This window comes from Elaeis guineensis, chromosome 2, assembly GCF_000442705.2.
Source record: "Elaeis guineensis isolate ETL-2024a chromosome 2, EG11, whole genome shotgun sequence".
Taxonomy (NCBI): Eukaryota; Viridiplantae; Streptophyta; class Magnoliopsida; order Arecales; family Arecaceae; genus Elaeis; species Elaeis guineensis.
Genome location: NC_025994.2, coordinates 125,748,914 through 125,886,668, shown reverse-complemented (window position 1 = coordinate 125,886,668; position 137,755 = coordinate 125,748,914). Strand labels below are relative to the sequence as shown.

Genomic DNA, 137,755 nt, shown 5'->3' with positions numbered 1-137,755 from the left:
GATCCGCTTGTCCTCATCAATCGTAGATAGAGCACGATGAGTGTCCAACATAAGACTCGACAAACGATCAGTCTACATGACAAAAAAAATTAGTAATACATTATAGATCATAAAACAAAGATATGATGTAACTATATAAAATATTTTGTATTAACGATGAAAAGTAAAATGAAGACTTAATGAATTGAAATTGAATAAAAGATTGACATAAAACATAATTTTCGAGATCTTACCAATATGCGCACAGTAGAACCTCATCCTCGTATCCTGAAACTGTATACTGAGATTGCCTAATGACCGATACTGTAATACTAAGAAATCAAATCATGTAGTTCTCGATATATCGATGACCTCCCAATATATGATCACCATGAATTATATGATCTCGTCGTGTATTCCAAATGGTGATATACTATGCATGTCTGATACGTCAATCAATATGAGCTCTTCCTCATCGATCAATACGATGAAGTCGCTGGCTCGTATCAAACTGCTCTAGGATGCCCTGAATCTGACTAAACTGCCGCAGCACATGATCTGGAAGGTGCCACTCCACCATATCAAAACAAATAAGCAACACCCTAACAGTCCATATATCATGTCCATCCGTACAACTCTGTGGTAATATGGACAATATCTGATCTGTGTATGACTCCCACAAAATTAATAGAGTTAAAAATAAAGTCAGATTAGTAAGTTTATTTTTTAATAAACTATGAATACTATAAAATAATATTTATACATAAATTAAGATTATCTATCTACGTGTATCAATCAATATATCCAGCTAATCTCTATAAACTCGTGCCACCTTTGTCGATAAATGATGAACGTCGAATGCAACGTTCCATCTGTTCAACAGTATGTTCATATTAATTGAATTTCATCGGATTAAAAACAGCAGTAAGTTGTAAGTAATAAAATTAATATTTGCATACCTATATCTCCAAGGTGCATCTAATCTAAATGAAATATTGGGGTTATGTTGCTCTGATAGCATCTCAAGCAATTGTCTCCACAATGGACTGATAGTCAGCATCCTCTCCCATGTCTAAATCTGTCAATTCAAAAAAAATCATATATGATATGCCCAATTAGAGCTATAATAGAATATAAAAAATTAAAATTTATATATCTCATACCTGAAATAATATAAGATAACCTTTGATCTCTGACTGGTCTGCTGCAGAACCCCGATACATAGCCCTATACAGGCAAGCTAGTACTGCACTGTCCCAACTAAGCCTATAAGTAAAATCTAAATCCTCTAATAATGGTAAAAATATCAAATCTTGTTAGATGAAGTATCAGGCAAAAAGACACCCTCTAGTAATTGCAGTATGTAACCCCTGACATACTGTTGCACCATCTCCTCTGATGCATCATCTCCAATATAGAAATATCGATAATGATCGTTCAAATACTCTATCCTCAATCATGAATGATCAAAAAACTACGCATCCGACTAAAATCCTAATAATCGATAGCACATATTCTGCCACTCTGGAATGCTAAGAGTGGGATCAGCTCCTATAACTGCCTCACCATTAACTGATAGTTCGGTGAGGATATCAATATCCTGTAATGTGATGATTGCCTCACCGAATGGAAGATAAAATGTGTGTCTCTGGACGTCATCTCTCAAGTAAGACAATAATAAGACCAACGTCCATCTGTATCCATCCAATTCGATAGACTCCATAAAATCTCAGATATTGTAAATAATCTATAACTCTATCTGATATGTCCTCCGTCCTCCATATATCAGTATCGGCTCATCGTAATCGGAGGTGTCCAGACTCTTGTAATAAGATAGAATAATTAGATAATGTGTATCTCTCAAACAATTTTTTTTTTACGAAAATAAAAATAGTAAGATTAGGAATAGAATACTTACATTGCCATCTATAATGGTCTATGAGCGATGGGTCTCTTGCCATGTAAAAATACTGCGGTCTCGAAGGTCCAGATGCCATCCTTCATAAGCCATAACACACTAATGACTTTAAAACAATAACATACATCCCAAATATATTAGAGTATGAGAAATATGATACTAATTCATTTCATGATAAATATAACCTTGCAATTATACATAGAATAATGGATAGAATAATACACAATTTTGAACATAGATTACACAACAGTTCAACTATCGAAAATACATAAAATAATACATAATTTTAAAAATAGATAAAATAATACATAACTCTTTAATGTCTTTCACTATTTGAAGTTGATGTGTATGGAAGTAACCTAGGACAGCGACGATGATCATGATCCTGTTCCGTACAAATGCTACAATGATTTTTGCTTTTAATTTGCTTATCATCCATTTCATTTCGCAGCCTTGTTGATTTTGGCCTACCTTTCTACTTAGGTCTCAAACGATGATGATCAGAAATATATATAAATATATGTATGGACATCTAATAGTCTTCACATGGTAATGAATAAAATTTGCCACTCCAAACATTCATGTATGTCATAATTGTGTATGCATTATCCATGAATTCACTAAAATGTACAGAAATTTCTTAGTACACGGCTAAAATGTGTGAACAAGGATATCTATAGATACTCCATTTTTTATAAGAATATTTTCTGTCACTTAAAATCATAGTTTGAAAATTTTCTCCATCTCTTAATCCTACACTTGCTCTCCTCGTAAGCATTTCATATATACCTCGTTGGATATTGAATGCTGTTGCAGTATGTTGGTTAGCATTAACTTGATCTTCTACAATCTTAATTGCAAAATGAGAAGTAAAAAAATTATTTAGGTTCTCCTGCATATATCTTGAAGTTTGGGCATGTCTCATATTAAAATATGTCACAAGACGGTAAAATGTCATTTGAATACAAGCTGTAATTGGCACATTTCTAGCTCCTCATAAGACACTGTTAAAAATCTCTGATAAATTTGTAATTAAAACACCATAGTGCATGTCGGCATCATGTGCCAATGTCTACTTCTCTGATTCCAACTCAGACAGCCAAGTCAAGCTTCTACATTTACTATTTTGATCCTACTCATGATAAAGTCGAGCTTGCGAACTTGATGAGTACTCCTTGCTTGCCATACTGCTCTTTTGAGCTATGCATTTTTAAAGTGAATGTAGAAATTGCTGTAGATGTCTTCAGCAGTATTGGTGATAGGCACGTGACAGACTCCATCCAATAGACTCATTTACAATGGCATTCAATATACCTGGATGTCTGTCAGAAATTAGACATATTCTATTTCTATCTTGTACGACATGTATTCTAAACCGAAAAAGAAATCAACTCCAACTAGCAGTCGTCTCCTCATCCATAATTGCATATGCTAAGGGATAAATCTCATTCTCTGCATCAACTCCTGTTACAATTAGCATCTTATCTTTAAACTTTCCATACAAGTGCATGCCATCGATGCTGATCATAGGACGACAGTACCTCCAACCCTAGATGGATGGTTGGAAAGTTTAGAAAATATAATTTAAAATTCGCACATCGAAATTCTCAATTGGGAAGAAATCCTATGAAACAATAGTGTCGGGATTTGCATTTTGGAGTGCAGCTATATAATAAGATAATTTTGCATAAGAGGGCTCCCATTCTCCATAAATATCAACCAATGTCTTCTGTTTTTCATACCATACTTTTTTGTAAGATACTGTGTATTGAAATTGCTCATTAACGGCTGGCACAATAGCTTCAACATTAACACCTGGATCTTTTTCAATCAAATATCGAACTAGTATGCCAATCATCCTTCCACTGACATATTTATGATCTCGACTCAATGCCGTAAACAAACAAGTGTGACAACTCTCATATCTTATGATCTGAAAATATCTATATTTTTTCAAAATTGCAGCACGAAATCTCCATTTTAATTCTTGTTCAGTATATGATGATGCATATCGTATGAACCACAATTTTGAATATGACTGAACTACATTGTATGTCCGATGCTTTTAAATGTGATAAAGATCAATAGCTCTCTTTAGCTCATCTTTACTCTGAAACATCAGATCTATAGAAAATTCAGTCATCAAGGAATTTCAAAACTGAGAGTCAGAGTTCAATCTTCGACCAACACTAACACCATCATCTTGATCTAAATTTAAGTTGCTAAAAAATTATGAAGATTCATGCAAACGAGGTTCAGATTCTCCTACATTATCATCTTCATGCAAATAAGGTTCAAGTTCTCCTATAATATCGGGCTGATTATCTTCATCACCATCTTCATCTTCATTATTGTTACTATCTTCATCAAGCCATTATTCATCAGCCTCATTCTCATTTGATTCAAAACCTCGATTATTAAAATTTATTCCAGTGCTGACCCAATCATCGTTTCCTATTTGAGTATCGTATCCCACACTTACTACTACTTCCAGTATAGAAGAAGTCACCATAGGAGAAGTCACTATAGGACCTTGAATAATTGGATAACTAGGGCCAAAATATTAGAATGCTGTTCTACAAATATGACCTCAATACTAATAATTTGCACTATTGAACTTATGAAAAGTGAAGAAGGTCCAAGGGTATTGTCCTCTTGGGTTAAAAGCCCACTAAAGTACCCAAACCTTGGTACCATCATTTGAGTAATATTTTTAGTAGAAGGTATATCTTCTTTTTTAATATATAATTCAATATATCGGCATTCTAAAAATTTCAAAGAGAATATCAGTATTTTTTGAACATCTTCATCATCATCAATTAGAACTAAGATATACTTGCTATACATTAATTATCTCGATAAATTAGGAGATCTCTATCTTACTTTGATTTTATATTTTTCTCTATCTATAGAAATATCACTGTATATATGCTCCAATAATTTTTGACGTGATAATGATGAAAGTCTAACAATCTGACTTGCAGGCTGACTGTACTGTACGCGATCTCGCTATTTTCTATTGTGCTATCATAATATAATAGTAGACGAACCCGAGTATTGGTCATTTTCTCAAAAAAAATTGATAATATTAAAATCAAAATATTTAATATTAATAATTATTTTAATAAAATGACTTACATAATAAATGTATCATATCATCAACTAATAGGTAAAGATAGGTCCTATCCCATTTAAGAATTACATTAATTCTATAGGTAATTACAGTAATCAAACGATACGCAATAGAATTCGAGAGAAATTTTGACAGTATTTTTTCTTAGTTTTTCCTATACAACTGGAGATGTGTGAGGAGAACTAAAGAAAAATATTATCCAAAATTTTTTTCGAATTCTCTGCATATCGTTTGATTATTGTAATTATCTATAGAATTAATTACAATTCTCAAACTGTCTAAACTAGATAGTCAATTGACCAATATAGATAATTCTCCCATTTGTACAAAAATATATAAATGTACGGATACCGTAGAATATGTACATTAATCAAGAGATGGATCTACAGTTTTATGCAATACAATATATTTAAATTTTTTAATCAAATTTTTAAAAAAATCAGATTTCGATCGATTTTTAATAATATAATAAATAATATTAATACATTAACAGATACATTAAATTAATGAATAATTAGCAAAAAAAATGACTGAAAATGTTTGGAATAAGAGAGAGAAGTAAGGGGAAGGGGGTGCCGTGTGGGTGGGGGAGAGGGCATCAGATGGATGGTCGGTCGGGTAGAAGGAGACAGAAGAGAGGGCTAGCGGAGGGGGCGGGCAGCCACCGCAGGGGGTGGGGGGGCGTCGGACGGATGACCGATCAGGCAAAGGGAAAGAGAAGAGAGGGCCAGTAGGGGGTGTTGGATGGGGAGAGCAGGGGCAGTCGTCGTCGGGGGTGGGGGGCATTAGACGGGTGTCGATCGGGCAGAGGGAGAGAGAAGAGAGGGCTAGAAGGGGGGGCACCAGGGGGTGTGTCGGATGGGGGGAGCCGGGGGCAGCTACCACTGGGGTGTGTCAGATAGGGGGAGCAGGGGGCAGCCGTCGCTGGAGGGGGGGCAGGCAGGCGCCGCGGGGGGTGGGGGGTCAGATGGGGGGAGGAGGGTGCAGTCGGCGGGGGGAAGGGATGGGGCAGGCGATGGGAGGCGAGGGGGGGTGTGGATGGGGGGAGGAGGGGGCAGCCAGCAGGGGGGCTGTTGGATGGGGGAGGAGGGGCTGGGGGGGAAGAGGGAGAGAGAAGGAAGAGGGGTGGGGGGGAAGAAGAGATGACGGCTTACCGACACGAATCAGGGAGGTTGATCGTCGGAGAAGAAGGATCGGAGAGGGTCGTCGGAGAAGAAGCCTCAATGAACGTTGAGGTATATATATATATATGTTGGTGCAAAAACCTGCCTGCGTCGGAGAGGCTGGAGTCGAGGGAGCCGCAGTCACCGTCGGGACCTGCAAAAAAAGTCTAAACCGGAGGTAGGGGTGCTTCGGCAAGAACCTCTGATGCTTAAGTCAGTTCTCTGCCTCAACAAGAATGGAGTGCTCGAACGAAAAATTTAGCAGAGTTTTGAGATAGAAAATGAGAGCTTAAATAATAACGTATCTGGGGTCCCCCTTTTTATAGGCGGAGGACGCAATAGATGATAGCGACATTTGTAACCGTCTGGCAGTGGGCCATTCGGGGTCAGGAGGAGTTTGTTATGAAGAGTAGTGGAGTGGAATCGTGGCCATCACCGTGATCTGCCACGTGGAGTCTGTTGTGGAGAGTGAAGCAGCGTCCGTTGTCGTGACTTGCCAGAGGGTGGAGGAGCCACATGGTATCCGTCACAGGAAGTGGAGCAGAGTAGTGACCATTACTATGGCCTGCCAGAGAGTGATGGAGCCGCGCAGGATCCGTCGCAGGAAGTGGAGCAGAATCGTGGCCGTTACTATGGCCTGTCAGGGAGTAATGGAGCCGCGCGGAATCCGTCGCAGGAAGTGGAGCAGAATCGTGGCCGTTACTATGGCCTGCCAAGGAGTCCAGGCTTGTCGGCCGAAGTTCGATCGGAGTCTGATCTCCGTAGAAGCCCGGATGAAGGCTTACGGTGGGAATCCGGCACGGACCGCTCGTGGTAGAAATTTGAAGTGGATCGTTTGCAGCGGAAACTCGAAGTGGGTCGCTTGCGGTAGGGGCTCGGAGTCCGGCCCTCGTAGGGGCTCGGATGAAGTCTGCCGGCAGTTGAAGTCAGGGATGAAGTCCGGCTCCCGTAGGAGTCCGGACGAAGTCTACCTGCAGTTGAAGTCGGGGACGAAGTCCAGCTCTCGTAGGGGTCCGGACGAAGTCTACCTGTGGTTGAAGTTGGGGACGAAGTCTGGCTCCCGTAGGAGTCCGGATGAAGTCTACCTGCGGTTGAAGTCGGGGACGAAGTCCGGCTTCCGTAGGAGTCCAGATGAAATCTGCCTGCAGTTAAAGTCGGGGATAAAGTCCGACTCCCGTAGGAGTCCGGATGAAGTCTACCTACAATTAAAGTCGGGGACGAAGCCAGACTCCCGTAGAAGTTCGGATGAAATCTATCTGCAGTTGAAGTCGGGGACGAAGTCCGGCTCCCGTAGGAGTCCGGATGAAGTCTTCTTGCAGTTGAAGTCGGGGATGAAGTCTGGCTCCCGTAGGAGCCCGAATGAAGTCTACCTGCAGTTGAAGTTGGGGACGAAGTCCGGCTCCCATAAGAGCCCGGATGAAGTCTACCTGCAGTTGAAGTCGGGGATGAAGCCCGGCTCCCGTAGGAGTCCGGATGAAGTCTACCTGCAGTTGAAGTCGGGGACGAAGTCCGGCTCCCGTAGGAGTCTGGATGAAGTCTTCCTGCAGTTGAAGTCGGGGATGAAGTTCGGCTCCCGTAGGAGTCCGGATGAAGTCTTCCTGCAGTTGAAGTCGGAGACGAAGTTCGGCTCCCGTAGGAGTCCGGATGAAGTCTTCCTGCAGTTGAAGTCGGAGACGAAGTCCGGCTCCCGTAGGAGTCCGGATGAAGTCTACCTGCGGTTGAAGTCGGGGATGAAGTCCGGCTCCTGTAGGAGTCCGGATGAAGTCTACCTGCAGTTGAAGTCGGGGATGAAGTCCAGCTCCCGTAGGAGTCCGGATGAAGTCTTCCTGCAGTTGAAGTCGGGGACGAAGTCCGGCTCCCGTAGGAGTCCGGATGAAGTCTACCTGCAGTTGAAGTCGGAGACGAAGCCCGGCTCCCGTAGAAGTCCGGATGAAGTCTTCCTGCAGTTGAAGTCGAGGATGAAGTCCGGCTCCCGTAGGAGTCCGGATGAAGTCTACCTGCAGTTGAAGTCGGGGACGAAGTCCGGCTCCCGTAGGAGTCCGGATGAAGTCTACCTGTAGTTGAAGTCGGGGTTGAAGTCCGGCTCCCGTAGGAGTCCGGATGAAGTCTTCCTGCAGTTGAAGTCGGGGATGAAGTCTGGCTCCCGTAGGAGTCCAGATGAAGTCTAGCGGGTAGAAATTTGGGTGGAGTCCGTCCGTCGTGAAGAATCCGGTCGACGCTGGTGGGGGTTTATCCACCGACAGAACTTGAGAATGTTGCGGAGGTTCGGCCGCCGGACGGGTTCGGAAAGATGTCGCCGAAGATCGGGAGTTGGGAGAATCCCCGGAGGGCCACTCCTGTCACGAACTTCGGCTGAGGGGTATTTTATACCCAACACCAGTCCCCCTACTTTCGAGTTCGAGTTTCGAATGGAGGAAGTACAAAAAAATTTTTACAGCCGAAGTTGTCCCCTTGAATCCCGTGCACGATCGCCCTCAGATACTCTGGCATTTAATGCGCGCGTGCCGGAGTCTTTTCAAATCGGGACGATCCGAAAGGACCTTTCAAAATTTCCACTGGAGCGTTGGCCCAGGTACGGCGCAATAATGGCTCTGTTAGCTGTCAGTTACTTTTAGCCGCCTGCTGTGGCGAGTGGGACACGTGGCGAGCGTGGGTCGGCCTGGGGAGATCCGCGATCATTATAACGCCGGATCCCCAGGGGCTATTTAAACCCACCTTTCCGCATTCAGAAGTCTCATTCCGCCTGAAAGTTTCATCGGTGTCTGCCTTCTCTCCAAGAGCTCTGACCCTCTTTGGCGTCCACTTTGGCCCTAGGCGTTCTTCGAGTCATCCCTATTCTCGCATCTCTGCATCCTTCAGAGCGACTTAGGTTAGTCCCGAAACTTTCGTCTCTCTTCTTGCCATCTAGGTGCCCTTTCTTCTCCATTTTTCTTCCGCCGCGTTTCCCTGGTTTGGTCCCCCGCGAATCTTTCGCCTCTTATTTCACCTGATTTCTCCGGGATTTTTAGAGTCTGTGTTTGAAATGTCTTATGGCACTTCCGCCTCTAGTGGTTCCGAGAGTTCGTCCGCCTCAGCCCCTCAGAACCCTCATATTGTAGACGAACCCTCGTCTAGGGCTGGGTCTCGCCCAGTTTTTACGCCAGGCGTCATTCCTTGTTCCCTGACTCCGGATGAGCTTTTGCTGATAAGAGTTCAATACGGAGTTCCTCCGGAGTACGATCTGGAGCTTTCTGATCCCGCCGACCGGGCTAGTACCCCCCCCGCCTGGCCGTTTCTGCCTGTACCAGGAGGCCTTCCGTGCTGGGCTCCATCTTTCGCTTCCGCCCTTCGTCGTCGCTCTTTTCTATTTTTTAGACATTTCTTTGGCTTCAGTCGCGCCGAATTCCTTTAGGTTTCTGATAGGGTTCCTTTCCCTTTGCCACGTAGTCGAAGTTCAGCCATCTCTTTCTTTGTTTAGGCATTTTTACACTTTCAAGCGCCACCCCTCGGCCAAGGACTGGTGGTACTTCTCCCCCCAGTTCGGCAAGAAGGGGTTACTGAAGGGTGCTCCCTCTTCGATCCATAATTGGAAGGGGAAGTACCTCTACGTCCAGTGCCCGAGCTTGAAGCTAAGACTGCCCCCTTGGGGCTCCCTGAGGGACTCTGTCCGCTGGGCCCCCAGCCTGGGGGAGGACGACCTTCAAGCCGCCTGGAAGCTTCTCAGTTATTTGACTCCTTCCCTTCCCAACCTTCTGAATGAGCAGTTTTTATTCAACATCGGCCTGAGCCCCCTGGATCCCACGAGTATTCCATCTTTTCTTTCTCCTTCTTTTCTCCCCCTCTTCTTCTCTCTTCTTTTTCTTTCTTTCTTTTTTTTTTTCGCGTCACTTCTTCCTTTTTCACTCCATTACTTATCTCTTTTTTCTCTCTCCCTTTTTTATTTTCAGGGATAAACGTCGAAGCAGCACGGACGCTCGTCAGGGGTCTCAAGGCCCACAAAAGAAAAGGCGCCGCGGCCTCTAGATCGGCAAAGAAGGCCAGAACGGAGGAGACGAGCTTGGCCACGCCTGCCCAGGTGGCCCTCGCGGTCGACGTTCCTTCGGACACCGAACCTCCGGCTCCCCGGGCCTCTTCAAGGAGTTCCCCCACTGAGGTTCCCGCTTCGGGGGTCCGCTTCGAAGAGGTGCCAGGGGTTGAGAGGGGGAGGAGAAGGAAATCGGTGGCCCGCAGGGTGAGTAGCCGTCGGGCCACCATCGAAGAGTCCCATGGTTTCGAAGAAGAGTCGGGGGAGAATCCCTTTAATGACAGGGACCTGATAAAGCGACTGATCGACGGCTACATCCTGCCCGAGGTCGTCCAGAGGATTGATCGCGCCGATCCTGAACAGCGGGTTTGGGACTCCCTAGGGTTCTTTCTTGAGGTAAACAGGTTCACCTTCCCCCTTCTCCTTGCTTCTTCATTTAATTAATTCTTCCACTTTCATTCTGGACTCCTGACCGTCCTTGCAGATCGGGCACCAGCTCCTTGCCAACATCGAGGCGACGAATCGGGTGAGGAGGGACGCCATCCAGGCAGAGGAGAGTCGCCGGGCTGAAGTCACCCACTTCAAAGAAAAGGTTGCTGAGGTAGCCAACCTCCAAGAGGCCCTTGAGAAAGAAAAGCAGACCTCGGAGGAGACGGTGAGGAAGGCGGAGGCCGAGGTCGCGAATTTGACGGAGCAGATTCCGGTTCTGATCTCGAAGGCCAGGGTCCTAGTAGTGGAGGAGTTCAAGGCCTCCGTAAAGATGAGGGACCTGAACGTCAAATTCGGCCAAGAAGCATTCATCAAAGGGTTCGAGCTCTGTCAGGAGAAGGTGGTCAAGAAATTTTTCGAACTCGATCTCAGCTTCTTGGACGAGGCATCCGAAGACGAAGCCGGGCCCTCTCCCACTGCCACTGTTACCGCAGCACCCCTTCCAAGAATACCGAGCTCCCCGACTCCTACTTTCGAGGTCTGAGACCTCTGACTTTGTATTTTTCTTTTATTATAATTTTTTTTCCTCTTATCTTTAAAAAATATTCAATCAATAAAATTGAGTTTCTCCTTACGGAGGGTTTCTCCACTCTTCTTCCCCCCTCTCCCCTTCTCTCTTTTTTTTTTCTGCAATGAGATGCGTCTTGACGCTTTTATCTCCCGATGGCAGTGTCCTACCGAAGCGCTTCCCTTGCCACAGAAAATTCTGCTGAAGTCTACGATCCAACACCTGAAGAAGAAAGTTCATCATTTAACAAAAAGATCGAAGGAGATGGATGGCGAACTTCGCAGGTTAAGGGAGAGTCACTCTGAGGCCACCGCGGAGGCCACCCACTTTCGGAACCTCCATGTGAAGGGGATCATGGAGTACAGTTGGAGAAAAGCAAACTTCGAGAAGGAGCTCGAGGAACACAAGAAGCACGCCAGCAACCAATCCTGGGCTCAAGCTGTTGGGAATAGTGTCCCAAAGCCAATCATCAGCCTGTTGACGGTTGTGCTCCTTTTGTATTAGTACATGAATTATAAAAAATAAAAGTTATTTTGGTATTTTTTCATCACAAATGTTTCATCTTCTAATGAACTCCTGTGTTGTGGTGAAGTCCTTAGGACTATTTAGACTCGACAAAGGAGGATTTGTCGCTTAGTCCTTAAACATATTCGCGACCAAATGATACGTTGTTACCAAGGACGATAACGTTTATCGAGCATAGGTCGTTGTGTGCCATATGGGTTGGTTGTCCTCATAACCAAAGAGTGTGGAGACACTCCTATGGCATACAGGTGAGATGTAATGGTACATCTGCACTGAACGTGACCAACTCCGGAGCTATTTCTGCTGTCAAGATTTGCTCCGATGGGATATGGGTATAAATATCCCTCCGACCTGAGACCGCCACGGTGACTTGCAAGCAACTCACTGCACTTAGGCACTGGACTACCTGAATTTCTAATTCAGTGACGGAAGGCTGCTGGGTGTAGTCAAGTACTTGACTTGTCGGTGCGTGTGTCAAGATGGGATTGACCACTCCAGTTTAGGAGCTGTGTACAGTCATGTTTCAATTTAGCAAAACTTTGGCCAGGGTAGTCCTAGTGAGGAGTCACAGGACTAATTGAGTTGAGCACGATTCGGATGATCTCATCAGGGTTGACAGTTTAACCCTGAGTCGTCCTAAACACAGGGGTCAAAAGGGATGAATTATACGGTAACCATATTCACGTAGGTTCTGAATGTTGCGATTGTGATTATTCGACCTATCCGGTCGTCGGGTACCATTGCTAGATGGTCACTTCGATTAGTACAGGAATTGATTCCTGTGCTATCGGCTTAGGTTCGAACCTGCAGGGTCACACACATTAGTGGTTCCTTTCTGATCAGATGGCTGATTATGAGTCTTATGTGTCTGGGACTCTATGATTGAGAATTAGGATTCTCTGATCATGAGTTTCACACATTTTGGGTATCGGGGTCAAAATTTTGAATTTCAAATTTTGAATTTGAAATTTGAATTCTTTGATCAGGATTTCATATCGATGATCTCTGATGCCTGATTGCCCATCAGATTTGGACTCAATATTTATGAGAGGTTTAATTAGTGATTTGATCGTTAATTAACTCAATTTGATTGAGTAATTATTTTTGGATCAAGTCCAATTGAATTGGATTCAGTTTGGATTGACTCGATTAGGTTAAATGTTGACCTAATCGCTAAGGTGGTTTAGTCCCTGATTTGATCAGGGATTAGGCTTAGTTAATTTCTGATTTAATTAGGATTTTATTGAGTCTAATTAAGCCTAATTATGTTGGGTTTAATCTATTCTAATTGTGCTTAACCTATTTAGATTAGGTTGGCTCAATTTGAATCAAATCATCTTGTTTTAAATTTTCTGCGACACCCAACTTCATTGCACCCATTTGAATTCACGAGAAGAAACTTCTCGTAAAATTTTTCTCACGCAAAACCCTTCCCCACGCCCTCATTTGTGCGCCATATGGATGGATAAAATAATTAGTTAGCCATTCAAATTCAAAGCATGTTTGAATTTGAATAGATAACTTATCACTTGCCCTTTCATCCTTATCCATTTTGTGCGCCACATTACTTACACGAGAAAAGGTTTCTCGTGAAACATTTTCCACGCACAAAGAGCCACGCCCCTTCTCTTCTCACACCCAAAAGGATAGGGATAAGTTTATTTTCGTTTGAATTCAAATTTGATTTGAATTCAAATGTGTAACCTCTTGTCTTTATCCTCTCATGCGGATAAGACACGTTCGACGTTGTTTTAAAAATGAAAGAAAGGTGGGGCGTGCGCAGAAAAATTAAGAGAAAGAAAGTGGGGCGTGAGGAAGGCTTGTGTGTGAGGTGAAGGTCCAAAATCTTTCGAGAGAAAAAGAAAGAAAAGAGAGAAAATTGGGCGCAGGATTTTTGGTGTGTACCCTAGGGTTTCTACCAAGGGATCGAGAAGTGAGATTGATGTGCCACGAGTGTCGTGAGTCCACCAAATTTCAGAGAGAGATCCATCAGTCTCTCAAGCAACTGTGCAGATGATCCAGAGCGTCCGAAAAGTCGGCGCACATCGATCGAAGGAGTTCGATCAATATCTGCCATCAAAAGGGTGAAATCACGAACTAGCATTCGTGAGGAGCTGATCAGACGGGAGCTTCGTGTGGATGATCCGCAGAGGTCAGACATTTGTGTGACTGTGACGTGATGATCAGAGCCTCCCGACGGTGATCAGATTGCAGTGATCGACTACCCGCAAAAGGTGATGTGTTCTGAACACAGTACTGTAAAAGGTTTACTGATTCAAATTTGAATTTCAAATTTAAATGCATGCTATTGTATCATATTTAGATCCTAGTGTAGGATTAATTAGTATTAATTAATGAGATTAATTAATAATTTTACTGTAAAATAATAATTTTGAAAAAGTTTTAAAATTACCATTTTGCCCCTGCACTAAATTTTTGCTACAAATGGTATCAGAGCAAGGTTCTAGAATATGATATACATATGCATGCGTAGATTAAGGTGTAATCTATAAGTTTAAATTTGAAATTTAAAATTTGAAATTCAAAATTCAAAAAGATTTGAAATTTAAAATTTGAAATTTGAAATTTGTTAGAAGTTTCAAATTTGAAATTCAAAATTTAAAATTTGAAATTTGGTTGAAATCTCAAATTTGAAATTTAAAATTCAAAATTTAAAATTTGAAATTCAAAATTCAAAATTTAAAATTCAAAGATTGGAAATTCGAAATTTGAAATTTGGTTGAAATCTCAAATTTGAAATTTGAAATTTAAAATTTAAATTTTGAAATTGGTATATTTAGATATACTTGATTCAAGTAGCAAGTAATCTAATTGGGTTGGTTGCCATGGCCGTCCGGTCATAGGAGAAAAGTAGGGTTTAAAGATCCTCTCTTCCCATTCGATGGGGTCTCCTATGGCGGTAGGGGTGCCGATGCAATTATATCCCATGCCGATGAAGCAGCGAAAGGATTTAATTATAAAATTTATCATGAATGTGTTAGATTAGATCTAAAAAAAAATTTATGATTTATTTTGAATTATTTTCTATTATGAAATGAGCAACAAGATTGCTGTTTATGAATTGTGCTGACCTGTTTGTGAAATGAGTCAACACATTTGGTGAACAAAAAAATAAAATCTTTCAAAATTTAAAAATTATTTTCGAAATGCCAAACCCTGACCCATCAGCCCAAGTACTTAATTAAAAGAATTAAGTGTTGTCTAGTAGGTCTAGAATTGTGAATTAAGACCTAAGACAATTGCATAAACTTGTGGGTCAGTGGGTTAGATGAATTAGATCCATAATTGGGTTAGACCTAAGGTTAGCTTAAAAAATGGACTAAATGGAGTAATTGGTCAAATCTAATCAAAAGTTGAATTAGATTAGGTCAAGGATACTCTAGACTCAACTTCAATAGTTGTAGTTGAATGGGTCCATGTCTTTAACTAGATCAAGATGGACTTAATTCATGGCTACGCGGTGGAGCTCTATTTACTAAGTTGATCAAAATTAAAACTAATGAACCGGTTGGTGTCTAAGGTAAGTTCGGCAGTTTTGATCAGTGATTCTTAAGCTGGAGCTACTCGCATTGATTCGATCATTGATGAGTTAATGGCAAATCCCCACCACTGATCTCACTTACCTGGCCAATCTGGTAAGTTAGATTTTGATTAGTTCACTTGGTGATTAGAGCTCACCCATGTCATTAGGTAAATCAGTGTGACTGATTTAGGTGTTCCTAATGCCAGCTTTAATTAATTTTTTTTTTAATCTGACTTGGTGAAGTCAGTGGGAGGATTGAAATTGACTGGATGATATCTTCTCTACTATTCTTTAATAAAATTCTCAAAATTATTAGGTCCCTAAAATGATTAAGTTATAATGATAACTAAGTCATAGCCTCCCATTAAGTGAGTGATAATGAGTCCATTAGTTCAATGATCATTGGAGGCCCAAAGGCCTGGTGCTCATTGGCTAATGGAATTATTATTCATAATATGATAATTTGATTGAGTCTTTCTGATGGTGGTTAGGTTGGCCGGCCAAAGTCGGGCCTGATCATTTATTGGTCCGATTCACTAAATTAAGTCATGTTAATGGTTGGACCTAACCAGATCTTTTCAGTGGAGGCCAAAGCCTACTGATTAGGTTCTGAGGCAAAATCAATTACTAGAAGTTGTTTAGAGAAACAACTGGTTAAGAACCTACCCATAGATGCACATGGGTTGACCAACCAAAGTTGGGCTCGTGTGTAGTCTATGTGGATTCTAGTACCCATTAAGGAATTAAAGTAATTCCTCGAATTGGAGGATGAGGCTATCAGTTCGTAAAAATATTGAGAAAAACTTTAGACTAAAGTCCAAGTCTTTAGTATTAATTTATGTACTAATAGATGTCTCGTTTTCTTTTATGCAGCTATGGCCACTACCCTGTCACTCCGGTCATTATTAGATAATGACAAGCTCATGGGACCCAATTTCGATAGCCGGTATCGAAAATTAAAAATTGTCCTTGAGCATGAGCGGATCCTTTATGTAGTAACGGATCCAGCACCTGAGGAGCCAGCTCCGAACGCTAGTAAGGCGATCCGAGACACTTACTTGAAGTGGCTCAATGACCACACCACCATTCGATGTATTATGCTGGCAGCAATGAATGACGAGTTCAGTCGAAGGTTTGAGAACGCCCAGCCACAGGAGATGCTTCAAATGTTGAACGACTCCTTTAGCACGCCTGACGACGTTGAAAGGCACAAAACTAGTTGTGCCATTTTCAATGCTCGGATGAGGGATGGGGCCTCAGTCACTGATCATGTACTGTACATGATCGAGATGATTGAGCGCCTAAGCAAATTGGGCTTTCCTCTGCACGAGCAGCTCAGTAAGGATGCGATCCTTAATTCCTTGCCCAAGTCTTTCCTCCCATTCCTTACTCATTTTCGAATGACAAAGCCTGCAGTAAACTACCACGGATTGTTGGGGTTGCTACAGAACTTTGAGAAGGATCACCAACTCCATAAGGAGTCGGTGAATATAGTGGGAGGGTCTTCTTCTCGTCGTCAACCCTTTGGGAAGGGGAAGAAGAACAAGAAGAAGAAAAATAAGAAGGTGCAATCTCATGCTGGGACAGTAGCACAGGGTCAGACCAAGAAGCGCAAGCACGACCAGAGCCAGGCGGAGTGCTTCTTTTGCAAGAAGCACGGGCATTGGAAGAGGAACTGTCCTCAATACATTGCCTCCCTGGACCCGAACAGGCCAAAGAAGAAGCAAGGTAATTATATGATAACTCTTTGCAACTTTTCAATTTGTGATACTACTGCCTGGGTATTGGATACCGGAAGCCCTTATCATATTTGTAATTCGATGCAGGGTCTGCAGGTCAGTAGGAGATTTGATGAAGGCGAGAGGTTCCTGAACGTTGGAGATGGAAGCAAAGTTCCAGTTCTAGCTTTAGGAATCATGAGTCTTATGATCAATTCTCGTAATGTAATTCTGAGTGAATGTCACTATTATCCAAGTTTTTTATTAAATATTATTTCTGTAGGCCTTTTGGCCATGTACGGTTATGATTTTTTAATAAAAAAAAATATTTGCAATATCATTTTGAATGGTGTTACAATATTTGTTGGATAATTAAATAATAAAATTTACTTACTATCACAGCCTGTTAATGTGGTTCAAAACTTCGGTAAACGCTCTAGAATAGATAATGTGTCAGAAGTCTACCTTTGGCACTGTAGGCTAGGTCATATCAATAAGAACAGGATAAACATGTTGGCTCAAGAAAGAATTCTTGAAGTTAGTGATTGTGAATCACTTCCAACCTGTGAGTCCTGTCTTCTTGGGAAGATGACCAAGTCACCTTTTACTGGAAAAGGTGAGCGAGCCAGTGAACTCTTAGGTCTGATACATTCTGATGTATGTGGACCCATGAGCTCAAGTGCAAGAGGTGGATTTTTCTACTTCATAACCTTCACAGACGACCTATCTAGGTATGGGTATGTCTATTTAATGAAGCATAAGTCAGAATCATTTGAAATGTTCAAACTATTCTGAAATGAGGTAGAAAAATAAACTGGGAAGTGTATTAAAACTCTTCGATCTGATCGAGGAGGTGAATACCTTTCCAATGAGTTTCTGATGTATCTAGGAGAGAATGGGATTCTCTCTCAGTGGATTCCTCCTGGAACACCACAGCATAATGGTGTGTCTGAAAGGAGGAATCGGACCCTGTTAGACATGGTTCGATCCATGATGGGGTTTGCTGGTCTGTCGATCTCCCTCTGGGGATATGCACTCGAATCGGCTTGTTACCTTCTAAATAGAGTTTCGAGTAAGTCTGTAGCCAAAACGCTATATGAGATATGGATAGGACGTAAGCCAGTACTCTCGCACCTTAGGATTTGGGGGTGTCCGGCTTATGTTAAACATTTAATTACAGACAAGCTTGGACCTAGGTCTGACAAGTGTAATTTTATAGGGTACCCAAAAGAGACCAAAGGGTATTATTTCTACCTTGCTGATGAGCAAAAGGTGTTTGTCAGCCTTAAGACAATCTTTTTAGAAAAGGAGTTCTTTAGTGAAGGAACTGTTGCCTCTAAAGTCGAACTTGACGAAGTTCGACAGGTGAAAAAATCGACACATGTTACTGAACCTGAACTGGATTTGATTAGATCAGATCCGGAGCCCATTGATTATGCACCCTTAAGGCGGTCTGGTAGAGTACCACATCAACCGAACAGATACTATGGTTTCTTGGTCCGGGATGGTGATCCTGTCGAACTTGATGAAAACGATGAGGATCCGATCACCTACATGGATGCAATGCAGAGTCCTGACTCTGAGAAATGGCTAGAGGCCATGAAATCCGAAATGGAGTCCATGAAGGTCAACGATGTGTGGACATTGGTTGACCCACCCGAAGGAGTAAAACCTATAGGGTGTAAATGGGTCTTCAAAAGGAAGAAGGGCGCAGACGGAAAGGTGGAGACCTATAAAGCCCGTCTGGTTGTCAAGGGATATCGTCAACGTTATGGTATAGACTATGACGAGACGTTTTCTCCTGTGGCAATGCTCAAATCCATTCGGATTATGCTTGCGATAGCTGTCCATCTGGACTATGAAATCTGGCAGATGGATGTGAAGACAGCTTTCCTAAACGGAGAGCTGGACGAAGAGGTGTATATGATACAACCTGAAGGGTTCACATCCACAGATGAGTCTAAGGTGTGCAAGCTACAGAGGTCCATTTATGGACTTAAGCAGGCATCTCGGAGTTGGAACATACGTTTTGATAGGACGATCAAAACGTATGGCTTCGTTAAGAACGGAGAAGAGCCCTGCATTTATAAGTGGGCTAATGGTCCAGTAGTAGTATTTCTTGTATTGTATGTGGATGACATTCTTTTAATCGAGAATGATGTCCCTGCATTACAGGGAATAAAGATTTGGCTATCGTCACAGTTCTCCATGAAGGATCTGGGAGAAGCTTCCTACATCCTAGGGATGAGGATCTATAGGGATAGATCCAAAAAGTTGCTTGGCTTATCCCAGTCTACGTACATTGATACTATGCTAAAAAGGTTCAGCATGAAAAATTTCAAGAAAGGCTATCTACCGATAGGCCATGAAATTTCTCTCTCGAAGAGGGATTGTCCGACAACACCTCAAGAGAGAGAGCGTATGGGTAGGATTCTATATGCTTCGACAGTGGGATCTATCATGTACGCCATGACATGTACACGACCAAATGTGGCATACTCACTAGGGGTAGTGAGTAGATACCAATCTGATCCAGGAGAGAATCACTGGAAGGTTGTTAAAACCATCCTAAAGTATTTAAGAAATACTAAGGACCAGTGGCTTATATATGGTGAATCGGACTTGAGACTTATAGGGTTTACAGACTCTAGTTTCCAGTCTGATCGCGATGATAGTAAGAGTGTGTCAGGATTTATTTTTACCCTTAATGGTGGGGATGTCTGCTGGAAGAGTTCCAAGCAGCACACTGTGGCTGATTCAGTATGCGAGGCGGAGTATATTGCTGCATCAGATGCTGCCAAAGAAGCGGTGTGGCTGAGAAAATTCATCACCGAGCTCGGAGTAGCACCCTCCCTTGTTGGTCCAGTTCTGCTCTACTGCGACAGCTCTGGAGCCATTGCTCAGGCGAAGGAACCAAAGGCACACCAGCGGATGAAGCATATTCTGCGCCGCTACCATCTCATTCGAGAGATCGTGGATCGAGGTGACGTCGACCTTCAGAAGATCGACGGGAAGGAGAACCTGACCGATCCATTCACTAAAGCCATTGCGGTGAAGAAGTTCAACGACTACAAGTCGAAGATGGGTATTAGATACTGCACCGATAGGCTTTAGGCCAAGTGGAAGATTGTTGGGATTAGTGTCCCAAAGCCAATCATCAGCCTGTTGACGGTTGTGCTCCTTTTGTATTAGTACATGAATTATAAATAAATAAAAGTTATTTTGATATTTTTTCATCACAAATGTTTCATCTTCTAATGAACTCCTGTGTTGTAGTAAAGTCCTTAGAACTATTTAGACTCGACAAAGGAGGATTTGTCGCTTAGTCCTTAAACATGTTCGCGACCAAATGATACGTTGTTACCAAGGACGACAACATTTATCGAGCATAGGTCGTTGTGTGCCATATGGGTTGGTTGTCCTCATAACCAAAGAGTGTGGAGACACTCCTATAGCATACAGATGAGATGTAATGGTACATCTGCACTGAACGTGACCAACTCCGGAGCTATTTCTGCTGTCAAGATTTGCTCCGATGGGATATGGGTATAAATATCCCTCCGACCTGAGACCGCCACGGTGACTTGCAAGCAACTCACTGCACTTAGGCACTGGACTATCTGAATTTCTAATTCAGTGACGGAAGGCTGCTGGGTGTAGTCAAGTACTTGACTTGTCGGTGCGTGTGTCAAGATGAGATTGACCACTCCAGTTTAGGAGCTGTGTACAGTCGTATTTCAATTTAGCAAAACTTTGACCAGGATAGTCCTAGTGAGGAGTCACAGGACTAATTGAGTTGAGCACGATTCGGATGATCTCATCAGGGTTGACAATTTAACCCTGAGTCATCCTAAACACAGGATCAAAAGGGATGAATTATACGGTAACCATATTCACGTAGGTTCTGAATATTGCGATTGCGATTATTCGACCTATCCGATCGTCGGGTACCATTGCTAGATGGTCACTTTGATTAGTACAGGAATTGGTTCCTGTGCTACCGGCTTAGGTTCGAACCTGCGGGGTCACACACATTAGTGGTTCCTTTCTGATCAGATGGCTGATTATGAGTCTTATGTGTCTGAAACTCTATGATTGAGAATTAGGATTCTCTGATCATGAGTTCTACATATTTTGGGTACCGGGGTCAAAATTTTAAATTTCAAATTTTGAATTTGAAATTTGAATTCTTTGATCAGGATTTCATATCGATGGTCTCTGATGCCTGATTTGCCATCGGATTTGGACTCAATATTTATGAGAGGTTTAATTAGTGATTTGATCGCTAATTAACTCAATTTGATTGAGTAATTATTTTTGGATCAAGTCCAATTGAATTGGATTCAGTTTGGATTGACCCGATTAGATTAAATGTTGACCTAATCGCTAAGGTGGTTTAGTCCCTGATTTGATCAGGGATTAGGCTTAGTTAATTCTTGATTTAATTAGAATTTTATTGAGCCTAATTAAGCCTAATTATGTTGGGTTTAATCTATTCTAATTGTGCTTAACTTATTTAGATTAGGTTGGCTCAATTTGAATCAAACCATCTTGTTTTAAATTCCCTGCGACACCCAACTTCCTTGCACCCATTTGAATTCACGAGAAGAAACTTCTCATGAAATTTTTCTCACGCAAAACCCTTCCCCACGCCCTCATTTGTGCGCCATATGGATGGATAAAATAATTAGTTAGCCATTCAAATTCAAAGCATGTTTGAATTTGAATGGATAACTTATCACTTGCCCTTTCATCCTTATCCATTTTGTGCGCCACATTACTTACACGAGAAAAGGTTTCTCGTGAAATATTTTCCACGCACAAAGAGCCACGCCCCTTCTCTTCTCACGCCCAAAAGGATAGGGATAAGTTTATTTTTGTTTGAATTCAAATTTGATTTGAATTCAAATATGTAACCTCTTGTCTTTATCCTCTCACGCGGATAAGACACGTTCGATGTTGTTTTAAAAATGGAAGAAAGGTGGGGCGTGCGCAGAAAAATTAAGAGAAAGAAAGTGGGGCATGAGGAAGGCTTATGTGCGAGGTGAAGGTCCAAAACCTTCCGAAAGAAAAAGAAAGAAAAGAGAGAAAATTGGGCGCAGGATTTTTGGTGTGTACCCTAGGGTTTCTACTTAGGGATCGAGAAGTGAGATTGGTGTGCCACGAGTGTCGTGAGTCCACCAAATTTTAGGAAGAGATCCATCAGCCTCTCAAACAACTGTGCAGACGATCTGAAGCATCCAAAAAGTCGGCACACATCGATCGAAGGAGTTCGATCAACATCTGCCATCAAAAGGGTGAAATCACGAACTAGCATTCGTGAGGAGCTGATCAGATGGGAGCTTCGTGTGGACGATCCACAGAGGTCAGACATTTGTGTGGCTGCGACGTGACGATCAGAGCCCCTCGACGGTGATCAGATTGTGGTGATCGACTACCCACAAAAGGTGATGTGTTCTGAACATAGTACTGTAAAAGGTTTACTGATTCAAATTTGAATTTTAAATTTAAATGCATGCTGTTGTATCATATTTAGATCCTAGTGTAGGGTTAATTAGTATTAATTAATGAGATTAATTAATAATTTTGCTGTAAAATAATAATTTTGAAAAATTTTAAAATTACCATTTTGCCCCTGTACTAAATTTTTGATACACAAGCTGCCAAGATCAACTCTCTCAGAGTGGAGCTGTCGGCTGCACAGGAGAGGATTAGCCAGTTGGAAGGAAGCTCATCCCGGCTTCCGACTCGGACCGACTGCGATCGGGAATGGTCGAAGAAATTTTCCGACCTTCAGCAACAGCTCCAGGATGCCGAGGTGAGCTATGACGCGTACCGGGCCAGCTGGTGCAAGCAGGTGGACGACTATAGGGGGAAGCTCAGGATGGCGACCGATGAGGTTGCCCGCCTTCAAAGGCAGCTAGCTGAAGGAGCTCAGTTTGCTCCTATTCGGGATTCTGATGAACTTCAATCCCTGAGAAGAACCATAGAAGAGCTATCTATCGCCCTTGGGGAGGGGAAGGCCGAACTGCAGCAATTGAAGATCCAGCTAGTATACGAGCAGCGGGCAGTCAAGGACGCGGAGGCAGAATCCGAGGTCCTGAGAAAAAGACGTCGAGAGGTGGAGAACGAAAGCCAGCGACTTCATCGGAGATATATGGAGATGCTAATGAGAAAGAAAGAATTGGAATAAGAAGTCGAAAGCTTAAGACGCTCCCTGATGAGGATCGAAGCCGAAAGTTCGAAGTCGGAAGAAGCCGAGCCCCCTTAGGGCTCTTTTTGTCTTTCATCCTTCTATGTGTCTTCTTTTGCCGCTCGTTTGTTTGTTGGCGTTGTTGTTTTTCTTTTTCTTTTTGATGCCGATGTCGTCTGGAGCTTCTTGGTCGTTGCCGCATCGGCTTGCTTTTCTTGTCATCTTTCTTCTTCAGCCTCAAGGGCTCTGTAATGTATACTTAATTAATGACATGAAAAGGGAATTTTTCATTACCCCTTTTACTCATGTGTTGAATTATCGTTTGTCGAGCCTCTTTCGGCCTTTGTCTTGCTCGAAATCGATGCCATCCGGAGGTACCCGATTGCCGTCGTATTGACCCGTCTTTTCATCCATGGCCGCAGATTTGTCCGAGGCCGCTCGGGCTTGATGCCCCCTTTCAGAGTTCGAGCTCGGAGGTCCGAGCTTCTCGTCACCCTGAGGAAGTCGTCTTATCTCTGGCCTGTGTTGCGAGCTTTCTTGAAGGCCAGAGATTTTGATAGGAACCCTAATCCTTGCTGAGATGAGGTTCCCTGCATCTTGGATACAATTTGTTTTCCATTCATCGCTGATGCAGTTCGTCGCTTTCCTTTTTAACTCCCCTCCCCTTTTTCCTTTTTCTTTTTTCGAGTGAGGGTTTTCCCTCTGCTCTTGGTGGGGTCGCGGGAGCGCGAAGGGATCGTTGGGAAGGTTCCCTTCTTCTTATCTGGTCTTGAATGACCAGACCTTAATTGATGTCAGGATGAGGTTCTTCTCCTATTTCTAACGTAATCGGTTTTAGCTCAGGTTAGGATGAGATCCTCCTCTTGTCTCTAACAGGGCTATGGGGGCATATATGGGCGTTGCGGGGCCTCTCCCCCCATCCGGTCTAAGTGTAACCGGGCCTTCGACCTTGCTCAAGTTAGAGCGAGGTGCTCTTCCTGTCCCTAACAGGGCTGTGGGGGCACATATGGGCATTGCAGGGCCTCTCCTCCCATCCAGTCTAAGGGTAACCGGGCCTTCGACTTTGCTCATGTTAAGACGAGGTTCTCCTCCTGTCCCTAACATGGCTGTGGGGGTGCATATGGGCGCTGTATGGCCTCTCTCCCCATCTGGTCTACAAATAATCGGGCCTTCGACTTTGCTCAAGTTAGGGCGAGGTTCTCCTCCTGTCCCTAACAGGGCTGTGGGGGCACATACGGGCGTTGCAGGGCCTCTCCCCCCATCCGGTCTACAAATAATCGGGCCTTCGACTTTGCTCAAGTTAGGACGAGGTTCTCCTCCTGTCCCTAACAGGACTGTGGGGGCACATACGGACGTTGCAGGGCCTCTCCCCCCATATGGTCTAAGGATAATCGGGCCTTCGACTTTGCTCATGTTAGGGTGAGGTTCTCCTCCTGTCCCTAACATGGCTGTGGGGGCGCATATGGGCGCTGTATGGCCTCTCCCCCCATCCGATCTACAAATAACCGGGCCTTCGACTTTGCCCACATTAGGATTTGTTTTCGTTGTCCGAAGGGGTCATCCCCTGTCGTTACAAGTCCATGCCAAAAAAGAAAAGATGTGCAGATCTGAAAGGAATCTTGATTTAAAGTGGGGTCGTTCGTAATACATTTATAAGTTTTCAAATTCCAGGGCTGTGGAAGGTCTGCTTCCTGTCAAGGTCCTCCAGAGACGGAGTTGATGATCCCAATTGGAGATCGATCTCCGGGCTGCTCTTCCCTCCTTGACGGCTCAGGTTGCGGTCAGGGCCCTTGGCCGATCTTCTCTACCCTCAGATCGACGTCGAATGAACCTGTCGAGCCGACCTCGTCGAATGAGCTCCTCAATCTCGTCTCAGAGCTGAATGCATTCCTCCGTGTCGTGGCCGTGGTCACGATGGTAGAGGCAGAACTTGTTAGGATTGCACTTTCCGGGGTGCGTGCGCATCCTCTCTGGCCTCGGGAGCTGCTCTCTGACCTCCATCAGCACCTGGGTTTTCGATGCGTTGAGGGGGGCATAGCTGCGAAATCTTCCTGGGGGGGAGCCCCGCCGAGCCCGACGCTCCGGGTTTCCCTGCCTGCGTGCTCGGGGAGGAGTCTGGGCACGTTTGTGCCCGGGAGGAGTTCGAGAACGTGGCCGAGCTTCTCTCGGCCCTTTTTCGACTGCGGGCTTACTCGGACCTCCCGCCTGCCGCTCTCTCGCGGTCTCCTCATCCTTCATTTTGAAGACTTCTTCTGCTCGGGCGTACCCTTCGGCCCGAGCCAACAGATCAGCAAAATCCCTGGGGTACTTCTTTTTCAGGGAGAATAAAAGGTTGTTCTTCTGTAGGCCGCCTTTCAGAGCGGCCATCGCTACTGATTGGTCCAAGTTTCGGACCTCCAATGCGGTGACATTGAAACGGTTGATGTAGGTCCGAATGGACTCCCCCTCTCTCTGCTTGATTTCATGAGGGACTCCGAACCCTTCCGGGGACGCCGGCTGCTAACAAAATGAGCCATAAACTGATGGCTCATCTGATCAAAGGAAAAGATGGTACCCGGCTTCAGCATCGAGTACCAGTTTCTCGTCGCTCCCTTCAAGGTGGATGGGAAAGCTCGACATAGGATGGCGTCGGGCGCACCATGAAGCAGCATCATTGTCCGGAAGGCCTCCAGGTGATCAACTGGGTCCGAAATCCCGTCGTAGCTTTCAAATTGAGGGAGCTTGAAGTTTGGCGGGATCGGTTCCCACATGATCATTTGAGAAAAGGGAGGGTCAGTATAGATGTCCTCACCATAAGCGGGGGGAGCGTGACGGAGTTCTTTGATCCGCCGGTTCATCTCCTGGAGCCTCCGATCCAGGAAATCCTCTCGACTACGGGTCTCGAGGGTCTTTTGGCAAAATGGAGGTAGAGATCTTCCAAGGGTGGAATCGTGATCCGACTGAGGGCTCTCCACCCTCGGATTCATCTTTTCGGGAAAGACGGGGCGACCGGCCCAAGTGGCCTGTCCTACCGTCGGATTTTGGAGTTCCGGCGACATTCTCTCCAGTCGCACTGATGCCTGCGACTATTGCTGCTGCTGCATGGCCCGCACCGCTTCAGCGAGGCCTCTGACTTGCTGGACCAGTAAGTCGAATTGTTCCGCGCCAACCACTGTTGTCGGAGGAGGAGGAGGAGGCTGGAAAACTGGAGGTGAGGCCGGAGCCTGAGATCTGACCGCGGAGGCCGTGGATTGCCGTGTGGATGCTTTGCGGGGAGGCATCGGGCGAAGATCTAGTGGGGGAAGGAGGAGAGGACGTCAGAAAAGATGACCGGAGGCGGTCCCGCTGAGCGCTTCTTTAAGAACAAGGGTACTGCGAAGACACAGCCCTTCCTCTAGCGCAAATCCTGTTGGTGCAAAAATCTGCCTGCGTCGGAGAGGCTAGAGTCGAGGGAGCCGCAGTCGTCGCCGAGACCTGCAAAGGAAGTCTAAATCGGAGGTGGGGGTGCTCCGGCAAGACCCTCCGACGCTCAAGTCAGTTCTCTGTCTCAACAAGAATGGAGTGCTCGAACGAAAAATTTAGCAGAGTTTTGAGATAGAAAATGAGAGCTTAAAGAATAACGTATCTGGGGTCCCCCTTTTTATAGACAGAGGGCGCAATAGATGATAGCGACATTTGTAACCGTTTGGCAGTGGGCCGTTCGGGGCCAGGAGGAGTTTGTTATGAAGAGTAGTGGAGTGGAATCGTGGCCATCACCGTGATCTGCCACGTGGAGTCTATTGTGGGGAGTGAAGCGGCGTCCGTTGTCGTGACTTGCCAGAGGGTGGAGGAGCCGCGCGGTATCCGTCACAGGAAGTGGAGCAGAGTAGTGGCCATTACTGTGGTCTGCCAGGGAGTGATGGAGCCGCACAGGATCCGTCACAGGAAGTGAAGCAGAATCGTGGCCGTTACTATGGCCTGTCAGGGAGTAATGGAGCTGCGCGGAATCCGTCGCAGGAAGTGGAGCAGAATCGTGACCGTTACTATGGCCTGCCAAGGAGTCCAGGCCTGTCGGCCGAAGTTCGGTCGGAGTCTGATCTCCGTAGAAGCCCAGATGAAGGCTTACGGTGGGAATCCGGCACGGACCGCTCATGGTAGAAATTTGAAGTGGATCGTTTGCAGCGGAAACTCGGAGTGGGTCGCTTGCGGTAGGGGCTCGGAGTCTGGCCCTCATAGGGGCTCGGATGAAGTCTGCCGGCAGTTGAAGTCGGGGATGAAGCCCGGCTCCCGTAGGAGTCCGGACGAAGTCTACCTGCAGTTGAAGTCAGGGACGAAGTCCGGCTCCCGTAGGGGTCCGGACGAAGTCTACCTGCGGTTGAAGTTGGGGACGAAGTCCGACTCCCGTAGGAGTCCGGATGAAGTCTACCTGCGGTTGAAGTCGGGGACGAAGTCCGGCTCCCGTAGGAGTCCAGATGAAGTCTGCCTGCAGTTGAAGTCGGGGACGAAGTTCGGCTCCCGTAGGAGTCCGGATGAAGTCTACCTGCAGTTGAAGTCGGGGACGAAGTCCGGCTCCCGTAGGAGTCCGGATGAAGTCTACCTGCAGTTGAAGTCGGGGACGAAGTCCGGCTCCCGTAGGAGTCCGGATGAAGTCTACCTGCAGTTGAAGTCGGAGACGAAGTCCGGCTCCCGTAGGAGTCTGGATGAAATCTTCCTGCAGTTGAAGTCGGGGATAAAGCCCGGCTCCCGTAGGAGCCCGGATGAAGTCTACCTGCAGTTGAAGTCGAGGACGAAGCCTGGCTCCCGTAGGAGTCCGGATGAAGTCTACCTGCAGTTGAAGTCGAGGACGAAGTCCGGCTCCCGTAGGAGTCCGGATGAAGTCTTCCTGCAGTTGAAGTCGGGGACGAAGTCCGGCTCCCGTAGGAGTCCGGATGAAGTCTTCCTGCAGTTGAAGTCGGGGACGAAGTCCGGCTCCCGTAGGAGTCCGGATGAAGTCTTCCTGCGGTTGAAGTCGGGGACGAAGTTCGGCTCCCGTAGGAGTCCGGATGAAGTCTACCTGCGGTTGAAGTCGGGGACGAAGTTCGGCTTCCGTAGGAGTCCGGATGAAGTCTACCTGCAGTTGAAGTCGGGGACGAAGTTCGGCTCCCGTAGGAGTCCGGATGAAGTCTTCCTGCAGTTGAAGTCGGGGACAAAGTCTGACTCCCGTAGGAGTCCGGATGAAGTCTACCTGCAGTTGAAGTCGGGGACGAAGCCTGGCTCCTGTAGGAGTCCGGATGAAGTCTACCTGTAGTTGAAATCGGGGACGAAGTCCGGCTCCCGTAGGAGTCCGGATGAAGTCTTCCTGCAGTTGAAGTCGGGGACGAAGTCCGGCTCCCGTAGGAATCCGGATGAAGTCTAGCGGGTAGAAATTTGGGTGGAGCCGTCCGTCGTGAAGAATTCGGTCGACGCTGGTTGGGGTTTATCCGCTGGCAGAACTTGAGAATGTTGTGGAGGTTCGACCGTCGGAGGGGTTCGGAAAGATGTCGCCGAAGATCGGGAGTTGGAAGAATCTCCGGAGGGCCACTCCTGTCACGAACTTCGGCTGAGGGGGTATTTTATACCCAACAATATATATATATATATATATATATATATATATATATATATATATATATATATATATATATTAAATATTATTTTAAATGTTGTTTTTAAAAATATTATTTTTGATGATATTTTTATGATAAAAATATTAAATGACGTTTCTAAAAATGCTATTCAAAATGACATTTCTAGAAATGTTATTTTCAATGATATTTTTTAATTTTTTTTTTGTGACAATATTTCATACTGACGGTGAGTCGGATCAAAGAAATATTATTTTAAATGATATTTTTTTTTAAAATATTATTTAAAATAATATTTTATAGATTTTATATTATTTTAATAAAAAAGTTAAAATTTATATTAAATTGATAAAAAAATTTTAATTTGTATTAGTATGATAAAAGACCCCATGTTTTTATAGGCACTGGATGACCCGGCATTCCGCTTACTGCCCATGTGCCTTGCAGAATCAGACAGGGTGGCTTTAAATATGCGGTAACAGTCACGTTATGCGTGATGTTCCAACGGACAACATAGAGATGTGTCACGCGCCGGATGTTCCGAGGGACAATATTGGCTAGAATTTTTAGCCAAACGTGAAAATTTTGGCATCCAAACCTAGCGACGGGGGGAATCCATGATTAGCTCTAACTGTAAAATGGACGATTGAGATTACAGTAAGGTTGCTTTGGGTAACTACGTTTGATATGCTTTTCGATGGTAATACAAATTGAGACAATCTGAATTAAAAACACGACTATCCAGATTACTATTTTTTTAATAATATTATAATAAAAATTTTAATTAAAATTATTTTTTAAAAAATTCATACAAATCTATTGTCCGATCATCCCCTCTTCCTCCTACTCCTCTTCGCGTGCGCCCCCCCCCCCCGCAACTCTTTCGCCTTTGTCCCTCACCATCCCCCTGGCTCCTCCACATCCGTCCCCACCACTCTCAATCATGGCTTCACACGCACCTATCCCCCTCCCCACCCTCTCAATGCCTGCGATTCTCCAAACCCCTCGATCTATCACTTTTCTATACTACCATCACACTTACACCACTTTCGTCATTTCTTGTCAGAAAAAAGAAAAAGCATCCGAACAAAATTATTAGAAATATTTTAAAAATTTAATTTTATAATATCAATAATCTGATTATCATATCAAACATATTAATCAAAATTTTTAATAATTTTTTTATAACTTTATTTATATGTATCAAATATAATAATATTGATTACTGATAACTTAATAATAATAATTTATTTTAAAAATAATTTATAAAATTATTCGATGATGTATCAAACGTAACCCAGCAATGTACCAAAGGTAACCTAAAGGTGGCATTGATGGCTGCATAGGGCAATGAAACTGTATCCAACATGGTACTCCTTTCAAAAAAACAAAAAAAAAAACTGCATCCAACGTGGTACTACTTGACGACGGAACAACGCAGGACTTAGATGAGCGAAAATGTGATACAAAATTACAAACCGCTGAGTAATCACCTGCAAAACTTCTTATTGAAAAATAAATAAATAAATAAATAAATAAATAAATATAAATATAAATATAAATAAATATATATATATATATATATATATATATATATATATATATATATATATATATATATATATATATATATATATATATATATATATATATATATATATATATATATAACACGCCTTTTTCTCTTCTTTTTTTTTTTTAATAAATAGACGGCTAACAAACATAAAAGGCACATGATTGGACCCTACCCAACTCATAAGGGACAAAACAGATGCAAAAGGCCCAACACAATCGTAACCCTCGAGCGCTAGATAATAAGCGGTCTATTATATCAAGCTAGCTGCCTATACATAAAACACTAAAATATTCCTATAATGAGGCATCCTTTCCATCAGAACACTAAGATCTAGTTGCAGACCAGCGTCCAAGAATACCCAAAACCATCATCGACAAAAGCCAATCAAACGTCCTGCTTTAATCAGCTATAGTCAGTGCCGAGGTTAAGGAAACATTGTGTCTGATTTACTCGTTACCTACTACACTATTTTGACGTTGCGACTTGGAGCCAAAACAGATCTTAACTTGCATTCCTTTAATTAATTGTAAATATATGGCCATCCCATTCAAGCCCTCTCCATCTCATGGTGACTGGTGAGATCATCCGAAAACTCAGACCCCCTGACCTCTTCAGTACTCAAAAAAATTCACTTGTCAAGTAAAAGAAAAATGACAAAATGCCTGTAGAACTACGCTCTGGACATGTTATGCATGAAAATTTTCTGGTTAATCAACGATTAGCTTTTAGGAATCTAGGCATCTATGACTGAAGCCTAGCTTCTTAGGTTCAGGAGAACTAAAATTTACAATGTGTAACTCAACAACTTTAGCAAATGTAGTCATCTGTTAACAAGATCGTCAACGCCCAGCAGATTACTGAAGCGCTGATGTGGCAACCTCTTCAGAATATGAAGAGTAGAATAAACGATCAAACATGCAACTAGAAATTGACATGTTACTGGGATAAAAGATTAGACGATGCAACATAAGCCTTGTAAAAAGTTACAGTGGAACAAACATGCAAAGCTCAATTCAGATTACACGACTCCCATGAAATGATCAATAAACTGATGACCACAGCAAAAGCCTTGTAAAAAGCTCAATTGTGACGACTCAACTCTTATGAAATGATGAATGCACATTGCGAAGGATCGCTTGAAGCAAAATCCTAGAATAAATATCATTTTCCCCACAACCCCAGATCAAAAGGTGGACTTTAGGAAACCACGGGTACAACTAACGAACGTCACTTGGTTTGACCGTGATGGGAATTTCAAATTCGTATCACCCATAGGGCATGACTCTGCCCCCATTTAGCCTATTGCACTGAATAATAAAATTACAGAACAGGCAGAGCAACAATGGTCTGGAAAAACGAAGACAGTTATCTTACGCTTCTTGTGCTACAGAATGTGGGACACCCTCTGACTTGTCCGTTTGCATTGGTTCAGGAGAAGCCTCTGGTTCTGGAACGCCACCATCTGCCACATGGTCTCCGGTTCCATCAGCCCCATGAGGTTGTGGGTGGCGTGCTGGTGTGTCAGCTGGAGGTGGTGTCTGTGGCTTAGTTGGCGTCGGCCTTGGTTTTGTCATGACAGGCCTGCAAAACCTGCGCAAGCAAATCTTCTGTTACTCGCTTTGTCCCAGACAACAAGCAAACTTATGAAAGCATAATCCTATGACACCTCTGATTTCCTTGTTTTTTAATTGTCTGTGTTTGCATTTTTATCTCAAATAACCTCCACAGTAGGAGGGAGATTTTATTGGATCAAGAATGAAAGGTATCCCAAGTCAGGGGGGATAAATCTGATTTCATTTTTTCCCTTTTTGTTTATGATAATGCTTTCTGCCTCTATTTGTTGTTCGATGCTTCTATTTGTTGTTCAACGCTTCCAATGTTCTGGAAGTGATATATGGACTGTCATCTGGGAAGTAATTATCAACAAAGATTTGAATAAACATTCCATCATTGTCCACAAGCATGGTTACGTGTTTTATAGCAAACAAACTACATAGCCATTGTTATGGCATCTCCAAGAATTCCACATTTAGCCTCCCCGTAGATTTAAGAGATGGTAAATTGATAAATATACAAGGCAAGAAAATAGAAGACCATCGTTCCTGTAAGTCATTTATATGTGCATTAAATATTGACCAACTTCATACCTGTCAAGTGCCTCGGCCTTCCTTTTCACATCAGCTGCATGGAGAACTGGAGTAGCATGTTTGGGCAAAGCATCCTGCTGGTGCTTTTTATCCATCAACCATGCTTCTGCTTCACCACATTCATTGATAACCTACAAAAGGAAAGACTATCAGCCTAAATCTGCTTTATCATTCATGTAACAATATAACATATGGCTGTGTTTAACCGTCCCTCATCAGCAACTCACAGTATAACTTTTATGTAATCTCCAACAGCACCGTCTAAGTTAAGCATTTCAGTATGCATGTAATGTATACACTCAAAACATATATAATGAGCTAGGTGTGGCTGCTTAGCCGGCAACAGGTCCTAACAAGCAGTTTTCTCTGTTTCCTTGACAACCAGACACGCTCATTCACAAGGAAGCTAAGTTACTACCCAAGTTCTGTGCGTCACAACTACAATTTTGCTCCTTCCAATCCTTTTATAGGATTATTCATGCTGATGGTTGAGCTCTATAAAGGGTTTAAGTGACAGATATCTCAATTTGTTTGACATTATGGAACCCAGTTTAGATATGACATCATACCTTCTGCTTCTCTGCAATGTCAATGTGATCAAATTTAGGATCTCTGGATAGGGCTGCCTCCCTGAAACAATTGATGCAATAGACAAGTTGATCAACCGCTGGCCCTCTTTCTATGCTCTCCCTGTAATGCTCCTCAATAGGATCACCTCGCTACAATAATGAAGATCATCAACATGTCTGGCATTTCAAATCAAAGACAGCATACACACACTAATGCAAAACAAGTACCTTTCTGAGCTCCTCAAGCTTGGCAACATAAACACCCTTTGTTTCATCCTCACCATCTTCATACAGCCAATCCTCAACCTCCTGAAGCTTTGCAGTGAACTGTTCTCTCTCTGACTCAGTTACAAAATCTTGATATTTATCGTGAAGCTAAATGTAGAACGTATTAATGATATCAGATCGACTGGGTTAAAATGGTATGGTTCAAGAAGCAAAATTTTTGAGGACCGCGATTCTAACCTTGTTTCTCATGTCATAAACATAAGCTTCCACAGCATTCTTCTTGTCCTTAGTTTCTTCCATTACCCTGTCTTGCAAAGCCATCTCCAACTCTTTTTCAACTGCTTTCTGAAGATCATCAGCAGCCAACCCTCCATAGACCAATTCTGCAACTTGAACATCAGTTTTCTTTACCTTCTTCTTTGAAGGCTCAACCTGCAGAGTGAGTAATAGATAACTTTTCAAAAAGCTGACTGAGCAGGTTTTATATAACCATGTACATAAAGGACAAAAATGAATTACAATTATTTATACTTTTTATCAGTGTAACATCAACAGTTATGACATCTATTCTGCATTCAAGTTTAGCATATCCTGTATCATAAAATTAGGAGTACTTGTATGGATAATTACAAAATTAAAAATACTGCTGAAGCATATGAGAGCAGCATGCTACATCTGAGAGGAAAAAAAAAAAGGGAAAGAACCAAACATACTTCAGCCAGGAATCTCGGAACCATGTCAAAATTAAATTGGGGCATGCTTGGTACCAAGCAAAACGAGTGCCTTAAGGACCACAACTATCAACATCCAAAAAATATATATATTCAAGTTACCTTCATTTTTGTAAATAAACAACAGGCTAAAGAACATAAAAAGCCCTACATATCACACAGATATTATAATTTTAAACAGACATCAACCTGCCTATCCTGCTTCCTCAACGTATATTATGTTACAGGACAAATGTGCAGAAGGATTCAAAATGGTAGCCTTATCTGCTGGATGATACATTTCTTATAGACATCAATCTTAATAATAGAAATACAATCCTGACAACAATCAGCCTTAATTCTTAGCACGACGATCTCATTTTAATCAGTGTTCACATTTGAATAGAAGTTTGTCTTCATGTCTTTAAATATTAGACCACATCAAATAATAAGTAATCAGCATTAACCATTCAACATTGCATTTCAGAATTGTTTTACCCAGTTGACAAGCTATCATTGTATTTGATAGCTTATTGTAGCCAGATGACCACCTAATTTCTCTTGCTTATCATGTAAAGTTTCAAAAAGGACTATACTATCTCACAACGGAACTTCAAAAAGGTTGGAATAGTGATGATAGTCAACTATTTCTCACTTCTCCGGTGCAGAAAGACAATAGCTCTATCCTACTATTCCAAGGGTCCTCCCAAAAGAGAGGAATAAAGATTACAGAAGAAGATACACAAGCACGTTGCCATTCCCCTACCAAGGCAATAAGCTAAGAAAATATGAGCAGCCTTGCATTAGGTGTAGCCAGAAAGCCTTCATTAACAGAAAGAAAGGAAGGCTGCTGGTTATTTTCATCATAACTGATTTTCTCTTTAGAGAAAATATAGCGCGGAACTAATTCAGATAGTGAAATGATTCCTCAAGACCAACTCACTTCAAAGATCTTTGTGTTGTTGTGTTAATACTCTTGTAAGAACTGTCAACTAGACATCTACTTTTCAGAGGTTTCATTTGCAAAAATGTCAGAAACCAGTTTCGCATACCAACAACTTGATAGATTTGCTCCAACCAAACCCCCCCCCCCCCTCAAACAAACCCTAAAAACAAAAAAAGGGGGGAAGAAAAGAAGGAAAACAAGATAAAGAAACAAAAAATTCTGACTGGTCTGATTTCCCCATCTTCCATGTACAGGTGCAGTGCAATCAAGAGAGTGTTAGCATCCTAAACAACAATTATCGTTATATATATATATATATATATATAATCTCTCATGACACCATCTTTCATTACATGCCAAATCATTAAATAGAGTGATGATCATCCATCTCAAAATCCTAAATGCACAAGATAACAATAATTGCTCCGAATTTCCTCTTCTCAAACTTAGTTCTCCAGCCCTGGCACTACAGAAAAGGAAAGAGTACAGATGCTGAAGCACACCATTGGTGTCTTTGAACATGGTTCTCCTTACCACATCCATCCATTTCAATCCCCTTTATATAAGTTTCCCTCTTGCGTCCCTTCTTTCAAGAGCACTTCCACTTCAATATCACCCATTTTGAAACCCCATCAACCTCCCTCCTTGGAACAACCTCCATATAAATTAACTCCTAGCTTTCTAGGCACTACCATAAAAAAGGGTAAGCATGTCTAGATATTATTAAACAATTAGTCCACTGATAACCCCATCAAATGGGAGGTGTCAGATTTAAGTTGAGAACTGTAGGTATCAACAACTAGCTTATCATGCCAACAAAAGATAACAATGCAAATCAAGTTTTGTCAGCAGAAATAACCTAGCATCTTCCTTTATCACCACAGCAGGCAAATGAAATAAAACCCCAAAAAACATTTCACCAAAAAAAAAAAAAAATGAAGAGAGAGGGAACAGAATAATATATGTGAATCTTCAGAAATCAGCAAGGCTGCATTTCCTCTTTTAAAAACACAAGAAAATTCTGGAATAGTGTGAAAAAATTAAGCAACATTTCACTACAAGATAATATTATTAAAAATCAAGCAAAGTAACTGCAAATGATGATCCTGAATCGGATCAATGACATGCAAGAGCTATAATAACCAAAATAATGTGATTCTCATCAAAAGTAAAAATAAGATAAATAAAATACGATGAAGTGATAAACCAAAGAAGACGTTTCGCTTGGTGGTCCAAGATCAAAACAAGTCATGATTAAGAATGTAAGATAACCAGAAATGATGGAGGGACACATGCTGATCCCATTTCCATATAGATAGATAAGGTAATAACAACTCATAAAACAATTGCACAAGGTTCACCGTGTTGGTGCATACCGCCCCATACCAGGTGTAATGTACCATACCCGTACTGAACCCACCCCTGCAACTAGAGTGCTGACACTATTAGTATGGTAGCAGCATGGGATCTGGCACCAAGACAAAGAACCATGCAATAAAACAACATTTCTAGTTAGACGCCTTTATAACTAGCCTATTGCTACATATGACATGCAGAAACGCACAAATCAATCTCAGGAAACACGACTAGGCAGAAGAAACTGACATTTCATGTAAGTGACAAACCCATGTGATGACATGGATGCTGTCAGCATCACATGTACATCTATCTTTAAGGATAGAGAGAGGATGGACACAAAATAAGTTAGTAATCTCTGTGACATGAGAGTGAACCTTACGAAGCTTCCAGAAACAAAAAAACAAACAAACACACAAAAACATGGATTCAATTGACTGGAGCATAATAAAGAATTTCTATGGTGGATGATGAATATCAAGACAGAAGAAGGACCACTATCCACTATCTATGGTTGACTAGTTGCAAACCTTAGCATCTGTTTCCATCTGCACACACTTTTCTCCAGACACTGATGCACCATTTTCAACTCCAGCATCAGATACCTCTGTTGTACTTTTAGCATCCTGCATGTTTGCACCATTTTCAGTCACAGAGTTATTTGTTGCTTCATCTGTATCCATCTTAGTAGATTCCTTTGGTGGCTCCTTTGCAGCTGATACCGGAACTTCAACCTCTTCGTCTTCTAACATCTAGAGACATGAAATAAATTTAGTCAGACAATGTCCAGTAAATATGCACCAAACAACCTTGTGTATGACCAACAGCACCATCCAAACTTACAGTTGCTGATTCAACAGAAATGATCCCGTGGAGATTCAGGCGAACCTTCACTTTCAACTTAGCCCTTGCACCCGTGGTTGATTGGAAAGGACCAATCTAACCAACAGATTCCAAGATTACATGGATAGAAAAGGTAAGTCAAAGACCAAAGTTCAAGTTTTAAATGATTAATAGAACTGATTTCCATAATAACAGTAGCAATACCATACTTACCGTGTAGGTGCTTATCTTTGCTGGCACTTGCAAATCACCAACATCAGCATAATGAACATCAACTGGAAACGTACTAGATCTGTAGAATGTCAAAGCTTTGACACTAGGAATTGCATTTCCTTTGGGAAATACAATTGAACTCTGCAGATTTTCTGTTGCCCCATTCTGTGTCTCAGGAGCAGAGCCCTTCCAGGACAAAGCAATTGGAAAGGGGAAACTCTCGTGGACCTTCAAAGATCATAGCTTGAAAAGTCATGATAGATCCGGCGGACCCATAGATCGAGATAGAAAATAGTTCAAGACAACCATATAATAAATTATTTGCATTTTCAAGAGATGTAGTCATCCAAATAAGCTAAACAACTTAAAAAATTGTCATATATAACAGCAGCGCAGCAGTTCCAACTGTAAACTAAAAGAAAACATGACAAAACTGACTGAGATGAAGCATTGAGGAGAAGTACTACCTGGAACTCTCGCACTCTGAATGTCGGGCTAAGAATGGCACATTGAAGAGCACAGCCACGGGCAACACATTCGCTCGCATTCATGGTCCGCCTAGGCTCCTTGCCAAAGAACTCTGTCAGTATCCTAATTATCGCAGGAACACGAGAACCTGACCCTACAACCTCAACAGAGTGAATATTCTCCACGGTCAGATTGGCATCTGCCAGTGCCTTCTCCAATGGCCCCTTCACACGCTCTAATATTGGAACACTGATCTGCTCAAACTCTTCCCTCTTAATGAACCCCCTGACATCCTTCTCGTCCATCAAGCACTCGATAGTCAGAGGTGCCTCGGGGTTCGCACTCAGGACCTTCTTCAGCTTCTCGCATGCTGCCCGGAGTCGAATGCAGGCACGTGCATTCTGGAACACATCGATCTTGTACTCCTCCTTGAACTTTGCTGCAAAATATCTGAATAGAACATCATCAAAATCCCTCCCTCCAAGGGACCGATCATAGGCATGAGACAAAATCTTCAGCTGCCCCTTCTTGAACCCAGCAATGCAGACCTGCATGCTCGCATGACCCACATCAACAAAGGCCACATTCATCTGATCGTTCTCGGGCAAGTCCGACTTGTAGATACCGTAAGCCAGAGCTGTTGCTGTGGTCTCATGGAACAAACGAAGAGGCTGCAGCCCGGCTATGGCGGCAGCATCCATAACAGCCCTTCTCTGGAGATCGGTGAAATAGGCCGGGATTCCGATACAACAATCCACGACTGCATTATTGAGATTCTTCTCAGCCATCCCTTTCAGATTTGAAAGAATCATTCCTAGGACCTGGGTCGGCATAAAGGTTTTCTTCTCTCCCAGATAACTTGCGTGGATCAGCGGGTACCCATCGGGCCCTTCCGTCACCAAAAAGGGGAGGCTTTGGAGGTCTCGCTGGAGCTCGGGGTCGGAGAACTTACGGCCGATGAGGCGCTTCACTTGAGAGACGGAATTCTTGGGGTTCATCGTTGATGAGGCGGCCCCAGCGGTTCCAATAAACCGCTGCTTCTCGCCAAAGCACACAACGGCAGGGGTTTCACGCTTGGATTCGTCATTGAGGACAACATCAATGCCTCGTTGCCGGGCAACGGCAACAATGCAGCTCTCGTTGCCAAAATCAAAGCCAACAACGCTCATCTTCCTTTCTTTATCTCCCCTTCGATGAATTAATTTATATCCAACAGAGCAACGAGATGATCTTAATTTAAAAAGAACCAAAAAAGGAGTAAAGAAAGAGTTAAGATCAAATCAGGATGGATAAAAGAAAAACGATATAAGACGACATTAATATACCGTTAAAAGATCGATCTTTTTGCCAAACGCGTGATCTAAGAATAGCTGGTAAAATAAATTCCTTATGGTAGTGTTTGGATACCCAAATTTTATTCCTGGAATAGGATTTCATTAGGAGTGAAAACTCGAATATGAAGCAAGGAAAAAACGAGCAAGTGTGCAGGGTTTTTTGGCTGCCGAGATCGATACAAGTCACCGATCATTAGGGTTTAGGAGTAGAAGATCTGGCAAAATGAGGGGGGAGAAAAGAAGAATGGTCTTGCGACGTACCTGTCGAGAGTCGCAGAACTCCGATCAAAGCTACGTGCAGCGCTCCTCGTTGGTGGGAGGGATGGAAGGGAAGCGGTACTTAAATCGTCGGGGAGGGGGGCCTTTTCTAGAATCTTCTATTCGGAGGACCGGGAGGCACTAGGAACCTGACCAACCCGCGTCAATGAAGTCAATTCATTCCAATTCTGGCCGTTTGTTCGATGTCTTGCGCTTATGATGTGCTGGTTATTCCGAAATCTTGCGGTGGGCCACAGAGAGAAATTACCAAACGTGGGGCAGGTCTGCCTTGGTATAACTTCTCGGTGGATTTGTGATGTGGGCGATTCCAGAAAGATCTACAGCACGTGCTTTGAATGTTCTTGATACTGGTAAAAGCGATGATATTTGGATTTTTCAAGGGCTGTCTGTTTGTGAACGGTGGGGATGTCATTGGGCTCGACTATCCTGCTTACTAGATGGTTGATGGGCCTCCCATCACAGGACAAAAAAAAACTGGACAGGGCCTGATCTCGAGACAGACCTGGGTTCACAAAAAGCAAAAGCCCAGGCCTTGGCCTCTTTCATGAGGTCCGTGCTGCGGCTGTTGTGCTCGCAGTCTCCCTCTCCCATGTTCCTCTGCATAGGTACGCAGTGCCTTATCTTTAGATACTGGGACAGATAGAATGTTTATTCTTCGTGTTTTGTGTTGCATAACCAGATTTAATTGATTATTATTTGCTCCTTTTTTCGGTAATATTTTTTTTTTAAAATAATGTAGGTTTTACTGATTAGGAAAAAGGGAATTATGACGACTTTTGAATAGATGGCGGTCAATCGAACAACAAGTGCGTGCTTTTTTTTTTGAATGAAAGGGATGCAGGAATAGCCGCCGGGCCTTTAGAATTGCTATCTTATTTCGGTAACACTAAAGTGAAATTTTATGCACAAGCAGCACAATGACTTCACTTGGTATGCATCAACTGGGAAGTTGCATTTAACCAGCTAGTACCCGTTAGACGGAAGTTATCCACCGTATTTTATCTAGAACAATCCATGTACGACACGGTGGAAACCAAGTGACCGGTTAGGTACCTAGAGTTCATCATCACAGAGAAGGGCGAGTAATTTGGACGACGGTCTACCTCGACCAGCTACGAGTTCGGTTTCTAGCTCGTTGCGAGCTGAATGGTATGCTTGCGCTTGCATGGTGCGATCCCTCTGTTCTCCTCTCGTCTTATCATGTGTTATGCTGGTACCTAATGGATTTCGAACCAACAAGCAGGCCCTTGATGTTTATGTGATTTTGAAGCCTGGAAAGCAATAAACATAACCATCCTAATTACGTCTGGTTCTACCTAATTTAGGGTTTGAAAAAAAAAAAAAAAAAAAGCTTTGAAGCCCAAGCAATCTCCATTGCCATGTTTTCAGAGGGGATTCTGATTAAAATTTAAACCATAGCCTCATCATGTATCACACCTTTCCTGTAAAATTCTATAATCTCTTCCGTATCACGTATCATGTTTGGGTCCTAGGAAATCACTCATCCAAAAGTTCTCTGATATGGCCTTGAGTGAGATGGTCCTGGTTGTACCCAGGCACTGAGACCCAATGTTTCAGTAAAGGTACCATTCCATAATAATAGGCTCGCTGGAATTCTCGTGCCTCCGAAAAAGAAATTCCTATAAATCACAATAGACCCATGTCAATGATTCTTTTATACTGACTATTATATAATAGCGTCATCATAATGATTCATGATGGAAAAAATAATGGCATTAGTTTTAAAATCACTGTCCACTTAATAAAAAACCATCATTCATACTATTTTGAATTGGAGGATAAATGGAAGAGGCTTCGTCAACTATATCGACGGAGTACTTAGCAGTAAAGCATCACTTAAGGTATTATTTTTTGATGGATAAATATTATGAGAAAGTCGATTTATTTTTTGTTAATCAATTTATGTCTATTCTTTAAATGAAGATCATATTTATCTATAAAATATAAGAAATATTCTAGATAGATAAATTATTTTCTATAAAAAATATATTTTTTTTAAATTTTAAAATATCTCTAATCATATAATAACATAATGGAGTATGTACTATAATATTAAATAATATATTATAATACTATGCTATAATTTACATCTTAGATTATATATAATATGATGTATTGTATTATATATGTTAGATAATAATATAATTTTAATTATTATAGACAATAATATAATCATAGAGATCTATACAAATATAAAAATAATATATTTTTTTTAGCAATTTGATATTGTAAAGTTTGATAACAAACATGTAAGAATCATTTTTTGAAATATGTGTCCACATGGTCCAAAATCTCAATAATGATCTTTAGGTTTTCTAATTAAAAAAATAATTTCAATAAAGTCATATAAATATATTATTACAGTCTTTCATGAATTTTTCATTTTTCATATGATGGAGCTTTATATATATTTTTTCGAGATTGGCAAATCAAACAATATTTCTCTTTCAATTTCTGTCACTATTCTTTCTATGAATCAATTTTTTCTTGCTACAACATTTAGTTCTCATTACTATCAATTGTTATTATCATAATATAACATATGATTGTTATAATATAATATAATTTTATAATATTGTATTATATTTTAGATGTATAATATAATACAATAAAATATATAACATGATATACTGGATAATATATTATAATTATAAATAATAATATTCGTATAATAAAAGAGATATGAAAAATATAGATAATTTTTATAAAATTTATCCCAAAAAATAATAATATAAAAGAATTGAGTAACATATTTTGAAGCTATTTTTTAATATATAAAAGAATATAAATAAATTATTTTTTATCTAAATATTATTTAAAAATATTTATTAAAAATTATATACATTGGATAGCTCCTTAAGAAAGAAAAATTAATATAAAAATATAATATTGAAAAATGTTTTATTTAAAATAAGCAGCGGAAATACAAATCATAGCCGTTATCTTTCGCTACAAAGTGATGTAGATGTCGGCGACCAAGCGTCCATCTTCTTGTAGTGTTCCGAAAATAGCCCTCATTGGCGGGAAGGCGCCGTCCACATCAGCTTTTAAAGGCGTCGCTCGTTTCTGGCTTGCCAGGGTTCCTCGACACCTTGTGCCGAGTCTTCACTATCTCCTTCCACAAGAAGCTTTCTAGGGTTTCCCAAGAACCCTCATACCTGTCCTCCATCCCATTCGTCGAAAAAATTTCTAGGGTGTCCTCAAGAATCCCCGTGCCCTCTTCCGAACGAACGGTGCGAAGGTCGAGGGAAATGCCGATCTACAAGATTAGGGGGATCGATGTGGATTTCCCCTTCGAAGCCTACGATTGCCAGATCGTCTACATGGAGAAGGTCATCCAGTCCTTGCAAGAGGTTTGATCTCCAGAATATTCCAATTTTCCAAGAATTTTGTCCATGCTGTTGCGTTGAATCCTAACCAGTTATTTTTTGTCATTTGCTTGCTGGGATTAAAAAAACATCTTTATTGATTTAACCTTCCTGTTGTTTCTTTTGCGATTCTTTTCTTTTACGATCATTTCAAGTCCGTGCAAATTTGTTTTTATCCCATCTATTTATCCCGATTCTCCACAGAAGTCTTCTTTATCATTTTCTTGAACCCTTTTCCATTTTTTTTGTCATCCATGCCTTTTTTTTTTTTTTTTTGTGGGTGTGTGCGTGCGTGTGCTGTCTTAGTTCTTTTCGCGATTCCTTGTTCTTTGACATTAAGATCATCCGAAGAGCCGTCTAATTATTTCACCTAATCTCGAACATTTTCTCCATCTTCATTCCTTTGTGGCTCTTTTTGTCCCTTCGTCCTTCGTTTCTTTCTTTTCGCTACCACTTTGGTCTTAAAGCATTTCTTTCAACAGTCAGGGTTTATATCTTGCCTTCCATATCTATTTGTTTTTCATGCTATAATCCTACGTTATGACCTTTTAAAGCTCAATGATTATATATCTTGATTTCTCGTTTTCTTCTATATCTCTTGTCTTTGCCTTCTATATCTTATTATTCTCAAAATTTTTCTCCTTCGTGTTCTTGAAAACGGGAACTGTATCCCATCATTCAAGCTGGATAATCTTTATCTTTCTTCATTCTTCGTTTCTTTCTCCAACAGCATTCTTCGTTTCTTAAAGATTATGTAACTCTCTTGGGAGCAAACCTGATTTTGTTTCCTGCTGCAGCAGGGATGTAATGCTTTGTTGGAGAGTCCCACTGGAACAGGAAAAACTTTGTCCCTCCTGTGTGCCACATTGGCTTGGAGGAAGAGTTTGGGTGACTTCCTAACCACGACAAATGAAGACAAGAATCGGTATTCTGGAAGTCAGCACTCCCAAAGTCAATCAACAGAGAATCCGCGATCAAATTATCCTGTCATCATATACACTTCACGCACTCACAGCCAGTTGAAGCAGGTTATCAGAGAGCTAAAAACTAGTAACTACAGGTGAAATTAACCTTTTCATTTAGTTTTTGTTCAATTAAGGTGCCCCTTCGACCGTAAAAGTATAAAGTAGGATGGAGTCATTTTTTGTTCTAGTATTTTCTTTGAGTATTGGATGTTGATGCAGTATTCTACAGATCTGCTGCTTAAATGTGTCCAAATTGAAGCCTGAATAGAAGGTTTCTCAATTTTTTCCCTCAAACACTTCCCTCTATTTCATTCATTTTGGAATCTTTACTGACTTTTTGTTTGGTTATGGTCCGAGGAAGTCTCAATGTTTTGCTGATTTTGGTAACTCAAAGTTTGATTATGTAATGGAAGAGGAACTTTGTTTTAGAAAACCTTTGATTCCCTCTTGCATGTTGGTCCTTCCTTATCTCTATCATTTTAGACCATTTGTTGTGAAATATCTTGTATATTATTTCTTTGATGGAGAATATCTAGAATATTTTTACATAATATAGTGATTCTTTTGTGCTCTTTTTTTTGTCTTTTTAAAATTTTATTTTGAAACCAATAATGGACTTTGAATAATACATATTCTGCAATGGTGCTGGGTACATCCTCTTTTATTTTTCTACATAGAATTTCACATTGGTGTTGGCTTGATATCAGCATGTCATTAATATTGTTTGTTGTAATTCACATTTTCTAGACTTGTGTGTGTTTAACTTTTGCTCTAGTACAAGCTTGCAGGCCAAAAATGGCAGTATTAGGTTCTCGTGAGCAGATGTGTATTCATGATGAAGTACGTTTACTTCGTGGTAGAGCACAGAACAATGCTTGCCATTACCTCTGCAAGAAACGGCTCTGCCGCCATTATACTCGTGTTTCTGGTACTAATGTTTATGTGATGCTTGATATATTTCAACTGATTTTATTATATTTTGCTCATCAAGATATTTTATATGCCTTTTGTTTTATATCAACTCTTCAAAATAAGTTCTGTTTTTTTCCCCCTATTATCTTGCTTTTCATATTTTAATCAATGGTTGACTGAAACCTCTATTTTGCATCATCATGTAATGGATTTGAGGTATTATTTATTGCCTCACTCAAGCACATGTATGATTTCAGCTTTTCATGCACCGACTTATCATATCAAAGAAGACAATGATTTGATTTATGAGGAGACTTCATATCTAAGTTATCTCGTTCTGATGATCAACTCTCTGTCAGTTTTGTTTTCTCATTATGTTGCTGGTGGTCTTGTTTGAGAATTTTATATTTTAGTGAAACAACAGAAAGTTTGATGTGCAAACATGACAATGATAGCACTAGGAAGAGTGTACATATTTTCTCTGTCGAGATATCTCCCACTTAATCATATTTTACAAATTCATCCACCATGATATTTGTAGTTTCTCAATTGCTAGATCACATGCCACAACTTTTGCATCTTCATCTTCTGGTGGTTCCAAGATAACCACCATAATATCTGTAGAGTTTCATAATTCCTTAACGAAAAATGAGCTTGATGGTAGAGAGTAAGAGATTCATAGGATTAGAGTGACATATTTTAAAACTGAGATGTTTCTTTGAGATGGCAGTACACTTGAAAGGTCAGTGTTGTTCTGCAATCTCTGTCATTTCTTGGGAGAAAGCATGACGGCTTCATGGATTATTGCCAATATTGTTTTTCTATTACTTTTGAGAGATCATCAAGGCTGGTTTACTCATTTCATGATGTACAAGTTTAGATATTATCCCTCTTTTTATTTAATTTGAACATATTTATGCATACCTAAAGCACAATTGTCAAAAACCCTGGGTCAATGTACATATATATGTGCACATATACATCTACATGTATGTATATGTGCACATATACATATATGTATATGCATCAATGTACTTATGGCTCAATGTTCCTTTCTGCTGTTGTTGCACAAATTTTTGTTTGGTTGCTGATCGACTTCTTTATATGCATGTACAAATTTTTGTAGAGTACATGAAGTCACATCATGAACCTGGAAATGAGCCTTTTGACATAGAAGATTTGGTTAATATTGGAAGAACTAAGGGGCCGTAGGTTTCTGTAACGCACTTGCCTTTTTTTTATAGTTTGTTTGACAATGTTATGAATTTTTATTGCTTAAATTAATATGACAAACTCTATTAGATTACAACTATGAAATGTTATTCTTCTGTAGATGCCCATACTACCTATCCCGAGAGCTTCACAAGGTTGTTGATATCTTGTTTGCCCCTTACAACTATCTTATCGATCCTGGAAATCGGCGTTCTCTAATGGGAATCCAATGGAACAATGCTGTGCTTATTTTTGATGAAGCACACAATCTGGTATTGAAAAACTGCCTCTAACTATTGACATTAAAATATAGCATTTTAGTGTGGGGATGATATTGGAGGTCAGTTTAGTGGTTCTGATTGTCTGCTCACTTATTCGTATGGCATAGTAGAAGAATAACATCAATCCAAAAATTCATTTTATATGGTGCTTTTTGTTCCATTTTTGTAACGTCTTAGGAATGAAGCTGTCATGGGTTGACATGCAGGAGGGCGTATGTGCAGATGCAGCTTCATTTGACTTGCCTTTGGGTTCTCTGACTGCTTGCATTTCAGAAGCAAAACAATGTGTTGATGTTTGTATAGCGAGGAGGGTAATTGAAAAATCAGCTGATAAGCAACGTGACCCAGATAATTATGCTATTCTTAGAGGTAACTCCAGCATTCAAGTCATTATGAAAGTTTTCTATTTTCCCTCTATTTTTGTTGGGATGATTATGCACTCCATTTAAGAGCTTGATCATCTTAGAATTAAGTGCCTCTATGATCTTTATATAGGCCTACTTGTTCCTTGGGTCAATGGGTAAATTGAGAATTATGTTGATTGCTTACCCATTGATCTACTTTGATGGTCTGCTAAACAAAGTACCTTTTGAAATTTTCTCTTTTCACCACTTAGAATTGTAGAGGCAGCAATTAGGATGTTGCATTTATCCAGACATTCTGTTCTATTGGTGCTACGCCATTGTTGAGTCCTATACTAGTTCTAATTTTGTTCACTTCATCATGGACCTTTCATCCTATTCAACCCATCAACCATGATTTTTGTTATTAGAACTCCACATGTTAGCAATGCATAAACGTACATATTGACAACATTTCCAAGCCAGTCAGCCTTGATCAGAGCACATCTATTTGCTCATGGAATAAGGTTTGTTAGTTATGAATGAAGTAAGCTATATATTTATTCATTTTTTAAATGTTGGCATCTCAGTCTTCCCCACAGCCCTAATTTTCTGAACTCTTTTGTCCTCATGCCACATGCTGTTTATAAGGGTTCCACTGAAATGAACTGGCAAGAATTCTCTCTTTGTTTTGAACTGATTTATAATTGAATTTGTTTATATTGCTCTGTGATAACATAGAAGTCGTTTTTTAAAAATTCAATGTACCAATGTTATCTGCTAGATTGTTTATGCAACTGATAATTGCACTACAGCATGCCGTGATGCTTCAAGCTGGAGCATTACCCTTGTTTAATGGCTATGTTATTGTAAATATCTATTATTACAAACAATACAGCTGGAAATAAATTTAACAGCATACAAATCAGTAGCTCAAATTTGTAGATGAATTTATGCTTGCAGATTTTTATTTGTGAACATCTCAAGATTCATTTAAGCAAGATTTTAGGGCAGAGTCTGTGATGGAAGGACACCTTGTCAATGAAAAGGTGTCGGTTGTTATGCAACTGAAGTCATAGTATTGTGTTTTACTGAATTTTATTTAATTTTACAAGCGAATTGATATTAAGCTGTTTCTAACGGTCTTTTGGTTATATTTAACATACCAAATAGTTTTCTTATATGTAACAATAAAATCCTTGCAGCCCTTCTACTGAAGCTTGAAAAGCGGATTGCTGAGGTCACTATTGAATCCAAAGAGTTAGGTTTCACAAGACCTGGGAATTACATATATGAGTTCCTTTCTGATCTTAACATAACATATGAGACTGCCAATATGCTTATTGATACAATTGATAATGCTGCTCTTCTTCTTGAGGAAGGTACTGCATCTACTTTAAGTGAACCTTTGTTTTGAGTTAATTCCTCTTTCTTCTTATTGTGGCCTTCAAATATTATTGTATTTATTGGTAAGTGAAAATTTATTTTACTCTTGACCCTTCAAAAAGATCTTTTTCCTCCTGTCTTAATAGAAGTATAGAAATACTGTTTGCTGGACAATAATATGTTTTCTTTCCCTAAAATACTAGAAAGCATGACTGATACTGGAATGCAAACAAAAACAAAGGGAACTGTATGCAGATTAGAAAGCATCCGGGATATTCTCAATATTATCTTCAGGGATGGTGGCAAAAGTCACTCAAAGTTTTATTGTGTAAGTTGTTTTAACTATACATGCCTGCATTCAATTTTCTCACTTTTTAGGTTAGGTTTCCCTTTTTTGGCTTTTTACTTTTTAAAATTTTTATTTAAAGTGAGGTCTGTAAATTGTTTTAACTCCATGACACATTTAACTGATTACAAAGATATTGTCTTTTTAAGTTTCATGTGCAGGAGTCTCAGCAAAGTAACATGGATTCTTTTAAAGGTACCAAGGCATCACTATTTGAATTTTAAGATACTGATGCATTATGCTTTTGATATCCATTGCATATCCAATTGAAGTGATGGTTCTCTTTATCTCTAGCACACACATCATTTTGATTCTTGAATTTTTTTTTTTTAATAACAATTTACAGTCAACTTTTGCCATGCCCATTATCTGGCATTTTTACAACCAAATGGGGAAAGACAATCAGGGCATAATGTCACCTCAGTGATTCATTTCAAATTATTCTGTCGTAGCTGATAATTTGTATTCTGCATACTGGTTTCATGTTGAGCTTGTGAAATTTGTACTGCCAAGTACTGTTACAAACTATGTAATGTTTACTAATACCTGTCCAGGATTGTTTATGTTTGACAGTGATTGTGATTTTGCAGAAACTATATTTTGCACTTCTTCCATGTTATGTATTTTTAAGGTGTAGCAGCCTATTTTTTGTTCCTTTTTCTACAGATTTTATACTGTTTTTATGGTTTGCAGTCCTTGAAACGAAGCTGGTATCAACTAAAACAACTGGAGAGTAAAATCTGTTAAAGAATGTTGCTCTTATGCTGACTTCTGCTATGTATCCTTGTTCTACATGTATCTATTTTGAATATTTATCATTCTCTGATGAACGCCTGGTAGTGTTGTAGCTTGCTGACTTCCCTGCCTTGTTACTGGCCTCACAGCCATGAGAACTTATGCCCTTCTATTGCTTGGTGCTTTCTGTGGCTCATGATCTTCCGTGGTCATGTGTCTTCAAGCATCATCTCCGCTTATTTTTCAGGAATTTGCTTTCTGGCCACTTTTTGTGCGGTATTTCTTATTCCTATGCTGCTATCTGCCTTCTTCCATTACGGATGTATCACACAAAGACACACACACAGAGAGAGAGAGAGAGAGAGAGAGTTTTTACTCTTTAAGTGAACTTCTACAGGTGTTATTTTATTCTTTGTATGAGACAATACATGCATTCTACAATCTACCCCTCCGCTTGCATGTGATGAGTCATTTATAATTGCATATATTAACATATGCTTGGATGTCATTTACTCTTGCACTTGCTCAAGTTTCACCTATGTTCACAGGCTTGGTACTAGCAACAAATTTCAGTTTAAAATCACATAGAAGTTGAACATTTGTAGTCTATTTCCTGGGTTTGCAGAAGTTTGAAAACACAGAAGTTAAGGTTATCTACTTATTTATTTTGGAGAATCCCTTGTATTGTAGTTAAGCGTTTTGATTTTTTTTTAAAAAAAAAATAATCCATGCTCTGAAGTTGTTTTGATGGCTTTTAGTTTAAACTAGTATAGCCATGTAACATACTATTTAGTTGTCACTGCCTTTTTAGAATTTCAATTGGCATCTATGCTGCTTAGGAGTATTAAATATTTTTTCTGATTCTTTGTTGTGAATGTATTATTTTCTTTTCTAGATTAGGTGATAGGAGAGCATTGCAATGTGTTAGATACATGCTTGCATACATTTAAAAATGTGCTTACACCTGTTCTTACATATTACTAATATCTTACTTTTAACATGATTGTTGAAAATAAGGATAGGTTTGCTCACAGTCAATTTCTTGTGTTCTTTATTGGTGGTGTAGGCAAGGTATCAAGGACACTTAGCTGGTGGTGTTTCAACCCAGGACTTGCCATGGAAGAATTCATAAGGCTGGGGGTCCGCTCTATCATATTGACATCTGGCACTTTGTCTCCCTTAGATTCATTTGCTTTGGAATTGAACCTGTATGCCATATTTGTTTCTCCTTGCATGCTTCTTTTCCTCCCCTCTTTTTAAACCTTTACCCTGGCAATTGATATCATTTTATCTTTAAATTTCTTTCTCAACCTCAGCAAGTTTCCAGTTAGGTTGGAGAACCCTCATGTTATATCTCCCCATCAAATCTGGGTTGGTGTTGTACCAAGTGGCCCATCTGGTTACCCCTTAAATTCTTCCTACCGGAATCGTGATTTTCTAGAATACAAGCAAGAACTTGGCAATGCTATAGGTAGGTATTAAAAGATAATGAAACCCTTTTTAGTTTTGAGCTGGTCATATTACAATCTGTTTATTCGGATTAGCTTGTTTTTCTGCATGGCTTTTTTGCAGTTAATTTTGCTCGAATTGTGCCTGATGGATTGCTTGTGTTCTTCCCTTCATACTACATGATGGACCGGTGCATTGAGTGCTGGAAAAATAAGGTAAGGAGATAATTTCATGAAGATTGACTGGAACACCTTTCTGCAAAATGCTCAGCTGTTGGTCAAACTGGAGTCTTCTACAGGGTCATTCAAGCTCAACAGATTTCAGTACAATCTGGGATAGGATCTGCAGAACCAAACAACCTGTTGTAGAGCCTAGACAATCATCACTTTTTCCACATGCAATTGAGGTACTGATATTCCATCAAGTGTCATTTTCTGCGTTATGATCGGATCATTCCCATCACCTCAGGATGATGTGTCTAAATTTCACTTTTTTTTTTAAGAAAAATGCAACAATTCTTTTATTTTTCACTGATATCTGATGATTTTGTCTTGTTTCAGGATTTTGAAGCTAAGTTGCGTGACAGTACTACTTCTGGGGCAATTTTTTTTGCAGTTTGTCGCGGCAAAGTCAGCCCTCATCTTTATTTATTTAACATAATTTTCATGTAATTCCAGTTAAAGACTAACCATATTCTTGACCTGAATAAAAACATTGGCTCTTTCTGTTAAAGAAACTTTTATCAAGATTAGAAAGTCACCTTTAGGAAGCAAAGGAGTGTGTAATAGAGGTCCATGTATGTGCACTTTGTCTCAAATCCCAAAATATCTATTATGCAAATTTTAATGTTTTTGGAAACAACAATGGAAAACCACTTAGAATGTTTCCCTGGATGAGTTGAACTCATGAGTCATTGTATAACAGCACAAAATTGCAAGTCATCAATTCATAAAATATGGCAATTTTTTTCAATTGCAAAGCTCTGTTGCTTCTAGAGCAGCTTGCAAAAGTATGGCTTTCACTTTGCCTCATTAATACACTATCTCTAGCATCTAGGGGCTCCAATATGTACATGCACAGGCAATGGAAAAGGCTCCGCTGAGGTGGGTTGCTGATGAGGGTTTGGTGGGTGGGGTGTAAATCCTACATTGTATGGAATGCTTTATGAGACATTGATACTCTACAACAATTTAAGGCATGTAAAATCCATAAAAATCTAAAGACAAATGTTTTGGAAGTTTATTTGTGGGCTGTATAAATCAAGAATTTACACTATTTATCATAATCTACAATTATGATAACATATAATAGTCAAAGAGTCAAAATATTAGCCATTTCGATATTCTTCAAATCTGTGTTGAATCAATTTTCTTATCCTGCATTGAAACTTGTGTATTGCATGCCTCTCTATGCATCACTGAGATGAGATCAAAAATTAAGATAGAGCTTTTGGGCACCAAAATTCTGTGGATCTTGGGAAGTGTTATGCATTCTCAATTTAAATGGCTCATCATACATTCTGTGTTCATATGTTTTTGGTTGAAACCTACTGATATAGCTATAGCTCACCTCCCTCTCGCTCTCTCTTTTCACATATTTATTTTTGGTTTTTTGGTGAATTGCCTGTATAATTGTGATGACAGTTTGGGAGAAGGCAGTAAGTTATATATATTTAAGGCTTTCCACATTGAACACTTTAAGCTTCTTATTTCTTAAATAACGGTAAGGTGTTACTGTCAGATGCTGATTCAGTCCACAGATTGTTTGAAACTGAAAGAAGTTAATGAAACAGCTTCTTCTCTCTCTCTCTCTCTCTCTCTCTATATATATATATATATATATATATATATATGTTTCATCATTTTTTTCTTGTGTTTATAATACATGTCTCCAACTTATCATGGATTGAGCAATAACAACATAGCTAACCCACAATTCATATACATTATCTCGGTCACACGACTACTTTGTTACTGTTCGTCAGGCATGCTTATATTCATCTGTGTTTTATTATGTTAGTAGGTTAGAGGGAGAAAATGTATATAAGGTAGTATTTTATTCTTCAAAAGCTTTCATTAGATTACTTGGACTCTTTGTATATGAGCATGAGACCCTACCTCAGCTAGGTTGAATAATCACAGAATAGCATGCTATGTAGATTTGGGGTCTATCTCATATCTTGTGGGCTCAAATAAATGGTTTTGGTTTAAGTGCTTGCTGGTACAGTAAATTTGGCATGCTAAAACTAAATCATTCCTTTTCTCCATAACTGCTTACTCTTATTGGATTTGGAAACTTATAATTTGTTATCTTAATTATTGAAGCTTAGTTCAAATGCCATTTTCCATGTCATGTATCAATAAAACCATGAGCACGGTAGACCAGAAAAGAATTCTGCAATAGCCAAAGTTGACATTAAATGGCATCTTTATCGAGTTAATATTTTTTTAATTTTTTAGCATCAAATTATATACTCTGGCTTTTTGCATGAATACTAACACCAGAAACTTCTACAACCTTCAGGACTTTATCTGAATTCTTTATCTGTCCAGGTAAGTGAGGGCCTTGATTTTGCTGACCAGGCTGGGAGAGCTGTGGTAATAACTGGCATGCCTTTTTCTATGAAGACTGACCCCAAGGTTGGTTATCATGAACCCTCTTATAACATCATTATAGAAAGTTTAGCAAAATAAGTTAACTTTGTATTTGCAAGTTACTAACAAAATACAAATTAAAAGAGAACAGAGAGAGTGCATGTAAACAAGGTCCTTCAAATGTTTGAGATGTATACAAAGCAACAATAAAAACAGTTATTTCTCTCTGAATGCTGCATTGTCATGTATGCTGAACCTCCTGTGTAGATCACAGAAATTTATTTTTAATCATCTTGTGTCTGGAGAGATTTTTTCTGGTTTTGATTTTACAAGAAAGCAGTCTCTAAATGTCCTATGCACCAAGAAAAGATCTCTTAACCATACTGTGTAATTAGATTCTCTGTGCTAGTTCAACTTTATCAGACAACTCTATATGCAACTTTTCCCTTGCGAATCCTATATTTTCTTCATGGATTCTGAGAAATATTTTGCAAGAATAGTAGACAGTGACCGGCTTTGCCTTTTTGTTGTATAAACCTGTAGAAAGATAATGACCAAAAGAAGAAAATGGGTGGAAATCTGCAATCTGTTCCTGTCTTGGGAAATGCCCTTTAGATCCTTCCGTTTCCTTATCTGTAGTCTGTTATAGTTACCATCCATAAATATACAACGAAAATGCAGTTGCTCTTTAATAATCTGAAAATCTTGACATGTAAGGCCACCTTCAGTGATTGAATAATACTGGATCTGCCGCAGGAAAACTAGTTTAACTTCAATCCAAGTTTTTTCCTTGATATAACAAATCTACCCAAGACACGTGACATGATTATCCAAGGAAGCACTTTTTTCTGTTTGAAGTTATAGTTACTTATTTCTTATGGGAACCCATGCAGTTACTTATTATTTCAGTGCTGCTAGTTCTCAGTCCCACTTAATGGAAGGAAAAAGACTATTGTGCATTATGCATGCTTGTAATGATATTTTGCCACCTTAACAAAGAGACTGGACAACATTCTATCCACGAGAAGAAATTGTTGCTGCAAGTTAGTTATTGTCTTTTTATGGACACAAGACACATGAACATTGAGATCCAAGTGATGATATGGCATGGTTCAACAATTCAGCATTTTTGTTGCTCATTGATTTTGTAATATCTCATGGTAGTTCCTTCAATTTTCTGGCACTAGTTACCACTAGTTTTCTTTTGGTATTACTACTTGAAATTTTTGTTGTAGGTTCGTCTCAAACGTCAGTACTTGGATCAGCAGGCTTTGTCCCAGAATAAGGACTCCAAGGTAATAGATACACTTGAGTTGATTTGGGGTAGTTAATTTCCACAAACTCTAGTGTTTGATATTTCAAGTTTAAGAGAAGTTCCCCTGTGCTATTTGTCATATTTTATAGAGCCTGATAAAAATGAAGCATAAGTAATTCTCTATTTAAAGGAAGTAATTTGTCTTCTTTTTTTTCCTCATCTCAATATTTATGTCTTAAGTTTTATAAAAGTTGTGACTGTTTATGCTTTTTATTACCCTGTATAATGTTCAAGTTATGTTGCTAACGTACAGGTTCTGACCGGGGAGGAGTGGTATGTCCAGCAAGCAGCAAGGGCTGTGAATCAGGCTGTTGGGCGCGTCATTAGACATCGTCATGATTATGGAGCTATAATTTTCTGTGATGAAAGGTTCAATTATAAAAAAATTATTGGAAACTCTTTTTTTTACAATGTTAAGTTTCTGAGTTTATTGAGGTAAGTATAAATTGATGCAGTGTCAATTATTGAAATATTTTCACATTTATGTTGTAGAGGAAGTCCTCACATCTCTTCAGTATGCTTCACTTTTCTGTTCATGTAGAGTTTCAGAAATATTGCCTTAGCAAAAATAAACTATTTCAGACTCTTAGATATATTTGAGATAACAGTTAGTGCTGAACTTGTATGGACTTTTAATTTTTGTATTTTATTTTATTTTTTTGATTGCATATTATTATATGTCAGAGTTTGTATGAGCATTAGTGTTGTGCTTTTCATAGTTACAGCCGCAAATGGGTTTGTCTAGGTCAGGTTATAAAATCCATGCATAGCTCTTCGCACTATAGGTCAAGAGGCTAAATGGATCCATGTCTGGGTCAAATTTCTTGACCTACAGAGCATTATCTTTGTTTTTTATTGGAGATGGATGGCAGTAATTGATTGTTTGTAACATACAACCTTCATTTTCGTTGTTGATAGAATTTCTGATGGCTGTTATCGTTACATATTTTTTTTAAAAAAAAAACTATGGACTATACCTTGTAGACATTTTTTTTTAAGTTTCTAATAATTATTGGAGTATTCTGTTATATGTAGGTTTGCACAACAAAATCGTCAATGCCAAATGTCATACTGGCTGCGGCCTCATATCAAGGTTGCATCTCTTGCTTCACATTGCAATTTGACGCAGGAAGGTCCTTTACTAAGTCACATATTGCTCTTGCAGTGCTACCCCAAATTTGGGGACGTAGTCTTTACATTGACTAGATTTTTTCGAGAAAAAGGCACTTGCGGAACTTTGAAACCAAAACCAGCTGAAACCTTAAGCATAGGTATGGTAAATTTCTTCTAACTCCTGCTTTACATATTGAATTTTTATGGTGCTTATTGTCTAATAGCTATGTGGTATCTTGCTTTGGTATTGCTCTAAGGTCCTATATTTGCATTTACTTTGATGCTTTCATTTCTCATTGAAAGTCATCATAGATAATGTCTGAAAAAGAATTCTTGTTCTTAGTATAGTTATGACTTTTGTTGCAGTCAGTCATATTGGTTCTTAATATTTCTACTGAATTTGCTTAATGGTCTAGCATATATCTTCATTCAAGGACAACATTCTGGTCGTAATTCAAAAATTTCAGCACATTTATTTAAGACATATGCTCATAATTAATGCTTAGCCTAGGGCAGTCCATTCTTATCATGCTACTTGGTTGAAATATTGCAAAATTAAGCAAACTAATTAATTTAGAGCCTAACTGCTAATTATAAACCTAAAGACTTGTTTAACTCTAGACTACATTAGCTGGTTCCTCAAGTTTTTCCATGTCCTTCAAGGGGTTTAATGAATGGAAAAAAATTATGGAATGACATCTTTTTTTTTTTTTGTGAGCAAGGATAGATATTGATTCTATGGGGAGAAGGAGGAAATTCCTTCAACCAATTCAACTTCAATATCTAGGATAGAATTATAGAGAATAAGGCAATTATGAGAGTAGGGTTCAGGTCCCTTTTTCTTTCATTAAGGATGAATAAAAAATTAAGTTACAATGTCTCCATTATATTAACATGGTCTGCACTTATGCAATCCTGGTCGGATTCTTAATCCAGTTATAAGAGGTTATAACTTTCTCAAGATAGCCACCACTAATGAAAATAATGATGAAAAACTAAAAATCTACTGGAGATAGATCTCAGCTCTTATATCCAAGGTTCATACAGATATAGGTACCTCGTATTGGTACTAAATTGATACTCGCTATGAGAGGCCAAGGAGTGTATTGAGTGTTAGGATGATGAGCCGATCCATACTGCCACTATATCAAATGGTAATGATATGGGTGTTGAAATCGATATTGGGTGAACTTTGCTTATATCAACTTTGTCTTCAGCTATTTTTCCTCAGTTCTTACCAGACTGCAAGATCTTCCCGCTCGAAGTGCTTGCCAAGAAAGAAACTTTTACTTTTCTCTATCTGTTTTAAGCCCCAAAAGAAGGATTTTGCCCTAAATTGCTGCCTGCATCGAACTGTTTAAGGGAGGATTCACCGTCACAGTGATTCCAAAAAGGTTACCTAAAATAAAAAGTACATCTCAATTGCAAGTTATGGCCTCCAGAACTTTTGATGTGCAATTCAGCTTTTGATGAGATGGATTTAGAACCCAGACCTTGTACTGACCTACCCATGATGGCTAGAGTGGTTCACATCAAGTCTGATTATCCTCTTGGATTAGGTATAGAGCTAAAAAAATGATGCTTTTTGTTTATAGTAGTTAAGGTTCGCTGTACCAGTGCATATTGCTCCATATTGACTGTGTCGTATGATATTGATATCGGAGTGAGACTCAGTATAGAGGTATACTGAGCCTCGATTTGCTGAACCGACCCCCACGCCGAGCATGCTAACATTGCACCAACATGCTACCAATATGGGGTTTGGTATCTAGATGGCGAACCTTGGTTAATATATCTATTTGTTATATAAATTAGTTGACATGTGGCTTTGTATTAGGGACATTGGTATTGGAAAAGAGAGATTCCTCAGTTCTTTATTCTCGGTGTATAAAATGGGACACAAGTTACATTATTTGTCCAATATGATGTTGCATGCTCGTGCACGTACAACTTATCAATGTGTTTTTTTTTTCATTCTAGATAAGCTTGCATGTGCATTGAAATGGTTGGCTCCCATGGCATGTCTGTAAAGATGGGTCTTTAAACTTCTTAAATGTGGTTGGAACCTGGCATACACTGTTTCCTTTGGTTGGGCAATATAAAGTTGTAGAGGCCATCTGATGTGGTACACTTAATGCTCCTTTTTCAATGCCTTTGAATGTGAAAAACAATTTGGTTGGCTTCCATCACGTGTAAACAGATGGTAATTTGTTGAGTCTACAATATGTATATCATTGAGTGTCATTGAGTTGTGGTGGGCCCATTCGGATATTTTTTTTTCTTTCTACCTTGGTTTGTTTGTGCTCTGTCTCTCTCCCTCCCTCCCTTGGTCTCTCTCTCTCTCTCCTTCCTCTTCTGCAAAGGACCTAGGGGGTGGTTCAATGTGGTTAATAGGTGGCCAACCTTCCATATTTGAGAATCCTAAGAGTACATCAGCCCATATTTGTAACATGTAAGGCATTTGCCTTCTCCATGCTCGATGAAGCTTCTATGTTTTCGTGAGCCAGGTTAGCTTTGGCCTGGTTTCAAGTTAGATGAAACTAGTTTTCATGGCCAATTCAGTGCTAACAGATCCAGTTCTTTAGGATTTGAGCGGTCCTCCTGGAATCAGCTCTTTTGGGGTTATTATATGGACCCTTTTGGGTAAAATTGGGCCTTAAAATTAAGTTTTAGTTTGTTTTACTTAGCTGATCTAATTTGCATTTACTCTCAAGTGAGAGATGTGACCTCAACAACTCTACCTGACATTTGCTTAAAGGGTGTCCGGGTGCATGAGGTTCCCAATATCGTGGGGTCTGGGTAGTGTCAGATGTATACAACTTTATCCCTGCATGCTGAGATGCTATTTCTGTGTTTTTGAACCTGTGACACCCATGTCTTAGTGGAGTAACCTTACCACTGTGCCAAGGCCTGCCCTTCTACTTGGTGTTTGCCTGTTGATTTCTAGTTTTGTGGTAGAAAAATTCTGTTACCGTATAATCTTTCAGTTAATTAATTACATCTAGTTCATTCCATGTCAAATAGTAATATAGTAATATTCTTTGATAACTTTCTTGCAGTGAAAACAAGGCTTCCTGAACACAAGATCTCACTACCGAAAATGCTTCCCTGTTTGGTATAGTTCTGACATTATGATTTTCAATCGTATATGGTTCTTGTAATGTGCTTGCTGCCAATTTTATTTCAGTTAGGAACCTTTCTTATCCGCTTCTTCTGTCCAGGCTTCAACTACTGAACATTGTTCCAGAAAGTCACTATCATCTGTACTGGCAGATTCGAGAAGCAACATCTTCAATAAGTTGGGGCAAGTAGTTCCTGCAAATCGTTCAACACTTTCTAACAAAGCCAATTGTCACTTGACTGTACATAATTTACGAGAAAGCAGCTTAAAAGAAAGTCAGTGTCATGACGATGAAGTGGTTGATTTGACTAGTGATACACCTTATCATGAACAGCCAATTGAAGATGCTTCAACACCTTCCATAAAAAAGCTAAGAACATCGAAAATTGATTCTAGTGTGGTTGACTGTGAATGTGATGAATGGTTACATAATGGCCATTCAAGAAGTTCATTGGAAAAATTTTCCTCCAGTAGCAGTACAGGGGGACATAATAAAGAAATATCAGGGCTTTCACCTTATGGTTCTGTAAACTATGGAACTTATGACAAGGATATTTGTACACAACATGGCCAATTTGGTTCAGCAATGATATCTAATGGTGAAATAAATACAGAGAAAACTACTGAGAAACCATCTCGAGAGGAGGATATTCGGAGTAGTTCATTGCCTCATGGTGATAAGGAAACAAGAGGTTCTGCTTTCTTGATGCAGGTTATTTCTAAATATTTATTAATTAATTGCTCTTTTAGTCAGTTCTGATTCCCAGATGAGTATCTAATGAGTAAACTATGACATTTCTTGTATGATATGCAGTGTGAAGATCTGGTATTTCATACTAGCTAAAAATACAAATAAGAAATTATTTTTATTTACTAATACTATTAATTTTGTGGAAAGTCAATAGTGAATGGAACATGTCAATCTTCTTTTTCTTTTTTATGTGTGTGGGCAGGTGGATGGGAGTTGTCTATACCCTGTTTATTCTGTGCAGTGTTCTTCTCATGAAAAAGGTTCTGCACTAGTTTTCTAACCCTTCATGCTTTTTTCAAGTGAAAACCACAACAATTTAGCCACTCATTCTCTCAAATTCATTGCAGAGCCCTTAGATTATGGTAACATGGGGTTCATTGGTTCAATCAAAAACTTTCTGTCTGTACATATACTTTATATGCTTCATATGTCAAAGTTTGTCAATTGATGACTTCTTTATTAAATTTGTCCCAATGCCTTTATGTTAGTTTGACATGTTTTGCTTTTATAGTTTTTAGGCAACCCACAAACTTGTTTTCCATTAGTTGACCACAACACTTTTTTGTTTATTTTTCTTCAATTTGTTTATGTTATCTTATTTCTGGATTACACATTGATACAGGATGGAATTGCATCACATTTGTGTCCTGAATTTTGCTGATTTTAAGTTCTTTAATTTTGTAGGCTTTAGATTAAAATCATTAGGGTTTTTTGAAGTCCAAAAATAGGCAATCAAGGTGGCATCATATGATCTTTAAGTCCCTAATTTTAGGAGGTTGAAAAAGGGTCAATGTAGATAAGGGGTCGTTACTTTTCACATCACTGCATCTTTAACAGTGATGCTACAGTATCCATGGTCCATTGGGAGTCAATAACTAGTTTGTTTTGCAAACTTTTGAGGGGTTTGTTTCTTTTTGGAATCCCAGAAGGACTAAATTCGTTAAATTGTGGGTCAATTTTGAGCCTTTATAAAGTGGGTTGAGCAAAAGACATGTGTGCTGGTTTTTTTATTGTGAATGGAATTGAAAATTTGAGGCTAAGTTCGGTCCTCTTGTTTCCTCCCTCACTTTTCCCCTCTTCTCCTCTCTATTTTCTTCTATTTGTTCCTCCCTTCTATTTCTCTCTTTTAATCTTCTTTATTTCATAAATCTGTTGTTTATCCCTGCTTTTTGGTTTTGAATAGATCATATTGCTGTCTACAGTGTTATGTGAGCATTTTTTAATCAAATATGATTACGTGTTTATATTTGATTGTCTGAGAGGGCTGCATATTGTGATTTGATTCATCTTCTTGCATATAGGAGACCCTAAGGCCTAACCTTTGAACAACCATTGCCCTAAATTTCAAGTTTTTTGATTGACCATCCTAATCTCAGAATCTGGATAGAAGGCATTTAAGTTATTCATTACCCTAATCCTTCAACTCAAGGTCCACCATTGCATGTAGGCAGCCCTAACTCCTTGCTGGCCTACATCAAGTTTGGTGTCAAAGCTGAAGGATCCTATCTTGTCTTCTTTCTATTCACTTTGTATTTCTTTCGTTTTTATCATAATCATGAATGAGGATTTGAGTTTTGGAATTGCTGATCTTCATAAGCATGTCAAATACGAGAAGATGCTTTTGTGCCAGGTGGATAATAAGTTGGCATCTATCAACAACAATGTGATGTCAATGTAGGCTACATTGCAAGCAGTTGCAGCAGCTTTAGGCATTGAAAAGCTCCCTGAGGATGAAGTACAGATAAAGAATCTTAAAGATGAAGAAGCCAAAGAACTAATGGATGAAGAACCTGCAATTGAATCTCTATCATGGGAAGAGTCTATGGCTGAGGATCTATCATGCAGCAATATTATACTACCATCAAAGATTTATTCATTTAGAATCTGTTAGTTGATGATCATTGAACTTCTCAAGGGCAAAAGATCAAACCTCAAAGCATTGAAGATGCATGTGAGGAGCATAATGGCAAGTTCTAGTTACTAATCTAAAGTTAACGATTAAGATCAAGGCACAAGGAGATCCATTCTTCATTATTTGCTGGATTCCTCGAACATCACCATCAAATGGATGATCCACGCCTTGTTGCTTGTTAAACAATGGACATTAGAGCAACCAATGAATGGTTTAATTGCAAGAGAACTTTGTGTGGGCCTCCATCATCATAGAGAGGTAGAGACTAAATGGAGGATCAAGCTTCTGGAAAAAATCTCGGGGACGAGCTCCACATAGTGGAAGTGAATGATGGGGGGATTGAATTGCATTAACATTGAATAGCCTGAATTTGTTGATTTGAAGTTCTTTAATCATGGGTTTTAATTGAAATAATTAGGGTTTTCTTTGGTCCAAAATAGCCAATCAAAATCATATCATAAGATCTTAAAGTCCCTAATTTTAGGAGGTTGTAAAGGAGTCAATTTAGGCAAGTTAAAGTGTCATTTCACATCATTGTTGCATGAATAATGATGCTACCGTACCATGGTCTATTTGGAGTCAGAACTAGTTTGTTTTGGAAAATTTTTCGCGGATTTGCTTCTATCTTTGTAAAGAGTCAGGGAAGGACTATAATTCATTAACTTGTGGGTCAAGTTTAAGTCTTTATAAAGTGGGTGGAGCAAAAGATTTATGTGCTGGATTTTTTTTTTTTTTTAACAATCGTGCATGAAATTGAAGATTTGAGTCCAGTTTTGGCCCTCTTGTTTCCTTCTTCTCTCTTCCCCACTTCTCCTTTCTATTTTCTGCTATTTTTTCCTTTCATCTCTCTCTCAATCATCTTCTTTATTTCATAAATTTACTCTTTATCCCAACTTCTCTTGGGCTTTGAATATATCATATTTACTATCTACAGATTTCTATGTGCAGTAACTGATCTAATTTGATTATAGATTTATATTTGATTGTCCAAGAGCGCTCTAGATTGTTGTTTGGTTCATCTTCCCACATATAAGACACCTTAAGCCTAAATACACATTTTCTTGAACAGCCATTGTCCCACATTTCAATTTTGTTTTCTCCGACTATCATAATCTCAGAATCTAGACAGCAGGAAATAAAGTCCTTCATGACCCTAATCCTTCGCCTCAAGGTCCACTGTTGCATGTAGGCAGCCCTAACTCCTTGCTGTCCTACATCAACATCTTTTAATTTTTCTAAGCTGTCAATAGTTGTACTCATTGGTTACTGAGGAGCACATATTTTACATACTGTGGTAGTCTGAAAATCTATAAGGTCACTGAGGTATCTTTAAAGGTGAGATCTATGAACTACATATTCCACCAGCATCCTTAAGTTCTCTTTTCTTCTATGGAATCTTATCACCTCATGATGCAATCATTATGGCCCAAATATTTTCAACAAATTCCCCTTCTTCATGTGGAGATTCAATTAGAGCTTTAAAAGTTTTTCACTTTACAAAGAGTGGACCTAATTTGCTGTATTAATGTTTGCCTATCAAAAACTTCTACACACAGAATTTTTGATTTAAAAAATATGAAGAAGACACTTTGCTAGAAGCTATGAAAACACTTCTTATTGTAATTCTTTAGTGTCATTTTTCTCGGTGGGTGTTGTTTTACAGTTTAGATTTTTGCTGGTTCATTCTGATACTCCTTAATTGTTGTTAGCTTTAGTTATTAGCTCTCTTAGTTTTGCGCAGTTTATTGATTGTTTAAACATGTAAACATTGGATGGTAATTGCACATGAGACATCTGTTGTTTGCTGATTTCTGCTTGGTTGTGTCCTGCCTGTTTTTCCTCGTACCACCATTTTTTGAGGAAAATTTCTTACACTACCTTAGAATTGAATCTATAGGATTTCTCTTTCTTGTGAGTATGGCATTCAAAAAATGAAGTTATAATATTGCAATATGATGGAATCCATTTTCTCCTATTCCTTGAGCTGGTATGTCAAAATGTCTGATTCATTTTTGAAACAATGCAGTGTGCTTCTAACATGAAAGATGGTATAATTGGATACTATGAAAAATGAGTTCAAAATAAGTGCTTTTTCTCTTTTATGTGTGCCACTTTTGAACATGATTGTATTTTTATTACTTTTTCTATACAAAATGGAATTCAGAGTTGGCTGTTGAATTTTATTCAGTTTCATGAGTAGCATGTGATGGTTATGGGGAACTGATTCTTTTATCTTCAGTAAAAATTGGTGTTGCATTATATTTAATCCATAAACTTCTGTCTTTGACAATCGTACAGGTTCAAGAGAAACTTACTGTTGCAGAGTATAAAGAGTTTGTAGGTTTGATGAAGGCATTGAAATCGAAGACCATGAAGATTACATCTGTACTGGGGTCAATTGCAAAATTATTCTTTGCTCCAGAAAGGATTTGTCTTCTTAAAAGGTAACATTTGGATCATCCAACAAAAACTTGCATCTGGGTTGCACTTACGTTGGACCACTGGGTTATTGTCTTCACATACCACTCAAATTTCATATCACAGAAAAATGACTGTTTTTCTTGGAAAACTGTTAATTGATGTTGGGCAAGACAGGCAAACAACAAAAGATATTTGACACTTGCTAGTATAATCATGTAATCAAGTTTCACAAATTGTTTTTGCTTTTTAACTATCCCTTAGTAACCTCTCTTATTTTTATTTCATGCTTTGCCTGGAACTCATATAAATGTTTCCTCATATAAATGTAGTATGTCTTTAGTAAATACATCCCTCTAAATTCACTCTCTCCAAATGATGTTGCAGAGAATATAAAGTTAAATTTATAAATGAAAAAACTGCCCTAGCAATGGAAATTTTAAACATGCCATTGATTGATAGGATCATGGCTGTACATCATATACATCTTTCTCTTGAACCAATTATCTGCATCTTAACCTGTTTGGCAACATTCCATCAACTGATGAAATCATGGCCAGCCTCTGAATTTCCAAAAGGATATTCTTTTAAGAAAATGACACATTTATCTATGTATTTTCCAACATATGGATCAATTTGACAATTTTTTTTTTAATAAAATCCTTTCACTTTCTTTTTTGTTGTTATCAAAGTGAATCTGATGGACCTAACTTGTAATCTAGATGGTTGATATATCTTAACTTGCCTCAAGGCACAAAATGAAAACTTAAGCATTTTTAAAAAGTAAGCGCACTTGGAGAGCACATGGTACATTCATATATATTTTTTTAATACCAAGTTCTTAAATAGGACATAATAAAAGTATTCATGTACTTGCCATATATAGCATAGCATAATATGGGTAAATTGTTTAACAATTATTGCTGCAATTTGATTTTCTTGGAAACTTTAGCCTGACATATGGTCTACTTATCCCAATTGTAGTGTCCATGCATCCTCAAAAGGAGCAACATAAAAATTACATACATTTATATAGACATGCATGCATACTTTTCAAAATAGTAGATTGGACTGGCAAAAAATGCCACTAGGTTGGCAATCAAAAATCAAGATGGTCACCTACACCATGATTCTCCTAGGTGAGGGATTGCACTATGTGTATTGAAGCCTTGTCTATTGTCAAGGTGGTAACTAGGGACATGGTCCGTTGATACAAGTTTCTGTAGCAACTTTGAGCTTTTTCCATATACTTGTTTCTAATTCTATATTTTCTTGTGTTACCTTATTATCATCCATGGTTCCAATAACCTCCAAAATAGGATGGTATGACTGGTATTGGACCATTCTGACATGAAACTAGCATTGATATAGGTGTCGAGATACTGAAAAAGTTGTACCAGTACCATACAGGCCACACAAGTCTGTAGTCTGTACTTGTCCGTACCAGTGCATATCGCAGTACCATGCTGCTTACAACAGATGGTATTTCAATTTTGGAATATGTGAGTTTTGGTACATACCATCGATATTGGTACTATACAAACATTGTATTGTTCCGATCGAAAAACAGTATGGAGTTCAATACTGGTATTCAAGATCTGGTTCTCATCAATATGCTAAAACCCACCATTTCTTGCTCTCCAAGGCTCTTCGGTTTGTATCATTGCAATTCCCTAGGCTTAATTTCAAATAGCGTGTAGTATGAGATAGCAATCTTAAATACTATGTAAGTACTCCTGTAATATCACAGGCATATTTCTGGGTAAGGGCAAATAGTTCTCTTTCCCTCTCTTTTTCTACAATGCTTGTAGATTATCATGCTCTAGTTCCTTTCTGGTCTTAGGCATCAAAACTTCAGATGTGCTCAAACATAACTATTAATTAGACTTATCAACTCAAAATTGAGCGTTGGGTGGATGAGCGTTTCCTCGTGGTGATCTTTTTGTTTTGTTCACTTATAGTTCTTCTCTTTAGTTTGTTGTACAGTTAGTATATTTATGTTGTAATTGACATTCTGAATAGGTTCAAAGATTTTGTTCCTACGAAATATCATCCCATATACGAGGAACATCTCAGAGCTAATGGTGCAGCAGATTAAGACGGATGTAAGAAATTGTCAGGTGATTTGCTACTTGGTTAAGTCGAAGATCATATTTCTCTAATTATTTTTGTATATTAATTTGTCAATTCAATTTACCATAGTTTACTGCCTTTGGCCACTCTGTAGTTGATTCAAGCCTATTATCAACTACTTGTAGCAAGATGAGAAAGTAATGATAGGGCATAAAGAACTACGTTTTACCTGATCCCTTCGGACTGATATAGAAGTTTTGATGATTTCTATGTGAAATTGAAGTTGAGAGCTTTGGCACCCAGTACTATAACGGTGCATCTCTGATCAGTTTTCAGATTAACAAGTTTCATAAGTTCTACAATTGTGATACAACTAGGGAATAAACTGATCTTTTCATTGATCATGTGCTGTCTGACAAATGTACTGTTGGTTTTCTACATTGAACTTATTGTTCGAATGATCAAGCAACATCACAGATGAACAAAACTGCATTAGAATCTGCATGCTAACATGTGTTACTGTGTTTCATCGGTTCTCAAGCATGATTGTACAACTATGGGGATCAAGCTTCATATATATATATATATATATAAGCTAGGTTAGAATCAAGTCGATCGGATTTGAACTCAGATCCGATCAGGTCAAAACTCCATAATAGGGATCCTACATCGATGATTCAAGTCATTAAATGTGATCTACTGCCTCAAAACTACTTGTCCACAAAAAATTATATGATTTGTAAATCCTTAGTCTATGCATCAAGAAGTCAAAAATTGGACAGCCTAAATAAAATTCAATTAGATATATTTTTTGATCACTTGATGCATAGGCTAAGGGTCTTCAAATCATATGACTTTTGGTGTGCAAGTACTTTTGAGGTAGTAGATTACATCTAATGGCTTGGATTATTGATGTAGGATCTCTATTATCCAATTTTGATTTGATCGGATCTGAGTTTAAATTCGATCGATCTTACCCAAGTCTGCTCCTATATATATATATATATATGATTGTGTGCGCACACACATGTATATGTATATGTATATTTATCTTGTGCTATCTCACAAGTGTACTATTGGTTTTCCCCTTTGAACTTATTGTTTGAGTGATCTCATCACATCAGAGGTGAACAAAACTGCATTAGAATCTACATAATAGTATTTCATCACTTGTTTAGATATACTTCAACATGCTTATATCGTGTATAAATTGTTATGTTCTTTTCCTGCAAGTCTTGTTGGTTGTTGTGCTGTTTTTTCTTGCCGGCAATCATCAAATGGATTTATTCCTTCCCCCAGGTGCCTCCCCCCCAACTCTCCCTCTTCTTCTTCTTCTTCTTTTTGTGTGTGCATGCATGTGTTGTGCATGTATGTGCATGCATGTGTGGTAAGAGCAGCACTAGTATACACCTCTCAAACAAAAAAGTAGACTTTCTAGTTTCCTTATGATTCCTATGTTAGTGTATTTTTTTTCCTTTTCGTTGGACCGCACCTTTTGCCTTTGATTTTGGCATGTTGCCTGACATGAATTACTCACTACAAGAGCTACATCTCAACTTCCAGTTGGAATTGGTGTCCTAGACCAAGGTATGTATTTTCTTGGTCATTATTTATGCTGAACTAGATTTTGTGCATTATCTTTTCACCCCACACATACTGTAGTTAATCTCTATCAAAAAGAATTGGCATAGTTGCTAATTAAGACATGGAGATTGCAAGTCCCTACTTCATTATGTTATTCTGTAGATAAGTCTATTATTTATTGGTTATTTTTGTTGCAGATGAATGTGATTCAATGGTGTAACTGTAAGAGACATCCTTCAGGGTCTGTTCATGCATCTGCTTGCTGTGGCCTGCTCAATATCATGGCCTGCATCTCTGCAAGATGGGCTGCCAGGTTGCTCGAGTAAAAGGACGAGTAATATTAATTTTGCAATTATTTTTTGACCAAGATGTTATAACTTGTTCAATCTTTAAAGATTTGAGAAGCAAAAATAGAGCCAAGATGTCATCCACCTCAGAAAAGGTAACACTGATTATTTTGACGCCTGATTTAGCTTTTGCCATATTTCTGTCGTTTCAGTAGCAGTTTTATCATTGGATGATGCATATCGTTTTCATACCTTTTCTTTTTATTTATTTTTCTTTGGACCAGAGGTGCGTGCTTCTTTTAACTGACTTCGGCAGCACGGAAGAATCGAACATAAATGTGACATATTGTCCGATTGACCGGATGTTATTTTATAATAAATATTCAGGCAGAAATAAAAGTAACTTTGTTTATGTAATGATCTTGGGCGTGCTAGCTGCTCTACTAAATTAAAGCTGCCAGTTAGTGCAACAAGATGCCAGAATCATTTGCCGCATTTCATTTTATGGCGGAATGAACAACTTGCTGATGCATGCGAATGGTGGTATCCAGAAGTTTGCATGACCTCAGTTACCACCTGATCGATCCTGTAGACTTGAAGCCACCTTTCGATCGCAGATTGGGAGTACAGAGTACTAGGTTTGGCTGATTCCAGTTTGGGAGCACTTCTTTTTTTCTGGGACTGGTTCAGTAAATCACGGCTTGACAACAGCAGTAATAGTTGAATTGCAGCAATGAAATTATATCTGATAAGACATTTTGATGCCATCTTCGCGAAATATTCTTTAATGCAGGTATGTTTTGGTCATTTTGCTCTGTATTGGTAAGCAACTAAGAAACGTCTGCAATTCTCGATGATACGGAACATTAAGAATATTGGAGCATGACGTCAAAATATATCAAACTAAAAGTAGACATGCTTTCCTAAAACGGGGCTAAAGCCTAACCTCGCTACGGTTCAAATGGCTTGGTTAATTTACAAGCTGAGCTGCGTTGCAGGTTCCCTTGTTGACATGGAATAAGTCTAGTTGTCAGGGGGTAGGTTGCTTTGGGCAAGTCTCCCGTCTGAGGCTGGGAGGCTGGCTCTCCAGTGACTAGAATTCTGCATGTCTGATCTTGTGAAAATCTTTCCTTTAGCTGTAGTTTAGAAAAATTTGCGATGATGACCATATTAAAAGTAAAGAAATGTTCTCAATCATATATCAAGATGTATCTTTTTTTCATCGAAAACTAACAACCGAGTAAGGCTTAGAATTTCGCTTGAGATTTTTATGGTTTTCTTTTAACAATTGATCTAAGTGGATAAGGTTGAGTCGAATTGGGCGCGCTGTTTCGTTCGGGAAGAATGTTACCGTACGAGACTTGGACGTGGGGTTTGCAACTTTTATGCCTTTGCTGCTAAGCCTTTTCACCCCTTAAAAGAAACATACTTCTAATGGTCATGGGTTGAGGTAATCCGGTACGAAAAAATGAATTCTATATCAAATTATCATGTTTGATATGAAAAAAAAAAAAGAGATAGTAAAAAATAAAGATGGCTAACAATATTCTCAATAAAGCTGCATATATAATTATTAAATCTGTTTAGTATCTTTTTTAATTCATTTAATAAAGAGCTTTTATATAAAAAAAAAATTAAGATGTTGATGGCATTATGTAAAGGAATATATCATTATAATTATTATATAAAAATTAAGTGGAGATGATAATGCTATCTTAGTATTTAAAAAAATTATTTTATGTTGAAGGATATATTTATAAATTTAGTCATATTCCTATATAAATTTATCTCCAATCAAATATAATAATTTTTTTTCAATGTTGTTTTGAAGTAATTTTTTGACCAATCAAATATAATTAAAATTATTTTTTTGTAATTATTTTTTTAAATGATAATTTTTAAAAATTATCAAATTATTCTAATCTGATATACTTCAACCAAACGGACCTAAGCCTTTTTCTTTTAGGATCAGATGGGTGTCACGGAGTACGATACATAACTGCTGTGAGGATGCCGCGAACATCTTCTTTGGTGGCTTTCTGGTTGGCGAATGATAATCGGGTTCTACCGTGTAAGCTTGTCCTGGGTGATTCCGAGAAGCGTTCTGTTTTAACCTGCTTTCACATATGACTTCCGTGATCTGGCGTTTGCCGGTTGAAGAGTTCTTGCATGGATGGATGAAGATGGAACACGTGGATTGGACTCGTTACTCTTTCTGTTTTTGATATTGAGATGGGAATATCTTTGCGGTCTCAACAAGATGAGATAATGGAAGTGTTGAGTATTCAAGTATGGTGAGATCTTTCCCTGATTTGGCCTTTCGTCTGCCCTTGGAAGCCTTCAACTGAGATAGTCTTAGATGAATTTAGGCTAGTCTCCTGATGGACTTATATAATGGTCATACGCCAATATGAAAGGCTCTATCGGCAGATATCTCTTCACATGCTCCGAAGATAGCAGAGAAAATATCATAATTTTGGACGGCCACTGATGTACAGTGTTCAGACGTCATTTGCAATAAATGAGTGCATTCATTCATTATCTCTAATATGGCTGGGTTCTTCGGACACAAGAGGGGAAGAAGGGAGAGGAAAAAAAAGAGAGAAAAAAAAAATCCATGCGTAGTTTGGGGGAACAAATAAAAGAAGAGGAGAAAACAAAAAATTACTTTCGAAGATAACTGAGGGAGAAGAGGATCAAGTCACAACAACTTCCACATTACCATTTGGGATATTTTATTCAAGACGTTCGAGTCTCCATCAGTTGTTGTGTCACTACAGTAATGTCCCAAAATGATGTGCCAGTGCAAGGCCTATGGATCTTTATATATTTTTTTATTCGGAAGAAAAAAAAAAAATATATATATATATATAGACACGTACATAATATATATAAATATATATATGTACACATAAATATATATAATCAAAATGTTGTATTGTGCTTGCTGCATTGCACGTGATGGCAAATCTCAAGAATCTCTTATGAATAATTATATAGCAATTAAGCGCAGACCTGATTAGCACGACGGTAAAATAAATACAATAGCCTATACAACTGTTGTGTTTTTAATGACTTCATTCAAGACTCAGAACATGCGTTCTGGCACGCTACATAAACTTATCGGATCATGTGTGAGAGCCTGAAATATAATAAATGGTCTATTCATATTCACATCCATCCTATTCACTGATCATGAGAAGTCGGGCATATCAAACAATTATTTATGGAGTAGAAGAACCAGACCTACACAGTACACATATGGAGCAAGAGAGGGTGTCTGTACCCTTTTGAAATCAGAAAAAGTTCCACGATAAACTACTGTTTCTGAACGTTTGATTCATTACTTCTTCAAATACCATGAACTCCCATTGATCAAACGGTCCGAATCACTATTTCCTCGACCCTTTAAAATTTAATTATGTGTATCCAATGATATTATTTCCATGTGAGCATCACGTAACTTGCGTTCCCATGTCCCCTATCGCTCTTGGTGTGTGTATCTATAGATATAATATTATATATCTACGGCCGGAAAATGAGGCGTTTCTCACCTTTTCCAACGGCGCCGTTCAAGACTCCCCGGTCTCACCCACAGAAAAATTACGTGGCACGATGGCCACCTGCCCTTCTTTGGCCTTCCTCCGCCTCCTTCCCTTGCGGCGGTAGCTGACCGTCAGATCGGTGAAGGCTCTGAGGATGTACTTGTGGACGCTCCGGTCGTTGAGCTCCAAGTAGCAGACGAGGAGCTCCTCCATGAACTCCCAATCCAACGGCTGGCGGGGATCCACGTGTCGGGCTTCCAACATGTCCTGCATGGATCGCCGGAAATCGTCGTAGGGGTCCTTGGAGAATGTCATCACCGCCACCCCGTCGCCGAGAACCGCGGGACCGGCGTCGGACCGCCGGGAGGAGGAGGACGATGACGACGTGGCGGCGCTCGGCCGGGCCTCATCGAGGATAGAGTTGGACGTGCCGGGGGATACAAAGAAGCGCTCCGACGACCGGATCATGCCCGCCGGTGGGTCGACGTCATAGTTGGGGGACTCGGAGGAGAGTTCATTGCCGTCGTTGTCGCGGTAGTAGAGGGAGTGGAAGTTCTCGTAGAGGAAACGGTCGACGTCGGAGAGGGTGGCGGCTGGGTCCCGGGAGCCTCCGCTGCCATCATCGGGTTGGTCGCGATCGACGGAGAAGGACGGGGTCTTGGGGTACTTGCAGGCGGAGAGGAGCCAGCTGGTGGTGGCGTTGGAGGGGTTGGGGGGGTTTGGAAGGTGGAGAGTGGGGACTTTCTTGAGCTTAGAGAAGTAAATTTGGAGAGATTTGTGAATGCCCTTCTTTCCCATCTCTTCTTCTTTGGTTGCTTCTCCTTTGGATTTGGTCTCTAGGGAGAGAACAAATTAAGATGGTTCAGAGGAGAGGTAGTTGATATTTCTTTTATATATATAGGGGGAGAAAGGAGACGAGGGTTATGGGAAATGAAAATAGTTGGAGGGGTAAAATTGGAAGGACGTTTTATTGGTATATCACTGTTCTCTTACTTTGGGAGGTAAGGTGTCAATTAATGGGCTATATATAAATATGTTTAGCCGGTACAGGATTAAATTGTGTAGGTCTGAATTGAATTGGGGGTTAGATAAGCAAGAGACAAGAGTAGGTTTCAATAGATTTATGGGGTTGTAAAGTTACGTGAATTGAATGGGCACCAACTTGGACACTTATAGGTGCATCTCAATGCATAGTTTGCCAGATCTATTCATCCTTCCGTGTCTCAAGTTGTTTTGATGGTGACCGTAGCTAATTTTTTTGCATAGAATAACATGACTATAATCTTTATTCTTTTTGCTTTCTTGCTGATATATATGTGGACCATTCCATGTGTTACATCAATCTTTAAAGTTGAGTATGTGGGTGATGATAGAGACGGCCAATCTTTTTGATGATAGAGTACGTCGCTAGATGCATTTAGAGTTCAAAGGAGGAGTTAAACTAATGAATGTTAAGTCTTTTAGACTCATTCATGTTCCATCTTTTATATGGCGTTTTTTGATATAAGGCAGGTCTTGTTCGCATGCATTTAAGCAGCGGGCCGAGAATAATGAAAGTATTATAAATCCTTGATTTTTAATTTATTCTCATTTTGTTACCTTGGTAAAAAGATTCTTCAATTTGTTTCTTAAATAAGAAATTAATCCAGAATTACTCATACACTCACATATATTGTAATTTACTTATGACCTGTACCTCGCTAATCTAAAGATGCTGGCTAATGGAGTATCATGAATCGGTAATGCTACAAGCTGTTGCCATTGTGATTGTTCTTTTCTTATTTCTTTATTAACCCTACACCTTCTAATCTTACAGTAGTATAAATATAAGTATATGAAATTAAATACACATTCTTTTTTTTTTCCTGTTTGTCTGATAATTTTTTTAAAAAAAATTATTTCTGATATTATAATGAATTCTTTGTTTTTTTATATATATTTAAATCTTTAGCACCAAATTGATTGTTTCCAATCACGAAACTGGTAACTTCTATAGGAAGTGGTTCTATATTCCAAAAAAAAAGGTGCAAGTTTTCTCCGAAAGTGAATATGCCTAATAAACCAAAATTAGTTACTCTATATTTTGCACGGCGATTGTGATAATAACGTAGAGATTTATTTAATAATAACTCTCATGCAATAGAGACTATCATGATGAAGAGATTGGATCTCTGCAGCTAGTTCAATAATTAAACGTAGAATCTCAGCTGTTTTGAGAGGGTCTGCACCCCATGTGCATCGGATCCCGTTTGCATCTTTCGCACAAAGAAAGATTCGCATGAATCCGTCTTTGGATCATCCACTGATTGCTTCGAGATCTGTGCAAGGAGTTGAATGATGGAGTTTCGGAGTGCTTTGAGATCTATCCTGCAGGTGATCTGACCGTTCCATCTCTCTCAAGGCGATCAGTGATCTAATGGTAGATTCGCGCGCGAGGGATCCAGACCCACGTACAGCATGGGTGCTTTTTTTGCGTGGCGTATCCGTTTCTAGCATGCATGGCTCTTCTTTACAGATTCGATAGATAGATTAAGATAGAAGGCCGTCAATGACGATGCCCGCTCGGTCACTCCTGCATACAAACGGAGTGTCCTACTCGCGGTTGGACGGCGTCATCCGGCTACTCGCTTAGTGCGGACATGGGAGGTGCCACGTTTCCAAGCGCGGGGACGCTGGCCATTTTGCCGCTGGTCTGTTTGCGGCGGGGGATGCCCATGGCGAGATGGATAAGACGCTGATGCCGATTGGACAGCTGTGGACACGACCCCCTGCACCGATTTCCCATGTCAAAGTCCAACACGTGGCAGGATGGACCTCCTCCTATTAATCAGCTTAACTTTCCAATTTATTAAACGATATATCCAGCAATTTTACCGACTGACATCGACGCTTAAATGGTCTTCATGAACATAAAAATCTACTCCTCAGAATTCAGAAAGGAAGGAGGGGTTTCTTTTCTATTGGAGTGATCTCGTGTCAGTCTTCTTTGTTGTTTGGAACTTATAATATCATATCTAACGTCAATGGTCAAATCGAAAGGATGTCCTTGAAAGGTGAAAGGGGCTTTCTCGTTGCACGGTCCAATTCTGGGATCCACCTTGAGCTTCCGGAACCGGGAATTAATCCTCCTCCGATTCCACCCCACACCCCATGTGAGGTTTGGCCTTCGGTGCAAGTAGTCACGATCATGATTGATTGGGTCTTGCTTCACGCAATTGACAGAAGTTAGGTTCTTCCAGATCTGCTACCATGTGGTCTTCGATCTCTATATTCCCAACAAAAGATGGAGGTCATACAGTGGCCTCTAGCTTTGAATTCGTTTCCACATGACTCAAGTTGCGCTGCATGACCATCGACTTGTAGGCCAATCACTGTGCAAGCACAGAGATGGGCTCCACTCGCCAATATTGGCTACAGTTGGCAGGCAGGAAACTCAATAAAAAAATCTGGATGGGAAAAATCCAGGATGCCTTTAAACTTTCTTCAGACTTTATGCTCCACCATCATCTGATCCTTGTTGTAAAATCCGTGCTATGAGATAAAATTCGCTGCTTGCTGATAAACGATGTGTTAGAGGGTATTTATTGGCTGGCACGTGCATCTTTTGCTAGGTAATTAAGGTAGGATGATAACATTGAAGCCTAGGTCTTTAATTAACTGCCGTTAGTAGTGCAGCTTTTTCCTCGGGCGGGTTGTTAAAGCTTTGAAGTGCTTGTCAAAAGTTCGCAACAAGATAGCTAGAAATGTATTCTGTATCACATCTTCTTCAGACTTCAAGTATCAATCACCTTTAGGTACTCCATTAAAATACGGGGCTAGTGATCAGCAGCAAAAATCAACTGATCGCTTTACTTCTAGAGTAGTGTCATGACCGCCCACTTTCTTAGGAGTAATAAAGGTTAATTTTGATACATCATTGACTACTGATAAGGCAGTCCCTGGATTTGTTATCTGGAATCATCATAGTAAGGTGATAAGAGCTGATGGTAGGAAACTGTTGCCCTCTCTTGTCCCTAATGCTGAATTAATTACAAACTGGCCGGTTGGGGTATCTAATAGCTGCAAATGAACTTCAAGCTCAATATATTTGGCTGGAGGGAGAATCTGCAATGGTAAGAAACTGGATATCAAAATATAACCCTCAAATATATAGACAATTGCCCATTCTAAGAGATGTCTTGCGGTTGAAGGAAACCAAGAAGTTATGCTATGTATCTCATGTTTTACATGAAGCTAATCAGGCCACTGACTACATGGCTAACTGTGCCCTTAAGAGATGTGGTATGGTCACAGGGGAATACAATTGATCCTTTCTCTGCGGATATCTCGATGGCTGACTGCAGATGGACAGCTTTCATGAGGGGAAAATAAAGATGGGTGGATCAATGAACAAAGCTATAACGGTGCTAGCTAGCAGGTCATCTTCTATGCCCCCGTCTGTCACTTACCGTTCTTCTCATGTTTACCCACTGTTTGGCAAGAAACGAGATTTCTTATGGAAAACAGGGAAGGATTAATGCTAGCTGGATGTTAATGGCACTAATCTGCTGTTGTTAAAATCTTCATCCTTCACACGGGTTTCAAACAGGGTTTAAGTGGACTGCTGGGTTTACTCACGATTCCTTTTTAAGTAATGCGTCAGCAGGTTTCAGGTGCTTGGAAGAAGGTCCTTGCTTCAAAATAGTGCAAAATCTGATTACCAACATAAGTTATATTACTTCATACTTATAGGAATTATATTACTTTCATATGCATGGTGGATCTAAACTGGGCACAGTCGTTCATATGCATCCTCAGCAGGAAAAACAAGGGGGCGAATCATACAGAGGCATACTCAAGTTTGCTTTATGCAGGAATTATACTCCCTAAGAACTTAAGACGTCGGAGGGATTCTTTGGTCTTGGAAATAGTTTTAGAAATGGTCTCCCTTCATGCCAGGGCTTTAGATGGATGCAACAGTGGGCAGCCCAAATATCTCCTAGTAACGGACGAGCGCTGCTGGGAATGAATGCTTTGGTATGATGCATCCAATACTTCAGCTCTTGGCTTGAAGTCTTTAAGCGAAGTGGATTTGGTAGAAGCAAATGTGTGCGTTTATTTATATATGTGCGTGCGAATATAGAACACTTTGTATTAAACTTGTGACGTATCGTAGCTATCTTAATCTAACTTTAAGCTCCTCTTTTTACTCCCTCCCACCCCCCCCACCCGAAAAAAGAAGTTTGCGACTATCTAGCATTTACTATGAAAACCCTATTACATCATATAGTGAATTTTAACTAGTAGCATTTTAATTATTCAAGTCACATTAAGTACTATCACATGGATGTTACTTTCGCGCATTTCAAATTTCTTATCTTAGGAAAGAGTGCATTTCAATGCATGTTATTTCACAAAGAGTAGTAATGGCAATGCATTGCTTGGTTGCCCCATTGATCCATTGTGCCAGCATGACATGATGGGAACGTCACAATTCATGAGGACTGGTCAAATCATGATATGTCGGGCCAGTCATCCATCAACAATGCGACTATAGAGTGGAGAGACTAGAATTTCATGAAAAGAGAAGTGGAAGCACGAATAAGGATCTTTGAATCTTTATATTGATTCTCGTCCATTGATTTTTAAGTCATGTTCACACTGAAATAGGAGCTGGTTGCCTGGTTCACTCAAGTCTGATCCAATTTGAGTCATATGAACCCAAACTCCTAATTACCTGCAAAATAGATTAGAGAGTATCAAATTTTTATAAAATAATATCAATTATTATAATATTTAGTATCTCTAGCGACTTAAATTAAGTATTCATCAATGGGATATAAATAAAATTGAACTAAAGTTGAAAAAGTATTTCTATAATTTTTTTCTCTTCTCAAACAACATAATATGAGACCCTAGTTGAATCTTGAGATGTTCCATCTTTCACTTCACAGGAATGATGGGATCAAATGCAAATTTATTAATATATATCGTTCATTCCATAAATTTTATGAAATATTTTTTATTTTAAAGATGCATTTTTGTTATAAAAAAAAAGATGTATTTGATAAATTTCACATCTCCATTTAAATAATGCAAGCTCTTGGGAGCATGACTCCACACCTTCCAGCAACTCCAATTTGCCATATTTGATAAATTGAACATACGAATTTCCAGTTGGCCGGCGCATGCTAGAATGAAATAATGTTTACAAACACATTAAAAGTTCTGTAATACCCCAGCCCATTTGAACCCTGGATCAAGCCCAAAAAACCCAAAGCCCATACAAAAAAAAAAAAAAAAATAGAACGGAAAGAAGACTCCCGATGGAAGTCTTCTTCTCCGATGAATCCCAAACGGAGAAGAGTTCTGGGATCCTTAAAACTCTAGGATCCTCTATAAATAAGACTCCCCTCTCCCTCACGAGCCTCCACCGGTGACCGTTGAGCCCGATTTCTCTCTTTTTCTCTGTGGAAGCCGCGGCAGCCTCTTCTCGTATTCATCGAAAATTGAAGGTCAAAGAGGCCACCAGAGCTCAGGTAAGGCTCCAAATTTTCTTCCTCTCCCTCTTTTCTTTCTCTCCATGGCTTTAGACCCTCACCGACCGTCAGGATCGTCGGAAAATTCATGAACAAGGTGAACCCCTATTTTGCTCTGTTCGGCCGGGCCATCTTCTTCTCTTTTTTGACTACCGGTGCCGCCAGTTGCGGCGTCTGATCCCTAGGATAGGATCCTCATCCCTTTATCTCTCTTCCCTGAAGGTATTGGCCATTGGTGACCAGTCAATGACCGGAAAACAAAAGAAAAAGTGGCAGTCCTCTGTTTTTTCGATCTCTTCTTGATTTCTCACCGATCGAACTTTGCCGCCGGCCATCCCTTGCTCCACCGCCGCCTCCACCTGTTGCCGGACCTCCGACGAAGCCGTCGCCCTCACCGGAGCCAAGCTAGAGCCCCTCGTCCGTCCCCTGTTTCAGCCTAAGGGAGGCCGTGGGAAGAAAAGGAAAAAGAAAGAAGAAGAAAAAGAAGAAAAAGAAGAAAAAGAGAAAAAGAAAAAGAAAAAGAGAAAGAAAAAAATAAAAATAAAATAAAAAAGAAGAAGAGAGAGAAATTTTCTTTCTCTCCTTTTCCTCCTTTCTCCCTCTTTCCTCTCTCATCTCTCTAAATTCTCTCTATATTTTCTCTCTCTAGATTCTCTCTCTAGACCTTTCTCTCTCTTTATGGATTTTATCTCTCTAGTATCTTTCTCTCTCTGATTTCATCATGAATCTTAGGATAAAATTGATATAAAAATATGATGACCTGAGATTGCTCCAAAATTCGTGCAATAGATTAGATTCCGATCCGATCTTTATTCGAAATTGATAACATCAATCATGGTTAATCTATATTGAGTCATCCTGATATAATCTCTGATGATCTCGACCGTGATTGCCTCATCGGAAGGATATGAAGATTCTCTCCTCATTTTCTCTCTCTACTTTCTCTCTCTAAAATTTTCTCTCTCTTCATGGATTTTCTCTCTCTAGAAGTCTTATGGATCAGTGGAGAGGTCCTAAATTTGTGTTATTAGGATCGATTATCGGATAATTTTCTTCATATATGATTTTTATATTTGATCAGGATTATGAAGTGATGATAGTCTGCATATGATATCGAGTGAAATATTTTGTTAAAGAAATTAATAAATTAAAGAAGAACATTGATTTCTGTGCTTGGATCAGTCACCGATAAAGATAAGAATCCCTGTACATGATTACTATTATATATATGCTATTTTACTGTTGGTCTTGCATCATTGATTTTGCATCGTCGAATTTGAGATCGATGAATTTATTATATCTGAGATACTGTTATTTGATTTTGAGCATGAGTATGTTATGTCAATATATATGTATCAGAGATTGATGGTATGATTATATGAATATGATATATCTGAATTGATCAAAATGCAAGATAGAATTGATTTGATGAAATCAATACATAATGATTAAATGAAAAGAAAGAGATATATGGTATGGACTAACCTTGTCATGTGGAACAGCCGGTCAAGAGCTTATGCCTGGGACAGTCCGCCAGGAGCTTATGCTAGGGACAATCCTCACTGACTTATAGGTGGATCAGCCAGCCAGGAGCTCATGCCTGGGACAGTCCGTCAGGAGCTTATGCCTGGGATAGCTTCTCACGGGCTTTCGTACGTGGGACAGCCGGTCAGGAGCTCATCCTGGGACAGTCTTGAAAGGCTTTTAAGTGAAAATTGATTCGGATGATGATTGAGGTATAGACTTGGATAGTCCAGAGCCAGAAAGAAAAGGTTAAAAAAAAATCATGTGATTATGAAAAGAGAAATGAAAGATAAGACATGAAATAATTGTTGAACAAAAGTGTTTTACCTATTAACATATGATGATGCATCTATTTTAACAAGATAGAAAATTTATGAATGTTTGCATTATTCTGGACATTGAATATGAAATTTTATATTTTATTGCTTATCCTTATTTTCAGACTATATTACTATATCAGTGTGATATGGGAGTTCTTACTGGACTGTAAAGCTCACATCCCTTCATCTTTCTTTTTCTTCTCAGAGTTATAGGACGCTTATGATTGGCTATGGCTTGGATTTACGGGTAAGCAGAAGGATAAATAGAGTGTCATAGTATCTGATCAGAGAATTGAAAAAATTTAAATTATAATTATGCAAGGTTTTACGAATTATTGTTGAAATAAATTGTTATGGATGTTAAAGTTGTAACGATTTAATTTGGCCTTGTATATTCTTTAGGACTTGCTCTAAAGAGTGTGCGGCCATTACGTATCCGATCCGGATGTTGGATTCGAAGTGTGACAAGTGGTATCAGAGCTTAGATTTAAGATCACCAGAGATTATGAAGAGATATTAAAACTTTATGTAAGATCAATAGAATGTGACAAAGTGGTATCAGAGCTCAGGTTATGATCATTAAGGATTATAATATAAGTGATTTAAATATTATAGAGTAATAATAGAGTTTAGGTTATGATCATTGGAGATTATGATATAAGTGATTAGGATTTGATAAAATGATATTAGAGCTTAAGTTTAAGTCACTAGAGATTATGAAGAGATATTAAAACTTTATGTAAGATCAATAGGATGTGACAGAGTGGTATCTGAGCTTAGAGCTTAGGTTACGTTCATTTGGAGACAATGATACAAGTGATTAGGATATGACAGAACAGTACTAGAGTCCAAGTTTAAGATTACTAGAGATTGTCATATAAGCGATATCAAAATTTTAGGATTATAATCAATAGAGTATGATAGATAATATCAGAGTTTAAGATTATGATCATTAAAGGTATGATAGAATATTATTAGAGTTTAGGTTATGATCACTAAAAAATATGATTTAAGTGGTATTTGAGTTTAAGGTTATAATTATTCAGAATTATAATTTTAGTGATATCTGAACTTAGGTTATGATCATGAGGAACATGATAGATATAAAAGAGAAGATTCAATATTTAGATTTCGAATCAATAGATATTAAGATGAAATTTATGCATAAGTGGCATATGATATCTATAATAGAATTGACGAGTTATATCTTGGATTTCAATTAGTAGGACGGCCTGAATATAAGAAGAGTTGATCCTGAAAGGAAGCAGGAGGTATTGATATGTTATGTTGAGTATACTCGATGATTTTGGAATGCTAAACTTATATGGAAGAAAATCATGATAATTTTTTTGATTTTGATGTTAATTATCTGAGCATTACAAATTTTAAATTTATTAGAAGGAAGTTAGGATATGGTCTAAGAAGAAATTTCATCATATGAGAGAGGAATATTTTTGAGCATTGAACCTATAAAAGGATCATATATGAAACTCAATCTTAGATGAAAAAAAAATATACTTAAATTTTATTATGAGAATATGAGATACACATTTTGGTGAAATCTTTGGTTACTCAAAATATCATATTCTGAATATAATTCCTTGATATTTCAAGTTGCATTGAATTTCAAGTCAAAAGTTTACTTTTCTAAGTGGATCAAAAGTATTTTGATACTATGTTAAATTAAAAAAAAAATTATTTTGTCAGAGTATGATATACAGGTTATGATGAAATCTTTAATAATTCGTATTACTATCTGTGGATTAATTTTTTTTTTAATTTTTTTTGTGATTGTTAAAGATGATGAAGTGTATTAATTATTTAAGTCAAAGTTTGAATTTTTTTTTTAAATTGAACTAAGACATCTTGCTAGTGTTAAATTTTGAATGACTTATACAAGGGACAAGATTTTATATAGATTTATTGATTAATATTAAGGGTTGTGATGAACGGAGCTCTATAAGAAATAATCAAGTTGATTCTACTTATAAGGATGTTGGCTTGAGTTCTTTTAGTTTGTCAAGTTAGAATTAATTCTTTTAAAAAAGAAGATTGATTTAAAAATTATCTAAATGATTGTAAGGTAAATCTAAGGTTAACTCCAATTGATTCTAGACATGTTGGATTCTTGAAGAGTGATGAAACTTATGCAATGATTTCAAACATAGGAAGTGGATCAAGATTTAATTTTTATATGCTATATCCAAAGGTAGTAAAGATAAAGAAACTTAAAATTTTGTCCTAAGTCTTATATGAAATTTGAAAGTTGGGTCTATCCTGGATTGATCTAACATATAAGGATATTTTTATCTTTGATAGACTTATATAATTTGATAAATTAAGATCAGAGTACGCAGGAAAAGCGTAGTGGATTAAATTGATTAGAAATATTAATCTTTTAAATCAAAAGATATTATGATGAAATACATTAGTTGTAAATAAGGAAGGATTTTATTGATAATGAAAGGATGCTATAAATTTTGATCTAATCTGATCATAGTCGGATAATTTTTATCAGTAGGTTGCTTCATTGTAGATAATACCAAGAAATTCTAGATATCTCAAGTTTATTAACAGCTTGATAGTTCTGATATTAGTTCAAACTTAGAATGTCCTGACATAGATCTCATATTTTTTTAAAAATTTAATATTTTTACTTAGACTGATATAGAAGATTGAGATTTTCTTAAGATGAGAGTCTACATATAAAATTTGTTGGAAGGTCAAGAGAAGAAAGAAATCGATGATTGTGAAGAGTACCCGATGTTTAACTTTTATTTATTTTTCTATCAAGGATAGTCTGAGATAATTATGAATTTCGAGTGAAATGTATTAGATAAATAATGGTGATATGTTAATACAAGTCCAAAATATTACAGTTCTTCAAAAAATTGAGAAATCAATAAGAAGGGATGAGTTTGAGATTTCAAATAATTTTTGTTATAACAAGATCATGAGAAATAAATAATATATAAGACATTATCGTAAGCTTGAGAATGACATGAAGAATGGATACTTTGAAATATATATCTCGAACAACATAACTTAATTTTGAGGATGAAATTATTTGAAGGGGGGAGAATGTAACACCCCGGCCCATTTGGACCCTGGATCAAGCCCAAAAAACCCAAAGCCCATACAAAAAAAAAAAACAGAACGGGAAGAAGACTCTCGATGGGAGTCTTCTTCTCCGATAAATCTCAGACGGAGAAGAGTTCTGGAATCCTTAAAACTCTAGGGTCCTCTATAAATAAGACTCCCCTCTCCCTCACGAGCCTCCACCGGCGACCGTTGAGGCCGATTCCTCCCCTTTTCTCCGTGGAAGCCGCGGCAGCCTCTTCTCGTGTTCATTAAAAATCGAAGGTCGAAGAGGCCACCGAAGCTTAGGTAAGGCTCCAAATTTTCTTCCTCTCCCTCTTTCCTTTCTCCCCATGGCTTTAGACCCTCACCAGCCATCAGGATCACCGAAAAATCCATGAACAAGGTGAATCCCTATTTTGCTCTGTTCGGCCGAGCCATCTTCCTCTCTTTTTCGACCATCGGTGCCGCTAGTTGCGGCGTCTCATCCCTAGGATAGGATCCTCATCTCTTTATTTCTCTTTTTTGAAGGTATTGGCCACCGGTGACCAGCCAATGATCGAAAAACAAAAGAAAAAGTGGCAGTCCTCTGTTTTTTCGATCTTTTCTTGATTTCTCGCCGGTCGAACCTTACCGCCGGCCATCCCTTGCTCCACCGCCGCCTCCACCTGCTGCCGGACCTTTGACGAAGCCGTCGCCCTCACCGGAGCCAAGCTGGAGCCCCTCGTCCGTCTCGTGTTTCGGCCCAAGGGAGGCCGTGGGAAGAAAAGGAAAAAGAAAGAAGAAGAAAAAGAAGAAAAAGAAAAGAAAAAGGGAAAAAGAAAAAGAAAAAGAGAAAGAGAAAAATAAAAATAAAATAAAATAAAAAGAAGAAGAGAGAAAAATTTTGCTCTCTCCTCTTCCTCCTTTCTCTCTCTTTCCTCTCTCAACATTCTCTCTATATTTTCTCTCTCTAGATTCTCTCTATCTAGACCTTTCTCTCTCTTTATGGATTTTATCTCTCTAGTATCTTTCTCTCTCTGATTTCATCACGAATCCTAGGATAAAATTGATATGAAAATATGATGACCTGAGATTGCTCCGAAATTCGTGTAGTAGATTAGATTCCGATCCGATCTTTATTCGAAATTGGTAACATCAATCATGGTTAATCTATATTGAGTCATCCTGATATGACCTCTGATGATCTCGATCATGATTGCCTCATCGGAAGGATACGAAGATTCTCTCCTCACTTTCTCTCTCTACTTTCTCTCTCTAAAATTTTCTCTCTCTTCATAGATTTTTTCTCTAGGAGTCTTATAGATCAGTGGAGGATCCTGATACATATACAAATCCTAATTTTGGTTAATTCTGAGTGAGGTCCTAGATTTGTGTTATTAGGATCGATTATCGGATAATTTTCTTCATATATGATTTTTATATTTGATCAAGGTTATGAAGTGATGATTGTCTGCATATGATATCGAGTAGAATATTTTGTTAAAGAAATTCATAAATTAAAGAAGAACATTAATTTCTATGCTTGGATCAGTCACCGATAAAGATAAGAATCTCTGTACATGATCACTATTATATATATGCTATTTTACTGTTGGTCTTGCATCGTTGGTTTTGCATCGTCGGATTTGAGATTGATGAATTTATTATATCTGAGATACTGTTATTTGATTTTGAGCATGAGTATGTTATGTCAATATATATGTACCAAAGATTGATGGCATGATTATATGAATATGACATATCTGAATTGATCATAATGCAAGACAATTGATTTGATGAAATCAACACATAATGATTAAATGAAAAGAAAGAGATATATGGTATGGACTAGCCTTATCATGTGGAACAGTTGGCCAGGAGCTTATGCCTGGGACAGCTCGCCAGGAGCTTATGCTTGGGACAGCCTCCACTGGCTTACAAGTGGATCAGCCGGCCAGGAGCTCGTGCCTGGGACAGTCCGTCAGGAGCTTATGCCTGGGACAGCCTCTCACGGACTTTTGTACGTGGGACAGCTGGCCAGGAGCTCATCCTGAGACAGCCTTGAAAGGCTTTTAAGTGAAAATTGATTCGGATGATGACTGAGGTATAGACTTGGATAGTCCAGAGCCAGAAAGAAAATGTTAAAAAAAAATCATGTGATTATGAAAAGAGAAATGAAAGATAAGATATGAAATAATTGTTGAATAAAAGTGTTTCGCCTATTAACATATGATGATGCATCTATTTTAAAAAGACAGAAAATTTATGAATGTTTGCATTATTCTGGACATTGAACATGAGATTTTATATTTTATTGCTTATCCTTATTTTCAGACTATATTACTATATCAGTGTGATATGGGAGTTCTTACTGGGCTGTAAAGCTCACACCCCTTCATTTTTCTTTTTCTTCTCAGAATTATAGGACGCTTATGATTGGCTATGGTTTGGATTTACGGGTAAGCAGAAGCATAAATAGAGTGTCATAGTTTCTGATCAGAGAATTGAAGAAATTTAAATTGTAATTATGCAAGATTTTACGAATTATTGTTGAAATAAATTGTTATGGATGTTAAGGTTGTAACGATTTAATTTGGCCTTGCATATTCTTTAGGGCTTGTTCTAAAGAGTATGCGGCCATCACGTATTCGATCCGGATGTTGGGTTTGAGGCGTGACAAGTTCAATCTATGATTTTTCTTCTGTGTTTAGATTTTTAAAGGATTGGTGAATAGGATATGCAACAGGAAATACCTCCAGCATAAGCACATGAGCCATCCTCAGATCAAGGGCCTTGCCATCAACCACTCTAGAATGTGCTCTCCGTAAGTAGCTGCATTAGCCCCAATGAGAACAAATCAAAGAAGAGCACACAGTGCACCCTCAAGGAACTCATCATCCAAACGATCAAAGAGGCAACAACTAGATAAATATATGAGGTTGTTTTGATGTTTAGAAGGGAAGAGAGGAAGTAGCATGTGTTCGTTGCTAGTCCTAGAAATTGCTAATAGTCACATAAAACAAGACAGATATATAATTGCAAAAAACAAGATTTACAAACAATTACAAAATTTAATAACAACAAATTGCAATAATTGCCCGACAGTGCATGTGCATTAGGATCTACAGTGCGTGGGGTCTGCCGAGAGTTACATATATGGAATCAAATTTCAAACTTGCAACCGAGAGTTACAGATATGAAATTAAATTTCAGATTGATCTCGCCATGCGCGCCGCATGACGCGGCCTGTGGAGGCGAGCAAAGCATTTGTGGTCACTGGCCATCCTTCCCAAAGTCCAACCAGACAAATAAGTGCTCTAGTATCTAAGCATCTTAAATCCACTATGGACTACCAAGAAGGATTTTTAAAAATTGAAACTCCTTCAGAAGGAAACAACTAGAATTTTTATTTACAAATTTAAACTTTTTTAAAAAGAAAAATAAAATTTTCAACGGTAAGAAGATACGAAGCAATGAGTGGAGATATGGAGGTGCATGGCATTACCTGGAGAGAGAGAGCAGATTATTGGCATTTAAGCCGCCTTGTTGGATCCAACAATGGGTGGGATTTGAAGATGTGAGCTGGCTTGAAATGCTCCGTGGACTGTACTAACTGCGTGTATCACACGGTGGTTAGAATGATGGATAAATTAAAATATCTCAACGAACAGAGGGCCATATCAAATCTTGGTAGAGAGGTACGCTAGCTGAATCAACTTCGTAGAGCCACCACTAGGACCATTTGCCCTCTTTGTCAGTCGGATGTCTGACCGTTGTACCGCCCGGACTGCATGCGACAGACCATTTCCAGTTTCCATCATCCAGCAGGACCATGCAACTTCAATGAATTTGCTGCAGAGCACTGAGGATGCATTTTGAGGTAGCTCCTTCGCCAACTTTCACAAGTAATCTAATGTCTTGTTGTAACCATCATTTATATACCCACAAATATTATTACTCATATAACAGTAATCATCGCTCAAACAAGAATAGCGACCATCATCTAAATTAGAAACACAATCATTATGTGGTCATAATTATCATAATAATAGTCATCATTTGTACAAGGATGATGATTATAACATGGTTGCATAGGCACTCATAAGGATAATTATTGATATATTAACAAGGATGATGTATATACTTATCCATCAAGTCAAGGAATGCAAAATAATTGAGATACTAAGACATATACTGAAAGTACCGAGGGATATTTTGTAATAGGTGGAGATATATAGCTGCAATAGTCGGACTTTATGACCAAATGTTGTGCTCCCGTAACTGTAGAAAGTGAGAAAGATCCCGAATAAAGTTTATCTTAATGCAGATCCATACTTATTTCAGCAATTCTATTATTTTTTGGATGGTTTTCTATAGTAATAACTTATCTTGGATGCTCACTAACAATTTGTCTGCATAACCCATAACTTCTCTTGTCCAGGCAACTACATCCAGGTGGTTAACTCCGGTAATATACTACCCATGTATGAGGTCAGACCACAACAAATTTAATCTTCGGCAACATATATTTAGTGATGGAATAGAAAACTGTTGCCATTCATTGAAATTTTTTTTTTTTTTTTTAATGGTTGTTAAATCATCACCATGGATATTTCTGCAAACCCAGCATACTAGTCCAGCATTTTAATGCAATGCAGGATGTTATTAGCTCAACATGTTATGCCCAAGTGTAAGCAGCTTCCAACGCTGCCAACATGCTCTTAGGCTGGCGTAGACCTCTCATGGGCCAAATCAGACCAAGCTCAGCCCAATTTTATTCCAAAGTCCAAAGAGATAAAGATTGTAGGCCTAACCATTTAGGGAGGTTCCGCATGATCATTGGATTACATCCTATACACATCTCAAAACATTCCGAACCCTTCTTTCATCCTTGTAGAGAGGGAAAATGAATTCTTCTTCCACGTAAAAGATCCAATTGTTGTGCTTATCGCTCTCTGCAACTCTTGCTCGCGAGGCACAGGTGAGCAAACATCTCATTGTTACTGTTTTGACAACAAGAGTGCAGAATCAAGCAAGATTGCTTTGGCACCAGATTGGCCCCTAATGTGAACTCACCGAATCATATGTACCTCTCTCTCTCTCTCTCTCTCTCACACACACACACACACACACATATATATGTATATGCCAGCAAACCGCAAGGGAAAAAGGCAGGAAAAAGAAAAAAAGAAAAGGGGAAGCAGCAAAGAGTATATCACGGACTGCTAAGCTGAGAGTGACCGGTCGGCATCGGCGGCGTGGGTACATCATGGATGCCGGACCCAACTGCTTCCGTATCCTGCTTTCACACCAATCCGAGCACATGCTCGTGTCGAAGAAATTTTCATGCTAGCACGTGACGTGGAATACATGACTTGATCCCTTCCCGTCAACTCGCAGTACGAATTTGCCCACCGCGTCGAAAGATTGATGACACTTTTAACCGTGACACAAGCACAAATGAGCGTGTTGGGTGGGAAATTCTTTTATTATTATTTATTATTATTGCGATCACTCAGCTATGGCGTGCTGTGACTGTGGCCAAGCTGTCTCTGTACTCGAGGTTTGACGTTAAAAAAGAAAGTGGGTGCTCCACTCTTGATCCATGGCTTTCGCAAGCCAGCCTGCCAAGGCCTTAGGATGGTTGATTTTCTGAAGATAGATTACGTTTATCCTGCAAATGAGGTTGGCTCCTTGCACCTACATTAAGAATTAATGGATGAGAATATCATGCATGAAACAATCAAGGATGTCACCTAAAAGAGACTAGTCGAGAGATACCATTTTGATTCCTTAATTTTATTTAAATACCGACAATCTCCTCAATGCACAGCCCATATTGGATTAAACATATACCTTCACCGATTCTCATGCACTCTCCAATTTAAACTATGACATCCTTATTAGACTAAAGGTTCCAGCCGAATTTAATCCAATTACATACATAACCATTGGTTCTTGATCATTTATGGTTAGTCAATGCTGTAGTAGTAGTCCTTGGGAATCAGATCCGTTCTAATATCATCTGTAAAGACCTAGACTTTATTTCTTCTTTTGCCCTTCTTGAGGAACCATATTTAAATTACTATTTCTTGAGAGAATCCCCGTCCAGATTCCATAAAGATCAATTGTCCCTTTTTTTTTTCAAAAAAAAAAAGGAAAAGAAAAATACCACTGAGGTTGCAGAAATTTAGTGAGGCTATTTTTTTTAAAAAAATTTTGTATGGTTCTGAGATTGTGTTTTCAAAGAAATTTTTTGTGCATCGGAGGTGGTGCAGCCCGGTGCGCACAGTCCGCGATGATTGACTCGAGCATAGGGCTAAAGAGCAGCGTAAAAAAAAAATTTTTTTTTTTTTTTTTTTGCCAACTTTGTGCTCCCCTGCGGTGCACAAAGAGTTTCTCGTGTTTCAAACGTAGTGGATCACCGATTGGTGGTAGAACTCTCATGTTTGGACATGGGCTATGTTCGCTTGAAGTCTCCAACATGTTTCCTTAAACGAATATCGTGTACTTGGAGCTTTAAAAGTAGGGCTGTAGCATAATTTACAATGGGGCCTGTTAATATCATTTTTCTAGGTTTCTCAAAGTCATGATACAGGATTCCTGGGTTCGGTAGAATTTTTCTTTTCTGCTACATGGTAGGTTTGGCCAGGCACTTGCCTGTTGCTTTGGTCGGAGCGGCGCAGAAGACAAGGTGGGACATTTTGGTGGCACCTGTGGATTCGCTGTTACTTTCTAAAGTCCCTTCGAACCAGATTATTATGAATTCAATAATATTGCCTTTTGTTAATTTCAGTTCTGGGATCGCATTCAAATTTGTAGAAACCACTAAAACTTTTGAGTGAACTTTGCTTAATTATCATGTTTCAGTTATATAAATCGGCATCGTCCAAAAACAAACCACAACAAAGGATAAGATTTCCCATGAGTTTAAGTTCTCAGATCATGCCTTCACCATCATCCATGGTGGTAGTGTTTGTGTGTACATAAATAATTTCTTGAGCATATGAAGTGTTCGTAAAAATGTTTACCATTCTCCGAGAAAATTATTCATATAATATTCTTTGCAAGGCCTAACTTACAGCCAAGGGGAACCATAAATGGGAGTGACAACAGACTTGACTTGGAGATATTTGTCGATCGCATGCAATCCCATGTCCCTTCCAAAACCGCTCATCTTGTAACCACCGAAAGGACAGTCAACATCGAAACCAAAGTAACAGTTGATCCAAATGGAGCCTGCACGAATCGATCTTGAGACCCTGTTCGCAATGTTCAGGTCTTTGGTCACAATCCCTGCTGCAAGTCCATACCTAGTGTTGTTGGCTCTCTCTATTGCCTCCTCAATAGTCCTAAAGAAAGAAACATAGTAGAAACATAAATTTTTATCTTCTTGCTGTGGAAGCATGTCACTATTTCATGCAAGTTTAGCAAATAAATTGGATGTGCTATGAATGATCGTTGTCTTGTGAAAATGGAAGGAGCTGCAGATTCTGAGAGCAAAGGCAATATACAAGAATAACTCAAGCTGTAATTGACATGGCATTCTACCAATTACATATGCCTGTTTTTTTTTTTTTTTTTGGTGAATGAAATTGGAATAAAAACAAAGGAAAAAGAATAAGAAAAACTGCATAATATTATTAGAGAATTTCTCAGAAAAACAGAGGCGCTGTCGCTTGCAATAGATCATCTAAAATATATTTGATTGCGGAGCCTTTGTTTATACAATGATATCTTTGTTCCAACTAACTTGGTAGTGTTACCTGAAGGAAACAATTCCTCATGATAATATTGCCAATAAAGCGAATTATGATGCCTAAAGTTTGTCCTCAGAACTAAATCTCCAGCACAATTAACTTCAGCACCACTGGCTTTATGCTTCCTTCCATTGTATTAAAGATTCAATGAATATTCCCGTCTATATGGTATTCTCATGTATATATCGATTTGCATGGATGTACCATTTTTTTCACTTTTGATTGCTTTGCCAACATGATTACTAACCAACCAGTCACATGCATTCTTCCTGTGTTGCATATGTAAATGTAGTTTTTACAATTTCATATCCCTGGACCAAAGCCTCTCCTACTCTGCAACTCTTACTTTAATTCATTTATACCTCATTCAATTGATGGGAGAAAATGTGAATTCCAATTAATCATTTACAAGAACATGGGAAAGACTTACTTGAACTTCATGAGGGACATCACAGGTCCAAATATTTCATCCTGTGCAATCAACATATCCTCCTGGTCAAAAGAAAATAAAACACTATTAAAATCTAGTTCTTTTGAGCAGAAAAATCCACTCATACCGATGCAAGCACATAAAGGAGGAGTAATATTAAATCAGTGAGTCGCATGTGATATTTCACCTTTACATCAGTAAAGATTGTGGGTTCAATGTAGTAACCTTTATCACCACAAGGCCTTCCTCCAGTAAGTAATGTGGCTCCTTCTCTCTTACCATGCTCAATGTATTTAAGAACTTTTTCAAATTGCTGCTTATCAACCTTCAACCATAGAAAAAGGAGTATTGGTAAAAGGAGAACAGACATATCATGGGTCCAACTTCTGGGTTCACAGTAACATGATGTAGAAAGGTAAAGGCATCGAGGATTTCTTCATCATGATAAAAATTGATCAGACATGAAGTCATGAACATCCAAGCAAGTTGATGAGATAATATCAAAGAGTGCAAATAATTGTTTGATTAGTTGGTGGCACCTTTCACTCGTAAGACATACATTTGTGCAATATATACTCATTCAGAAGTACTACATGCTATTATACTTCCGAGTGGTTTTTTTTTTTGGGAAGAAAAATTAGAGAAAAATTGATGTTTTCTTTTTTGGATTTTTGATGTTCTATCATGCTTTCATTGGCAAACAATTGATATTGCGACTTCAATGAGCACGAATTAATCTAGAATGGAAAGACTACCTGAGGCCCTTGATGAACTCGAGGATCGAAAGGGTCACCAACCACCCATTTTTTGGCATTTTCTACTGCCTTCTTCACGAATGCGTCATAAATTCCTTCTTGAACATATATACGAGACCCTGCTGCGCAGATTTCTCCCTACAAGTTCATACAATTAGCCAATTTTATGCTGCGGACAAAATTTAGAGGAAGACGAGGAATCAAGCAAAAGTAGTTTGGAGTGATGCCTTGTTGAAGAAGATAGCTTTGTTGGCTAGATCAACGGCCATGTCTAGATCAGCATCATCGAAGACGATAACAGGGGACTTCCCTCCAAGTTCGAGTGACACAGACTTCAAATTGCTTTTTGCAGCTGCCTCCATCACCAGGCGCCCTACTTCAGCAGAGCCGGTAAAACTAACCTGAAATCAGTAGAAAGATATGATAAGTGGATAAGAAATAAAATAACTCATGTAGAAGCATCGCATGATTGCCAGATTCTGGAAACTACCTTATCCACATCCATGTGAGAAGAAATGGCAGCACCAGCTGTGGGACCAAAACCAGCGACAACATTGAGCACTCCATCAGGGATACCAGCCTGCATTATGAAATTTATAAAAACTATTAAAGACGCATCAATTGATTGAACAACTTAAACCATTGATCAATAACACTGTGGGGAGTCATATAATGTGAACATAAGTGTAGTGTGAATTTGTGTCCGTGTACAACATTCACTTCCTAAATTTAGTGTATCAACAATTGAGTTCATCTTCAAAGTTTCAGCCATTATAATAGCAAAGAGAAAGTACTTTGAACTATTAACATCTTATAAGAATTGGCATTAGGTTCTCAGGATATGGCAGAAGTCTACCTCTTTGGCTAAGTGGGCGTAGTAGAGAGCAGAGAGTGGGGATTGCTCGGCAGGCTTGACGACCATGGTGCAACCAGCAGCCAAGGCGGGGCAGACCTTGAAGGAAAACATGGTGGATGGGAAATTCCATGGTATGATGTGCCCGACCACACCGATGGGCTCCTTCAGCGTGTAGCCTTGGAACTCTCTTGACATCTTTAGTGTCTCTCCATGGATCTTATCAGCAGCCCCAGCATAATACCGGAGGTGGTGTGCGGTTCCAGGGATGTCCAAAAGTTTATTCAGAGTGAACAACTTCCCAGCATCCAGGCTATCCAGTATTGCCAATTCTTCGATATTTTGCTCAATCAAGTCTGCGAATTTCATCATTATCCTCCCCCTCTCCTGATCATGAGTGGAACAGCAAAGAAGCTTACTGCTTTAGAAAATGGAAGAGCATAATTCTGATAGAGCGAAATTTGTGGTAGTAAATTCTCAAAGATCCTCAAATTCTCTGCATCGATATTGTCATCGTCATCATAATCTTCTTTTTTTGATAAAGAAAGATGAGCTAAAAACCTTTGCAGTTGTTGCTGTTTGTTGCTGAGTTAAAAAGAAATGGTAACTGGTCTTGTTCTTGATATTTTATTTGCAAAAGAAAAGAAAAAAAATCCCAAAAAGATTTTCATAGCTTTGGTTTTTTTTCAACTTTATATTTTATCTGCACATAAAGTCTAGAAATTTGATAAAACTTCAAAAATTATGCATGTTCATTCATTTCCAAAACAAAGAACCCTGTGTGTGTATGTGTGATAAGAGCACATAGGGCTCATCCAGTGGTTGCACCTACTCCAATGAGAGTAAGTTTGGCGTTTAAAGATGTTTTCCCAAGTGTTTGATAGAAAAATTCTTCAAATACCTTTTGAATTTTTTAAAAAAAACCTTGTCATCTTTTATTACGGCAGGTAATAACAGTTGATGGGTCTGTACCTTCTTTTTCTCCAAATGCTTTCATATCCATATAAATTGGGCAGATTAGGGCCATTATCTTTCTTGTAGTTTTAGAGTATTTTCGTCAAATAGTAAAAATAGTGAGAACGGATGGGTCTGTTATTGGGGAATACTGGCATCATTGAAAGCTTGCAGGTTAAATATATTGAAACTAGACAGAGAGAGGGAGAGAGGTTCGTACATAGCCGGACATGCGAGGCCATTTGCCATGGTCGAATGCTTGTCTCGCGGCCTTGACGGCCAAATCCACGTCTCCCTTGTCACCTTCTGCAATATGAGCAATTACCTCCCCGGTGCGTGGATCTCTTGTCTCAAATGTCTTCCCTGTGTTAACCAAACATTTTGATCATTAGAGGCAAAATCAATCAACATCACATACCACCATGTTTTCAAGTGATCACAATTTGTTTCCCATTTGAACAGACTGGACCCATATCGGCTCTATTATTAGTTAGTACAATATTGACATTCCGAGCAGAGCTAAACTGCCTGTTTCAAATGAATTCTTCAATGATTTTTTTTTTTTTTAATATCTTGTTTTCCAATGAAGCCTTCTATTGATCTTCTATCAATTTCCACTTTCTCATTGCCTCTCTGATGGAAACCACCCAGCATAGCCATTCTAGCTCTTTAGTCCTCATTTTAGTCAGCTTTTTCTGACTCTAGCTTATATGCTGAAAAATTATTGATGGGACCGAGTCCACCAGCTCAGCAGTGGACCTATCCAACCACAAAATAATATGCACATAAACGGACAAAAAATTAAGAAACAGGAGGGAGAGAGAGCAGCACATGCATGTTTGTATATGTTGGTTCGTGATTGGACTGATCTACCACCTAGACAGTAGACCTATTCCAATTAAAAATTTTGCCCCTATGCTTTGGCTTGCATGTCCCTCCTGCATACTGGGACTTTGACTATTTATTTTTCATTCACAAACCAACAATTTTAAAGGAAAAAAAAAAATGGTAAACATATATATGTATGTATGTATATATATATATATATATATATATATATATATATATATATATATATATCTTGCATACACAATGCGTGAAGCCTGCCAAAATGCTATATTCGTCAAAAATCTACTCCTTGGCCAGGCGGAGTTACGCATAGACAGCACACATGTAAACACATCAAAACGAGAGAGGGGTTGATGGATGGCCAATCCATTTAATTCCTAAAGAGTAGCCAATTCAAAAGGGATGCCGTCCCATCTGTCGTCTTTTCACCTAAGTTTTGCAATCGCCGAGAAGATTCTACCAGCATATTAACATCCGGATAATTGGACGGACGGTAAAACGGGAGAATTGCCCAGGCTGTGCCATGTGAAGGACTAGAACGCAACAAACAAAGGGGCACAGAAGAAGAAGGAGAAGAAAAGTCCAACTTCCTCTAGATAAAATGGCGTCACGTGTTAAGACTTACTATATTCCATTATCGATTTGTCCCCCTTTGCCGTCCGAACCGAATCAATATACATACCTGTTCCCTTTATATATTTTGCCTGATCTGTAAATGCTTCCATTGGTGGAAAAATGCCACAACTTTGAAATCTAAACCCATACGTATGTTGGAAAACTACCACCTTTGGCCAGCGGACGAAAAGCCCAAGGTGGAGGTCATGCACGAAACCAAACATTGAGCTGTGCTCATACATCATCAGATGTTGACACTGCCAGACTATAGCGTGGGGCCTCTGCTAACCCGTTGCAGCCATTTGCTCGGAGAGAGAACGACAGGGACGAGCATGAGCTCCACAGATCGACCCAGTCTTCAAGGGGTAGGTACCCCAAACATTCCACCACTAGTTAACACAAACAAAATAGTGACAACCGGGTGAGAGCCTGAATGGGGACTACGGGATCGGATCACATTGGATTAATGGTCCTGATCGAAAGAAATGACCTCACGTGTTATATTAGTCATTAGACGCAACGTGACACCACATCTCTTTCCCGGTTCGGCAGGCAAAGCTATGTGTCGCTTTTCTAAGATCAGTTCTCTTTCTCAAGGATCAGGACCACCAGGACCATCCGGATGTTGAACTTTCCAAAGAAACAACTAATAATGGCTCGAGAAAGAAACAGCTGCTAATCCGTGGGAGACTAAAGGATTAATCTTTTTGATGCACTCCGCATGTGTTGTAACTAGAAGAATACCGTGGATACATGGTTCATCAAGACTAATCATGTTGTACAATGAGGAACAGGCTCCATGAATCATGTCTGGACAGCCTAATCAATGGGCCCATAACCCATCACAGTCTTTTAGCAATCATAAATCATCATAATGGAGAAGAAGCGTTTTGGAGCCAGATTTTGATATTAAGGAAAAATGGAAAAGGACTAATCCTATGCATCCCAAGTTCACAACACCCATGGCCTGCGCTCATTCCATCAATAGCATTTATCATGATCAGAGCAGTTAAACCAACCCTCCTATGAGCCCCCGATGGTCCATTCGTTTCATTATCAGCTAGAATAATTTTTAAATTCCACAATATCTTTTTCATTAATCACTCCAGATTATTTTGTATCCATTTAAAGATCATCTCCTCTATCAATACGATCACCTACTCTGCTAGACTAGATATAAATACATCTTCATGAGCTTTGACAAAATTATCGATCAATCCCATGATGATTTTGTATAAAAAAAAAAAATTTCATGATGATTATTGTTTTATCCTCTCCAACTCTTTTAAACAATCTGATTTTTTTCTCTATGACAATAAAAGGCTAAAAGATCTACTACTATAGAAAAATTATACCCTATATTGTGGGAATCAATATGGCCATGCATCATATTAATCATCTTATTTCATTGCTGTAGATCAATCATTGCAACGAGTACATGATGAATAAAGTTCATAAGAATGAAATAAAGTAATTAGCATGGTGATGTATACTGAAATGGATATAATTTTCTAGCATCTTTTTAAAAGAAATAAAAAATCAAATTAAGGTCCACTTCGTACGATAATAAAATATTAATGCAAGGGCTGGTCGTCCATCCCGCCACACGGTCTCCGATTCCACCACGCCGCCCAAGCAATTTCTTTTCCCCGAGAAAAGCCAAAGGAAAAAAAAAAATAATAGAGATCACAAAAACAGCGATAACACTACGACAGCGATCGGGTCCCCCTATTCCAAATATTACTTACCCACTCAACCGCAGGTGCCAATCGATCGGCCTCTAGACCTACCCAAAATAACTATTCACCATATAAATATCTTCTTGTAGCAGGTACAAGATTAACTACGGCACTCTAATGAGATCATTAGCGTAGCAGGTTGGTTTTTTCTTTTTCCACTCCTATTCTCCAACGATTTCATGGATGGAATAGTATCCAATTATAATCCTCAAGAGCAGCAACTCGATGACCAAAAAAAAAAAAAAACAAAAAGAAAAAAAATCCTGTTACCATTTTATTGAAGCTAACAAAAAAAAAATCGAGGATTACTTTAAAAAAAAGTGAAAATGAAAATCCAATTTAATTTAATTATAAAAGAAAGAAACTAATTTATCTGTATAAATATATATATACACACGCAAATGGATGCAACGCAGACCTGAGAACAATTAAATACAGACAGAGAAAAGAGAAAAGAGAAAAGAGGTGAGGGTGGGAAGAGCACCGGAGATGGCGTCGACGAATTGGCCGTTGATGAAGAGCTTGGTGAACTTTATCTTGATCTCCGGCACCTCGAACTCATCGCCATTGCACTGGCTACCCATGCTTGATAACCCCAACGCACACACACCACAGAGAGATCAGAAAGAGAGAGAGAGAGAGGGAGTTGTTGAGGGTAGTAGGAGGGAAGGCCCTGCTTTTTATTCCTGGAATGCCCCTCCCCCCCACCTCTCCAATGGTTGGTTCGGAATTGGGAATGTTTTAGGGGAGGGATGCGTGAGGAGAGAGGAGAGGCGAAAGGTTGGTTTTAGTTGGGCCGTCGGTGGCGTTTTAGGAAAAGGTATTGGAGGTGGGGAGGGCCATGTATAGAGATTTTTTTTTTATGGAGATTACAAAAGGGAAAAAAAAAAAAAAGGAGCGGCTGAGATCGTCGGAGGCACTTGTTGATTGATCGGTGGCGGTCCTCGCTGTCAGATTTTGGAAGATGGCGTGGGCAAATTCATACCCGGTGCTTTGATTGATTGACCGTCATTTGTCATGCTTATCGGACATGCTTTTGTTTTGTTTTGTTTTGTATTTTTGTTTTTTTTTTTCCAAATTGTGGGCCCCGGTTTATGCTCATTTTGACACCTTACACACGTGGTTATACCTCTTCCTCCAAAAAAAAAAAAAAAAAAAAAAGAAAAAAAGAAGGAAATAGAATTGAGCAAAACCCACTTACACCTATTCCTCTCTGCATAATTTATATGTTCGGCAAATTTTATGTGCATAGATCAGAAATCAAATATTGAATTATCATTAAAATCAAGGGATCAAAATAAATATTCAATCAGCAGAGCATGATAAAGGATAGCAGTCAGACAGAGAAGTGGACTGGGTGTTCATTAGCAAATTGTGGATCTTGGGTCCAGCTTGATAAATATTTCTGCTTAAGCGAGATATTTCATATAGCATATGATTGTTTTACTTTCTTTTTTTTTTTTTTTGGTGAATGTTTTATCATTTTTTTTGGCCAAAATTAGATCTTAATGTGTTACAGTGCGACAAACATTAGCAAATTTCTAGCTCTTCCGGACGGTCGTGCGAACTCTCCAAAAAGCCTTTGATTCGACTGTCATCACAAAATTAGTTTGTTCCATATCATTTTATCAATTATCACATGTCAATCGACATTACCATCATCTTTTATTGTTACAATCTTGATGCAGCAAATTGGGCTGCGTACATGTCACGTCCAGTATGTCCACGCTACGGAAAAAGAACAAGAGAAAATTGCTGCACCCGCGATGGTGGGCGATACAGGCTTGACGTTATTAAGGTGGAGGGTTCATAAGGACGCTTCTAAGTTTGCGCAGCAAAATTCTCCCCCGTGTCCACCGAACACTATGGGTGCATTTAGTTATATTTTTTATTTTTTAATTCTTTTAAAAAATATTTTTTTATTTTTTTATTAAATAAAAAATAAAAAATATATATATATTTATTAACCACGTAACTATTAAACAAAAAAGCAACATTTGAAAATGATAGGTGAAAAACTCAACTAGGAAAAAAAATTTCAGATAGAGAGGTAGAAGATAATTGAGAGGTGAAGAGCTTGATGAAAAAAAAAAAAATGAACTCTTTATTTTTTATTTGATATTTTACACATAAAAAAATAAAAAAAATAAATTTTAAAAAATAAAAAAAATTTATTTTATATATAAAATAATTATTTTGATTATTTTAATTTTTATGATGTTATCAAATATTAACTTTTATTTTTTATTTTTTTAAAATTAAAAAATAAAAAAATATATTTTTTAATGACTAACCAAAGCACCCTAATATTTTAAAAAAATGATAAGATCATACTTTAAATGAAATTAATAATATCATACTCAAATTTGTAGAAACCATTACAAAATTTTCGAGTGAACGTTGTTTAATCATCACGCAACTCACGTTCCAATAACATAAATCAGCATCATCCAAAATTATTAGAAAACAATAAAGGATAGGATTTCCCATAACTTTAAATTCTCATAGCATGCCTTCACCGTCAGCAGTGTTTGCGTGTACATATATATATATATATATATATATATATATATATATATATAATTTCTTGAGACCTGAACAGCTTGTAAAATACTTAGTAGCCTATGAGGAAATTATGCCATAATATTCTCTGCAACGTTTAAATTATAGCCAAGGGGAACCATAAATGGGAGTGACAACGGATTTGACTTGCAGGTATTTGTCAATTGCATGCAATCCCATGTCCTTTCCAAAGCCACTCATCTTGTAACCACCGAAAGGACAGTCAACATCGAAACCAAAGTAACAGTTGATCCAAATGGAGCCTGCGCGAATCGATCTTGAGACCCTGTTCGCAATGTTCAGGTCTTTGGTCACAATCCCTGATGCAAGTCCATACCTAGTGTTGTTGGCTCTCTCTATTGCCTCCTCAATAGTCCTAAAGAAAGAAACATAGTAGGAGCATAAATTTTCATCTTCTAGCTGTGGAAGCATGTCACTATTTCATGCAAGTTTAGCAAGTAAATTGGAAGTGCTATGAATGATCGTTGTCTTGTGAAAATGGAAGGAGCTGCAGATTCTGAGCGCAAAGGCAATTGTGGACAAGAATAGCCCAAGCTGCAATTGCAATGTCATTCTACCAATTACATATGCCTGTATAATAGGACAATCGTTGTAAGATCATCAAAGCATTTTGTTTTTTTTATTTGTTCTTTTTTGTGTGAGACCCCTTCTCATTCATCAATGAATGAAGTTGGGACAAAAACAAAGGAAAAAGAAGAAGAAAAACTGCATAATATTACAAGAGAATTTCTCAGAAAAAACAGAAATGTTGTCTCTTGCAATAGATTATCTAATGTATATTTAATTATGGAGCCTTTGTTTATATAATGATACCTGTGTTCCAACTAATTTAGCAGTGTTACTCGAAGGAATCAATTCCCCATGGTAATCTTGCCGACAAAATGAACTGTAATGCCTAAAGTTTGTCCTCAGAACTAAATCTCCAGCACACAATTAGCTTCAGCACCATTGGCTTTATGCTTCCTTCCATTGTAGGAAAGATTTGATGAATATCCTCATCTATTTTTGTATTCTCACATAATCAATCGATTTGCATGGATAGAATCATTTTTTTCCCTTTCAATTGCTTTGTCAAAAAGATTACTAACCAACTGGTCATATACATCATTCTAGTCACATGCATTCTTCCCATGTTTCAGATGTAAATGTAATTTTTATAATTTCATTCCCTGAGACAAAATCTCTGAACTTTCTGTAGTTTCTTATTTTGCTTCATTTATACCTTGTTAAATTGATGGGAGAAAATGTGGATAATTAATCATTTACAATAAGATGGAAAGACTTACTTGAACTTCATGAGAGACATCACAGGTCCAAATATTTCATCCTGTGCAATCAACATATCCTCCTGCTCAAAAGAAAATAAAGCACTATTAAAATCCAGTTCCTTTGGGTGGAAAAATCCACTTGTACCAATGCGAGCACATAAAAGAGAAGCAATATTCAGTAAGTCATACTGTGATAGTTTACCTTGACATCAGTAAAGATTGTTGGTTCAATGTAGTACCCTTTATCACCACAAGGTCTTCCTCCAGTAAGTAATGTGGCTCCCTCTCTCTTACCATGCTCAATGTATTTAAGAACTTTTTCAAATTGCTCCTTATCAACCTTCGACCATAAGAAAAGGAGTATTGGTAAAAGGAGAACAGACATATTATGGGTCCAACTTCTTGGTTCACAATAACACAATGTAGAAAGGTAAAGGCACTGAGGATTTCTTCATCATGATAAAAATTGATCAAACATGAAGTCATCATGAACATCCAAGCAAGTTGATGAGATAATATCAAAATAATTGTTTAATTAGTTGGTGGCATCTTTCACTCGTAAGACATACATTTGTGCAATACTCAATCAGAAGTACTACATGCTATTACACTTCCAAGTGTTTTTTTTTTTTTTTTTGAAAGAAAAATTAGAGCAAAATTGATGTTTTGGCATTTTTTGGATTTTTGATGTTCTATCATGCTTTCATTGGCAAACAATGATATTGCGACTTCAATAAGCACAAATTAATCTAGAATGGAAAGACTACCTGAGGCCCTTGATGAACCCGAGGATCGAAAGGGTCCCCAACCACCCATTTTTTGGCATTTTCTGCTGCCTTCTTCATGAATTCGTCATAAATTCCTTCTTGAACATATATACGAGACCCTGCTGCGCAGATTTCTCCCTACAAGTTCATACAATTAGCCAATTTTATGCTGAAGGCAAAATTTAGAGGAAGATGAGGAATCAAACAAAAGTAGTTTGGAGTGATGCCTTGTTGAAGAAGATAGCTTTGTTGGCTAGATCAACAGCCATGTTTACATCAGCATCATCGAAGATGATAAGAGGGGACTTCCCTCCGAGTTCCAGTGACACAGATTTCAAATTGCTTTTTGCCGCTGCCTCCATCACCAGGCGCCCTACTTCAGTAGAGCCAGTAAAACTAACCTGAAATCAATGGAAAGATATAATAAGTGGATAAGAAAGAAACAACTCATGTAGAAGCATCGCATGATTGCCAGATTCTGGAAACTACCTTATCGACATCCATGTGAGAAGAAATGGCAGCACCAGCTGTGGGACCAAAACCAGTGACGACATTGAGCACTCCATCAGGGATACCAGCCTGCATTATGAAATTACAAGAACTATTAAAGATGCATCAATTGATTGTACAACTTAAATCGCTGGCTATTAACTGTGTGGAGTTATATAAGCTGAAGCTTCTCTCTCTCTCTCTCTCTCTCTCTGTGGGCATGTGTGTGCGCGTGCACGCATGCCTGTTTTGATTAATTTTTTAAATCTCTTAATGAAAGCTCTTTCTCATAATAAAAGAAGTAAACCTCTGAAGATCAGTGCGCTTGAAATTAGATATTTTCTCCTTTTTGGGGGAAAAAAGGGTGTTGATTCGCCCTTATTTTCATGAAATGTGAAGGAAACATATTTTCCAGTTTAAAATAAATCAATAATTTGGTTAGTGTTGACAGTGGGGAAATATAATCACCATAAGAGACTAAAATTAGAACATTGCTTGAAGAGTGCAGACGATCTTATTTCAATACAGTGTGAATTTGTGTCCATGTATAACATTTGCATACTACTTTTAGTGTATCAACAATTGAGTTCATCTTCTAAGTTTCAGCCATTATAATAGCAAAGAGAAAGCATTTTTAGCTATTGACATCTTATAAGAATTGGCATTATAGGTTCTTAGCATAAGGCAAAAGTCTACCTCTTTTGCTAGGTGGGCGTAGTAGAGAGCAGAGAGTGGGGATTGCTCGGCAGGCTTGACGACCATGGTGCAACCAGCAGCCAAGGCGGGGCTGACCTTGAGGAAAAAGACGCCGGATGGGTAATTCCATGGTATGATGTGCCCGACCACACCGATGGGCTCCTTCAGCGTGTAGCCTTGGAACTCTTTTGACATCTTCAGTGTCTCTCCATGGATCTTATCAGCAGCCCCAGCATAATAACGGAGGTAGTGTACTGTTCCAGGGATGTCCATAAGTTTACCCAGAGCGAACAACTTCCCAGCATCCAGAGTATCCAGTATTGCCAATTCTTCAGTATTTTGCTCAATCAAGTCTGCGAGTTTCATCATTATCCTCCCCCTCTCCTGATCATAAGTGGAATAGCAAAGAAGCTTACTGCTTTAAAAATGAAAGAGCATCGTTCTGCCAGAGTGAAACTTGTGGTAATAAATTCTCAACGATCCTCAATCCTCTACATAGATATTGTCGTCATCATCTTCTTCTTTTTTCAATAAAGAAAGATGAGCTCAAACCTTTTGCAGTTGTTGCTTTCTCTTGCTGGGGTAAAAAATTGGTAACTGGTCTTGTTCTTGATATTTTATTTGCAAAAAGCAAAGAAAAAACCTGAAAAAGATTTCCATAGTTTTGTTTTTTCTCAACTTTATATTTTATCCGCACGTAAAGTCTAGAAATTTGATAAAAGTTCAAAAAATGATGCATGTTCATTCCTTTCAAAAACAAAGAACTCTGTGTATGTATGTGTGATAAGAGCGCATAGGGTTCCTCCAGTGGTTGCACCTACTCCAGTGAGAGCAAGTTTGGTGCTCGAAGATGTTTTCCCAAGTGTTTGATACATCGAAAAATTCTTCAAATACCTTTTGAATTTTTAATCAGAACTTGTCAATTACAGTAGATGGTGCTGTACTTTCTTTTTCTTAAAAATGCTTTCATATCCACATAAATTGGGCAGATTAAGGCCATTATCTTTCTTGTAGTTATAGAGTACATATTTTTGTTATAACTCATATAGTAAAAAATAGTGACAATGAAAGGGGTCTGTTATCTGGGAATACTGGCATTACTGCAAGCTTACAGGTTAAATATATTGAAACTAGAGAGAGAGAGATAGAGAGAGGGAGAGAGGTTCATACATAGCCGGACATGCGAGGCCATTTGCCATGGTCGAAAGCTTGTCTCGCGGCCTTGACAGCCAAATCCACGTCTTCCTTGTCACCTTCTGCAACATGAGCAATTACCTCCCCGGTGCGCGGATCTCTTGTCTCAAATGTCTTCCCTGTGTCGACCAAACATTTGCACAGACAACCATGTTTTCAAGTGATCACAATTTGTTTCCGGACAGTATTTTTAGCCAGTACAATTCCGGGCACGGCCAGAACTAAACTGCAGCGGACCAGTTGTTTCAAATGATTTCATCTATTGATGTTCTACCAATTTCCACTTTTACATTTTCTCTCTAATGATTTCATCTATTGATCTCTGGTCATCATTTTAGTCAGTTTTTTCGGACTATAGCCTCAGTTATTTTGCACTATAGCCTCTATGTTAGAAAATTATTGGTTGGATCGGATTTGCAATCTCAGCAGGGGACCAATCCACAGGAACCGACAGGCACAGGCACAAAAACAGACAAACAAGAGGGACGTGTTTGTGCGTGTTGGTTCTTGATTGGACTGATCCACTAGCCCAGCTATAGAGACTGGCCCAAAAAATTTCACCTCTATGCTTTGGTTGCATGACCTCCTTCCTACTTGCTTGGATTTTGACTAGTTATTTTCATTCACAAACCGATAATTTCTTTAAAAAAAAAAAAATAGTAGACATATATAGCTTGCACATTCAATGTATAAAACCTGCAAAAAGTTTATATTGGTCAAAATCTAATCCTCGGGCAGACAGGGTTCTTCGTATGCAGTACAACACATAAAAGAAGAAACGGTTTGATGGACAGCCAAGTGCCACTTAATCCCTAAAGAATAGCCGATTCATTTTACCAAAACAAAATAAGAATAGCCGATTCAAAGGGCATGTTTGAAAGCCCGAAGATTTACTGGGGTTTTTTTCATTGGGTTTTTATAAGGGAAGTCAAGCAAATCAAGTTAGATTGTGTGCACACGAGAGCACAGCTGCCACGTGGCACCTGTTGGAATTATGTCCGGAATTAATGCCAATTATATGAGAGGTGGCTGATTAACGACTTCATGCAGCTTTCTGTGCACATAATCAATGTCCCAAATCAACGAGATGGCCAGATAGACAACCCGTGAGCACAAATATTTTTGCCTTTGAGTGACAGGAAAAAAAAATAATTATCAAGGATCAATTGTGTTCACACTGTAACTTTTTTTTATTTTTATTTTCTTTCCATATGACTCTTTTCACATAATTTTGTAATAAGAATTCTCGCTGAGAAGATTCTGCCAGGCTAATAGCATGTGGATAATTGGATGTAAAGTAAAATGGGAGAAATCTTTGTCTACGCTGTGCCATATGCCACTTATGTGCGAGCAGAAAAAAAAAAAAAAGAAACTAAGTTGCAAAAAATATGAAATTTTTAGTTGGATCAGGTCCACAATTGAGTTGGTGGATCAGTTATGTTTGCTTTCTTTGTTTTTTTTTTTTTTTTTTTTTTTTTGATCTGTATGTGTTGGTTTGTAGTTGAATTATTCTAATGCTAAGCCGATGGATTTGATGACTAATCTACCGCTGAGCTGGTATACTTGATCCAACCAATAATTTCTCGCAACAAACAATATGTCACGAAAGAAGAAAAGTGCAACACCCTCCGGATAAATGGCGCCACGTGTTAAGACTTGCAATATTCGATGATCAACTTGTCCCGCTTGCTATCCCAATCGAATCAATATATTCTGGTGGACAATTTCAGATCCTGCACGTCATGGCTTTGATATTTTTAAACACCACCACTTTTTTTCTTTCCTTTTTTTTTAAAAGTTGGGAGGTGGGTTGAGGCCTGGGGGGTGGGGTACAAGGACGCCACAACCTTTGCAGTTGGACGACGGCCAGTGGAAGGTCGGGAGGTCTTGGACGAGACCAAACCCTGAGCCGTGCTCACACATCATCAGATGTTGACCCTGTCCAACCAGACTAGTGCGTGGCCTTTTCTAATCGGGCGTGAACAATAACAATAATACAACCTTCTTGCAGTCATTTTCTCGGTAGAAACCCAAAAGAAAACGACAGGGACGAGCATGGGCTCCATATCCATCGCCTTCTATGGATAATATCCCCAAACTTTCCACCAGTTAGCAAAATAGCGAAAAATGTTGTGCATCCTAGAATTCTAGGACACTCGGGTGAGATCCTAAATGATCGGAGCACACTGGATTAATGGTCCTAATCGAAAGAAATGACCTTACGTGTGGTATTACACGGAACATGACACCCTGCATCTCCTTCCCGGTTCAGCAGGCAAGTGGTGCGTCGCTTTTCTAATATCAGGGCTCTTTCTCTCAAAGATCAGGACCATCCGGATGATGAACTTTCCAAAAAAACAGCTAAGAATTAATGGCAGCTCGAGCAAGGAACAACCCCAAAACAGAGGGAGACAAAGGGCTGATCTTTTTCACGCACCCACAACTACCGTAGATAGAAGAATAACGTAGAGATACATACAAACACATGGATGCGACACAGACCCGGGAAAAATTAAATAGAAACAGAGGAAAGAGAAAAGAGGTAAGGATGGGAAGAATACCGGAGACGGCGTCGACGAATTGGCCGTTGATGAAGAGCTTCGTGAACTTTATCTTGATCTCCGGCACCTCGAAATCATCGCCGTTGCACAGCTGGCTACCCATGCTTGATGATAACTCCCACACACACACAGAGAAAGAGAGAGAGAGATGTTGAGGGTAGTAAGAGGGAAGGCCCTGCTTTTTATTCCTAGAATGCCCCTTCCCCACTCTAATGGGTGGTTGGGAATTGGGAAAGGGTTAGGGGAGGGATGCGTGACGAGAGAAGAAGGGCGGGGGTTTGGTTTTGGTTGGGACGTGGGTGGGGTTTTGGGAAGACCAGGGTGGGGGGGCATATATAGAGATTTTTTATAGAGATTACGGAAGGAAAAGGAGCGGCTAAGATCATCCGAGGCACTTCATTCGTTGATTGATCGGCTTTCCTCTCTATCTCTCTGGCTGTGACCTTGATATGTTGGAAGACAGCGTGGGAAAAATTAACACCCGGTACTTTGATTGATCCACCATGATTGTTGTGCTTTGGCCGGACATGCTTTTGATTTATTTCATTTTATTTAATGTGGTACCTCTTTCTCGAAAAAAAAAAAAATAGAATTTTGCAAAGCCAACTTACACCTCTTTCTCTGCATAATTAAGATATTTAGAAATTTTCATATGCATGGATAAGAAACAAAATATTAAATGATCATTCAAATCAAACGATCGAAAAAAAATAAATTTTCGATCAACAGAAAATTTTAAAGTACATTTGATTGGGGATCGAAATTAAAATAAAAATTAAAATAAATTATGATAGAAATTAAAATAGTTGTATCTCTTAATTTATTTGGTTTATGATCAAAATTAAATTATAATTAGAATGAAATTTAAATATGAGGAGAGGATAAAAATTTGAATTTTTAAAGATCAAAATATTTTTATTTTTTTTAGAAACAGAGCCACTCGTTCTATTTCGATTTCAAAATCCAACTATTCCCAACCAAATATGATCTCAATAGAACATTTGGTACAAAATAATCTTCTTAAAATAAAAAATAATATAGATAAAGATGATGAAATCATTATATTTGATTGCATCATAATAATTCTACGTAGGAGTTATTTTAAATTATCCTTACTTTTCAAATCACTATCCAACCCAATGATAAAATATCCATCGTTGAAGTTGAGAATACAAGATCATTTTAAGATAGTGATCTTGAATAAAAATTTAAGGATAAAAATATTTCTTGATTAAATAAAAATTTTGATATATCGACACATCATTAATATATTATATCAATATTCTATTATGTTAATATTATATACTAAAATATTTATGATATATATTATATTGTATTATTAATCATGTTAATTATCATATTATAATTCAAGGATAATATTAAATTATATTTAAAATATAGGTGTTTGCTACCGTATTTTAAAGGATATTTATATTATTTTTTATTTAAAAAAATTCTAACCATCCGATTAAGAAAAGATGGCAAAAGATGGTTCATTGGAAAGTTTCCGTAGCCGGTCACAATCATGACTGGAGCGGGTAAATTTTTCAAACCCAATGGCATTTTCAAAGTTTGAGTGGGTGGTGCGGTAATTGTTGAGCACTTTAGGGGCATTTGCAAACGCGTCCTCTTCCTTATTTTCCGATCGTTCTCTCCAACTTCTTCCTCATTTCCCGATCCATGGCTGGTCGTTCTCCATCTCCTTCATTTATGCTGTGCAACTTATGAGGTGGGCTTAATCTATCATGACGTACGATTGATGACTCTGAGAGTTTATCACCATATATACCCAAGCAAACAGGCACAACTTGTGTAAAGAATTAATGAGAGATGGAGGCTTCAAAGAAGTTTCTCTCCTGCGGATAAGATGGCTCTGAGGATGTCTCCATGTGCACCGGCATCGCAAAGTAGTCATGCCAGAGTTTTAGCTGAATGCTGCTTAGAGATGCAGGAGCCAGGCAAGGACCCAAGGTGCCTATGTGCAGTGATGCTTTCAAATACTGCAAAGAGAGTTGGAGTCAAGCCGGCAATAGCAATGACGATCCCCAAACGATGCAGACTTGCATACTGCCCTGTGGGTTACAAATCTTTGCTTGCAGGCACGAAGACGCTGTGGGCGAGAGGAGTGGGGTGGCGAAGGGGGGGCACCAACAGGGAGGGTAATGTCTGCCTGCATCAGGAGGGGGCGGTCGGCGAGAGGAGGGGGTGGCGACGCTGCTGTCGCAGGGAGGCCTCGACACGGGGAGGCCGCCGGTATGGCCACCCAACGGGTGAGGGTTAGGGGGTGGAAGACGCCCGGACGCAGCGGGGGAGAGGATGGGGCGGCGACGCTGCCAGCGCAGGGAGGCCACCGGCACGGGAAGGCCGTCAACGCGGAGGCACTGCGGGCGAGGGGAGGGGGGCACCGAAGGGAAGTGGGGCACCGAAGGGATTGGAGAATGGTGAGGGATGTCACGCAAAAAAAATTAAAAAAAAATCCCCAAAGGTTATCGGTTGGTGACCTATTGGGATGTAAAATTTCTTAATTAACCTTACATGATCAGCAGCCAGGATGTTTTCTGATCTTCTATAAAATATATTTAAGAAGTAGCACAACCAAAAAATATATTATTATATTTTATATTTATATAATAAAATTATTTAATATATTATTTTTATTTTTATTTATTTTATTTTTCTACTAAAATAAATATTAATATTAAAAAAATATATACTACAAGTATAAATAAAAATTTAATTCTCTAACAACAATTAATAAATCTTTATAAGATTAATAATTTATAAAAAAATTAATAATTTATAGAACCAAAAAATATATTTTTAATGAAATATATAATAATTAATATATTAATTAAATAAATTAATATCTTATAAATTAATAAATATATTTTTATGAAATATATTAAAAATAATTTTTATATTATATAATATAAATCTTAGATTTTCATCGAATATTAAACGGTTACTCATGGATACATAAAGAACTTTAATGATTGAACTATAGCTTGCCGAATACGGTGATGTTACATTATGCGAACAGCTTGTAACAAACTTATTAGACAATGAGAAAATTATTCCATAATATTCTTTGCAACGTTTACATTACAGCCAAGGGGAACCATAAATGGGAGTGACAACGGATTTGACTTGGAGATATTTGTCGATTGCATCCAATCCCATGTCCTTTCCAAAACCACTCATCTTGAAACCACCGAAAGGGCAGTCAATGTCGAAACCAAAGTAACAGTTGATCCAAATGGAGCCTGCACGAATCGATCTTGAGACCCTGTTCGCAATGTTCAGGTCATTGGTCACAATCCCTGCTGCAAGTCCATACCTAGTGTTGTTGGCTCTCTCTATTGCCTCCTCAATGGTCCTGAAGAAAGAAACACGGTAGGAACATGAATTTTCATCTTCTAGCGGTGGAAGCATGTCACTATTTCATGCTAGTAAATTGAATGGTGCCATGAATGCACATTGTCTTGGGAAAATGGAAGGAGCTGCAGATTCTGAGAGCAAAAGCAATTGAGGACAAGAATAGCTTAAGCTCTAATTGACATATCATTCTACCAATTACATATGCCTGTATAATGGGATAATCATTGTAAGATCATCAAAGCTTTTTCTTTTTTTTTTCTTTTTAATTCGTTCTTTTTTTTTGTGTGAGACCACTTCTCATTCACCAATGAATGAAGTCGGGACAAAAACAAAGCAAAAAGAAGAAAAACTGCATAACATTACAAGAGAATTTCTCAGAAAAAACAGAAGAGTTGTCTCTTGCAATAGATTATCTAATGTATATTTGATTATGGAGCCTTTGTTTATGCAATGATATCTTTGTTCCAACTAATTTGGCAGTGTTACTTGAAGGAATCAATTCCCCATGGTAATATTGCCGACGAAATGAACTGTAATGCCAAAATTTGTCTTCAGAACTAAATCTCCAGCATACAATTAGCTTCAGCACCATCGGTTTTATGGTTCCTTCCATTGTATGAGAGATTCGATGAATATCCTCATCTATTCTTGTATTCTCATGTATCAATCGATTTGCATGGATGGAATCATTTTTTTCACTTTCAATTGCTTTGTCAAAAGGATTACAAACCAAGTAGTCACATACATCATTCTTGTCACATGCACTCTTCCCGTGCTTCATATGTAAATGTAGTCTTTATAATTTCATTCCCTGAAACAATTCTCTGAACTTTCTGTAGTTTCTTATTTTACTTCATTTATACGTTGTTAAATTGATGGGAGAAAATGTGAAAAATTAATCATTTACAATAAGATGGGAAAGACTTACTTGAACTTCATGAGGGACATCACAGGTCCAAATATTTCATCCTGTGCAATCAACATATCCTCCTGGTCAAAAGAAAGTAAAACACTATTAAAATCCAGTTCTTTTGGGTGGAAAAATCCACTCGTACCAATGCGAGCACATAGAAGAGGAGCAATATTTAGTGAGTCATACTGTGATAGTTTACCTTGACATCCGTAAAGATTGTGGGTTCGATATAGTACCCTTTATCACCACATGGCCTTCCTCCAGTAAGTAATGTGGCTCCCTCTCTCTTACCATGTTCGATGTATTTAAGAACTCTTTCAAATTGCCCCTCATCAACCTTCAACCATAGGAAAAGGAGTATCGGAAAAAAGAGAACAGACATATATCATGGGTCTAATTTCTTGGTTCACAGTGACATTGTGTAGAAAGCTTAAGGCATATTGAGGATTGCTTCGTCATGATAAAAATTGATAAAACATGAAGTCATGAACATGCAAGCAAGTTAATGAGATAATATCAAAGAGTAAAAATAGAGGTTCGATTAGTTGGCAGCATCTTTCACTCATTAGACAATACATTTGTGCAATACTCAATTCAGAAGTGCTACATGCTATTATACTTCCATGTGTTTTTATTTTTTCTTCTCCAAAAAATGTACTTACAAGTTGTAGAGCAAAATCGATCTCTTCATTTTTGGATTTTTCATGTTCTATCGTGCTTTCATTGGCAAACAATTGATATATTGTGACTTCAATGAGCACGATTCTAGAAAAGAAAGACTACCTGAGGCCCTTGATTGACCCGAGGATCGAAAGGATCCCCAACCACCAACTTTTTGGCACTTTCTGCTGCTTTCTTCACAAATTCATCATAAATTCCTTCTTGAACATGAATGCGAGACCCTGCTACACAGACTTCTCCCTACAGGTTCATACAATTGCCAATTTTATGCTGCAGGCAAAATTTAGAGGAATCAAGTGAAGTAGTTTGGAGTGATGCCTTGTTGAAGAAGATAGCTGTGTTGGCTAGATCAACAGCCATGTCTACATCAGCATCATTGAAGATGATGAGAGGTGACTTCCCTCCAAGTTCAAGTGACACGGACTTCAAATTGCTTTTGGCCGCTGCCTCCATCACCAAGCGCCCTACTTCAGGGGAGCCGGTAAAACTAACCTGAAATCAGTAGAAAGATATAAAACAGATATGAAACCATGCGATGAATGGAAGCGGAGGGCTTGAGAAACAAATCATGTAGAAGCATTGCATGATTGCCAGATTGTGGAACCATCTACCTTATCGACATCCATGTGAGAAGAAATGGCACCACCGGCTGTGGGACCAAAACCAGTGACAACATTGAGCACTCCATCAGGGATGCCAGCCTGCATTATGAAATTACAAGAACTATTAAAGATGGATCAATCGATTGTACAACTTAAATCTCTGGCCAATAAAACTGTATGGAGTTATATAGTGTGAACATTAGATGAAATTAACCTCTAAAGACCCATGGCTTCAGCTGAAGCCTCCCTCTCTCTCTCTCTGGGCATGCGTGCGTGCGCATGCATCCTGTTTTGATTAATTTTTTTAAATCTCTTAATGAAAGCTCTTTCTCATAATAAAATAAGTAAACCTCTGAAGATCAGTGTGCTTGAAATTAAATATTTTCCCCTTCTTGGGGGAACAAATGGGTGTTGATTAACCTTTATTTTCATGAAATGTGAAGGAAACATACTTTTCTAGTTTAAAACAAAACAATAATTTGGTTAGTGTTGATAGTGGGGAAACATAATCAACATGAGAGACTAAAATTAGAACATTGCTTGAAGAGTGCAGACGATCTTATTTCAATATAGTGTGAATTTGTGTAAATGTATAACATTTGCTTACTAATATCAACAATTGAGTTCATCTTCTAAGTTTCAGCCATTATAATAGCAAAGAGAAAGTACTTTTAGCTATTGACATCTTATAACAATTGGCATTAGGTTCTCAGCATAAGGCAAAAGTCTACCTCTTTCGCTAAGTGGGCGTAGTAGAGAGCAGAGAGTGGGGATTGCTCGGCAGGTTTGACGACCATGGTGCAACCAGCAGCCAAGGCGGGGCAGACCTTGAAGAACAATATGGTAGATGGGAAATTCCATGGTATGATGTGCCCGACCACACCAATGGGCTCCTTCAGCGTGTAGCCTTGGAACTCTCTTGACATTTTTAGCGTCTCTCCATGGATCTTATCAGCAGCCCCAGCATAATACCGGAGGAGTTGTACTGTTCCAGGGATGTCCACAATTTTACCCAGAGTGAACAACTTTCCAGCATCCAGAGTATCCAGTATTGCCAATTCTTCGATATTTTGCTCAATCAAGTCTGCGAATTTCATCATTATCCTCCCCCTCTCCTGATCATGAGTGGAATAGCAAAGAAGTTTACTGCTTTAAAAATGAAAGAGCATCATTCTGATAGAGTGAAATTTGTGGTAGTAAATTCTCAACGATCCTCAAATTCTCTACATCGATATTGTTGTCATCATCATCTTCTTCTTCTTTTGATAAAGAAAGATGAGCTAAAACCTTTTGCAGTTGTTGCTTTTTTGTTGCTGGGATAAAAAGAATGGTAACTGGTCTTGTTCTTGGTATTTTATTTGCAAAACCAAAGAAAAAACCTCAAAAAGATATTCATAGTTTTGTTTTTTTCTCAACTTTATATTTTACTGCACATAAAGTCTAGAATTTGATAAAAGTTCAAAATATTATGCATGTTCATTCATTTCTCTTTTGAAAATCACGTTCATTCATTTCAAAACAAAGAATCATGATACTTGCTCATATATATTTTATGGTGAGAGAGATATATGATACGATATTATTAGAGCATATATATGGGGCTAACCCAGTGGTTGTACCTACTCCGATAAGAGGAAATTTGCTGTTCGAATCTTGAGAGAATTTTTTCCCAAAGTGTTTGATGGAAAAATTCTTCCAATACCTTTTGAACTTCTAATCAAAACCTTGTCATCATAATTCATTATAGAAGCTAATAACAGTTGTTGGTACTGTACTTTCTTTTTCTTCAAATTTTTTCTTATCCATATGAATTTTCTTGTAGTTATAGAGTACATATTTTTGTTATAACTCATATAGTAAAAAATAGTGACAATGAAAGGGGTCTGTTATCTGGGAATACTGGCATTACTGAAAGCTTACAGGTTAAATATATTCTAACTAGACAGAGAGAGGGAGAGAGGTTCGTACATAGCCGGACATGCGAGGCCATTTGCCATGGTCGAATGCTTGTCTCGCGGCCTCAACGGCCAAATCCACGTCTGCCTTGTCACCTTCTGCGATATGAGCAATTACCTCCCCGGTGCGCGGATCTCTCGTCTCAAATGTCTTCCCTGTATTTACCAAACATTTTGATCATTAGAGGCGAAATCAATCAACGTCACAGACAACCATGTTTTCAAGTGATCACAATTAATTTGTTTCCGGACAGTATTTTTAGCCAGTAAAATTCCGGGCACGGGCAGAACTAAACTGCAGTTCAGTTGTTCCAAATGATTTCTTCGACGCCTTTTTCTAATGTTTTTTCTTTAATATATAGTTTTCTGATGAAGCCTTCTATTGATATTTTATCAATTTCCACTTTGTACGTCGCCTCTCTAATGGAAACCACCAAGCATACCGGTTTTAGCTCTCTGGTCAACATCTTAGTCGGTTTTTTCGGACTCTAGCTTCAATTATTTCGTACTATAGCCTCTGCGTTAGTAAATTATTGGTTGGATCATATTTGCTATCTCAGCAATGGACCACACAGGAACCAACATGCACAAAAAACAGACAAAAAAGAAACGGGTGAGAAAAAAAAAAAGGGAGCAATAGGGACGTGTTTGGACTAGTCCACTGGCCCCAAGCGGTAGACTGGCTCAAAAAATTTCACCTCCACGCTTTGGTTGCATGACCTCCTTCCTACTTACTTGGATTTTGACTAGTTATTAATTTCGTTCACATACTGATCATAATTTCTAAAACAAATTGGTAAACATATATAGCTTGCACGTTCCATGTATAGATCTGCAAAAAGTTTATATTGGTCAAAATAAAATCCTCGGGCAGACAAGATTTCTACATACGCAGCACAACACATAAAAGAAGAGACGGTCTGATGGATGGCCAAGCCATTTAATCCCTAAAGAATAGCCGATTCAAAGGGCATGTTTGAAAGCCCGAAGATTTACCGGCCTTTTTTTCGTTTGATTTTTATAAAAGAAGTCGAGCAAATCTTATTAGATTGTGTGCACACGAAAGCACACCTGCCACGTGGCGTCTGTTGGAATTATGGCCGGAATTAATACCAATTATATATGAGAGGTGGTTGATTAACGAGTTCATGCAGCTGCTGCTTTCTGTACATATAATCAGTGTCCCATGGCCAGACAGGCAGCCCATGAACACAAATATTTCCGCATTTGAGCGATAGATCATGAAACACCAAAGAAAAAAAGAAAAAAATAATTAATTATCAAGGATTAGATTAGATGTGTTCACACTGTAACCTTTTTTTTTTTTCCCTTTTCTTTCGATATTGCTCTTTCCACATAATTTTGTAATAAAAATTCTGGCTGACAAGATTCTGCCGTGGATAATTGGATGAACAGTAAAACGGGAGAAATCCTTGTCTATGCTGTGCCATTTGCCACTCGTGTACGAACAGAGAAAAAAAAGGAACTAAGTTGTTAGAAATATGAAATTTTTATCTGTCTTTGTGTGTCTTGGTTTGTAGTTGGATTATTCTAATGCTAAGCTGATGGATTTGATGACTGATCTACCGCTGAGCTGGTGTACTTAATCCAACCAATAATTTCTCGCAACAAACAAAAGGTCCTCCGGATAAATGGCGCCACGTGTTAAGACTTACGATCAACTTGTCTCGCTTGCTGTCCGACTAGAATCTGGTGGACAAATTCAGATCCTGCGCGCTATGACTTTGATATTTTTAAACACCACCACCTTTTCCGCTTTCCTTTAAAAAAAAAAAAAAAAGAATTGGGTGGTGGGTTGGGGAAAACAAGGACGCCACCACCTTTGCCATTGGACGACGGCCTGCAGACGATGAGCCCGAGGTCGAGGTCTTGGACGAGACCAAACACCGAGCCGTGCCCATACATCATCAGATGTTGACCCTGTCGGACTAGACTAGTGCGTGGCCTTTTTCTAATCGGGCGTGAACAATAACAATAATACAGCCTTCTTGCAGTTATTTTCTCGGTAGAAAACAGAAAGAAAACGACAGGGATGAGCATGAGCTCCATATCCATAGCCTTCTATGGATGTCCCAAACTTTGCACCAGTTAACAAAATAGTGAAAAATGTTGTGCATCCTACAATTATAAGACAGTACTCGGACGAGATCCTAATGGGGACACGGGATCGGAGCACGCTGGATTAATGGTCCTGATCGAAAGAAATGACCTTACGTGTGATATTACACGGAACATGACACTGCATCTCCTTCCCAGTCCAGCAGGCAAGCAGTGCTAAGAATTAATGGCAGCTCGAGAAAGGAACAACCCCAAAACAGAGGGAGACAAAGGGCTGATCTTTTTCACGCACCCACAACTACCGTAGATAGAAGAATAACGTAGAGATACATACAAACACATGGATGCGACACAGACCCGGGAAAAATTAAATAGAAACAGAGGAAAGAGAAAAGAGGTAAGGATGGGAAGAATACCGGAGACGGCGTCGACGAATTGGCCGTTGATGAAGAGCTTGGTGAACTTTATCTTGATCTCTGGCACCTCGAAATCATCGCCGTTGCACTGGCTACCCATGCTTGATGATAACTCCCACACACACACAGAGAGAGAGAGAGAGAGATGTTGAGGGTAGGAAGAGGGAAGGCCCTGCTTTTTATTCCTTGAATGCCCCTTCCCCACTCTAATGGGTGGTTGGGAATTGGGAAAGGGTTAGGGGAGGGATGCGTGAGGAGAGAAGAAGGGCGAGAGGTTGGCTTTGGTTGGGACGTGGGTGGGGTTTTGGGAAGGCCGGGGTGGTGGGGAGGGCCATGTATAGAGATTTTTTATCCAGTTACAGAAGGAAAAGGATTGGCTAAGATCATCCGACGCACTTCTTTCATTGATTGATTGGCTTTCCTCTCTCTCTCTCTAGTTCTGACCTTGAGACTTTGAAAGAGAGCATGCGGAAAATTAACACCATTGACTTTGATTGATCGACCACCATTTGTTGGATCCTCCACGGTACTCAAAATATATCACAAAATATTATACATGATCGAATATCATCCATTTTATAATAGATGATCGTGGACGTTCACATATGCATATTAAAAAAATTAAAAATAAAAAAATATATAAATTAATGAGATATTTGAATAATTTGGATTGCCGTCTATTTTATGATAGATTGCATCTGACCGTACACAGCACAGCACTCTACAATATTTTTTGAGTACCACAGAGAATTCCATTCTCATTTGTTGTGCTTTGATCGAACATGCTTTTGATTTTTTTCTTATTTTTAAAACTAGTATAGTGGCCGACTGATGCCCGAATCTATTGATTTTGCACGACATGTGGGATCTGAATTTTTTTTCTATTATTTTGTGATTCATGCGAAGAGGTCGAGGCTTCAAAAATATTTTTTTTTACTCCTTGCTGCCTGTGCACAATGCGTGTGATCTGAAATTTTATTCTGTTGCTTTATGATTCGTGCGAAGAGATCGGAGCTTCAAATATATATATATATATATTTTTTACTTTGTGATTTATGCATGAAAAATCAATAAAATCGTGTGATGAAAAATCAACGCTCTGTCTCCACCACACCTGCGCCTGCGTCCGTACCCTTTTCACCCGCCCCATGTCCACTCCGGCACCGCCAACATTCGGATGCACTCCTTCGAACCCAGTCCGACTGCGAAATGTAGGACTGTCTGGTCATTTGCGTCCTCCATGTCAGAATCCCATTCAACGGACTCATCGGCAAGGAGGGTCCATAGGATGGTGGCGTCGGTCTTCTAGGTGGCGGTCCACCAAGGGTCCGCCTGCCTTATGTAAAAATATTTTTTTTTCTTTTATTCCTTGCTACCTCACATACACAATTTTTTTTTCTTTTATTCCTTGCTACCTCACATACACAACGTGTGTAATCTGAAAATTTTTTTCTATTGTTTTGTGATTTGTGCAAAGAGATTGGAATTTCAAAAGTTTTTTTTTTTTTACTTTATAATTCATATGTGAAAAATTAACAGAATTGTGTGATAGAAAATCAACACCCTACATCCGCCATATCTGCACCTGCGACCGTTCCCTCTTCGCTTACCCCACATCTGCTCTAGTGCCACCAGCATCTAGATGCACTCTTTCGAACCCAACCCGACCATGAAGTGTAGGGCCATCTGGCCTTCTGCATCCTCTACATTAGGGTCTAGCTCAATAGACTCATTGGTAAGGAGTGTCATAGGGCGGCAGCATTGGTCTTCCGGGTGGCGGTCCACCAGGGTCCGCCTGCCCCACGTCCGCTTGAAGCCTTCCAATCGAATGGGACTTGTAAGAACGAAAAAACAAAAGAAAAATAGAGATAGTAAGGAAAAAAATGAGACGACTTGAGATGGGTTCGAAGAAAGGAAAGTAAAAATAATACACTATAGAAACAAAAAAAAAAAAAAAACATCATGGAGGCTTCCAAACTTGGCACGTGGTATGTTAGGAGATTATTCTATAATCTTACATATCAATACGGAATATCACCCTCAATAGATATAGATAGATAAATAATAATTTAAAATATTTTTTATTTTTTTATTATACTTTTATATTTATATTTTTATTTAAAAAATATAAAAAAAATTTGATATGTGGTGTACCAAAAAATTATCCTATAATCTTATGTGTCAATATGAAATGGCACCCCTAATACCCGTATATTGCTCTATTATTATTATATAGATAGATTTAAAATATTTTTTTTATTTTTTATTATATTATTTATATTTTTTTATTTAAAAATATAAAAAATAAAAATAAGCAAAACTTGATATGTGGCATTGCAAAAGATTATCCTATAATCTTATGTATCAATACGGAATATCACCTCTAATATCCGTATATTATTTTATATTATTATATAAATATGGCCTCGGTTTATGCTCGTTTTGACATCTCGCACACGTAATTATACCTCTTTCTCAAAAAAAAAAGAATAGAATAGAATTTTGCAAAACCTACTTACACCTCTTCCTCTGCATAATTTAGATATTCAAAAAATTTCATATGCATGGATCAGAAACTAAATATTAAATGACCATTCAGATCAATAGATCAAAATAAATTTTCAATCAATAGAGAACATTAGAATGCATTTGATTCATCATCAAAATTCAAATAAGAATCAGAATGAACTAGAATGAAAATTAGAATAGCTATATCTCCAACATGTTTGGTCCATAACCGAAATCAGGATCATAATTGAATGAGATTTAAACCCTAGAAGAGAATAGAAATTGAGTTTTAGGGGATTGAGATATTTTCGTTCTCCTCTGGGAAGGGCCTAGGAGTCACTCATTTTCGTTCTGATTTCAGAGTCCAATTTTCTCCAACTAAATATATCCTCAGGGGGCATTTGGTATGAAGTGATTATCTTAAGATCAAAAATGATGTAAATGGAGATGATGAGATCATCATATTTGGTTGAACTACGATGATTCTAATTAATAGTGATTTTAAATTATCCTTAATCCTCAAATCACTACCAAATCCAATGATCGAATATCCGTTCTTGAAGTCAAGAATCCAAAATCACCCCATGATTGTGATTTTAGGCTGAAATTTGAGGATAAAAATATCCCTCAATTCAGCAAAAAAATTAGTATATCAATATACCGTTAATATATTATATTAATATTATAAATTATATTTATGATATATATTATATTGTAATATATTATTAATTATATTAATTGTCATATTATAATTAAATGATAATTTTAAATTACGTTAGAAATATATTATTGTAATTTACATTTATATAATGAAATTATTTAATATATTGCTTCTATTTTTATTTACCTTATTTTTCTATTTAAAATAAATATTAATATTAAAAAATAATATATTACAAGTATAAATAAAAAATTGATTCTCTAATAATAATTAACAAATCTTTATAGGATTAATAATTTATAAGACCAATAAATATATTTTTATAAAATATATTAATATTATATAATTAATAAAAATATTTTTATGGATTGTGGGTCCAGCTTGATAGATATTTTTGTTACTTGAGTGAGATTTTTCATATAGTGAGTGCATCATGATTTTACCTTTTCGCTAAAGTACAGATGGGATTAATCAATTTTCATTATTCTTCTTTTTTTTTATTTTTTATTTTTTTGGTGAAAGTTTATCATATCTTTGGCTAAAATTAGATCTTCATGTGCTAAAGTGACACACATAAGCAAAGACATGCACGGCCCTAACTACACAGAAAACTAGCGACCGTTGTGACACGTATTTGTGAGTAGAAATTTCAAATTTTAAGTTGTTTTAAGAATATTTCAGTTGAAATGTCGCATTACTGAATGTTGGACGGTCAGTTCCCGAAGTTTACCATGTATGTATTACAAAATACAATAGTATGAGATTCTCCTGTGAGGTCAAGCCATAATTTGTGATCCAAATTAAATAAAAAAAAAAAAACCAGATTTTTCGGCAACTTTCAACCTGTTTCCGGGCGGCTGCGAGAACTTTCGAAGAGTCCTTTAATTGACAACCTTATCACCACGTGTCAATCGGCATGTTATCATCATTTATTTTAAGATAAAGTATAGTAATAATTTTTAAATTTTTTATAATTTATATTTATATCTTAAAAATTTTATTTTTTTAAATTAGATCTTAAAATATAAATTTTTATTCCAATATGATTCAATTGTCTATATTCATTTGGATCGGTGAACAGATGATAATTACATAAGATAAATTTAGATATGAAATATCAATAATATTCTTATTATCTACTAGTAAAAGTGATGTTTTTGGCTGAAGCAGAAGGAGATCTTGCGGCAATCATATAATTCCTTCTGTTCCTCTTTCTTTCTCTCTGAGTAGAGGCTTCCCAAATCTAGTTGTATCCAATTAAGATGGAGAAGGAAAGAAGGGTGGATGAGAGAGCAAAGAGAGAAATTTGAAAATTATTAATGACTTTAAATTTGAACTTTATCTAAAGCTCTTTGCAAAGTCGATGTTCCCATCAATTTCTTCCCATTTTCTGTAATTATGGGCTGAGGGCTCCATTGAAGGACCTCATAGATCACAGCCAATCTCAGATAATGATACTATTGCTTTATGTACAATGTAAGAAAATAAGATCATCATGATGATCTAAGATCATCATTGATTCAGATTCTAAGATGATTTGATCTCCAGTGATCTAAGATCACGACATTTGGCAAGCCATAGTCCAATAATCGAAGATCTTTAGGTATCTACTAGTGACTGTTTGGTATTTAATAAAAATTCAAGACCACACTATATAATATCAAAATTACTCCTTATATATTTCATAAAATTATATTCATTTGATTCCTTCCGTTCCTCTTTCTTTCTCTCTAGATAGAGGCTTCCAATCCAATTATATCCGATTAAGATAGAGAAGGAAAGAAGAGAGGATGAGAGAGCAAAGAGAGATGAGAGGAATTTGAAAATTATTAATGACTTCGAATATGAACTTTACTTAAAGCTCTTTGCAAAGTCGACATTCTCATCAATTTCTTCCTATTTTTTGTAAGTATGGGATGAGAGATCTATTGAAGATCTTATGGATCGCGATTAATCTTGGATAACGATACTATTGCTTTATGTACAAGATAAAGAAAGGATATTGTTGCGGCCAATCGCCTCATCGCCCGATCGTCGGGGAGCGTGCACCTGCAAAAGGAAGTCCGCACTGACCGGAGGCGGCTCCGGCGGGGACCCTCCGACGGTCAAGTCAGAGAGGTGACTGGGCAACAGTGAAATGCAGACAGAGAGCTCTGAGAAAGAGAGAGGGAGAGTGAGAGAGGAGCGAGCCTGCGTATGTGGGAGAGACGGGCGGATCGACCCCTTGCACTGTTGCCTTCCCCGGTATATATAGTGGAGCTAGGTATGGCGCCGTCATTAATGGCGCGGACAAGTGAGGAACTGTCAACTCACTGTGGACTGTCAGAGCCGCCGTAAAAACGTCATGTCGCCGTGTGGCCGTCCAATCACCAGGGTTGACCCGGCTCTCGGCGGGACCATGTCCCTAGGTAACTGCGCCGCATGTCCGTGTCAGAGCTGACGACGTCTGGCGGCTGTACGGTGGTTGGAGGAGCCGACCGACCCAAAGTCGGTAGCCAGCTGAGTGGCGTCGGGCCCCTCCATTGGTCGGCGAGCATCATGTTGCGAGAGTCGGCCATCAGACTTCCTGGCCGGAGTCGGCCAGTCGGTCGGTCGGCCAGTCGGAGTCGGCCATCAGACTTCCTGGCCGGAGTCGGCCAGTCGGTCGGTCGGAGTCGGCCAGTCGCTCGGTCGGCCAGTCAGGGTCGGCCAGTCGGGGTCGGCCGTCGGGGTCGGCCAGTCGGGGTCGGCCAGTCGGAGTCGTCCGTCGGGGTCGGCCAGTCGGTCGGTCGGCCAGTCAGCCCCTTCGACCGTAAGTCGGTCGGTGGGGATTCCCCAACAATTGCCCCCCTCCACTCCTGAGCCCGATGTCGTGTTGGCTCGCGTGAACACGTGGGCGACGGCTTCGGACGAAAGGAGTGGTGTTCCGTCTTTTCCTGCCCCGACTCTGGCGATCACATCAACGAACGATCCAATATCGGTCGTCCCGACTGTAGGTCGAGCATGCACGTCGGGTCGGAGGTCTGCCAACCCCGAACGTTGCTCGTTGACACGATCATTCCGCAGAATCTGTTGTCGAGTAGCATCCGACGTATTCGGATAGGATAACGATGGTAAGTCGAATATCCATTGTCCAGCCCTTGGTCGGACGTATGCGTCGAGATGTATGATAAACGGCGGCAAGCCGAATATCCTTCGACCGGTCGTGACCAGATCGGTATGTCGCGAATGCGACTGCGGTCGTCTTGGCGTTTTGCCCTTCTTAGTCGAAGCTAAGTCGGCAAGTTAGCCAGCCGCATTAGTCGAAGCCTTTTGCCTTCAGAGGCCGAGGCCGTCAGTTTCGGCGATCAATGATCGAGCCGTTGATTCGGCGATCGACGATCGACCATGTTGGTCGAAGCCTTTTGCCTTCAAAGGCCGAGGCCGTCGGTTTCGGCGATCGATGATCGAGCGGTTGATTCGACGATCGACGATCGGCCATGTTGGTCAAAGCCTTTTGCCTTCAAAGGCCGAGGCCGTCGGTTTCAGCGATCGATGATCGAGCCGTTGAGTCGGCGATCGACGATCGGCCATGTTGGTCGAAGCCTTTTGCCTTCAAAGGCCGAGGCCGTCGGTTTCGACGATCGATGATCGAGCCGTTGATTCGGCGATCGACGATCGGCCATGTTGGTCGAAGCCTTTTGCCTTCAAAGGCCGAGGCCGTCGGTTTCAGCGATCGATGATCGAGCCGTTGAGTCGGCGATCGACGATCGGCCATGTTGGTCGAAGCCTTTTGCCTTCAAAGGCCGAGGCCGTCGGTTTCAGCGATCGATGATCGAGCCGTTGAGTCGGCGATCGACGATCGGCCATGTTGGTCGAAGCCTTTTGCCTTCAAAGGCCGAGGCCGTCGGTTTCGGCGATCGATGATCGAGCCGTTGATTCGACGATCGACGATCGGCCATGTTGGTCGAAGCCTTTTGCCTTCAAAGGCCGAGGCCGTCGGTTTCAGCGATCGATGATCGAGCCGTTGAGTCGGCGATCGACGATCGGCCATGTTGGTCGAAGCCTTTTGCCTTCAAAGGCCGAGGCCGTCGATTTCGGCGATCGATGATCGAGCGGTTGATTCGACGATCGACGATCGGCCATGTTGGTCGAAGCCTTTTGCCTTCAGAGGCCGAGGCCGTCGTAGATTCTCCGCTCCTTCGATCTCTATCAGGATCTACGCACGAGGAGCGGGGAGAGGGGCGTAGGAGTCATACCTGCGATGCGTCGGTCTCGGACTCCATCGTCAGGGTGACTTTTGGATTCGTCGGGGTGGCGAGACCCGACTATCTGTCGGGAGCCTGCTTGGTTCGGCGGGTTCCCGACCTTTCCTCCGCTTCTCCTTCGGGCCTCTGGGTTCGGCCAAACGTCGGTCGGATGCCCCTTCATCCGCGCGCATATACTTATATGCGCGCTCCAGTAGCTCGGCATAAGTTCGGGGGAGGGTCTTGTCCAGAGAGTAAGTAAACCGGGACGACCTCAGGCCCCGCTTCATGGCTGAAACCGCCATGTCTTCGTTGAGGTCCCGGACCTCGAGCGTGGCCGTGTTGAATCGCGCCACGAAGTGTCGGAGCGTCTCGTTTTCCCCCTGCTTGAGGGAGAAAAGGCTATCCGACGTTCGCGGCGGCTTTCGGCTGGTGCTGAAATGGGCCACGAACGAGTGCTCGAGCTGCGCGAAGGAATGGATACTGCCCGATCGAAGACCGGAGTACCAAGCCCTGGCAGCCTTGCGAAGTGTGGCGGGGAAGCCGATGCAAAAAAGAGCGTCGGTTGCCCCATGGATCGTCATGAGAGCTTTGTAGCTTTCCAGATGGTCGATTGGGTCGGTGGAGCCGTCGTAAGACTCCACGTGCGGCATCTTGAACCGACTGGGGATCGGTTCGTCGAGGATGAGTCGGGAGAGAGGTTGGGCGGTCTGGAAGTCGACGTCGTTTGAAGACTTCTGACCGTCCATCTGTAACTGAGCGAGTCGGCGGTCGATTTCCTCGAACCGGCGCTCGTAGTCGTCCGCTCGTCGATGCTGGGAGACCCCAGGAGTGGAGTCTCCGGAAGATTCTGAGAGAGAGGCCGACGGCGTGCGCGGCCGTTTCTCCTTCCATGCCCGTTCCAACGAGGAAGGGGAGGGCCGCTGGGACCGTCGGTCGTCGCGCCATGGTCGTCCCTCCTCTTCTCCGTGGGAGCGCTTTTGGGGGCGCTCGCATGGAGGCGACAGGGATCGGCGCGGTCGTCGACGGCTGCTCCTGGAAGGCATAGGTCGGGCCGCCGGTTGCTGCTGGAGGCTTTTGACTGCGTCGGTCAGTACGGTCATCTGCCGTACGATGGTGGGGGTGGGGAGGCATCTTCCCGGCGGGAAGAGCGCCTGGCCGAACCAGTGACTCTCGATCGTTGAGCTCTTGTCTTTGTCATGCTGTCCCCCTACCTGGCGCGCCAATCTGTTGTGGCCAATCGCCTCGTCGCCCGATCGCCGGGGAGCGTGCACCTGCAAAAGGAAGTCCGCACTGACCGGAGGCGGCTCCGGCGGGGACCCTCCGACGGTCAAGTCAGAGAGGTGACTGGACAACAGTGAAATGCAGACAGAGAGCTCTGAGAAAGAGAGAGGGAGAGTGAGAGAGGAGCGAGCCTGCGTATGTGGGAGAGACGGGCGGATCGACCCCTTGCACTGTTGCCTTCCCCGGTATATATAGTGGAGCTAGGTATGGCGCCGTCATTAATAGCGCGGACAAGTGAGGAACTGTCAACTCACTGTGGACTGTCAGAGCCGCCGTAAAAACGTCATGTCGCCGTGTGGCCGTCCAATCACCAGGGTTGACCCGGCTCTCGGCGGGACCATGTCCCTAGGTAACTGCGCCGCATGTCTGTGTCAGAGCTGACGACGTCTGGCGGCTGTACGGTGGTTGGAGGAGCCGACCGACCCAAAGTCGGTAGCCAGCTGAGTGGCGTCGGGCCCCTCCATTGGTCGGTGAGCATCATGTTGCGAGAGTCGGCCATCAGACTTCCTGGCCGGAGTCGGCCAGTCGGTCGGTCGGAGTCGGCCAGTCGGTCGGTCGGCCAGTCGGAGTCGGCCATCAGACTTCCTGGCCGGAGTCGGCCAGTCGGTCGGTCGGAGTCGGCCAGTCGCTCGGTCGGCCAGTCAGGGTCGGCCAGTCGGGGTCGGCCGTCGGGGTCGGCCAGTCGGGGTCGGCCAGTCGGAGTCGTCCGTCGGGGTCGGCCAGTCGGTCGGTCGGCCAGTCGGCCCCTTCGACCGTAAGTCGGTCGGTGGAGATTCCCCAACAGATATAATTTTTAACTAATTTTTTCAAAGCAAAATCTCTTGAATATGATCGTAGAAGGGTTGTTGGTATTAAAATTGATTGTTGAGGAGTAAGGCGACATGGTTAATAAGAAGGATTTTATCCCTATGCAATTGATTGTTGAGGAGTAAGACGACATGGTTAATACGAAAGTTTTTATCCCTATACAATTGGAAATATAACGATTAAAAGAAGTGCCTTTAACTTTTTAAAAATTTTGGAGCGTGTATGCCAATCATAAAATTGGAGAAATATCTTTGCAATTTGAAAACGAATTTGTTCTTAAATTAGATATTAAAATAAAAAAATAAATTAGTAATTTGATAATTACCGTAAACGGTGTTAGATCTCTGCTCTGCTCGACGATTGTACCATATTGGTGACGTAAATTTAAATTTTAAATTTTTAATATGTAGATATAAATGGTAAACAATTGAAGGACCACTACTGTAGTTTGTCGTTATTGTTGAAGCCCCGTGCCTTGACCCAGCAAACAGGGCTGCGTACACGTCAGGTGGTGCGTCTGCACTCTGTTAAAAAGGGGTAAAATAAATCCTGCACCCACGATGCTTGGTGATGCAGGTTGGACGTCGATGACTCGGACTTTATAGAGGTCTCTTTCAGATATAGTGGTTAAGTTATGAACATACGACAGCAATGATTCAGACTTGATATTAAATTATCCTTCAAAAAATCTAAAAAAATGGACGGCCGATGCCTTGAATTGGACGGCCCTACCCCCTACAATTCTTACGAGAAACTTGGAAAGCTGATCCCCAACTGATATGAAAGTCCTTGACAATTGTATCAAGTCAAATCAATCGATATGGTTAGATCAGGATATTTTTTTTATATATTATCTTTTTTAAATTTAATTTCAAACCTATCCCTCATCTCAAATTATTTTTCAAAACACACTAAATGGACTGACTGGATTGGGAGGTGACGAAATCGTATGTTTAAACCGTATGCTCAACATACGATTTCAAATGGACATATCTCACAATAGTAAAAATTTTAAAATTTAAATTTAAAAATAAAATTATATATTAAAGATGCGATTCCAATTTGAACATGTGATTTTTTTTTTTTTTTCTCTCTTTCCGTGACGACAGGCGAGGGATGAAGATGCAAGGAGATGTGGGGTTGGGGTGGGGAGGGACCACGGGGGCATCGGGTGTGAGCGTCAGGATTGGAGGGTAGAGAGGTGGGGGGGAGTTGGGGGTCGTGTGGAGCTACGGAGGACGCGGGGCACGGGCTTCATTGGAGTCGAGGGGAGGGGGGCACGTTGGGTGGGGGGTGTTGCATAGAGCCGGGAGGGTGTGGGGTGCAACATGGGGGAGCGCAGAGGAATGATGGGTGGGGGGGGGGGGAGGGGGGGGCGTGAGGATTGGGGGTGCGGTGTGGATGATGGTGGCTTGGATGTCGCGTGGGGAAAAGGAGGCGGCGAGGAGAGGAGGTTCGGATATTGGGGCCCAGCAAGAGGGCACGAAAGAGCGGTGGTCGGGTGGAGTCGCGGGTGGCACGCCCAAGGGATCGGTGCGGGTCAGCTGCGGATCGAAGAAGACGAGGATCAGAAGGAAGAGAGAAACAAAAAGTCATATATTAATAAAATATTATTATTTTATTAATAATAAAATATTATTATTATTAGAATTAGAAATAGAAGGTATTAGAAATAGAAATAGAAGGTATTAATAATAAAATATTATTTTATTGTGAAAATTTATATTGAGGATCTTTTGATAATTTAGAAATAGAAGGTATTTATGTAACATGATATAATGTATTAAAATTAATAAAAATGATATATTAATAATATCTTCATAAAATAAAATTTATATTGATAAAATAATATATTAATGCATTAATAATATGATATTTTATTAAAAATCTATTTATTACTAAAATAAAAATTTTATATAATAATAAAATATATATTATTTTAAAATAATTATATAATAAATAAAAATATTATTTTAAAATAAAATATTTATTAAATAAAAAATATATCATTATCGATCCGATCTGATCCGATCTTTGGTCGTCAGTTCTTATTTCGACAATCTATCTTCACCGACCCTTATGTTTGTCGATCTGAAGCTCACCCGTCGGACTTAGCCTAATCTGAGCACCCTTTCAAAATTTGGTAACCACTCGACATAGCTGTCTACGAAACAGATAAAGCAACTATATCCACTCCATCATTATTGTGTGAGTTTTATTGGATGTGAAATAAATGATATTATCTGAAACAAACTTTTAAATATAATTATGATTTAAATCAAATCTAATCAAATATTAAAATATAGAATATATTTAAATAAATTTTTTGTTCTCCATGGCTAGCCCCCTCTGGCAACATCTGTGGCTCCTCCACCTGCCCGTCGTTACTCCACGCCCCCTCCGATATTATGTTGTATTATTATTGCTAGCATATCACTCGCACAATGATAAATATATCATTTTAAAATAATATTTTTATTTATTATATAATTATTTTAAAATAATATATATTTTATTATTTTATAAAATTTTTATTTAGTGACAACTATATTTATTGATTTTTAATAAAATATCATATTATTAATGCATTAATATATTATTTTATCGATATATATTTTATTTTATTAATATATTATTAATATATCACTTTTCGTTTCTCCCTTCTCCCTTGATCCTCCACGTTTCCGTGCTCGTGGCCAACCCGCACCCACCCTCTCCGATGTGCCACTCATGGCTTCTCCGCTCGACCGTCGCTCCTCCATGCCCTCCCTCGGGCCCCATGTCCGGACCTCCCCACTGACATGACCTCCCTTCCTTGCCACTTCATTCTCCCCATGCGATGTCTAAGCCGCCGCCATCCATGCCGCACCCCCTGCGGCCCCCCACCTGTCATTCGTCCGTGGCCCCCCATGCCCCTCGTGGCTCCCCAGCGTCGCACCCCATGCCCCCCCCACCTCCGACTCCATGCAACTCCCCCCCACCCAATGCACCCCCTCCTCCCCCCCCGGCCCCAATGAAGCCCGCACCCCACGCCCTCTATGGTTCTGCACAACCCAAACCCCACAAATAACCCCTCCTCCCCCAGCCCTGATGCTCGCATCCCATGCCCCCCCCTAGTCCCTCCCCACCCCTCACCCTACACCCATCCTCGTCCCTTGGTACGAAGGGAGTAAAAAATAATAAAATAAAATTGCATGTTGAATCGATGATTTCAAATTGAAATCGCACCTCCAACATGCGATTTCACCTTAAAATTTAAAGTTTAAAATTTTTACTATTGCAAGCCATGTCGATTTGAAGTCACATGAACATAGGATTTCAAGTCCAGCTCTCTTGAATATTATGATTTCATCACATCGCAGTCTAATCAATCTAACTGTTATATTTTGAAAAATAAATTGGGATGAAGAATAGATTTGAAATTAAATTTTTTAAAAAATAATATTTAAAAAAAATTCGGTTAGACCAATCTGCTTCCTAATCGTATCCACGATATTAGTATGAAATTGAGTAGGAAAATAGCTCTTGTAGCCAATGCGAGAGGACGCGCTTCGTGCGGTCCTTTTTTTTTTTTTTCCTTTCCTTTTCTCGGTAAATTTTAAAAAAGACCGTGCTGTCTCATTTGGTTTAAACTACTGATAATGTTCCAAGGTTCCACCACGTACCCGTAGGTGTGCCGGTTGGTGCACATCCTCGTCGCTTCATTGCAATAATGCAACCAGATAATAATAATTAATTCATGCCACCATCATTCAGATTGAATGTCTCACCTACAGTATCTGACAATTCTTCGTCCACCATCCAGAATAATCGAAGACAGGAACAATCAAAAGTCCAATTAGATGCAGTATCTGACAAATATCTCCTCATTTATGTTACAATCAAAAGTCTAAATAGACCGATCTCTGCACCCATATACATGAGATAATATCTATTTTAACCCATATTAGATGCTACACAATTTTATTCTATATAAAAAATATCTTGCTAGAGAGAGAAAATACACCGATTCCATATAAGTTAGAGTTTCTCTTGATTTACAATCGATATGGAATTAAAGGTACCATCATCCACCATCCAGAATAATCAAAGAAAGAAATAAAGATAAAAAAATCCAATAATTTATTTTGATTCATAAATATCTCTATATTTTTGTTACGGTCAAGAGCTTGGATGGACCGATCTCTGCACCCGTACGCATAAGGTAATATCCGCTTTGGTCCGTATTAGATGCTGCATGATTTTATTCTATGTAAAAAGCACCGTGCTAGGGAGAGAGAATACACTAATTTCATATAAGTCAAAATTTCTCCTGACTTACAATCGATATGAAATTAAAAATACCATCATCCACCATCCAGAATAATCAAAGAAAGAAATAAGGATAAAAAAATCTTATATTTTATTTTGATTCACAAATATCTTCATATTTCTATTACGATCAAGTGCTCGGATGGACCGATCTCTGCACCCATGTGCACGAGGTAATGTCCACTTTGGCATGTATTAGATGCTGCATGGTTTTATTCTATGTAAAAAACGTCGTGCTAGGGTGAGAGAATACACCGATTCCATATAAGTCAAAAAAATTTTTGACTCACAATCGATGTGGGACTAAAGGTACATCCTCTCATAATAATAGCTCCCCAGTCAAGGAAGACTGTGTACACAGATAGGAGGTAGATCTCACAGAAAGTGCCAATGTTGTAGTTAAGGACTCGGATGGCTCAGATAGATCGGAAGGGTCAATCTGTGCACCCACACACACAAAATATTGTCCGCTTTGGCCCGTATCAGGTGCAATAAGATTTTGTCCTATATAAAAGACATCTTGTTAAGGGGGGAGAAAGTCCTAATTTCATATAAGTCAGTTTTTTCTTAACTCACAATCGACATAGGACTAAACGTGCTGTCCTTCCACAATAATTTCAAATTATTATGATATTAATTTTATATTTTTCTATTTATTATAGTGTCCTCCACCAATGACCTCCAACCACCATACCACCACCCCCATCCCCGACTACCACTACCCTGATCCTCTTCTCCTCCTCTCTCTTCATCTTCTTTTCTCTCTCCTACCAATAATTGATAGTAGAATTCTGACGATTGCTGTTGTGGATCTGTATCTCGGCCTCAGCTGCAGTATCTTCGGCACCAATCGAGCTATTGGAGATGGGTGTCCGTCAGATATATGGATATGCGACAGAGATGAAGGCCGCCGAACACACCCCATCATCAGTGGTTCTTGACTCCTCGACCTTGGACGATCATTTTAGATCGTCCTCGACTGACCAATTCCAGATCGTCTAAGACCAACATGCACTCCACAGTCTCCATGACCTCGGCTTTGGACGATCTACCATATCTCGTTCACGGCTAAGCTATGTTTTCCACCAACAAATCTGTCCCTCCCTCTCCTAAATTGAAAAAGTCCAAGTAAAATGAAATTCCTTTGCAATTGAATCTTCCGTAAAAAAAATATCTCACCAAAATCAATCTACGCAACAAATCTAGAAGGTTATCAAGACTTCGTGATGGATACGGCTCCAATTCCTCCCCTCTAAATAAAGGTGCTCTAGGACCCTCAAAATGAGCTCTCGACTCCCTACTCTCTCCTCTTATTATTCTCCAACTCCTAAAGTGTCGGAGTGTCTTCATCGGAGAACACAACAATCTCAGCAGTTTCTTCCTCGACCATCTCTACTTCGACAGCCAACCTCAGGTGGAGATATCAGGAGCAACATTTGGTGCTAGAAGGAGGGCCCTCGATTGATTTTGAGGTCTTATTTTGAGAGGAGAGAGCTCACCACCAGCCACCATGAAGACACGAACGGGGGCATTGAACACGTCGCAACACTCTAACAGTAGGTGGGCCAACATGCTCCACCGATCGATGCACCACCACCATCGATCTAGGAGAACCCCCCACCAGCAGCACCAGCGATCTCCCAGGACCAATATAACAACCTTGTCCAGCAAATGCAGCCTCTGTCAGCTGTGGTGAGAGGGATGTAGCAGAATATAGAGACTCATCCCACCACGAAGAATCCATAGTCGGTTGGAAGAAGGTCGGCAGACCAACCTCCCCACAACCCAAGGGAGGGAGCTAGCTGTCTTAGCCACCCTGACAACCCACCTTGGCACAGGCGAAGGTGATCGCCTACTCCGATCTTGGGGAGAGATTCGACACCCGGCCATCTCTCCCCTCGTCACTGCCCGCCTGGGAAGATGATTTGAAAAGGAGGATCCAAGAGATGCAACAAAGAATCGATACGCTGCAAGTCCCACAGTGATTGGATGATGATCTAGGTTTCAATGCCAACCTACCATTCACCCAAAGGATCATGAATGAGCCCCTACCACCTCGGTTTAAGATGCCCCAGATGGAGCTCTACGATGGAACTGCCGACCCGATGGATCATTTGGAGAACTTTTGATCCCTTATGCTCTTACAAGGGGCCAACGATGCGACTCTCTATTGAGCTTTTTCTTTGACTCGAAAGAAGGCTACCCGCCACTGGTATTCAAATTTGCAACCTAATACAATGGATTCCTTCCATCAGTTAAGTCGACTGTTCATAATGTACTTCATCAGCAGCCGTCGATATTGCCGCAACTCGGATTTCTTGATCAATAGAAAATAGTGAGTGAATGAGCCCCTTCGAGGCTACATTAACCATTTCAATGCTACAATCCTGAAACTTCAAAATCTAGATCAGTCTGTGGCGATGACGGCATTAAAGGCTGGGCTTCTTCAAAATGACCTCCTCTTCTCACTCAATTTAAATTATCCGAAGGACTTCACCAAAATGTTGAAGCGGATAGAGAGGTATGCTTAAGCCGAGGAAGCCTGAGATTGGTAAGAAGAAAATCTCGATGGCGGATCGCAGTCGAATGTCAGGCAAGAGAAGAAAAAAAATTATCGACGAGTACAGCATCAACATGCAGAACCAAGACCTCATCGTTCTTGGACCCCACCTTGGAAAAATCGACCTAGATCTCCGACAGCACCACATTGATCTAGATCTTCTCTACAGAGATTTCATTACCTCACCCCACTCAATACCTCTCGAGCTCAAATACTAAAGAAAATAAAACACCAAGAAGAGCTCCCCTGACCAAGGAGGATGGTCGCTCTGACGCGAGCAAAGAACCCGAGGAAGTACTGTATGTATCATCGATATCATGGACATGATACAGAAGAATGCTGGCAGCTCAGGAAGAAGATAGAGGTGCTCATCCAATGTGGGCATCTTCATCGCTACATTGATGAACGACGGATCCCAATGAAAATATATGGCAAGCCTCCTCAACAAGAAGACCCCCACATAGATCAGCCAATAGCAGGAGAGATCCATATGATCTCTGAGGGGTAGGCCAGCCATAGCACTTCTAAACTAAGCTGACCTGAAGAAAAGGAGCCGAAGAAGAAGAAGACTGGCGATGAAATTACCTTCTTTTAAGCTGATCTAAAAGGAATAAAGTATCTGCATGATGATCCTGTAGTAGTCTCTTTGAACATTTCTAATTACGATGTACATCGAGTCCCAATTGATAATAGAAGTTCAGTTGATGTTTTATTTTACGATACATTTATTCGCATGAACTTGAGTCTTGAGCTGTTGGTGAAGAGGAACACACCTCTAATTGGATTTTTGGATAGTACGATCCCCGTAGAAGGAGCAATGTCTCTCACTACGATAGCTGGACGACTCCAAGACAGGCTGTCGTGGAAACAAAGTACTTCATAGTGAAGAGCCCTGCAGTGTACAACATCATTTTAGGTCGGTTAGAATTGAATATTCTCCGAGCTATAGTGTCAACCTATCATTTGGCGGTAAAATTTTCTATTCCATATGGGTTCGGTGAGCTCCAAGGTAATCAGCAACTCACGAGGGAATGTTACATGGCCACCTTGCACTGTGTGTCACCTATGAAACAACCGATGGATGAGCTTGACGTGCGGGATGAGCTAACTAAATAGAGGGGCCACCCGATGGAAGATCTCATCCCAATACCAATCGACGAGGATACAAACAAAGTTGTTAGGATCGGATCGAACCTGTGTGAAGAGGATCATTGGCACCTCACCTCTTTTCTCCAAGCCAATATAGATGTATTTGCTTGGTCGGCTTTTGATATGCTTAGCATCGACTAGGAGGTCATAGTTCATCAGCTCAATATGGACCCAAATCATCATCCGATCAGGCAAAAGAAGTGCAGCTTTGCCCTCCAGTGACAAAAGCCATACAAGAAGAGGTCAACGAGCTTCTGAAAGAGAGGTTCATTCGAAAAATTAATTATCCAGAATGGTTAGCCAATGTCATCCTGGTCAAAAAGGCTAATAGGAAGTAGCGCGCATGTATCGACTATACCGACCTCAACAAATTCTGTCCCAAGGATAGCTACTCTCTATCTCGGATCGATAAACTAGTAGATATGACTTCGGGGCATCAGCTCTTATCTTTCATAGATGCATTCTTTGGATGCAACCAGATTCGGATGGCCTCCGAAGATGAGGAGAAGACCTCATTTGTCACCAATCAAAATCTTTTTTACTACAAGGTCATGTCGTTTGGCTTAAAGAATGCGGGTGCGACCTACCAACGCCTCATCAACAAAGTTTTCAAGGAGCAGATTGACAGAAATATGGAGATATACATGGATGATATGCTCGTTAAAAGTAGAGCTGCTGAGCACTATATCGTCAATCTTGAGGAAATGTTCGCCATGCTACGGTGCTTTCAAATGGAGCTCAATCGTAGTAAGTGCGCATTCAGTGTCACCTCTAATAAATTTCTAAACTTCATGGTGTCGCAATAGGGGATCAAAGCGAATCTAGAAAAAATCTTAGCTCTCTAAGAAATAAAGCCTCCAAGGATGATCAAAGAAGTACGATGCCTTATTGAGAGAATCACAGCTCTAAACAGGTTCTTCTCAAGGTCGACTGAAAAGAGCCTCTCCTTCTTCAAAGCTCTCAAACAGGCAAAGAACTTTCAATGGTCGGATAAGTGTCAAGTCGCATTTGATGTCCCAAAGAGATATCTCGGCTCACCTCCCCTCCTAAGTAAACTAGAACCTGGAGAAGTGCTATACCTATACCTTGCTATTTTGCACTCGACGGTTCATTCGGTCCTCGTCCAACAGGAGGTCAGGGTGCAGAAACTGATTTATTATGTCAATCGAGTTCTCCACGACGTTAAGACTAGATACACAAAACTTAAGACGGTGGCCTACGCCCTCGTGATAGCCTCCAAAAAGCTACATCCATACTTTCAAGTACATACCATTGCTGTCCTCACTGACCAACCCATCAGATCCATACTTTATCGATCCGACACTTCGGGATGGCTGGCTAAGTGGGCCATCGAGCTAAGAGAGTTTGACATCAACTATCTGCCGAGGCTATCTATCAAAGCACAAGAGTTGGTCGATTTCATTTTGGAATGCACCATCCCGGACGAGGAACAAAATGTTGGGGATACAGTGTTGATGACCAATGAATGCTAGGTTCTCCACATAGACGGTTCTTCAAATACCACAAGCTTGGGGGTTGAACTTATTTTAACTAGTCCAGATGGAGTGATCGCAGAGTACGCACTATGATTTAAATTCTTTGCCTCTAATAATGAAGCTGAGTACGAGACACTGGTAACCAGTTTGAGAATGACGAAAGACTTGGGAGTTTCATGCCTCAGAGTTCACAATGATTCTCAGCTCATCGTCAGTCAGATTCAGGAAGAATTTGAAGCATGAAAACCAAACATGATAAGATATCTATAGAAGGTCAAGGATCTTGCCTCCAACTTCACCACCATAAACATCTAACAAATATCAAGGACAGAGAATTTACGGGCTGACCTCCTCTCAAAGCTCGCAATGCTTGGTACGGTCGATCTGAAAAGAAGCTCGTACCTTGAAACCCTTGAGAAGCTGAGCATTGAAGAGTCCTTATGATGCAAACCGATCTTGAGCCAAGTTGGATAGATTCGATCTTGTGCTACCTGCAAGAGGGAGTGTTGCCTGTCGATCGAGACGAAGTCAAGAAGTTAAGACATCTTGCACCGCAATATCTTGTCTACGATGAAAGATTATACAAAAGGTCCTTCACCTTGCCCTTACTTCGGTGCCTCCATCCCTCAGAGGCTGAATATGCCCCGCAAGAAGTTCATGAGAAGATCTACGACAATCACTTGGGGGCAAGGTCCTCGCCCATAAGATGCTACGATAGGGATACTTTTAGCCAACCATGCAAAAAGATAATGCTGATTTGGTGAATAAATATGACCAGTGCCAGAGGACCTCGAACATCTAGCATCGACCTTCAATCCCTCTGGCTCTGATTACCATACCCTGGCCCTTCACCCAATAGGGGATGGACATCCTCGGACTTTTTTCGTCACAACGGTGTAGAAAAAATTTTTGCTTGTCGCGATCAACTACTTTACCAAATGGATGGAAGCGGAAGCATTGGCAACTATCACTGAGGTCAAGATTCGTGACTTCATATGGAAGTCAATTATCTGCCGATTCGACTTGCTCTGGACGATCATCACCGATAATGGGTGTCAGTTTGATAATCCAAAGTTCATAAGATTCTGCAACGACGATGAAGCTGAAGTGATGAATAGGACTTTGCTGCAAGGGCTAAAGGCTCGGCTAGGCCAAGCTAAAAGATTATGGATTAAGGAATTATACCATGTGCTCTAGACGTATCACATGACTCAGCGAGTTCCAATTCGAGAACCTCCTTCAAGCTGGCTTTTGGGATTCAGACCGTCATACCTCTTGAGATTGGCTTACCCATGCTGTGAGTGGAAGAGTTTGACGAAGACAGCAACTCCATTGGACTGAGGGCGAACCTGAACTTATTAAAAAAAATATGAAAGCGAGCACGAATTCGAATGGCCCACTATTAACAAAGAATAGCTTGATATTATAATTCCCGAGTCAAAGGAAAATTCTTCCTAACTGGACAATTAGTTCTTCATCGAGCTAAAGTTTCTCGTCCGACCGAACGATCGAAGCTTGCGTCGAACTAGGAAGGCCTATACCGTGTTGCTGAAATAGTTTGATCGAGAGTCTATCATCTTTGTCGGTTGGATGGAACTCTAATTTTCAAGACATGAAACTCTGATAACTTGCATATCTATCGCCCTTGAATTATAAATTTTTTATTGAATTAAATAATAAAAAATTATTTTTATAGATCTACATATTTTTTTGAAACAAGCGAAATACGTCTCCATGTGGATCTCCATCGTGCACTCCTCGACCACGATCAAGGAGTAGAACGCGTCTCCAATCGATCTCCATCGTGCACTCCACCACGATCGATGAGCAAAATGCATCTCCAATCGATCTCTATCGTACGCTCTTCGACCATGATCGAAAAATGATACGCATCTCTATACGAATCTCCATCGTGCGTTCTTCGATCACAATGGAGTAGTATGCGTCTCCATATGAATCTCCATCACGTGCTCCTCGATCATGATTGAGGAGCGGCACGCATCTCCATTCGATCTCTATTGCACGCTCTTCGACCATGGCTAAGGGGTGGTATGCATCTCCATTCAATCTCCCACGCATGCTCATCGGCCATGGTCGAGGAGTGAAACATCTCCATTTGGTCTCCTATGAGTTCCTCATTTTTCTATGGGCTAAATGATATGCCTGGAGCACCCCAATCTCCTACTCTTCTCCATTGAGAAGATGACCTAAGGGTAAAGGTTGCAATTCTACCTATGTATGGCTACATTTAGGGAAGGTTGGGAATCGAACTTATCCACTCCACGTCAGCTGACCTCCATGACTTAAGACATTTTGATGTAAGAAAATCAGTGTATTCCTTGAAGAAAATTTTTGCAAAATTCAATCGGTCCCGTACAAAACACCCTAGCAAATGCCAAGGTTCACAAAACGGACCGATCTATGTTCAAGCCCGAACATGCCCGAGCTAATGTACAAAAGTTTAAGCTCCCTTGGGAGCGCATGACTCCCCGGCCTCAACATGGTCGGAGAGGATGATGACAACTGGAGGCAGAGCCGACACCACATCTTCGACCGCCCGATCTTCTCGAACTGGGCTGAAGAGGTCCTCGGCCCGCACTTCATTGCCGACCTCATCGATCTCCTCCTCCTCACTGTCCGACTCCAGGGGTCCAAGGTTGAGGTCAGAAAAATGATTCCTGAC

General features: G+C 39.7%; 6 protein-coding genes across 9 annotated transcripts; 1 reads left to right on the top strand and 5 right to left on the bottom strand.

The window, feature by feature from the left end:
• Nucleotides 1-31,411: 31,411 nt before the first annotated feature.
• LOC105045377 (heat shock 70 kDa protein 14) lies at nucleotides 31,412-39,542 on the bottom strand. Of its 2 annotated transcripts, XM_010934673.4 has the most exons (11): nucleotides 39,386-39,495; nucleotides 39,116-39,210; nucleotides 37,790-39,020; nucleotides 37,323-37,550; nucleotides 37,110-37,205; nucleotides 36,797-37,018; nucleotides 33,492-33,686; nucleotides 33,255-33,401; nucleotides 33,027-33,176; nucleotides 32,458-32,588; nucleotides 31,412-31,900 (listed from the first exon to the last, which is right to left on the bottom strand). In XM_010934673.4, the coding sequence occupies exons 3-11, from the start codon at nucleotides 38,957-38,959 to the stop codon at nucleotides 31,681-31,683; spliced, it is 2,559 nt and encodes an 852-aa protein (XP_010932975.1). In that variant the 5' UTR covers nucleotides 38,960-39,020; nucleotides 39,116-39,210; nucleotides 39,386-39,495; the 3' UTR covers nucleotides 31,412-31,680. The 2 variants fall into 2 exon arrangements, with proteins under 2 accessions (XP_010932975.1, XP_010925584.1); XM_010927282.4 differs by lacking the exon at nucleotides 39,116-39,210 and having other exon boundaries at nucleotides 39,386-39,542.
• A 2,942-nt stretch (nucleotides 39,543-42,484) lies between these two features.
• LOC105031928 (regulator of telomere elongation helicase 1 homolog) lies at nucleotides 42,485-68,352 on the top strand. Of its 3 annotated transcripts, none has more exons than XM_019847213.3 (25): nucleotides 42,485-42,777; nucleotides 43,593-43,852; nucleotides 44,546-44,685; nucleotides 45,796-45,877; nucleotides 46,003-46,153; nucleotides 46,369-46,531; nucleotides 47,709-47,885; nucleotides 48,093-48,217; nucleotides 48,385-48,430; nucleotides 50,037-50,178; nucleotides 50,287-50,441; nucleotides 50,543-50,634; nucleotides 50,718-50,825; nucleotides 50,980-51,048; nucleotides 52,972-53,058; nucleotides 54,249-54,308; nucleotides 54,582-54,697; nucleotides 55,364-55,421; nucleotides 55,494-55,599; nucleotides 58,501-58,556; nucleotides 58,663-59,274; nucleotides 63,524-63,669; nucleotides 65,666-65,763; nucleotides 67,498-67,742; nucleotides 67,872-68,352. In XM_019847213.3, the coding sequence occupies exons 1-23, from the start codon at nucleotides 42,676-42,678 to the stop codon at nucleotides 65,739-65,741; spliced, it is 3,129 nt and encodes a 1,042-aa protein (XP_019702772.1). In that variant the 5' UTR covers nucleotides 42,485-42,675; the 3' UTR covers nucleotides 65,742-65,763; nucleotides 67,498-67,742; nucleotides 67,872-68,352. The 3 variants fall into 3 exon arrangements, with proteins under 3 accessions (XP_019702772.1, XP_019702744.1, XP_019702798.1); XM_019847185.3 differs by having other exon boundaries at nucleotides 43,590-43,852; XM_019847239.3 differs by lacking the exon at nucleotides 42,485-42,777 and having other exon boundaries at nucleotides 43,716-43,852; nucleotides 44,533-44,685.
• A 1,975-nt stretch (nucleotides 68,353-70,327) lies between these two features.
• On the bottom strand, nucleotides 70,328-72,015 carry LOC105038630 (transcription repressor OFP14). The gene has a single exon (XM_010914500.4). The coding sequence runs from the start codon at nucleotides 71,928-71,930 to the stop codon at nucleotides 71,160-71,162; it is 771 nt and encodes a 256-aa protein (XP_010912802.1). The 5' UTR covers nucleotides 71,931-72,015; the 3' UTR covers nucleotides 70,328-71,159.
• A 17,457-nt stretch (nucleotides 72,016-89,472) lies between these two features.
• Nucleotides 89,473-97,324, bottom strand: LOC105048589 (aldehyde dehydrogenase family 2 member C4). Its single transcript, XM_019853227.3, has 9 exons — nucleotides 96,994-97,324; nucleotides 93,527-93,669; nucleotides 92,356-92,739; nucleotides 91,990-92,079; nucleotides 91,727-91,900; nucleotides 91,500-91,637; nucleotides 90,932-91,069; nucleotides 90,745-90,806; nucleotides 89,473-89,906 (listed from the first exon to the last, which is right to left on the bottom strand). Exons 1-9 carry the CDS (start codon nucleotides 97,091-97,093, stop codon nucleotides 89,633-89,635), a joined length of 1,503 nt encoding a protein of 500 aa, XP_019708786.1. The 5' UTR covers nucleotides 97,094-97,324; the 3' UTR covers nucleotides 89,473-89,632.
• A 1,788-nt stretch (nucleotides 97,325-99,112) lies between these two features.
• Nucleotides 99,113-106,384, bottom strand: LOC105048511 (aldehyde dehydrogenase family 2 member C4). Its single transcript, XM_010927861.4, has 9 exons — nucleotides 106,068-106,384; nucleotides 103,483-103,625; nucleotides 102,313-102,696; nucleotides 101,617-101,706; nucleotides 101,355-101,528; nucleotides 101,128-101,265; nucleotides 100,563-100,700; nucleotides 100,379-100,440; nucleotides 99,113-99,447 (listed from the first exon to the last, which is right to left on the bottom strand). Exons 1-9 carry the CDS (start codon nucleotides 106,168-106,170, stop codon nucleotides 99,174-99,176), a joined length of 1,506 nt encoding a protein of 501 aa, XP_010926163.1. The 5' UTR covers nucleotides 106,171-106,384; the 3' UTR covers nucleotides 99,113-99,173.
• Nucleotides 106,385-109,044: 2,660 nt separating this feature from the next.
• On the bottom strand, nucleotides 109,045-116,420 carry LOC105048426 (aldehyde dehydrogenase family 2 member C4). Its single transcript, XM_010927755.3, has 9 exons — nucleotides 116,092-116,420; nucleotides 113,610-113,752; nucleotides 112,373-112,756; nucleotides 111,651-111,740; nucleotides 111,358-111,531; nucleotides 111,142-111,279; nucleotides 110,558-110,695; nucleotides 110,374-110,435; nucleotides 109,045-109,443 (listed from the first exon to the last, which is right to left on the bottom strand). Exons 1-9 carry the CDS (start codon nucleotides 116,189-116,191, stop codon nucleotides 109,170-109,172), a joined length of 1,503 nt encoding a protein of 500 aa, XP_010926057.1. The 5' UTR covers nucleotides 116,192-116,420; the 3' UTR covers nucleotides 109,045-109,169.
• Nucleotides 116,421-137,755: the final 21,335 nt, after the last annotated feature.

Coding starts and splice junctions, on each gene's coding strand:
- LOC105045377 (XM_010927282.4), bottom strand. CDS start 38,959: ATGAGCGTTGTTGGCTTTGATTTTGGCAACGAGAGCTGCATTGTTGCC. Junction 37,551..37,789: donor TCAGAGTGCGAGAGTTCCAG/GTAGTACTTCTC, acceptor TGATCTTTGAAG/GTCCACGAGAGTTTCCCCTT. Junction 37,206..37,322: donor CAAAGATAAGCACCTACACG/GTAAGTATGGTA, acceptor TCTGTTGGTTAG/ATTGGTCCTTTCCAATCAAC.
- LOC105048511 (XM_010927861.4), bottom strand. CDS start 106,170: ATGGGTAGCCAGCTGTGCAACGGCGATGATTTCGAGGTGCCGGAGATC. Junction 101,707..102,312: donor ACGCCCACCTAGCAAAAGAG/GTAGACTTTTGC, acceptor TTCATAATGCAG/GCTGGTATCCCTGATGGAGT. Junction 101,529..101,616: donor CTCACATGGATGTCGATAAG/GTAGTTTCCAGA, acceptor CATTGATTTCAG/GTTAGTTTTACTGGCTCTAC.
- LOC105038630 (XM_010914500.4), bottom strand. CDS start 71,930: ATGGGAAAGAAGGGCATTCACAAATCTCTCCAAATTTACTTCTCTAAG.
- LOC105048589 (XM_019853227.3), bottom strand. CDS start 97,093: ATGGGTAGCCAGTGCAATGGCGATGAGTTCGAGGTGCCGGAGATCAAG. Junction 91,638..91,726: donor AAGCTATCTTCTTCAACAAG/GCATCACTCCAA, acceptor ATGAACTTGTAG/GGAGAAATCTGCGCAGCAGG. Junction 90,807..90,931: donor CAATCTTTACTGATGTAAAG/GTGAAATATCAC, acceptor TCTTTTGACCAG/GAGGATATGTTGATTGCACA.
- LOC105031928 (XM_019847185.3), top strand. CDS start 42,676: ATGCCGATCTACAAGATTAGGGGGATCGATGTGGATTTCCCCTTCGAA. Junction 43,853..44,545: donor CTAAAAACTAGTAACTACAG/GTGAAATTAACC, acceptor ACAAGCTTGCAG/GCCAAAAATGGCAGTATTAG. Junction 51,049..52,971: donor TTGCAGTTTGTCGCGGCAAA/GTCAGCCCTCAT, acceptor TTATCTGTCCAG/GTAAGTGAGGGCCTTGATTT.
- LOC105048426 (XM_010927755.3), bottom strand. CDS start 116,191: ATGGGTAGCCAGTGCAACGGCGATGATTTCGAGGTGCCAGAGATCAAG. Junction 111,532..111,650: donor CTCACATGGATGTCGATAAG/GTAGATGGTTCC, acceptor TACTGATTTCAG/GTTAGTTTTACCGGCTCCCC. Junction 110,696..111,141: donor GGGTCAATCAAGGGCCTCAG/GTAGTCTTTCTT, acceptor CTATGGTTGAAG/GTTGATGAGGGGCAATTTGA.